Here is a 143,618-nt window from a genome sequence, read left to right as displayed (position 1 = left end):
GAGAGAGAGAGATACCTGTAGCACGACTTTGCCACTCGTGAAACTTTCCCCCTTTCCTCCTCGCCCCCGCAGATGCACACTTGGAGCTTGGACCAGCGTCCTTGCACCTTGCAACATGTGCAGTCTCCAGGTGCACCACCACCTAGTCTGTTTCTTCTTAAATATTTGAGTATCCTATTATATTCCAGACACAGTCCTAGGCTCTGGGGACACCAAGGTGAACAATAACAGGCAAACGTTCTCCCTGACCTCATAAAGTGAACATTTTCGAAAGTGCACATTTTGGAAAGTGTAGGTGTTGGGAAGACAATAAATAAAGATATTTAAGGGCGGGGGTGGATAGCATAATGGTTAGCAAACAGACTCATGCCTGAGGTTCCAAAGTCCCAGGTTCAATCCCCTGTACCACCATAAGCCAAAGCAGATCAGTGCTCTGGTTAAAAAAAATAAAAAGGGAGCTGGGCTGTAGCACAGCGGGTTAAGCGCAGGTGGCGCAAAGCACAAGGACCCGGCATAAGGATCCCGGTCAGAACCCCGGCTCCCCACCTGCAGGGGAGTCGCTTCGCAGGAGGTGAAGCAGGTCTGCAGGTGTCTATCTTTCTCTCCTCCTCTCTGTCTTCCCCTTCTCTCTCCATTTCTCTCTGTCCTATCCAACAACAACAACAACAATAATAACTACAACAATAAAAAACAAGGGCAACAAAAGGGAATAAATAAATAAAATAAATATTAAAAAAAGGTTTAAAAAATAAAATAAATAAATAAATAAATAGTATCTGTTTAAAAAATAAAAATATCTAAGAGCCTATATAATGTTGGTATAAGATTATGTGTTACATAATATGTTAAAAAAGATAAATAAGACCTTCATCTTCATCTATAAATTAAGGATTTGACCAGGGTACTCCAGAGACTTCCAGAGAATTAATGTCAGATGACTGGTTCTGTAAATGTGGGACTCCCAGTGTATGTGTACTGAAGGGTGAATAGAACATGTGGGTACAGGGCCGGCTGGTGGCGCACCTGGTTAAGTGCACATGGACCCAGGTTTGAGCCCCTGATCCCCACCTGCATGGGGAAAAATTAATGAGTGGTGAAGCAGTGCTGCAGGTGTCTCTCTGACTCTCTCCCTCTCTGTCTCCCCTGCCCCTCTTGATTTCTGGCTGTCTCTATCCAACAAATAAATAAAGACAAAAAGGAAACTATTGTGGAAAAGTCTCTCTCTCTCTCACACACACACACACACACACACACACACACACACACACGCATTCACACCATTGTGTGATAAGGACTTTTCCTCAAACTTAAAAAAAAAATAACAGAACTACAAAGCCTGCTATTTCCAACATCCCAGCTACACAGAAGGCTAAAGAATTTGGACCAGAGTAACTTCTGGGTAGATGGTGTTCAGTTTCAGGCTCTATTTTTCAAAAGGCAGGACATGACCTGAGTAGATGGGTGAAAGCAGTGTGTCTAATGAATTCAACCATCAATAATTCAGGCCACAGGATTTTCCCAACAACTGGTGGACTCTTCTTTAACCAAATTATCAAGCAAAGCATTACCAAATTGGAGAGAGAAAATGACAAGATTCGATGCAATGTGGGGTACACATCTTCTGTGTAATCTTTTTTGACAATTGTCTTTAGCCTGCATATACTTATGAGAAAACATCAGAACTAATGAGGAAAATCTAGACAGTGGCAGTCTACAAGACAACTATCCTGGACTCTTAAAAAAATTCCAGTGCCACAAAAAGAAACTGAAGAAAGGTGAAAACCAAATGCAATATATCATCTTTGCTTGGTTCTGATATCACAATATTTTTAAAAAAACTATAGTGAGAAATTTCAGACAAGCAGAAATAGTTGGAAATGTGTTTTTCGAGTGTGAAAACAATGTTACTGTTCTGTACAATTTTGGTAATCAATGTGTGGTCCCCAGAATAGCATTATTGGCATCAAGTAGAAAGCTATAAGGAAGGCAGAATCACTCTCCAGAAAGTGGCACAATGGATAGAGTTGAACTCTCAAGCATGAGGTCCTGAGTTCAGTTCTTGGCATCACATATGCCAGAGTAATGCTCTGGTTCTCTCTTTCCTTCTATAAAATCAAACAAATAAACAAAATTAAAAAATGCAGAACAGGGACTATTCTGGATTTATTTGCTCCATGTGATCCACATTACATTTAATTTGAGTAAAGTAGTTGTGATATATTATTATTATTATTATTAATTTTACCAGAGCTCTGGTTTATAGTGGTGCTGAGGGTTGAACTTGGGACAGTGGAGTCTAAAGCACTTAAATCTTTTTGCAGTCATTATACTATCTCTCCTGCCCAAACTTCTTCTTTTCTATATATTCTTGTGATATCTTTAAAGACAATGCCCCAATATATTACCAAGCTTATCTCTTCTTTGATATTAAGTCTTCCAGAAGCCTTGACAGGAGGGAGGAGGAGAAACTGAGTCCTAGGTTACTGAATGGATGATGGTGATACATTAACATAGGTAGGGAAGATTGGTTGGGGATGTTTGATAGGGAATGGGGCCCTTCAATGTTTTTTAAAATATGAAATTCTTGGGGGCTGGGTGGTGGCACACCTGGCTACAAATATTACAAATGTTACACGTTATAATGTGTAAGCACCTCGGTTCAAGCCCCTGGTCACCACTTTGAGGGGAAAGCTTTGCACATGGTGAAGCAGTGCTGCAGGTGTCTCTCTTTCTCTCACATCCTACTCTCTCAATTTCTGGTTATCTCTATCCAATAAATAAAGATAAATAAAGATAATAAAAAAAAATTCTTAGGGAAACAGCTATTCCTCTTGCTCATATATATTCTTTGGCCACCAGAGGGCGGCTTAGGCCCGTTTAACAGTCTAGGAGGCTTAGGTATCTATAAGTCCAGCCAGAGACACTTGAAACGCCATGAAGCTTCCCTTCTGCAGGTGTTGGATAGATTTTGGTCCTTTCACATGGTAATTTGTGCACTGTACTAATGAACAACCACCAGCTTGGAGTCTATGTGGGAAGAAAACCCACCAGGCAATGTGAGCTCTCCTAACTAAGCAAGTTTGTTTGGCTTTCACATCCCTGCGTGGACTGGATCAGCTAATTAAAAAAAAAAATTATAAAAAGGAAACACTGGGGTCGGGAGGTAGCACAGAGGGTTAAGCGCACGTGGTGCAAAGCGCAAGGACCATAAGGATCCAGGTTCAGCCCCCTGCTCCCCACCTGCAGGGGAGTCGCTTCACAGGCGGTCTGCAGGTGTCTGTCTTTCTCTCCCCATCTCTGTCTTCCCCTTCTCTCTCCATTTCTCTCTGTGCTATCCAACAATGAACGGCATCAACAACAATAATAATAAACACAACAAGGCTACAATAACAAAGGCAACAAAAGGGGAGAATAAAAAATGGCCTCCAGGAGCAGTGGATTCATGGTGCAGACACTGAGTCCAAGCAATAACCCTGGAGGCAAAAAAAAAAAAAAAAAGGAAACACTGACAAAAACCATAGGACAAGAGGGGTACAAATCCACACAGTTCCCACCATCAGAACTCTGTATCCCATCCCATCCCCTGACAGCTTTCCTATTCTTTATCCCTCTAGGAGTATGGACCCAAGGTCATTATGGGGTGCAGAAGGTGGAAGGTCTGGCTTCTGTAATTGCTTCCCTGCTGAACATGGGCTTGACAGGTTGATTCATACTTCCAGCCTGTCTCTTTCTTTCCCTTGTGGGGCGGGGTTCTGGGGAAACTAGGCTCTAGGACACATTGGTGGGGTCATTTGCCCAGGGAAGTCTGGTTGACATCATGGTATCATCTGAAACCTGGTGGCTGAAAAAAGAGTTAACATATAAAGCCAAACAAGTTGTTGACTAATCATGAACCTAAAGGCTGGAATAGTGCTGATGAAGATTTGGGAGCCTCCATTTTGTAGATCATTATTAGGCCTATTTTAGTTATATTCCAAAGGGCCCATGACTCTACTAGTTTTTTTTTTCTTTTCTCTGAGCCTGACATCTGATATGCAGGTATCCAATATCCAAGTTATTGTCTGGGGAGATGATGTCATGGCTAGATAAAGGCCTAGAAAGCTGGATCAGGGAAGAGAAAGATGTATAAATATTGTTGACTGTAAACCCCATCAATTTGATGTGATCTGAGGCCCATATTCAGCTTAGGAGCCTATGTAGCCTCTGCATCCCAGTAGATCTGAGCTCACATTCTGTGGTCATTAGTAGGAACGTTCCAAGCTGCCTCAGTCAGGACCCATCTTCCTCAGGTGGAACATAGAGTAAGTTGTCCAACCTCCCTTTGAAGGATGGAATATTCTCTACTGTTGTTGGTCCACGTTGAAGGCAAGGTCTTATGAGGGCCCACAAAGAGGTCTAAGAGGTATATTGTATTGTTCCTGATAGAAATGACCAGTAACAATGGAGAAAGGGTTATATTCGAGGTCTAGGCCCATCATGTCTGGGAATCTCAGGACTCCCCGACTAGGGCTCCAGCTGATGGGGTGGCCTGATAGTGACTAAAGAGTCATCATTAAAGTATGCCAGTCTTTTTCCCTTATTCAGCTTTTGTAGTACTTACTTTGATAAGGTGGGAGTGATGTTTATGTACACACCTATTAACTTGTAGTCATATGAATCACTATTTAGTTAATATGAGAGGGGAAAAATTGATTGAATGTCTCAAACTTTTTAATGCACAGAACATAGGCTGAGTCTTTGAAATGTTGACTTTCCTAAAAGCTTAGACCAGGGAGAACAGAAGAAACTGGTGGTGTTACTCTGTAAGACACAGCTATATATAAATAATGTCAAAGGACATAAATTATGGTGATGTTGTGTATGATACAGCAAATCCTAAGAAAGGGATATTTCAAAGTTAACCCAATTGCCAAATAATTTGATTATAGTAATAACTATCTATTGCCTTATTAAACCCTAAGACAGCAGGAATCTCACACTTCCTCTATAAAGCCTATATTTTCGCCAACCCTAGATCCTCTAGTGTGGGGCTCACTTTCCTGCATGCTTCTCTCAATTCATACCAACTGACACTGCATCTGCTGATCCCAACCTAATCAATACAACCAGTACCACCTCGGACTGTGTCCAGTGATGTCAGGCGTGGAATGTCAACCCTTCATCCTCATTACTTGGGTGAGACCTTTCCTTTCATAGGATTCTCTAATTCCATTCCAGGAGGTTCACTTCCTAAAGAAGTCCCCAAACCTAGTTATAGACCAGGTCCCATGAGATAGGGCATATGTTCACATGTGTCTATAAATTAGGACAAAATATATACCTGAAAGCAAAAGTGCACAATAGTCTGCAGTGAGTCAATAAATGCAGCAAGCAAGTAGAAAGACCTAAAAAGACACCATAAAATACCCAATGAAATAGTTTTTACTTAGACTTAGATGCCCTCCTCACCTACTTCCTATTACACTTCCCTCAGTCACTCCAAAGCTAAACTTAATTTTTAAAAATATTTATTTATTCCCTTTTATTGCCCTTGTTGTTTTATTGTTGTTGTTATTGATGTCATTGTTGTTGGATAGAACAGAGAGAAATGGAGAGAGGAGGGGAAGACAGAGAGGGGAGAGAAAGATAGATACCTGCAGACCTGCTTCACCGATTGTGAAGCGACTCCCCATTGCTGCTTTTTTCTTGTTGCAACAAGTTCTTTTCTGTTTCAGGCCCTTTGCAAAGGCTGTCCACCCTACCTGGTCTTTTCTCTTGTTAATGTTTTTTTTTTTTTTTTTTTTTTTAATTCCTGACCATTTTTCCTATTTTTCTTTTTTGTTTCAGCCATTTAGGAAAAAAAAATCCTCACTGGGGAGATACACAGACAGTGGTAGCACCCCAAATTTGCATGTCCAAGACTTCAGAGACTCCAGGTTCAATCCCTTTAATCCCAGACACCACCATGTGTCAGAGATGAGCAGTTATTCATTCTCTCTCTTTAAAAAATAAATACATAACTCTTAAAACAAAACAACAACAACTCCTCATAAGGGGCAGGAGATAGCTCACTGAGCAGATCACTTGTCTTACCATGTCTGACACTCAGAGTTTGAGGCCTGGCACCATGTAGGTGAATTATAAACAATATTAGGGAAACTCCATGATGGTAGAATAGTACTATGCTGACTCTCCTCTGTTTCTTTCTCTTTCTTTCATTTTTTTGAAATTTTTAATCTATTTTTTTGATAGACACAATGAGAAATTGAGAGGAAAGAGGGAGATAGAGATAGAGAGAGAGAGAGAGGTAAGGAGAGAGAGAGAGAGAGAGAGAGAGAGAGGAGCCTTTAGCACTGCTTCACTGTTTGTAAAGGTTCCTCCTTGCAGGTGGGGACCAGGAGCTTGCCAGGGCACTTGTGAACTTGTGTACTTGTAACATGTGTGTTCAACCCAGTGCACCACCACTGCCCTCACCACGTTTCTTTCCTTTATTGAATATAAAAAGAATGAAAATATTGGTTTTGGGAGGCTTCTCAGTAGTGGCATTGAAAATGCATGAAACCTTGGGATCTTTCCTTGGTGTTGTATAACAAAGGCAACAAGAACAACAACAACAAAAAACTCATAGCACTTCAATGTGTGATGCACTATGTACTAGATAATTTGAACCATCAACTTGTGTTTATCTTTCTCTTGAGTAGGGGAGGGCTGGTTTTAGGATTCAAGTAAAAGTTGCTTCTAAGACCATTTCCCCTCCCTCCCTCCCTTCTTTCTTTCCTTCCTTCCTTCCTTCCTTCCTTCCTTCCTTCCTTCCTTCCTTCCTTCCTTCTTTCCTCCCTTCCTCCCTCCCTTCATTCTTGCCTGCCTACCTGCCTTAACTGTGGCAGGATTTCATTGGGGCTTCTCAGTTGTATAATTTCACCTCTCTTGATGACCCAATGAATTCTTCTTCCTCTTCCTCTTCCTCTTCCTCTTCTTCTTCTTCTCCTTCTCCTTTTCCCCCTCCATCCTCCTCTCTTCCTCCTCCCTCCTCCTCCTCTTCTTCTACTTCTCCTCCTCTTCCTCCTCCTTCTTCCTTTTCTTCTTTTCCAGATAGAGGGTGAGAGATACACAGAGAGAAACAGAGAGAGCATGGAGAGAAACCACAGCACTACTCTATTGGTCATGAATCTTCCCCTTTACATGATGCTCCTATATAGTGGCCGGGGGCTCAAACCTGGCAAAGTGTGGTCTACTGGATGAGCTGTTTTCCATCCTCTTGATCTCCAGTTTCTATAAACTGATATATAAGCAACATCACAGAGCAGATATGGCTAACAGTCAGTTTTCTAGGCTCAACTCTGCTTACAGATATATTTTGTATGACCATCACCAAAGTTTATCAACTGTTTCCACTCAGTTGTTTAAATAAAAAAATAGATACTAAAAAAATAAAGTGTTAAATATTTGCTTTCTCTTGACTACTGAGAAGAGCTGGTAGTCTCAGTCCCACATTTTTACGGGATGATATGTTGAGTTCAAAATGTTTTTTCACATAAAGGTGTGCAGGTATCACTTTCTTCTTTTTTATAGTTAAGGAAACAGACACAGGATTTGGGCCCAGTCTCACTGCATACCAATTTTAGGTGGGGTACTTCACCAAATGCAAGGAACCCTCAGGAAGGAATGGAAGGAGGGGCTTAAAGAGAAAATTGGGATCCTAGATTGGGAGTGAGAGTATTTTGCAGATACCCAAGATGTGGAGCTGGGGAATGGAATCCATGTGTAGACAATTGTGCTGTAAGCCATTAAGCTCCCAGTAAAATGGGAAAGAAAAGAGCAGTTTTAGAATTGGGCTTTTAACCACACTACCTGGACACACTACCTAGCTGAGGAGCTTAACTGTACTGTCCCCTCTAGGTGGGGCATGTGTTCTCTGGGAAGCAATCTTATTACCTGTTGGGCCCTTGGAGACTGAGTTTATACTCCATTGGTAGAGTGTAGGCAAGGATAGAGTGAGAAAAGAGCTCTGACAGACTGTGAAAGGAATGAAGACTGCTGACATCTAGGATCAGGAGATTACCTTCCCCCCATCTTGACAATGCTCTAATAGGTGGCTAGATTGTCAGAATGGTAAGGCAGTGTGCCTAAAGAGGTTGGCCTTACACCAGACAATGATCCCAGCCTCCATAAGATTACCAGGTTTTGCACCTGGCCTGCTGGACCTCATAACCATGAAGGTTTGAGCACTACAGGCAGAAGCTTCTGAGGGAGCAGTTCCAGGGAAAGCTCCCGACTTCTCTCCCTGTGCTCAGGCAGGGAGAAACTAACTTCTGGTGACAGCAAAGGCTGAATCTCTTTCCAGTGAGAAGGATGAGGGGGGTGGGAGAGGATTTAATCTGGTTTTTGAGACTGGAAAAAAAAGTTTTAGTTTTGCACACTTAAGCTTAGGGGTTGAAATTTATATCCAATGCAGAAATTTGTAAATATTTGTATTATTTCTGTTTTCATGATATGCTGGATAGTGAGTCCCTTAAAATTTTCACACTGCATACTAATTCTCTAGAGAGTTCTGGGAACATGTAGATACTCGATAATCATCATGTTGATTATACCAAAAATTCAGAGTGCTTACTTCCCCTATGCTGCTAACCTGGGTTAGCAGTCAAGGAAACAGCTCAGCTGGGAGAGCACAGGACTTGCCTGTCTGAGGCTCCTGGTTTGATCCCTCTTGCTGCATGTACTGAAGTAGTGCTCTGGTTCTCTCTTTCTTTATCTCTCATGTGAAATTATCTCATATGAAATAAGTTAAATAAAACTTGAAAATATTTTCAAAGCAGTTAAAAAATTTTACAAGTATTAACTCATGTGATTTACACACCACTCTGTGTGACAAATATCTGCATGGTCTGCATTTTACCCAAGAGAAATTTGAGGTACTGAGAGGCTAAATCATTTGCTTAAGTTTATACAATTTAAGTTGCCTAATAAGTATTCTTAAAAAATTGAAAGATTCATTTAACAATTTATTAATGGGGAGGAGGGAAGAGGGAGAACTAGAGCACCATGATGATAAATTCTGTCAGGGGAAGTTGGGCGGTAACACAGCGGGTTAAGCGCACGGCACGTGACACAAAGCATAGGGTAAGGATCCCCGTTGGAACCTCCGGCTTCTCACCTGCAGGGGAGTCGCTTCACAAGCGGTGAAGCAGGTCTGCAGGTGTCTATCTTTCTCTCCATTTCTCTGTCCTATTCAAGAACAACGAAAATAATGGTAACTACAACAATAAAACAACAAGGGCAACAAAAGAGAATAAATAAATATTAAAAAAAATTCTATGTCAGGGATTGAACTTGGGACCTCATGCTTAGAAGTGCGACACTTTATTGTATTACCTCCCTGGAAACTTTGTGATAAATATTCTAATAGTTTTTCATTGAATGAATGACAAGTGAATGGTTTTCTGGCATGTACTTTGCCTCCAGCCTATCCCTCACCCCACACCTCTGTGTCCTATAGCACTGGAATGACACAGATCAGACCTAGGCAGGAATTTGCATCAGAACATCAGTGAGTCACTGAGACTTTTTTAATTTAAAATTTATTTATTTTGGATAGAAACAGAGAACTTGAGGAGGAAGTGTAGATAGAGAGGAGAGAAAAAACATCTGCAGCACTGTTTCACTGCCTGTGAAGCTTTCCCCCTGTAGGTGGGGACGGGGGCTCGAACCTGGGTCATTGCATGCTGTAATGTGTATGCTCAACCTGGTGTACCTCTGTCTGGTCCCAAACCCCTGAAACTTAAGGACTATGACCTCACCTCTGGGACTGCTGGTTGATCTTTTTTGGTCACCTTGGTCTCTTTGTCTTGTCTACATTCTCTTCATCCCCAGTGTTATGCCCTCCATTTTTTTAAATATTCATTTTATTTATTCCCTTTTGTTGTCCTTGTTGTTTTATTGTTGTAGTTATTATTGTTGTTATTGATGTCATTGTTGTTGGATAGGACAAAGAGAAATGGAGAGAGGAGGGGAAGACAGAGAGGGGGAGAGAAAGACAAATACCTGAAGACCTGCTTCACCGCTTGTGAAGCGACTCCCCTGCAGGTGGGGAGCCGGGGGCTCGAACCAAGATCCTTATGCCAGTCCTTGAGTTTTGCACCACCTGCGCTTAACCTGCTGCGCTACCACTCAGCTCCCTATGCCCTCTATTTTAACATACCAACTACTCATAGGTTCTTAAGTTATTTTCAGACTTTCTGCCTTTGCTAAAACTCTTCCTTGTGCTGAACCATCCTTCCAATCTTCAGTTTTCATTATTCCAAAAGGAAATACCAGGAAGGTAGTCCAACTCTTTAAACAATGCCATTCCTTGTGTAAGGTACTAGATTGCGTCTGGTGTTTGCAGCAGTGTCATGATTGGTGGTGGTGGTGAGGAAGGCCATAGCAGAACAGTTGTCTCACCCTTACTTCTCTGGTGTGAATCCTGAGTCCCAAGAAAAAAGATTTTACAGAAGCAAAACAGGGCATCAAATATAGAGGAAGGAGGGTGAGAATCCAGGCCGCTGTCCTAGCCCAGAGGTCTTTCCACAGCAGCACTGCACACTCTCTGGCAGTACACTAAGAACAGGTCCTGACCTCACCAAAAGAACTCCCAAGTCCTGAGTTAATAGTGCCCCAAACCCCAACCCCAACCCCATCACTGGAAATCATTTCCTTTAGGGGAGAGAGGACAAAGGGTATGAAGGTCTTTCAGTCCTCAGGGAGCCCCAGCTAATGATGAAAACCCCTGCAATGATTCCTTCGATAAGCTCCTGTCAGCCAGTTCCCAGGAGGATGAGTTGGCTGACAGGCAGCTAGGGGTGAGATGCCGTGGGAAGGAGATCCTGATGAGGGCTGCAGGAATGTGGGAAGCACCAGGGTAGGCAGAAAAAAAAAGATGGGGGTGGGGGTGTCAGCCACAGAGAGGGCGGGGCAGCTGTGCACTCAGGAAGCTTAACTTCACTACCAACTTGCTGTGTGATGTTGGGCAAGTCTCTTTCCTGCTTGCAGCTCTGATCTGGGTCAGTGCTATGGAGCAGACTTGCTTCTGGGTTTATCTTAGAGCTCTTGGTGTCAGGAAGTTGGTGGCCCTGGTGGTGGCTGCCATGGCAACTATCACTGAGGAGATAGTGACCTAGGAGACTGTTTCCAAGACTACAATGACCAGGTGGAAGAGTCAAGTGATTGGCTATCAGTTCTACCTTGAGACAAGTTCCACCCCTTCACCTCCTTCCTTCAACTGTAAAAGTGCATTGTTTGTGGGGCCAGATAAGTTGACGCCCTAAGTGAGGTGTTAGGAGTCAGGGACTGGGTTCTGTCTGAGTCTTCTCTTATAGTGACTGGCCAGGTGACCTTGGGCAAGTTTCTTTCTCTTTGGGTCTTTTTTTTTTTTCCCCATGAACTTGGTAAATTAACTTTATTGAGTATCACTGGATATAAATTCTCCTCACTAAGCACTCCTGAAGGTGTCTCAATTATAAGACAAGTACCAGAAATAACTGACAGAAATCACTTTATAAAACAGGTCAAACATTAAATGCCTCGGTCTCCCTGGGTCTTAGTTTCTTCATCTGGCAAGTGACACAGTGGCACATGACTTTCTCACCTCTAAATTTCTAGCACTCTGCCTTTAAACAAGAAATGAAGTTTTAAGCCAAAGGATTATTTCCAAGAAGATATGAAAAATACTATGATGTTTGTAGGTAACAGTGAGCAGCACTGGGTGATCCTTCTGTGGCAGGTAATACTCCTTTCATGACTATAAGGGAAGAGAGCTGGGTGATCCCAGGGCAGGGTCCAGAGTGTGCTTGGGGGCAGCTAGAGGGTACTAGGGGCTAGTATTATAATGACTAGTAGGAATGTACTTAAATATTTTGACTTTTCATAGTGGTTGAACACCAGACTGTCTTTTGTTTGTTTGTTTTGCTCTGGTTTCTAAAAATCCACTGATATATTAAATAAAACATAGCGTAGTTGTTGACCATAGTGGTGGGATTAGAGGCACCATTAGTCAGTAGCAAAGGGATGTTTTCTGGATAGGGGGCCACACCAATGTCCTAGAGATCAGGCTACTGGTGAAGTCAATGGCTCTTGAGCCCCAGCCTGAGATCTCTGAGTAGACTCAGTCCTTCCTCTTGGCCACTTGCCCTCTTGGTTGTCCACAGTCCCCAGGGAATTGGCTTTGTTAGCAACTTGATTCCAGGAGTGACTGATGCCCAGACAAGTGGGCAGGGCACACCAGGAGCTGGCAGAGTAAGGAGTCTGAGGAGGAAGCCGGGCACTCTGGGGACGCCTACTCCTCCTCTCAGGAGATCAAGTTCTGGGCAGATGCCAGACCTATAGACTCCCGGATTTGCCCCCCCCCCCACCCCACTCCTAGCAGGACTTTGCAAACAGCTTCTCCGGATGAACAGCTTGCAACCTCCTCCCTGCACACTTTCCATTCCCAGCCCTGAGCCTCAGCCAGGGTTCCTCAGGAAAATTGGCTGAAAGAGACATTTTCCATGCTCTTGTCTTCTCTGCTGGGTGGCTGTTCCTGCCTATACACTCTCCATTCTCTTCCCCAGCTGGTCACTCACACTATGGAGGAGGGGAAGTATTTGTTCAACTGGCTGTGGATCACTAACCATTTAGCTTTCAATGTAATTTTATCTTATTGGGTCTCAATTTCCTAATCTGTGGAATGAACTAGTGGGCTGGGTGATAGTGCACCTGGTTAAACACACAGGTTACGATGTGCAAGGACTGGGATTTGAGCCCATTCCCCTGCTTCAAGGGGAAAGTGTCATGAGCAGTGAAGCAAGTACTCCATGTGTCTCTCTTTCTCTCTCTAGCTCTCCTTTCCCTCTCAATTTCTCTCTGCCCTATAAATAAAGAAAAGAAAAGGAATGAAAAAGGCTGCTGGGAGATGTGGCTTTATCATTTAGGCACCAGGCCCCAGTGATCACTCATGTGGCAATTAAAATCAATCAATCAATCAATCAATCAATCAATCAAGAGCTAGGGGGCTTGGTAGTTAGACAGCCTTGATTTAATCCTTAGCTTTTCTGGTCTTAAATGTGTGACTCTGGACAAGATATTTAACATCTTTGAGTCTCAGTTTTCCTCTTCTGTAAAATGGCATTATCTCTTACTGTTTAGATGATGAACGAACTAATATATATATATATATATATATATATATATATATATATATATATATTGTCATCCCCATGTTTCACATCTCCAGGCTGATTTTTTTTTTTAGATAGAGAGATGGAGACATGCATGTTAAAGGAGAAGGACAGAAATCACAGCACTGAGGCTTCCTCCAATGCCTTGGAAGCTAGACTTGAACCTGGTTCACATGCATAGTGCAAAGCATTAACCTTATAAAATGTTCTGCATATGTGCTGGATGAATACTTATTTTAAAATACTTGCATAAAAACTGTTTTTAGTGTCTCTTAGGTGTTTTACATATATACCTGATTTCTAATTCATGTAACACTTTCCAAAGTGCTTGTTATTCCCTCTGTAAAGTGGAGAATTCAAAGACTCAGAGAGGCCAGGTAAGTTGCCCATGGTCACATAGCTGGCAAATGACCAAGATGGAGGGATTCAAACTCAAGTCTGGCTGATTCCATGTTTCCCGTTCTAACCAAGACTCTGGAAACTGAAGAAAGACTATACTCTAGGCAGATAGTGAAGAGTGGAATTGCCTAGGCTAAGAATTTAGTCCAGAACTGACAGCTATAATTTCAAAGTTTCTCTGGGGTCTTGGGCAACTGAGGGTCAAATCATTGAAAGGAAAATTGCACAGCTTGGTTAATATTAGAGAAATGATAGTAAGCCATAAGTTATCTTTTTCCATAATTTCCCTTCATTCTGTGCCCAAGAATCCTCAAATGGGAAAAGACTGGCAATATCTGATGTGGCTCATGTGTGTGGGGAACTGGGTACTTTGGTCTGAATATAAACAAAAATAGTCCTTTGGGAAGGCAACTTGGCAGTCCTTGTCACCAAGTGAAATGTGCATGTCCTTTGACCTTGTAAGTTTGAATTTGGTAATTCCTCCTACATGTGCAAGAATATTTACTGCCATATTGTTTTGTAAGGGCAAAAGATTTAAGTTAACCTAAATGTCCTTTAATGGGTGAAAAGGTACATCCCTACCATGGAAGAGGAGGAGGAGGAGGCAACAAGTGAGAGAGATAAAGTTGTCATGCAGGCACTGAGCCCCAGGGATAACCCTGGTGACAAAAAAGAAAGAAAGAAAGAAAAATAAAGAAGAAGAAAATACATATTAAAAGCTCATCAAATGTTTCAAAATTAAAATTACTTTTTTTTCCTGACTGGTTCTCTAAAGTCCAAAGGAATAAAATAAAAAAGTTAGTGAAATAGCATTTATTTACAACATTATAGAAGTTTTAAGTGTATAGTATTGTGTTGTTGGAAAAGTCATGATGCATTTTTTTTTTTTTGCATGGAAAAATAAGTCATGACTTTTCTGACAGTCCAATATTGTATTTTGATATCTGTTTAATTTACAATATAATTGTCAGCCAAAGCCTTATTCCCATTTGCCACCATACAATTAACATAATTTACCTGTGATGCCTTTCCACCAGTTTGTCCTTCAGCAATCCTCCTTTGTGTCTTTCTAATCTGAGAGTTTTGTTTCATTATCATATGAATGAAATCACATCACATTTGTTTTTCTCGGCATTTCTTATTTCACTTAGTGTAATTCTTTATAGGTCTCTCCATATTGTTACAAACGACAAAATTTAATCCTCCTAACTGCATGGCCCCTCTCCCCCCAGCTCAGTCATATTTATTGTATGTATAGACCACAACATTTTCCCCCTTTATTGGGGGATTAATGTTTTACATTTGACAGTAAATATAATAGCTTGTACATGCATAACATTTCTCAGTTTTCCACATAACAAAACAACCCCCAGTAGACCACAACATTTTTTAAAAACTAGAACATTGCTCAGCTCTGTCTTATGGTGGTGCCAGGCATTGAGTCTTAGTCTTTGGAGCCTCAAGCATGGACATTTTTTGCACTCTCTAGCCCTAGACCACAACATCTTTATCAATTCATCCATGTATGGGTAATTAAGTTGTTCAAGGAATATATTTCTGGGCAGTCTGTGGGAAGAAGAAAACATGGACTAATTAGAATTTTTTTTTTTTAACTTCTACCACTTCCTGCAGAAGAGAATGTGAATGTGATGACTGTAGCTTGAGCCAGCATATTGCACTGGAAATGGTGGAACCACAAAACAGAACCAGGAACTGCACTGTGGAATGCCTTATTATCCTTGGACTGTCTACATTTAGATTTTTACAAGAGAGAGAAAAATATACTTCTTTCTTGTTACTACCACTGCTACTTGGGTTTATTCCTTGAATCTGAATTTAGCCCCAACATACACACATGTATGCCCTTCCTTGCAGAACTTATTGGCCCTAGCTGGGTTGTAGGTCTACCTTTAGACCAATCCCTGGTTTACAGCAATCAGGACTTATCATGATCTCATGGAGGTGAAGGGAAGGAGAGATAGCTACAGAGCACAATTGTGGCTGACAGTGTGAAAGAACAGAAAAATGGTCAAATGTCTACTACAATCAATGTACATGCTAAAGTGACCAAAGAAGTACACACCCCAAACTGTGAATGATGAGTATCTTCAGGGAGATGAATAAATATAGGAAATGAGTAGAAAAAGTTCCATGGCAAATACTAAAGTTGCCTATTCAAAGAATCTTACCTATTTTTTTTTTGCTCATAAAAACTATATTAGGTCAACTGAAAAATAAATTATGACTGGTTCTAGTCAGACATGTTTTGAATTTTAGAATGATCCTTGTGGCTACATCAACTCTAGTACAATATATATTTTTTCTATATATTGAATAGTTCCTTTCTCAGATTCTCTTGCAGGTAGAAATGATCATGAGACTCAGTTTGACTAGTGGGATATGAAGGGAAAACTGTTGGGAGAATGGTTTCCTCCTTGATAAAAACAACATCTCCTTCTGACTTTTCCCCTCCTCTTCTTAATTGGGATACTATTGTGAGAATGTGATGCTTGGAGTTGTTGCAGCCACACTGCAGCTGGGAAGAATACACCTAGAGAATTATGGGGATGCAATCCCAGTGTCATTGTGCTTTAAGAATATGAATCAACCTTCAGAAATTTTGTTTAAAAAAAAAGGATTTCTATGATGTGTAGCTGAGGGTAGCATAACAGATAAATACATTTAAAAACATTTTGCCATTCACTTTCTGTTATTTAAAAATTAAAAATTATAAATTAAAAAATATTCCTTTTTTGTAAATCAGAGTTCAATTTACAAAGCATATCACTTGACATGGGGCACCTCTGGTATCCCAACAGGCCTGAAGAGGCACTCTTGGAAAGGGGGTAGAGAGGAGGTGGAAAAGAAAGGAACAAGATGCTCTTTATTATTTAGCACTAACTTCATGGTATGAGGGGGTGACCTTGCAGACTGAGGGGTGACTGAGAATATATTTCTTTCTTTTCTTTTCTGCTCCCTGAAAATATATTTCTTTATCACTATTTGGGTTTAAACCAGAGGTTACAAACTGTCAGCCTCTGTTTAGAATTTGGCTGGGGGATATGTTTTGCTTTTTCTGTGTTTTTTAAAAATTTGGAATTAGCAGTTCTTTGTTCCTGATTCAATAGAATTGCCTCCACTTGTGCAATGCCCATCAAATTTTCTGAGACACGATGGGAAAGGTTGGAGTGAATAGATTTGGTCATGTTGAGTGCCTGATTACCAGGTTGCTTTTATCTCTGGCAACACATAGGTGGTTGTCATCACTGCCATTTTCATTCATCTTGACAACATGGTCTACCTGTTTCAGTATGAGTCCATTCATGACAAGTTTAATAGAATACTCAAAGATGAGACTAGGAAAATTGTATTCAATGGAAAACTCATTTGTCTTACAGGAGCAAGATCTCACAACACCAAATGCAGTGATGCTGGTGTTAAGTAGGTTGTGGAGCCCACTAAAATCTTCACAGCTGTGGAGAAGACTGAGGTCTTAAGGGATGGAGCCAAAAGGGCCATCATCTCAGCCCCATCTGGTGATGCTATATTTGTGATAGACGTGTCCTATGAGAAATATAACTTGTTCAAGATTGACAGCAAAACCTGTTGCACCAGCAACAACTTGGCCCTTTTGAGCATGATAACCATGTTATGCAATGGCAACTTTGGCACTGTAGAGGAACTAATGACCATAGTTTATGCCATCATCACTATGTGCAATATTGAAGACAGTTCTCTAGGAACTTTGGGGGTATGGCATTGCCCTCAACCACCACTTTGTCAAGTTCATTTCCTAGTATGGCAATAAATTTGTCTATAGCAAGAGAGTGGTGGGTGTTATAAGCCATGTAGCCCTCAAGGAGTAAGGGCCTCCATTTCAAGTGAGAGCATAAAAGAAAGAGACTCTCAGTTGTTGAGGAATTCTTCTCCAACTCATTCAACACACTGAGAATCCTAACCTGAATAATTTCCATTTTAGACTCCCTAAAGAAGAAGGGGTGGGGCAGGTGGTAGAGCACCTGATTAGGTACACACATTATAGTGCTCAGGGATGCAGGTTCAAGCCCTGATCCCCACCTGCAAGGGGAAAGCTTCACGAGTGGTAAAGCAGGGATGCTGGTGTCTCTTTGCCTCTCTCCCTCTTTGTCTCTCCCCTCTCAATTTCTTTATGTGTCTAGCCAATAGTAAATAAATAAAAATATTTTTAAAAAGAAGGGAAGAGGTATAGGGAGCCCTGAATTGTCATAGACTACTTATACAGTACATCCAAACAAAATAAATCTGAATTAGGAGTATTTATTTAAGAAATGGAATTCTTCCCACAAATATCTGGCTTTTATTTATTTATTTTGAATATAAAAAACAATTATTTTTCCTGGCAACACTGGGTTCATATTCTTTGTTAAATTTCTTTATGTTTTTCTTTTCTATTTTTATTTATTTATTTCCTTTTGTTGCCCTTGTTGTTTTATGGTTGTAGTTATTATTGTTGTTGTTGTTATTGATGTTGTCATTGTTGGATAGGACAGAGAGAAATGGAGAGAGGAGGGGAAGACAGAGGGGGAGAGAAAGACAGACCTGCTGCACCACCTGTGAAGTGACTCCCCTGCAGGTGGGGAGCTGGGGACTCAGACCTCGATCCTTACATTGGTCCTTGCAATTTATGCCATGTGTGCTTAAGAGTTCTTATTCTGATGGTAGCAATATACAACTTGTTTTGTGATTCCCTTTAGACAGGGCAAGTGCTTCCACTTTGCCATAGGCTTTGATGCTCCACAGTGACTTTGAACCTGCTTACTTCACTGATTTATATTTTCTTTCTGACTCCGTAAACACGTGAGCTAATTAGGTTTTAGAATTAATGTGTGTGTGTGTGTGTGTGTGTGTGTGTGTGTGTGTGTGTGTTGTGAGACTATGTGAAAACTTGGTAGAGTTTAGGGGAGCTCTCCCATCCTTGGATGGAGGTCTGGAAAGACACCCCACTTGTTAGCCTCTCTCCTTATAGAGATGAACCAAGAGGAAAAGTCTTCCATGACTCAGTTTCCCCTTGTTAGTCTCTCAATCTCACAGAAAGCCTACAAGCCCCTCACACTTAGTTCTGCCTGCTAGCAGGCCAAATGGCTGCCTGCTTGAGGGTTCACTCAAAGTTCACTATAGTCATTCAAAGTTCACACATTCACTTTTTGATCATATAGGAGAACACACTCTGTCATACACCCCTGCCGGAACCCTGGGAATGAGACCCCATATGCTATTTCCTTGTGTCCTTTGATATCTGTGATTTACATCAAATTTTGTTTTTCTTTTTATCTACCTCATTTTACTGGTTTAACCCCTGTGCTTCTCTCAAATACCTTTGGATAATTAACTTGCCTGCATCATGGAAACTAATTGTCTTGACCTTTATGTATCGCATCAATTTTTGTCATACCAACCCCCTACCATGGGGGCAAGCTGACCTTTAAGAAACCTGTAATTTCTGACATTATGTGAAAAATGTTCTTTGTTTAACTCAGTATAAAATCCTATACCCATCTCCAAATAAACAGATGTTCGTACCAGAATGTCTCCCAATGTCTCTATTTCACGCAGTCACTAGAGCTGGTGAGGAAGGGTCAGAGGCTTACCACCCCCCCAGTTGTAGCCACTCCATGTGAGTGCTGGCAGTGTGTGTGTGTGTGCTCACAAGTGCACACACACATATGTGGAAATGTAATGCACATGTCTGTAGAAGATTCAACAATTGCTTGCTAGACAATTGGTCATGTGAAAAGGCATCTATCTGCACTCACACGGGTGGACAGACCTAGAAGAGGACTAGGTTTGAAGTGACTACACTCACTATAGACTGTTCTGTAAGACTAGAAAAGCTATGAACACTCTTGTTATCCCTGTTGGGAAAGTTGAGATACTAATCCAGTTCCAACAACTCGGATTTCAGCAAGATGTGCTACTGGGAGAGGGAGATACTCCCGAGGTAAGACATATGTTTGTGCGTAGAGAGTAGGGTTTTCTGAAAGGTAGATGGAGATTTACCCAGTGGAAGTCTGAAGAAGCTGTGACTCCTGGAGAGATGAAATGGCTTGAGGAAGGGAGGCAAGCAGTATTCTATTACTTCCAGCATCTCATGAGAAGGGAACCCCTATAATTTGGGGCCTTTTCTATTTATTCTTTAGGACAAGGCTAAATGTGTGTGTGAAGAAGAGTGAACACCCAGCCTCTGCCCTCCTGTATCCTCTGCTCTGTTTTGCTATGATAGGTAGAATGAGAGCTCCCCCCAGATGTCCACTTCCTAATGCTTGAAACCTGTGACTATATTGTGGTAAAGGGGAATTAAGGCTGCAGATGGAAATAAGGTTGCTAATCTATTGACTGTAAAACAGGGAGATTATCCTGCCTGGATTATACTGGTGGGCTCAATATGGTCACAAAGGTAAAAGTAGGAGAACTAGAGAAATGCCTGTGTGAAACTGATTTGGTTTGAATTCATGAGCTGTTGAAGATGGAAGAAGGGATTAAGGCCTCTAGAAAAAGCAAGGAAACACATTCTTCTCTAGAGCCTCTAAAAAGGACTATTTTCCCCCTTGGCACCTTGATTTTAGCCCAATGTTGATACTTTGATTTTAGCTACTGTTAGATCTCTACAGAACTATAAATAACACATTTACATTGTTTTAAAACATTAAGTTTGTGATTATTTGTTACAGAAGAAATATGCCAGGCCACCTAAATTGGCTACACTTAGTTGAGACTCCCCCCTCACCCCGTTAGTATTCACCTCCAGACATTCGGCTGAGAATACTTTATCCTAATGATTAAGTTACTCCAATATTTTGTGTTTCCCAGCTGAGGCCCCAGAGACAAGCTGTACCCACTTTGTTTGCCTAAAATCCTGACTCAAAAAAAGAAATCTATGAGCATAATAAAATGACTTGTTTGATGCCACTAAACCTTAGGGTGGTTTGTTATGCAGACCAGTAATGGGAACAACATTTTATCCTATCCTTGAACTTGAACCAGATGGAACTAGAGAAAATTGCACATAATGTTGAATCCAGAACCATGTCCCATCATTAATATAATTTTTAACTGAACCCTGAACTGAACAAGGGGAACACTATAGAAACTGAAACTGAACTTGTATATTTTTTCAAGCTGTTGAACAAGAATATTCAAATATTCTTGTTTCTGAGATAGCCACAGAGAATTCTACTCTTAACCTCTTCACTTTGTATATTCTGAATTGCTCAAGGTCATATGGTCACAGTAGAACTGAGCAATTTTAATCTCTAAAAACATTTTTCTAATTCTCCTATCCCCCACTTAAACTTTCTCCTCTTCTTTCTTCCTTCCTTCCTGCCTTTTTTCTTTCTTTCTTTCTCTCTTTCTTTCTTTCTTTTTCTTTTTCTTCTTGTCAAAGCAAGGATTTGAAAATTCCATATCTGCCAGCTGTGACCCTCTACTCTGGCTTACCTTCCTTCAGAACACATCCTCTTGCCTAATTTGGATTGAGTCAGGTCCCCAGAGATGGGACTTTCCCACCATCCAAGCACAGGGAGTTCCAGCCTAAAGCTGATTAATTGGGGGTCCCTGAATGGAAGTATTATGGTCCTGGCTGAGAAACTGGAACTTTTCATCAAGATCAGAGAGGCTCAGTATTTGGATGGGGTATATCAAAATCCAGGTGGCCTTTATCTCATGGAGACGAGGCTTGCACAGTCTGGGCCCTCCCCCACAAGAGTTGAGAAGACTTAGGGTCCCTGGAGAGACATTCATTTCTAGTGCTTTATCACTTTTTCCATAACAGTGCCCTCCCTTTAAGGTGGAAAGCCCCAGCTGGCGGCTAAAGATTCTCTGTGTGTTTCTGTTCTCTGCCTTGCCTCTAGTCCAGGAAGCAGGGTGCTGGGAAAAAACATCTTCCTGTCCATACCAGCCTGCTCTGGAATAGACTTTCTTGGTTTGCAACTTGGCTCTGCTACTTGCTAACTGCAACTTTGGCAAGGGTACTGAATTGGGCTGTGCTGCAGTTTTTCTTTCTGAAAAATATCATGGTTGTAATGTGACCAGTTTTGATTATCTGCTATTTTAAAAATATTTTTCTTTTTAAAATATTGTATTTAGGGAGCTGGGTGGTAGCACTGCGGGTTAAGCGCACTTGGCACAAAGCACAAGGACCCGTGTAAGGATCCGGGTGCGAGCCCCCGGCTCCCCACCTGTAAGGGAGTCGCTTCACAGGCGGTGAAGCAGGTCTGCAGGTGTCTATCTTTCTCTCCCCCTCTCTGTCTTCTCCTCCTCTCTTCATTTCTCTCTGTCCTATCTAACAACAATGACATCATCAACAATAACTACAACAATGAAAAACAACAAGGGTAACAAAAAGGGAAAATAAATAAATAAATAAAAATACTGTATTTACTTATTTTAATGAAAGATATATAAATAGATGGATAGAAAGATAAAGACATCAGAGCACTGGTCAGCTCTGGGTTAGGGTGCTGTTGGGGATTCAGTCTGGGATCTCAGAGCCCCAGACATGAAAATCTTTTGCATACTCATATGCTGTTTCTCCAGCCCTCTTTTTCTGCCTTCCTTCCTTCCTTTCTTTCTCTTTCTCTCTCTCTCTCTTTTTTTTACCACCAAGGTTATCACCGATGCCTGCACAAGGACTCCACCACTCCAAGTGGTCTTTTTTTGTCCTCCTTTAAAAAATTTTTTTTTAGTGTCTTTTATTATATTTATTTATTTATTTATTTATTTATTTATTGGAATAGAGACAGCCAGAAATCAAGAGGCAAGGGGATGGTAGAGAGGGAGAGAGACAGAGAGACACTTGCAGCACTGCTTCACCACTTGAAAAACTTTCCCTCTGCATGTAGGGACCAGGGGCTCAAAGCCTGGTCCTTGTGCATTGTAACATGTGTGCTCAAGATGCATCACCACCTGCCCCCTTCTCCTTTTTTATTTGATAGGGGGTAAGAAACAGAGAGGTAGAGAGGGAGAAACACAGAGAAGAAATAGCTGCAGCATTGCTCCAGCAATCATGAAATTTCCCCCCTGCAGGTGGGGACTGATGATTTGTACCTTGGCCCTTACACATGGTAATGTGTGTGTTTTATCAAGTTAGTCACCTCTTGATCTCGCTTACTATTGTTATTATTTTTTAAATTTCTTTATTGGGGGACTAATGATTTGCAATGAATAGTAAAATATAATAGTTTGTACATGTGCAACATTTCTCAGTTTTCCATATGACAATTCAACCCCCACTAGGTCCAACTCTGCCATTATGTTCCAGGACCTGAGCCCTCCCCTCAACCCCAGAGTCTTTTACTTTGGTGCAATACACCAACTCCAGTCCATGTTAGTGTTTTTTTCCTTCTGTTCTTGTTTTTCAACTTCTGTGAGTGAGATCATCCCATACCCATCCTTCCCTTTCTGACTTATTTCACTTAACATCATTCCTTCAAGCTCCAACCAAGATGAGGTGAAGAAGGTAAATTCACCATTTTTAATAGCTGAGAAGTATTCCATTTTGTATATATACCACAACTTGATCAGTATTTTGGGCAATTTGTCAGATATGACTTTGAGCAATTTGTCTGCTTACTCTGGGTCTCAGATTTTCCCACTACGTAATGAAGATAGCAACTTTTACCTGCCTCTGGTCAACTGAGTACTGATTCTTTTATTTTTTATTTTTTATATTTATTTATTTTCCCTTTTGTTGCCCTTGTTGTTTTTCATTGTTGTTGTAGTTATTATTGTTATTGATGTCATTGTTGTAGGGTAGGACAGAGAGAAATGGAGAGAGGAGGGGAAGACAGAGAGGGGGAGAGAAAGACAGACAGACACCTGCAGACCTGCTTCAGCTCTTGTGAAGCGACTCCCCTACAGATGGGGAGCCGGGGTTCGAACCGGTACCTTATGCTGGTCCTTGCACTTTGCGCCACGTGCGCTTAACCTGCTGCGCTACTGCCCAACTCCCAAAATGGTACCTTTTAAGTAGCCAGTTATGATGATGAGGAAATGAGAAAATGTGTACTAATGATGTAGCTCGAGGCCTAGTAAATAGAAATGACTAAAATGGGATTGGGCGGTGATGCAGCGGGTTAAGCGCACAGGGCGCAAAGGCAAGGACCAGCGTAAGTATCCCGGTTCGAGCCCCGGGTTCCCCACCTGCAGGGGAGTCGCTTCGCAGGGGAGTCGCTTCACAGGCGGTGAAACAGGTCTGCAGGTGTCTGTCTTTCTCTCCCCCTCTCTGTCTTCCCCTCCTCTCTCCATTTTTCTCTGTCCTATCCAACAACGAACATCATCAACAATAATAACCACAACAAGGCTACAACAACAAGAGCAACGAAAGGGGGGGGGGAAGGTAGATGGAGATTTACCCAGTGGAAGTCTGAAGAAGCTGTGACTCCTGGAGAGATGAAATGGCTTGAGGAAGGGAGGCAAGCAGTATTCTATTACTTCCAGCATCTCATGAGAAGGGAACCCCTATAATTTGGGGCCTTTTCTATTTATTCTTTAGGACAAGGCTAAATGTGTGTGTGAAGAAGAGTGAACACCCAGCCTCTGCCCTCCTGTATCCTCTGCTCTGTTTTGCTATGATAGGTAGAATGAGAGCTCCCCCCAGATGTCCACTTCCTAATGCTTGAAACCTGTGACTATATTGTGGTAAAGGGGAATTAAGGCTGCAGATGGAAATAAGGTTGCTAATCTATTGACTGTAAAACAGGGAGATTATCCTGCCTGGATTATACTGGTGGGCTCAATATGGTCACAAAGGTAAAAGTAGGAGAACTAGAGAAATGCCTGTGTGAAACTGATTTGGGCTCAATATGGTCACAAAGGTAAAAGTAGGAGAACTAGAGAAATGCCTGTGTAAAACAGAGAGGGAGAGAGAAAGACAGACACCCGCAGACCTGCTCCACTGCTTGTGAAGCGACTCCCCTGCAGGTGGGGAGCTGGGGGCTCGAACCAGGATCCTTACGCCGGTCCCTGTGCTTTGCACCACATGCGCTTGACCCACTGCGCCACCGCCCGACCCCCTTAAATTTTTCTTTTTTTACTATCTTTATTTATTGAATAGAGATAGCCAGAAATTGAAGGGAAGGGGGAGATAGAGAGGGAGGGAGGCAGACAGACACCAGCAGCCCTGCTCCACTACTTATGAAACTTTTCCCTTGCAGGTAGGGACCAGGGGCTCAAACCCAGGTCATTGTGCATTGCAACATGTGCACTCAACCAGGTGCACTACTACTCGGCCCTTAAGACAGGCATTTTTTTTTTATTTATAAAATGGAAACACTGACAAGACCATAGGGTAAGAGGGGTACAATTCCACTTAATTCCTGCCACCTGAACTCCATATCCCATTCCCTCCCCTGATAGCTTTCCTATTCTTTTTTTTTTTTATGAAAAAAGTTTATTTTTATTTTTTAAAAATTAATTATTTATTTATTCCCTTTTGTTGCCCTTGTTGTTTTATTGTTGTAGTTATTATTGTTGTTGTCATCGTTGTTGGATAAGACAGAGAGAAACGGAGAGAGGAGGGGAAGACAGAGTGGGGGAGAGAAAGATAGACACTTGCAGACCTGCTTCACCACCTGTGAAGCGACTCCCCTGCAGGTGGGGAGCCGGGGTTCGAACCAGGATCCTTATGCCGGTCCTTGTGCTTTGCGCCACCTGTGCTTAACCCGCTGTGCTACAGCCCGACTCCCTATTTTAATTTTTTTATTATTTACTTATAAAAAGGAAACACTGACAAAACCATAGGATAAGAGGGGTACAACTCCACATAATTCCCACCACCAGAACTCTGTATCCCATCCCCTCCCTTGATAGCTTTCCTATTCTTTAACCCTCTTGGGAGTATGGACCCAAGGTCATTGTGGGGTGCAGAAGGTGGAAGGTCTGGCTTCTGTAATTGCTTCCCCACTGAACATGTGAGCTGACAGGTTGATCCGTACTCCCAGCCTGTCTCTCTCTTTCCCTAGTGGGGTGGGGTTCTGGGGAATCAGAGCTCCAGGACACATTGGTGGGGTTGTCCAGGGAAGTCTGGTTGGCATCCTGCTAGCATTTGGAACCTGGTGGCTGAAAAGAGAGTTAACATATAAAGCCAAATAAGTTGCTGACTGATCATGAACCTAAAGGCTAGAGTAGTGTAGATGAAGAGTTTGGGGTGGGGAGTCTCCGTTTTGTAGATAGGTAGTAGGCATATTTTAGTTATATTCCAAAGGGCCTGTGGCTATACTAGCTTTCCTATTCTTTAACTCTCTGGTAGCATGGACCCAGGGAGACAGGCACTTTTGTAAATGTTGGGGATAGGGCAACATTGAGGGCCTTGCCCTCCTGGTGCTTTCATTTCTGTGGGAAAGGCATAAAATGAACAAGTGAATTCATGAATATATGGATATATGACAGATGTGGAATGGAGGAAGTCCTAAAGGGGGAGGGGTTTCAAAACCTTCCAGAGTTGTAGCAGGGAGTACTCTGTCATAGCAGACTCCCAAACTAGTCTTTATAGTCTCAGAAGTTTTTTTTAAAAGAATTTTAAAAAATATTTATTTATTTATTATCAGATAGAGACAGAGAGAAATTGAGAGGGAAGGGGGAGGTAGAGAGGGAAAGAGACAGAGAGACACCTGTTGCCCTGCTTTATCACTAGTGAAGATTTCCCCTTACAAGTAGGGACCAGGGGCTTGAATCTAGGTCCTTGCACATTGTAATGTGTGTGATTAACCAGGTGCTCCTCTGCCTGGCCTTTTAGTCTCAGAACTTCTTACTCTTAGCAAACCCTGGTTTTCCCAAGGTCTTAAGACAGGATGGCAAGGAACATTCATGTCTAGTGGAAAAGCAGTTATAGAAGCCAGACCTTTTACCCTCTGCTTCCCATAAAGAATTTTGGTCCATAATCCCAGAGTGATAAAGAATAGAGAAGGTTCCAATGGAGGAGATGGGACACAGAACTCTGGAGGTGGGAACTGTATGGAATTGTACCCCTGTTATCTTATAATCTTGTTAATTATTATTAAATCATTAATAATTTTTGTTTTTTAAAAAAAGGTAGGATGGCAAGGATCAACATTTACTGAAATTCCCTAGCCACAGGATTTTTTGGCCTCCAGGGTTATTGTTGGACTCAGTGGACCACGAATCTGAATCCACTGTTCCTGGAGGCTTCCCCCCCCTTTTGTTGCCCTTGTTTTATCATTGTTGTGGGTATTGTTCTTGTGTTGATGTCATTGCTGTTGGATAGGAGAGAGAGAAATGGAGAGAGGAGGGGAAGACAGAGTGGGGGAGAGAAAGATAGACAATGCACACCCGATTCACCTTTTGTGAAGTGACACCCCCCCCCCCCACTGCAGGTGGGGAGCTGGGGCCTCGTACTGGGATCCCTATGCCAGTCCTTGCACTTCACGCCATGTGTGCTTAACTCGCTGTGCTAGCACCCAACCCCCCCTTACAGGAGCTTTTTAAAGTTTCTCTTTTACTTTTTCTCTCTCTCTTCCTTTCTTTGTCTCCTCCTTTCCTCCCCTCATAATCCCCCCTCTGCCCCAGTGCACTGCTTAACTCTTTCTTTTCATGGTGCCAGTAATTGAACCTGGGAGCTCAGAGTCATAAAAGTCATTTGCTATCTCTCTAGCCCCATTTCAAGTTTCTTTTCACATCTTTTTTTTTTCTGTATAGATAGAGGGAAAGAAAGAGAGAGAGAGAGAGAGAGAGAGAGAAAGGGAACAGAGCAAAAAAAATCTTCCTTCAATGTGGTGGGAGCTGGGCTCAAACATGGGTCATACATGTTAAATAAGCACACTAGCAGGTGGGTTATTTTGATGGACATTTCTTTCTTCCTTCCTTCCTTTTAAAATTTTCTTTCTTTTTTAAAAATATTTTGTTTACTTATTTCAAAAATATTTTATTTATTCTATTTTTGAGAGAGATGCAGACACACACACACACACACAGAGACAGAGAGACACGAGTACTGCTTAGCTTTTGCTTATGGTGGTGTGGGGGATTGAACTGGGACTTTGGAGCCACAGGCACGAGAGTCTCTTTGCATAACCATTATGCTATCTACCCCTGCCCAGATTTTATTTATTTATTCATGAAAAAGATAGGCGGAGAGAAAGAACCAGACATCACTCTGGTACATGTGCTGCCAGGGATTGAACTCTGGACTTCATACTTGAGAGTCCAATGCTTTTTAAAAGTTTTATTTGTTTATTAATGAGAGGGAGAGGAGGAGAGAGAAAGAACCAGATATCACTCTGGTACATGTGTTGCTGGGGATCAAACTCAGGATTTCGTGCTTGAAAGTTCAGAACTTTATCCACAGCTCACCTTCCAGACCACAAGAGTCAAATGCTTTACCCACTGTACTACCTCCCACACCACTGGACCTCTTTTTCTTTTCAAAGATTAATTTACAAAAGAGAGAGGGAGAGAACCAGAGCAGCATCACTCTGGTACATAGGATATGGCTCTTGAACTTGGCACTTCTTACTTGAGAGTCCAAGGTTTTATCCACTTTGTCACTTCCCAGGCAGCTGGCCCTATTGACACATCTTATCATGAATCCTATTTTGTAGAGGGGGAAACTAAGGCACAAAGAGAAGGATAGTAGCGGGGTTTGAAAGGAGATTTCCTGGTCCAGGGTCCAAACCCTTCACCACAGTGCTGTCTTGCTATGCTGGCTGTATATGCTTTCTTGTATCTTGGTCTACACAATTTCTTTCTTTTTTTCTTTTTTTTCCCTTGTTTTTGTTATTGTTGTAGTTATTATTATTGTTGCTATTGATGTCATGGTTGTTGGATAGGACCGAGAGAAATGGAGAGAGGAGGGGAAGACAAAGAGGGGGAGAGAAAGACAGACACCTACAGACCTGCTTCACCGCCTGTGGAGCGACCCCCCCTGCAGGTGGGGAGCTGGGGGCTCGAACCAGGATCCTTAGGCTGGTCCTTATGCTTTGTGCCACATGCGCTTAAAGTGCTGCGCTACCACCCGACCCCCTACACAATTTCTTTCTCGCTTCACCCATGATCCCCCAAATTGGTACAAAAATTTCCTGTGCATTCTTGCCTGGGTCAAGCCCACTCTTTTTCTGGTCTTTCGTTTCCCCATCTGTGAATTAAAAATGCAATGATTTGCTTCTGGGCCTTGCTAGCCACCTGCCTCTAGCCCCTTATCAATTTGTAATCATTTTACTTGTTTTCTAGTCTGCTTTCCCCGCCAGACAGTGAGCTCCAGGGAGTAGCATCCTACTCCTTCTGTTCATCATTATTTTTCAGAGCCTGGCATTGTGGCCTGCACTTAGCAGGGCTTTGGGATGCATTGGATCGACCTTCTCGTGGTGCATCCCGTGAGTACCTATTCATTGGGGAAACTGACGATCCTTCCTAGCCGACTGAATCCACATGGATTCCCAGTCACTTTCAAAGCCAGCAACAAGCAGCTCCTGACAGCTTTCAACCTGACGCTGTTGACTGGCTACGGAAGAAGGGCAAACGCTAGAAGAAGAAGTAGGGCTTTGATATGTGTTTGTGGATATGGAAAAGAATGACTGCATCCACAAGACCAGCTCCTGCACTCTCTCACTGTTTTCTTTCTTTCTCAGCCTGTCTCCCTCCCTACTCCCCCCTCCCCTTCTCACCTCCCAGGGCCAACTCAGGCCCTCCATCCGGCCTGCATTTTTCCGGGTTTGATATCATTTTTTCCACTCTCCAGCTGCTGCTGCCGGGCTTCCTCTGCCAACTTTCCAAAACCCTAGCCCCTCCCCCACAACAGTAGGCTGGAGACAGTTTGGGATGGGGGAAGACCCTCCTCTTCCCTTCCCCAGGCTTGAGCTGGGTGGGAGAGCTAAGTGCCACCAGTGACCCTCTGGCAAGAACTGAGCTTGCAGCTGGAGGAAAAGGCCCGCCCACCCCTGCTTTGGTCTTCCTATGATCCTGGTCACTGGATACAGCCCATGGGAGGGGTGAAGGCATATGGTTGGGCAGCTCACTGAGGGTAGAGGTGTCAATCATCAGGGACACAATGGTCTAACCATTTGTATCTTGTTCTCCTCTCAGTGTAGTGACACTCCTTTTACTCAGTCTGGAAACTCTTGACCTGACCCCCAAGGCTAGCCTCATCCCCAGCCAGGCTGAATGCCTCACTATCTCCTACTTGAGAGGAAGGCTGGGTTCTGAGGTATAGTTCAAACACTCACTGGCTCTGTGACCCCAGTTTATACACTCCCTTCTCTCGACTTCAGTTTCCACATTTGAAAAATGAGTTGGACTAAACTGGGGATTAGTGGATTGAGTTTCATGGAGTGGTCCCCCTCCTCCCTTGAATTGTATACAAAATTGTGTGTGAAAATCCAATTGCCTGAGACGGTAGCTATCTGTCACATTCTCCAAGAGGACTGTGCATACAGTGAGCACAGACTCAGTCTGACAAGCCTGCATTGGAATCCCGACAGCCTCCCTTGTATTGATATGATCTTGAGCATGTGCCTTTGCCAGCTCAAGCCTAACTTTCCTAAATGGGAAGCAAAGCTTGTTAAATTTAGCTAGTAGTTAGCTTAGACCATACTCAGATCACAATAAACACTAACAACCACATAGCAAGAATGAGTGCTGAGATTCCTTCCAGATAATTTTTATGAATCTATCTATAATCTAAAAAATGGGACAATGAGGGGCTGAAAGGCAACTCACTCCCATAGGGTGTGCTCCTTGCTAAGCAGCAACGTTAGTGCCCCAGAACCACATGGGAGTGCCATAGCACCAGGAGAAAGTTCTGGTGCTTGTGGGGTATCTCTCTCTCTATCTGTCCGTCTGTCTGTCTAAAATTAAGAGTAAAAAAATTGACCCTGGGAATGGTGAAATCAATGAAAAAAACAAAACAAACAAATCAGTGGGATAATAGGGAAACAGCAGGTTCTCACACTGAGCTTGGTTATTTGTGCTCCACTGTGTGTACTTCAAAAGTTGAGCAGAATCCACATCTAAGAGGCCACTGTATGCCAGAACTGAACACTGCTCTGATTAAAAATAGAAGTCTGGGTATTTAGATAAGTCATCCTTATGATTTATTGTGGGGAGTTTCTGAAGGTTGGCCAGAGTCCAGGGATAAGAAAGATTTTTATGAAAAGACACACACCCCCAGAAAATACTACTCTATGCCCAATTTGGGGTTTTGGCCCCACAGCCCATGCATTTATTTCCTGGAGGAAGAGGGGTCCCTGAAGTTGGGCCTCTGGGAGAGGCTCCCACCTGGAGCATCAGTCAGGCAAAGCTCTTGAAGTGACTTCAGGCAACAAGTCTTTGTCTTTTGGTGGCGTTGCTAGAGGCCAGAATGCACTCCAGTGTCCCTGCCACCCTTAGGAGGGTTGATGGCTTCAGAGCACAGCTAGGTTGTGGCAGGATTTGGAGCGGGCCTTGAGTGCCTGGCGGCGGGCACTGCTGGCTGTCAGGCGTGCCAGGAAACGACGAGCACGTTGGCCCAGGCTTGCTCGCCGTCTGGGTGCAGGTGGCTCTTGGGCCTTGCTGTCCCGACGGCGCAAGCGCAGTTGGCGCACCACACCCTCGAAGAGCTCCGCCACATTGTGCTGCAGTGTGGCTGATGTCTCAATGAATTTGCAGTCGAACACCACAGCGCAGGCGCGACCCTCTGAGGAGCCATGGCCAGGAGAACCACAAAGGAGCCATAACAAGAAGGCAGAGAAATAGATAAGAAGTGTGTTTAGTCTCAGTTGAAAGCAACCTTTCCTTTACCCAAACCTCGTGCAGGAGGGAGGCAGTCAGACCTGTCTTTGCATGGTCTGTTTGCAAACTAGTGACTGATAAGGATAGAAGAATGAGACTGACAAGACCCAGAGGCAGGAACCAGCTAGAAGAAGCTCTTGTATGCCAGGTAAGGTCTCTGATGTGTGCATCAAATGATGTGGGGGAGGTTGTTTAAAAATGTGGTTGGGGAGGTGACTCAGTGGGTGCTTTGCCTATCTGCCACCCAAGGTTCTAGCACTGAGTATTGCAAGAGTAGGGCTCTGGTCTTTGTTACACAAAAGTGAAAAAAATGCAGATCCCTTCAATGGGTAAAGTTCAGGACTTCCAAGTGTAAGGCCCCAAGTTTCATCCCTGGCACCAACTATGTCCGAGCAGTTCTTTGCTCTCGCACTCATAAATAAATCTTTAAAACAAACAAAACTCTTGAGTTTACTCACAGAGATTCTGATTTTAGTTTTGGGATGAGGGCTGGGAACATGCATTTTGATAAATTCTGGAAGTTATGTTGCAGAATTTTGAGATATCTACTCACAAAGCAGATATCCATCTCCAAGAGTGCTCTTGGACCTGGGTTCCATGGGCCTGACTGTGACCTCAAGGCTTCCCCTCTCTAACTTTCAGTCTCCATATATTATTAAGAATTTACTCAGTAATAGGACCATTTAAATATCTTGGGGCGGGAGTCTGGCGGTAGCGAAGCGGGTTAAGGTCATATGGCGTGAAATGCAAGGACCGACATAGGGATCCTGGCTTGAGACCCACTGGCTCCCCACCTGCAGGGGTTTGCTTCATAAGCGATGAAGCAGGTCTGCAGGGGTCTATCTTTCTCTCCCCCTCCCTGTCTTCCCCTCCACTCTCCATTTCTTTTTGTCCTATCCAACAACAATGACATCAATAACAATATAACACCAACAAGAGCAGCAAGGGCAACAAAATGGGGGAAAATAGCTTCCAGGAGCAGTGGATTCACAGTGCTGGCACCAAGCCCTAGCAATAACCCTGGAGACAAAAAAAAAAATCTTGGGGTCAGAGAGATATCTCAGTGGTATCATACATGCAATATGTGTTAGACCCTAGGTTCTATCTCTGGTATTATACAAAATGTCTGTGATTTCTCTAGCCTGCTTTTCTCACTTTCTAAAAAACATAATAGGGAGTCTTTAGATGTCAAAGACCTGACATATCAAAAAGCATTTCCCATTCCATTACTTCTATTGAAAATATAATTTATCTATGCCATTAGTGTGACTCAGGCTCAAGTCCAGCCTCCCACTTTATTGAAGAAAGCTTCATTGCTGTGGTTTCTTTCACCCTCTCTATTTGTATCTTGGCTCTCTGTGTTGCTCTCACTGTCTAAAAGTTAGAGCAATGGAACCCCAGAAATGTGTTTAAAAAGTGACATATATATTATCTGTAACTTTAAATGTTTTAGTTCATTAGTCTGGGGAGGGCACACCTGATTAAGCACACATAGTACTATGCACAAAAGCTCAAGGACTCACACAAGGAACTGGGTTCCAACCCCCACTCCCACCTGCAGCTGGGATACTTCACAAGTGGTGAAGCAGGTCTGCAGGTGTCTCTCTTTTCCCCTCTCTATTTCTTCCTCCCTTCTCAGTTCTCTCTGTCATATCTAATGAAATGGGGTTGGAGGAGAAAGAAAAAATGACCACTAGGGGCTGTGGTTTTGTGGTGCCAGCACAGAGCCCCAGCAATAACCTTGGAGGCAAATAAATAAATAAATGTTTTGGATTGCAGTTACCAGCTGACATAATATTATGTTTTGTAAAAACTAAAACTTGCAGGTTGGGCAGTAGCAAACCGGGTTAAGCACCCACAGTACAAAGTGCAAGGACCCATGCAAGTATGTGGGTTTGAGTCCCTGGCTCTCCACTTGCAGGGGTGCTGCTTCACAAGAGGTGAAACAGGTCTACAGGTGTCTATCTTTCTCTCTCTCTCTCTATCTTCCCTTCCCCTCTCAATTTCTCTCTGTCCTATTAAAAATTTTTTTTTAATGGTCACAGGAACAGTGGATTTGTAGTGCAGACATCAAGCCCCAGTGATAACCCTAGAGGCAAAATAAATAAATAAATAAAAACTAAAACTTCGTTAAATTTGAATTTATAATTTCTCACTGTATTTTGGAGCCAAGTATTATCTTTTTTTTTTTTTTTTTTTTTGCCTCCAGGGTTATTACTGGGGCTCAGTGCCTGCACCATGAATTCACTGCTCCTGGAGGCCATTTTTTCCCCTTTTGTTGCCCTTGTTGTTGTAGCCTTGTTGTGGTTATTATTGTTGCTGTTGATGTCATTCGTTGTTGGATAGGACAGAGAGAAATGGAGAGAGGAGGGGAAGCTGGGGGTGGGGTGGGGAGAAAGATAGACACCTGCAGACCTGCTTCTCACCATCTGTGAAGCGATGCCCCTGCAGGTGGGGAGCTGGGGGCTGGAACTGGGGTCCTTACACCAGTCCTTGCCTTTGTGCCATGTGCACTTAACCCACTGTGCTACCGCCCGACCCCCAAGTATTATCCTTCTTTTGTCACATATGTAAGTTCTTGAAAATCCCTATAGCTATGGTCTGGGAGGTGGTACAGTGATAAAGCTTTGGACTCTCAAGCATGAGGTCCTGAGTTCTGTCCCCAGCAGCACATGTGCCAGAGTGATGTCTGGTTCTTTCTTTCTCCTCCAATCTTTCACATTAATAAATAAATAAACTCTTAAAAAAAGAAAAAGAAAAACCCTATAGCTACTGAGTATATTGCCTCATGGATATGGGGCATGAGAAGAGCCATAGGGAGATTTCTTTGTCTTTTTCAATTTATTTATAAAATGGAAATATTGACAAGAAAGACCATAAGATAAGAGGGATACAATTCCAGAAAAATGTGATTTTCTAATATGGTGCTATAATTGAATAGGGTCTCACACTTATTCGAAAAAGGAAAGCACTCTCTCCATTGAACCACCTTCTTTCAGGCTCCACACAGCAATTTTTAAGAAAAAAAAAAGTTTAGATCTGGTTATTAGAGACTGGTGAAGAGAACCAGCTGAGTAGTAGTACAGAAAAGTACAAGGTGACCCAGGTTAAAGTGGAGATGCCAGGGGCTGTAGAACACAGCGAGAAGGGATGTGTGGTTAGGGAGGAAGATCTGACAGGTTTACAGGACTGGTTTTGGGGGACTGAGAGAAGAGGCAAGAATGATTCTTAGTTTTGGGGTTTAGGCAAGTAGACAGGTGGGGGATGAAAGTAGGTGGAGGAGGGAGAAGGACAAATAGTCACTGAGAAGAAGTGCATCTGAGGAGAGTAATAACTGGATTTGAGAGACAGAGGAGAAGGGTGCAATGGAGGGCTCACCTTCTACAGAAACTTCACGGCAGCGTGCAAGGTCAGCCTTGTTGCCCACCAGGATGATGGGTACATGGTTGGCCTGGTGTGTGCGCCGCAGCTGAATACGGAGCTCAGAGGCACTCTCAAAACTACCTCTGTCTGCGATGGAGTACACAATGACGTAGGCACTGCCCATCTGCAGGCATGATTCGTGGCTTTCATCCTGTGGAAGAGGAACCCCAGACCCATACTCAGATATATACCCTTACTGAGAAAAGTGGAGCAGGGATGATCTAATTGGTGAGATGACCTGAGGTTTATACTCTGGACAAATTTGGGGGGCAAATTTTGTCATCATCCCGTGTCACCTTGCGAAAACTACTGCTGTTTCCTGGGCTCTAGTTTTTGTTTGAAATACTGTGCTAAACTCACCAACAAGAAAATACAAAAATGAGGAGAGGACATGAACAGAATATTCACCATAGAAGAGATCCAAAAGGCCAACAAACATATGAAAAAATGCTCCAAGTCATTGATTGTCAGAGAAATGCAAATAAAGACAATAATGAGATACCACTTCACTCCTATGAGAATGTCATACACCAGAAAAGATAGCCACAACAAATGCCAGAGAGGTGTGGGGACAAAGGAACCCTCCTACACTGCTGGTGGGAATGGAAATTGGTCCAACCCCTGTGCAGAGCAGTCTGGAGAACTCTCAGAAGGCTAGAAACGGACCTACTCTATGACCCTGTAATTCCTTTCCTAGGGATATATCCTAGGGAACCAAAGACACCCATCCAAAAAGATTTATGTATAACTAAGTTCATAGCAGCATAATTTGTAATAGCCAAAACCTGGAAGCAACCCAGGTGTCCAACAACAGATGAGTGGCTGAGCAAGTTGTGGTCTATATACACAATGGGATACTACTCAGGTATTAAAAACGGTGACTTCACAGTTTTCAGACTATCTTGGATAGAGCTTGAAGAAATAATGTTAAGTGAGATAAGTCAGAAACAGAAGGATGAATATGGGGTGATCTCATTCACAGGCAGAACTTGCAAAACAAGATCAGAAGAGAAAACACTAAGCAGAACTTGGACTGGAGTTGGTGTATTGCACCAAAGTAAAAGACTCTGGGGTGGGTGGTGGGGAGGGTTCAGGTCCTGGAACATGGTGGTAGAGGACCTAGTGAATTTGCCTGGCCAGGTTTTCTTTCTTTTTTCTTTTTCTTTTCTTTTCTTTTTCTTTTTTTTTTTTTGTCTCAAGATGGTCCAGTCTTGCCAAGAGTGTTCTTTTTACCTCCTATATCCCAAAGTAAGAAAAAAAAAAACAAAAAAACAATGAGGACAAGAGGTTGATTTCAAAGGGAGGTATTTTCCAGAACAGGTTTGAAAAAGAGATGCGAATATGGCAATTGTGGCAATGGTAAAGGGAGGGGGTGGGAGAAGCAGGTCTGGGTACTAAAAAATGGATTATTCTATTGCCATATTGTTTAGAAGAGACCCTCTTACCTTTGTTTACTTTGAGGGAAGCTGAACTACAAGTAGGGGTGATAACAATCACCTTGTAAGCAAAGACTTGCATGATAACCATGAAAGGATGGTCACCATCAGTATCTCTCTCTGCCAGCACTTATCAGTCAGCTGTAACCCTGTATATTTTAATCTAGTCACCTTCAGTTCCAACAGACCAAAGCTCCTTATTTATACAAGTATATTGTGATGTTCCCTTTATTAACCTGAATTGAAAATTTTGCATTCTATTCTGTGATAAAGGGTCAACTTGATCAAATAAAAGTTTAGCTTTTGCCCTCAGATACTAGGAGGTAATCTCTAGACTCTAGGAATAACCTGACTGAAAGGTGTAGTTTCTTGTGGGGTGTGAAGTCACACTGCATAGAAACAAAATTATTTGTGGTGGGCAGGCCATGTGGGAAAGCAACCAAGTCTATGTGATCAAGTTGCTGTGAAAAAACAGAATCAAAATTCTGTGACCACTGTGCCTGCTTGGCAATATGATGGGGCTATTCTGAGAACTGTACCATTAGGTGATTTCATCTTAATGTTAAAATCATACAGTGCAAACAATGTAGATGGTATAGTCTACTATATACATAAGCTATATGATACAGCCTCTTGAGATCACAGACACATATGTATGGTCTGTCATTGACCAAAATGTTGCTAAGTGTCACATGACTATATTACATGTGTTTAGGCACATATCCTTGCAAAGGGAAGAAAGACAGTGCTGTCAGTGACACTACTGGGAGGCTGCACATACAGACCTTTTTTGAACTCTGCCTCATATGTTTCTTCTACTAGCAGACATTAATCTGCATTCTTTTGCTGTAATAAACTATAATAGTGAGTTAAAAAATTACTTTAAAATCGTTAGGCAAGGAAAGTCTAGTAACTTTGATATTTTATTTTGGATGGTGCTCTTTCATTAGGGACAGCTCTCTGAGAATGGAACACATGAATGACAACTTTGCAAGTGTTAAGATGTGGTTCTTGCCCTTCAAAAGCTCCTGGTCTGGAAGGGAGACTATGAGAATGGAGAATTATGATGCAGTGTGGTAAGCTGTGTGTTAAGAGAGTCATATTTAGGGCTGGAGAGATGGTGTGTTAGGGCATACGCTTTTCCAGGCCATTGTACAGGTTCAAGCTCTGGTACCATATGGAGGTGCTGTGGTAACAGAAGCTCTGGTGCTGTAACATCTCTTGCTCTGAATGAAAAAAAAAGACTCAGAGCATATGTGCAAGACCCCAATTCTATAAAAAAATAATAAATAGGGGGTTGGGCAGTAGCAAAACTGGTGCAAAGCTTGAGGACCAGCTTAAGGATCCCGGTTAGAGCCCCGGCTCCCCACCCGCAGTGGGGTCGCTTCACAAGAGGTGAAGCAGGTCTGCAGGTGTCTATCTTTCTCACCCCCTCTCTGTCATCCCCTCTTCTCTCAATTTCTCTCTGTCCTATCCAACAGAGACAGCAATAATAACAACAGCAATAAAAAACATCAAGGGCAACAAAAGGGAAAAAGAGATAATATTTCTTAAAAAAACAAAAAGGCACTTTTAAATGGCTAAAGGAGATATAGTGTTGGTGATGGGAGTTCAGAAGAATTCAACCTGGAAAAGTATAGAAGGGCTTCTTAGTATACCAGCAAGTGCAATTTTTTTAAAAAAGATTTATTTGTTTTATTTTAATGAAAGAGATACAGAGAGAAAGTACAGAGAGAGAGACAGTAAAGCACTGCTCATCTCTTGCTTATATGGTGGTGGTGGGGACTGGAACTGGGACCTCACAGTCTCAGGCATGAAATTGTTTTGCAGAACCATTATGCTGGATCGCTCCCCCCTACCCCCCCACAAATGCAATTTAAAAAAGAGTAGGTGTGGGGGTCGGGCGGTGGCGCAGTGGGTTAAGCGCATGTGGCGCAAAGCGCAGGGACCGGCGTAAGGATCCCGGTTCGAGCCCCCGGCTCCTCACCTGCAGGGGAGTCTCTTCACAGGCGGTGAAGCAGGTCTGCAGGTGTCTATCTTTCTCTCCCCCTCTCTGTCTTCCCCTCCTCTCTCCATTTCTCTCTGTCCTATCCAACAACGAATTGCGTCAACAAAGGCAATAATAATAGCCACAACGAAGCTACAAGGGCAACAAAAGGGGAAAAAAAAAAAAGAGTGGGTGTAGCAGGAGGGTCAAGAGTGTAGAGGAACATTGTTTATGGTGTGTGTGTGGGGGGCGGGAACAGAAAAGTTTCCTGAAAACTAAACCAGATGGTTGAAAAGGAACGCATCATTTCTGTGGTCTGCACTACGGTCAAAGATCTCCAGTCATTTTGTCCCTTCCTAGGCTAATTAACCAGAGACCAAATCAAACAATTATGGGTTTTCATTCTGGGTTCTCAATCTTGACAAGTTCCTTCCTTTCACTGGGTGTTATCTGCAGAATGAGAGGGGCAGTCCACGCCACTCATTCATTCATTGCACAAATGTCTGTGAAGAATTTGTTACGTTCTGGGGTCATAGAAGTTAGTTGGTATATGGATTCATGGTTCACAGTGCCTGGATTTATGGGCAAGAATCCCTCGGGGATGTGATTTAAAAAACATTCTAGGAACACTGCTTTTATAAGTCCTAATGATTAGACCTGGATTGAGACCTGATCATTCATACTTTCTCCAGGTGACCCCCAATGGTCAGAAAGCTAGAGTACTGTTGAATGAGTCAAAAACTTACACAAATTCTCTGAGATTCTGTTTCTGCCTGTGACCATCATGAGGCTAGGGTTTGTTGCCCTGTTTGTTGTTGGGTCTGTCCTGTTTGTTGCTAGGTTTCCAGTGTTCTAACCTGTGACATATACTTAGAAGGTATATCTTTTATTTCTTTTTTCCTTCCTATTTTATTTGATAAGACAGAGAAATTGAAAGAGAAGGTCGAGATAGTGAGGGGGAGATATAGACATGTGTAGACCTGCTTCACTGCTCATGAAGCATCACCACTTCAATGGGGGGAGGCAAGGGGCTTGAAGCTGGGTCCTTTTGCATAGTACTATATGTGCTCACCTCTGTTAAACTGCATAAAAGCTAAAATTAAAACAAAAAACAAAATAAACAAAAACCCAGCAGTCTGGGAGGTGACACAGTGGATAAAGCATTGGACTCCCAAGCATGAGGTCCACAGTTTGATCCCCAGTATTGTATGTATGAGAGTGACATCTGGTTCTCTTTTTCTGTCTCTTATCTTTCTCATTAATTAATAAGTAAAATGTTCTAAAAACTATTGAAAAATTTCAAAGATAATTCATCCAGAAATTCATTTCCCAGGTGAGAAAACTGAAGCTCAGAGAGATCATTTGCTCAGTCACAAAACTGGAAAGAGAAAGAAAAGTGACTCAATTTCAAGCATTGGTGCTAAATCTAGTGTTCCTCTCTCTGCACCATGCGGCTGAATAGAGTGGGATAAGGGTGTTAATAACTTTGAGGGGAATCTTTGTGTGTGTGCATGTGTGTATGGGGGCAGATCTTGGACTGGCTTTAGGGAAGGGACCAGCACGAGAGAAGGGTATTTCTGTGCAGGAGTTGCAGAATTTGGGTATGCGGAGGGTGGCCCCTGCTCTGTAGTGGCATGTGATGGGGATGATGGGGACAGAAAACTAGCACAAAGTTCAGTACCGACCCTTCCCCAAGTCCTGCCTGCTGTCTCATACCAGTTTCTCAGCCTCCCAGGTGTCCATGACCACCAGCGTGGTGTCCTCTCCATCCACTGTGAGAGTCCTCTCGTATACATCTTCTGCAAATGAGGGAAGATCCAGATCTCAAAGACGTGAAGCAGGCCTGGGGAGAATGCCCCAATCCATCTGTCTATCACAGCATCCTCTCACTGCTTACCACACTAAAAAAAATATTTATTGGGTAAAGACAGAAGAAATCAAGAGGCAAGGGGAAAATAAAGAGGGAGAGAGGAGGAGGAGAGAAACCTAAAGCACTACTTCACTGCCTGTGAAGCTTTCTCAACCTCACACACCACTACTTAGCATCTCCTCACCAAACTTTTTGATGACTACCTCTTCAGATTGGTCAAGAAATTCCAAAAGGAGCCCATTGTCTCTCCAGCTGCTAGTAGGTGCTGAGAAAAACTTTGTTGGCTTGGTTGATTGAATCAACGTGGGATTCTGGGATTAAAGTTGGACTGGTAATTCTCCTAGTCCTGCTCTGTCCCTGGTTTACTATATGCTTCAGACAGGTAATGTTACCAGCTTTGTGTCTCAGTTTTTTTAATGCACACCTCTCTGATGGGTTTTTGCTCTCAGAAGGGAGTGAGTTCTCACTCTCTGGGGTGAAGGTGGGAGAAAGGGTCTGCCCACTGTGTTCATCACTCCTTCTCTGCTTTTATCCAGGAGTGCCCCTCCCCTCACCTCAGGCTGTAGGGACCCATGCAGCTCCCTGCAGAGACCCATCTTTGCTTTCTCTGGTCTGTCTACCATCATTCTGGGATCCCCAACACTTTCAGTGTCTCTTGGGAATAAAGAAACCTAACCTAGAACTTGGAGTCCATCAGTCTCCTTTCTGGTCAGAATTTTAGTTTTTGCTGCAGGTTGTAGTGACTGCAAAGATCTAAAAGTAGGAGCAAAGGTAGGGATTGGGATATCTGAGCTGGATGGGAATCACTATGTTTTTTCTTTATTTTTTAAAAAACATTTCTCTTTCTTTATTATTGGATATAAACAGAGAGAAATTGAGAAGGAAGGGGAGCTAGAGAGACTAAGAGAGACACCTGCATCCCTGCTCCACCACTTGTGAAGCCCCCCCCCCCCCACTGCAGGTAGGGAGCGGAGGCTTGAAGCTGGGTCCTTATGCACTGTAATGTGTGCATGTAACCAGGTGCTCCACCACCCTGCCTCCCTATGAATCACTGTTTCTTTTTTACACTTGAGACTCATGAAACTCAGAATTGCTTCCATTATGATATGCGAATGAATGAAGTACCTTCTTCCTATGAGAAATTAGCAAAATTCTTAGTCACTGTTCAAGGACTCCCTCTCCTACAGAGCATTGTGCAGCTGTGCCCTGTACAACTCTAACAGGCATCATTCACTTTACAGTCTATTTGAATAATCCTGTTACAGTGGAGCAGTGCATGAGGTTCTTGACAGCCTTGTGCCCCCCCAATAACACATCTTTTACTTCTCTAACCACAACCCAACTCAGTCCATAAGACCCTACCTCCTAGCTGTTCCTGGAGGTCCCGCTCTTGTTTTCCTGCAAAGAGGCTGGCCAGGCTCGTCTTCCCTACACCAGGATCTCCAAGTAGTACCACACGGTAGAGGGCGTCCCAGGACCCTTCAGAGTCACTGGATTCAGAGGACCAGCTGTTGGGGCTGGGTGAAGGCTGCTGTGCAGGAGAGTTGAGGGAAGCTGATTGGCCCAGTCGAGGATGCTGGGATTTGGTAGCAGATGGGGTGCACAGGAAGCCAGACTGGTGACCTCGGGAAGACAGGGGCAGTGGAGTGCTGGCTCGACGATGCAGCGAGGTTTTTGTTTCTTGCTGGGTGTTTAGTGTCATCCTTGGGAAGGTGAGTCTGTCCCTCCTTCCTTCCTTCCTTCCTCCCTTCCTTCCTTCCTTCCTTCCTTCCTTCCTTCCTCCTGAGAACAAGAAAAGGGAATGGGCAGTGAGCTATTTGCTTTGAGCCCTCACCCCATGGAGTGGGGATTGGGGCTTCAGGTCCCGTGGGAACCTGGGCTATGTTGGGACAAATGTGTACAAAAGCTGTGAATCCAAACTTGCACACATATCCAGAGGCCAGTTTCTATGCTTAAGGATGGCTGACTGCTCCCTGGCTGACAGGAAAAGGGGCAGCAGCGAGATGGGATGTCATACAACCCCTCTCCCATTGTGACAGGAGACCCAGCTTTGAAAGGACCCCAATCCTTTCCAATAGATCTTTTCCCCACGGTGGGGGCTGGGGACTGGGGTGGGAGAGATGGAGGGAAGTTCACTTCTGCTGCCCAGAGCAAGAAGGCTAGGGAAGAGGCAGGTCTTAGAGGCTGGGTATTCTCAAGAACAAGGGGGATCTGGGGGGTCCTTCCCTTGTAACCTGAGTCCCCTGGTGCCCAGGGAGCAGCGTGTCCGACCCCGCCCCCTCAGTGAAAAATTCAGGAGCCACTGGTGTGACGCCCTCCAGCTGCTGTTGGGGGACAGAGGCTTCGCAGAGCTGGGCCTCAGGTTCGGAGACAATCTGAGTCTTGGTGGGGGATTTCGGGCGGATGGAAAATCTCAGGGCCCCGGAAAGCATGCACTGGTCCCAGAGTCCTCATGTAACTAGGGGTGTTCAGAGTGAGTCCCTCTACTAACCAGGGGATTTCTGGTGCGAGGCTATTCAGCCCTCCCCACCTCCAGGCCAGAGAAGCCTTACTCCCTCACCCCTACCCCCACCCCTGCCTTGACCCCCACCTCTTCCTCCACCTCCTCCTCCACCCCAGGGACACAGATTCGAGGACCCCTCGCTTCAAGCTGCACAGCAGGAGTCGCGGTGCAGACGCTGGTCAACTCCGCACTGACTCAACTAAGTTGGCTGCCACCTGCCCTGTTCTTTACCTGGGCGTAGGGAGGGGTCGAGGGTCCCCGGCCTCCGCAGCCGCTGGGTGCTTCAGGCAGAACCACCACTTCGCAACACAGCCCCTCCCCGCTGTCCCGCCCCGCTGTCCTGCTTGGGGAGGAGCCGAGACCCCGCCCCGTCCAGCAACTAGGTCCTGCCTGGTCCAACCCCGCCCCACTGGGGCTGCCCAGGAGTCTCCGCCCCAACGCTGGCCCGCCAAGCGACTTTTCTCAGAGCTCAGCTGACCCTCGGTTTTGCTATTGTCCTTCGCCTGGGGTAGTGGTTGTTGTTGGTGGTGGTAGTGTGTCGAGCCAGAGGATTAGGAGAGCTCTGAAACCCTGCGCCTGGGTCCCCCTCTTCATTCACATCCATCTGTTCCAATAGCGTGTGTGCGTGTGCATGTGCGTGTGTGTTTGCAGGGTGGGTGGTGGTTAGTACGAAGCTTATACGCATAAAAATCACCCAAGAAACTTATGTTCAGATTCCCAGGCCCTACTATCTATGAGAGGCCGATACAGCAGACTTGTTCAGAGAAGTAGCAGAGGGTAGTTCAGGAGAGTCTCTTTTAAACGGGCGCCCTAGAGATCCAAGACAGAACTGTTCGAGCCTGCTAGAAGAAACACTGATCTGGATGGAGAACTAATTTTGGGAGATGACTAGAAGGGTGGAGAGAGATATTTATGCTAGGGCTGTCCTGTCTTTGGAAGAATAACTTATGGGCATTTGCTGGTAACTTGTGCTCTACCTGGGATGGCTTGAGCACGATGCCTGGGTTATTAGTTTTTTAAAACCTTACGACGCTAAGAGCATCAGCAGAGGCTTTGCTGGACCTGGGGCTCAGTTTTCTCTTTACTGATTCTTTTTGTTACATTCCATGACATTAAAAACAACAACAACAATAATAGTAAAAAACTTCCCAGCCACTATGTAGGAGGAAAGAGACACTGTGATCTTGGTATAAAAGAGTAAGTTGGCAGTAGTTGGTGATTTTTGTCACTTCATTGGGCCAGGGTTCAAGTTCTTTTGAGTAGGATCCTTCCTTTTGGATATTGAGGATTGGGCTGAGTTCTCAGTGGGATCTGTGGAGACCAAGCTGTACCTGTGAGTGGGATTCATTGTCATGGCTGAGGGGGCCCAAGTGCCTGGCTCAGAGTGATTTCTACAACTACCTGGTATAGATATGCTGAGCCCACGCAGGACTCTGGGTAGATGCTGAGCCCCCTCATGCCTGATTTCCTTCATATCTTGGCTCTTGTCCTTTGCAGGGCCATTTCCATTCTCTTTGTCCAATAAACTTGTTCAGGCCATGCCCCACTGTTTCAGGCACATTCTGTTCCTTCTGCCTGGAAAACCCTTTCCACTGCTCATCTTTCAAGATATGACTCAAGATGTCTGTGTACCAGACACTGTTTTAAGCTCTGTACATATATTTTCTCAGAGACTTTCAAAACTCAGTGATGCAGTAGAATCACTTTAAGAGCTTGCTAAATTGCAACTGGCTGTGACCCATCATGCCTAGAGCTAGCTATTCATTTAATAGATTTGGGTAGAGATCAAAGATTTGCATTTCTAACAAGTCCCAAGTATTGTTGCTGTTTGCTGGTCTGGATATCACTTTGAAAGCCTCCTTATTGTTTTGCATATTTCTGTAAATGAATTTGGCAGCTATTACTCTATACTCTTTTTGAGGTGGTTACTGTTAGTTTTCTCTTTTTCAGAGTATACTTAATACATGCTTGTTTGAATAGGCCTGTGGATTCTGTCCCTACCCCTTTGACATCAGAAAAGGAAACTTCCATATGTTTAACTTTGTAAGGTAGCTTGTCATACTATCTTCCATGATAGCATGGAGCCAAATGACTAGCCCAAGGTTTTACAGTGATTAAAAAGAGACACTGCTATTTAACCAGATATGGCTCCAACCAAAGCTTTTCCATTCTCTCAGGTGGGGAAGATGTCCAGTTTCTGAAGCACTGTTTCAGGAAATACCATCCCTAGTTTCAGTGCTCAGGAGCCTCTACAGGGTATGGCTGGACAATTTACCACATAGCTGGCTGAGATCCAGTGACATCCTTGGGACCACAAGGCCTCAGGCTCCCACTTCAGTGGCCTGCTGCCCACACTTGTGCAGCCCCATAAAGTCTGGGCCACAAGCAATAGAGCTCAGCATGCTTGACTCTTCTCCTTGTGTTCTGCCAGGTGGCCTCCCCAGGAGCTCCATGGCCATGACACAGTTGCTCCTGCTCATTATGACTCTCCTTGTTCTGGGTCATTTGCCACCAGGTAACATCAGGTGTGTGTGTGTGTGTGTGTGTGTGTGTGTGTGTGTGTGTGTGTACATGTGTGCGTGTTTAGAAATGAGGAGTAAGGGGGCCGGGTTGTAGCGCAGTGGGTTAAACACACATAGCATGAAGCACAAGGATCGGTGTAAGGATCCTTGTTCGAGCCCCCAGCTCCCCACCTGCAGGGGGGGTCGCTTCATAGGTGGTGAAGTAGGTCTACAGGTGTTTGTCTTTTTCAACCCCTCTCTGTCTTCCCCTCCTCTCTCAATATCTCTGTTCTATCCAACAATGACAGCAATGACAACAGCAATAATAATAATAACATCTATAAACAATTAGGGCAACAAAAGGGAAAAAATGGCCTCCAGGAGCAGTGGATTTGTAGTGCAGGCACCAAGCTCCAGCGATAACTGAATAACTGATAACCGATTACTGAAGGAAAAAAAAAAAGAAATGAGATATAAGTTCTCAGGTCCTGTTGGATAGAGGAGCACTTAAATTCTGACTCCATTCTGGTTTTCTGGGAAGCTTAGAGCAAGCTGCTAAGTTGGTCTAAACCTCAGTTTCCAGATCTTTAAAGTGGGAGTCACTCAATAAACAATTATGTGAAAAATATTTACTATGTATCAGGCAGTAGTACAATTGCTTGGGATAGAGGAGAGGAAGGAACCAAGGTTCTTGCTGTCATGGAGCTGACATTTCAATCACTGGTGACAGAAATTAACATGATCTGATATGTCAGGTGGAGATGAGAGCTAAAGAAAGAATAGCAGGGAAAAGGTTAGTGTGGCATGTGCATGTGAGGGTGGTCAGAAAAGATCGCCATTTGTTTTCTGTTTTAAGCTTTTGATTCAGAAATTTTTCAGAGGGCACGAAAGCAGAGAGGTTAGTATAAGAGACAAGACAAATTAAAAAAATTGTTACTATGGAAAAATGGAAAATTATGCAAAAAAGAAAACAAATGATGTAAGCTTTTATTTTATTACTTTAACTTTTTGTTGTTGTTCTCCTGGGATCTCAGGAGAACACTATACCACTGCTGCTGGTAGATTTTTTTCTTACCTTTTAATTTTAAATAGAGAAAGACAGAGAGGGAGAGAGAGGCAGAAAGAGGCATGATACCATGGAGCTTCCCCTGGTGTCTGTCATCTGTGGTCCTTCCATGTGGCATTAGGGGCTCAGACCTGAGCTTCCTTGAATGGCAAAATACTTAAACTCCAAGTTGAGTTATCCACCTCTCCAATGATGTGCAATTTAAAAAGCAACATTTTTTATTTTAGAAGTCTTTAAATATAGATAATATAACCTCCCTATGTATTTATTACCCAATCCCAACAATCATTACCTTTGCATCAATCCTGTTTTTTTAAAAATTATTTTTATTTACCTATTCCTTTCTCCTTAGTGAGCTACTTTGAAGTGAGTCTTAAATGTCTGATTCATTTGTATAAGGTAGATTGAGTTGAGATCTGAATACAGTGTGACCACAAGGAAGATCATTGCAGGCAGAGGTAGCCAGGCAGGAAGAGCCAGCTGGGTAACTGATATATCAGAGAAGCAGTGAGGGGCCAGTGTTGCTGGAGTATGTGTGTGGGGAAGAGTCAGGAGGAAGGTGAAGCCAAAGATCTGAAAGGAAGACAGCAGATCATGTAGGAGAAATGGCAAACTTCTGTATTTCAGGGTTATTAGAAGGTAAAGTTGTGATGATGTGTTAAGAGGAGTTACAGGAACCACCTTCACCTGGGACTCAGCGTCTTTGATTCTGGGACCAGACTCACCACTTACTGGTCTGGAAGAATGGGGAAAATCCCTCTCCCTCTTAACCTGGGAAACAAGAAGCTTGGCCTAGAATGAACCCTGCTTGTCCCAGATCTCTACTCTGTTATTCTGAATATTTCACCTTTCATTTATTGAGTATTTACTTTGGACCAGGCACTATGCCTAATTAATTGAGTCTTTTACAATTGCCTTCTGCAAGATGGTTATACAGGTGAAGAGTCTGAGGTCTAGATGACTCTGCTGAGAAATGACAGAAGTGGGACTTGGACCCAGTTGGTTTGAGCTTGATTCATACCATCTTGCAACGAATTATACTTCTCACACTCTTTGCCACATAGAGATTTTGAAGTTAGTTGTATTTCACTCTAAGTTTCTGTAGCTTGGCAGGTTGTTAGTTGACAGGGCTGAATAACACCCTTGAATAAATCCAAGGTGTCATTTGAGGATTCCTTGGGGGATTTATTTATTGAGATCTCTTACTTCTTTTTTAGTTGTCTCTAATTCATCCTTGATCTTGCTAATTCTGTCGTCAGCCTCATTTATTCTAGTCTCTCTTCCCTCTACTGTTTTCTGGAGTTCATCTATTTTGTTACCCTGTTCTGATACTGTTTTAGCTTGTTCAGCTAGTTGTGTTTTTAGCTCAGCTATTTGCTCTCTAATAACCTTGAGATAATTAGTGTTTTCTTCCAGGGTCTAATTTGTTGTTTCTGCATTTCTGATGACAATTCTTTCAAACTCTTTACTCACTCCTGTGTTTGGATGTTGACTCCATTATTTTGTGCTTCAACCTTTAGGGGGCTTTTAGTTGGACTCTTGTCCTGGTTCATTTCTCCAATATTTCTTCTTGTTGGTTTAACCATTCTATATAGTATTTTATGAGGTCCCTTTCTCAGTACTTTTCAAATTACTGACCACTCTTGCCTGGATTGACTTGTGTCTAAGTAAGGTAATTAAAGGGTTCACAGTTGTGGAAATTGACAGTTGTTTCAATAGTATTTTAATCCCTGAGTTGGAGCTCCATTGCTTAAATCCTCTTTTGTTCTTTTTCTTTCCTGTAGGCTATGGGAACCTGAGGGCTTTTAAACTATAAGTAGGCTTCTTAGCTTAATCACTGACTCCTGACCAAGAGATAAAGCAGGGTGTGGCAGAGATAATCCAGTGGTTATGCAAAGAGACTCTCGCAGTGCTACCGCTACCCCCCCCCCCCAGGTATAGGTCTTCTCCTGAGTTTCCTGGTTAGTTCTCTGTCCCCTGGTATCAGCACAGGGCCTCCCCCCTGCTGCTGCAGCTGCTGAGGACAGTAGCAATGGAGACTCACAGTTTGCATTTGGTGAGTCTTAGGGGAGACCTTTACTACCTTCAGCTGTCTTTTTGCTGGTGAAGCAGACTAGAGGTGGTGTCTCAACTGGTAAACTGCCAGGCTGTTACCAGCCACTTAATCTCTCCCTAGGCTTCTCTCTGTTCGAGAGCCACATGTGTTTGCACTCACCAGTGATTTGGTGGGTTCCTGAAGTCATTCTAGTCCTGTCTTGTTGTGTTCCCAGATGTTCTCCTTTGTTATTCCTAGTTGATCCAGGAGAGGAGAGGAGAGAAACACAGCTAGTGCTGCTCCATAGTTCTGCCTCTGGGATTTATTTATTTATTTATGCTTGCTGGGGTCTTACACCTGTGTAATTCCCCTTTTTCTGGTCAACTCTTTCCTCCCTGCTTTGATTTTGGGCAGAGAGGGGAGTGAGAGAAAAAATGAAGAAAAGGAGAAACACCTGTTCTTGGAGCTTTTCTTTGTGTCATTCCTGGTGCTCCTATGTATTGTGGGGATTGGGGTCTTGGATCACTGCTCTGTGCTCAGTGAAGTATGTGCTTTACCAGGTGAAGTGTTACCCTAGCACCAGGATCTTTTTTTAATCCAGAGAGGGGTAGGGAAGTCTTTTTACTTCTTATACCAGTCCCTTCTGAGTTCTGGATCATATTCTAGAAATACTGTAACTGAGACCTGTCTCAGTGGTGGTCTCTCTTTACTCTCTCATACCTGCTGTCATTGGCCATCACAATGTCCTAATTATGTCCTCCAGAACATTCATCATAAATCCTATTTAGTATACCTGTTGAATCAACTCTTAACTTCCCTCCCTTCTGGAATCTCTTTGAGAGTGAGGGTTATGCCATCTTATTCATTGTGCTGCCATGTTTACTGAAGGAGTAAATGAAAATGTTTCACCTTATGCTCTCCTCCCTTGGAGTAGGTACAGGACTTAGTCCCTCAGAGCCTTACTTTTCCCTTGGGCTCTGGCTGGAAATCCCTTCACCAAATTATGACATTGAATCAGTCTCTCTGTGTGTGAAGCAGTTTACATAAAAGTGACTTGTGAGACTCTGGAACCTGATTTCCTGGGTTTGAACTCTGGCTCTGCTCCTTAATGACTGTTAGCTTGGATAAAGTTTTTATCCTTTCTGTGCCTTGGATTTTTATCTACATAACAGGGGTAGTAACATGACCAACCCTATTCCAATAGTGTTACTATGATGAGTGTTGATTGTGTACCTGGGGATATGGGCTAAGCAGTGTAGGAAATGAATCTCTTAATTTGTAACCAGTGAGTGGTCTAACTTGTGGCTTAGCCTGGAACAAGTTAAGTTTAGCAGAGATATGGGGTATAAATTTTAATTAGCCTCATCATCCATGACTAGTGGTCTAATTTGCTACCCCTAGTCTAACCCTTGATTTGTGGAAAGGGAAGGGGAGGGAAATGAATGTGCTCAGTGCTCAAATCCTGTGACCTAACTTGTGATCTGTGGACCATCTTATTATGATTAACCATCTAACAAATTACCAGGCAGCTATCCTGTGACTTCTAATCTAACCTGGGTCCTGTGATCTAACCTGCGGCCTGACCTTGATCTATAGTTCAGTCTCTGACCATGGACACTAATAACTGTTCTGTAATACTCCTTTATACAGGGAAATGTGAATTCAAACGGTGCTGGAGGGGCCAAGGGGCTTGCCGTACTTACTGCACGAGGCAAGAAGCCTTCATGCACCTGTGCCCAGACGCCTCCCTGTGCTGTCTCCCCTATGGAATCAAGCCTCAGCCACCCCCAAAGCCTGAACATGTGTAGCTGGTTCCGGAGCTGGCACTTTGCCTGTCCAATAAAGTACATGCTGCCTGTTGTATCGTCTTGCTGCTTATTCATTGTCCTCCCAACCCTAGGGGCCAGTGGCAGGGGAAGTCTTAGGTGTGGGAGAGAAGAATGGTAGAGGGAGATGAGGTTCTCTGGGGAGGGTGGATGTGATGACCATTATAAATGGTTCCTGTTCTGCTGTTGTTAAAATTCGGATGCTCTAGCTGGCCGGGCTAGCTTCATGGGCGGGTAACAGAGACCACCAAAGACATACGGCTGGGCAGGGAAGCTGTATTTCTTTATTCAGGAACAACGATTCATAAACTAAACCAAACTAATCACCAAACAGGACTCTGCTGCCTCTTTCCCCCCACAGCGGCACCAAGCACTCTCGAACTCTGCAACTCTCCAACTCTCCAACTCTGGAACTCTGGAACCCTCTCGGGGTTCCTTGGGGCGGGGCCAAGCGGCCCGCGAAATTAGCAGGACTGATCCAATTTTCTTGCCGGGGGAGAGCTAGAACAACCCAATGTAAAGCATACAACATTCTGCCTATATCATTTTTCTCTGTTCAGCTCTGGAAAAAATACTTAACCTCTATAAGCCTCCTCAGTCTCCTCACCTGTAAGATGGTTGTAGCAGATTAGGACTTTATAGAAAGAATGCAGAAAGAAGGGATATAGTTAGTAATGAGCTAACAGCTATAATCTTGCACTAATAATAATTAGTGAATGACAACAAGAATAAATCATGTGTTTCTGGCACTTACAGTGAAATGGTATATTTGGCTTAGATGATAGATTTGTTGAGAATGAAAGGGCTTTTCTATCTTTTGTTTTAACATTTATCTTTTAACATGTTTTAACATTTGTAAGAGACTGTCTAGGTGAAAAGGACTATCAAGATTTTATGAAAGGGGTGGAGGAGATAGCATAATGGCTAGGCAAAAGACTTTCATGTCTAAGGCTCCAAATTCCCAAATTCAATGCCCCACACCACCATAATCCAGAACTGAGCAGTGCTCTGGTTTAAAAAAATTATGAAAGCAAAGTTGTCATGTAAATAGAGAGTGGGATAGCTGGGAAGAAAACACAGAATGGGGAGATAGGCAGACAGGCTTCATTTTAACTACCCTGCATCAGGATTTTGTTTGGATGGAAAAACTAAACTTGCAGGAAATTATTCTTCTTTCATGAAAAAAAAATCTGGAAGTGGCAGCAACTGTGTCAGGGCAAGCATCCATGGGATCTCAGTCACATACCTAAGCTGCAGGCCTCTTGTCATTGTTTAAGACAGGAAGGGAAGGAGAAGAGCCGGCACAGGCTAGTTTCTCACTTTCACCAAGAAAGCAAACACTCCCTGGAATCCTCCTCAGCAGACTTCTGCTTATTTCTCAGGGGCCAGAAATGTCACATGGCTGCTCCTGACGTGAGAGAGCTGAGAAAGAACGTATTTGGTCCTCTAGCCTCTTTATAGTAGCTCAGATGGAGAGGAAGAGGAAGGGTAGTGGGGAGAGCCTCATTGTTGGCCACCTTGTCCCTCAGTTTGAGTGCAGAAAAGTGACAAGTGTGTTGGCTAAACTGAGGGGAATGCCAAGGGCAGAGAGACACTTTCTCACTGTCTCTTGAGACTTTCTGGACAAGTTCAGGGTGTCTTAGAGTAAAAGGATGGATTTGCCATGGCCAGGCTAAGAAAGGAGCCACCTGGGGCTGGAGTAGTCTTGGAGACTACTTGCTGTGCCAAGTATTAACCTTTTAGTTTATGGCAGGAGAGGGATCTGGGGATATGCCTGAGGTAGCTGGGGTCAAGAGGGGGCTCCTGACAGTCATAAACAGCAGGTAACCAGCTTGAAAGCATTGAATTATTCAAATTTTTGGTTTTATTTTAAAATTATTATTATTATTACTACTATTATTATTATTATCCTGCATCTTACTTAACAGTGATTTCACTACACCTAGGATGTTTTTCATTCAAAGAGAGAGACTTCACAGCACTGGAGCTTCTTCCAGTACCTACACATTCCATGTGAAGCCAAAGTTTGAGCCTAGGCAGTACACATGGCAAGGCAAATAGCTCCCCTGCTTGGTGAGCTATTTCCCTGTCATTATCATCATCATCATCATCATCATCATCATCATCATCATCATAATTTTGAATGTATGTGAGAGAGAACCAGTAGAGCACTCTCTGTAATATGCAATGGCAGGGACTGAACCTAGGACATTATACAACATATGTGTTCTGTTATGGAGAAAACCACCTTCCTAGGTCCAGCATTGAATTATTTTAATAACAAAGACCGATTATTAGTCCTGAGTCTGTATTGCTCCTGTATCTTGGGTGGTCTAGACATTGAACTGAAACTTGATGGGCCCATTTAGAACCCGGCATAGTGAGGGCAAGGTAGGCCTGGCCTCTCAAGTCTAGTGAAGAGGGTAACAGAAGCACAGAGAGATGGAGAGCTGTTGTGAGGCATAGGTGGAGTCACTATAAGGTCTCAGTGAGTCTGTGGAAGGCCAGATCAGTTCACTAACAACTAGTCTGTATTGAGATGGATGTTCTCAGTTTCAGGTTCTGAATCTCCTCATCTTTACCCAGCTATCACATTTGGGAAGAGAAGGAAGGGGGGAGGGGGAAGAGGAGGAATCTGATAGATGGAGCAATTATACCAGAGACCAACTCTCTCAAAACCCAAAATTCTCAAGAGATTACTTAAATTATTGAATGAAACCAAGTTTTAAACTGGGTTGAACTAAATTTAATTTTGCACTCTGACCTCTCTCCCCTCTGTTGTTTTAGAGAGCAAAGAAATTAGGCTTTCTTTGTACAGTCTCAGATGTTGTGTAAAGACATTGCAACTTGACTCAGTGAAGATAGCAATGATTTCTGGGAGTGAGGAGTCAAACAGACTTAAGTTTATAGTCCAGTTCTGACACGTAGTTCACAGGCTATGAGATCCTGGCAAGTCATTTCCTATGACTGATGTCAGAATTCTCTGCAAAATGGGTGTAAGGACAGTTCTTTGTGGGGTCAGATGAGATCTTCTGGCACTTTTAAAATGCTCATTAATGAAAATACTTTAACCACTCTCACTTCTACTGAGTGAGAGGCATGCTGCTAGTCTCCACATAACTTTAAACTTATAGAAATTATGCAGAATGGGAACAAGAATTCCCATAGAGACTTCATTCAATTTTCCTGAATGTTAACATTTCCTTATATAAACTTCTACTGTGCAATTGTAAAACTAATAACATTAACACTAACACAATTCCACCAGAGAGTGGACATCTTCAGACTTGATTTAGACTTTTCATAACTATCCTAAAGGAGTCTTTTTTTTTTTTAGCAAAACAAACAAACAAATAAAAAATACCTCAGGATCATGTATTATATTTAGTTTCATATTTCTCTGATTTCCTTTAATCTGGAACAGTTCTTTAGGCTTTCATGAAGTTTTTGAGTACAGGCCAGTTCATGGTTTATTTTCTTTTTCACATCTAATTTTTTATTGAGGGATTATGGTTTACAGTCAATAATAAAATACAGTAACAAAAAATAAAACACAGTAGTTTGTACATCTATAACATTTCTCAGTTTTCAACATAAGAATTCAACTCCTGGGGGTCGGGTGGTAGCACAGCAGGTTAAGTGCTTGTGGTGCAAATCACAAGGACTGGTGCAAGGATCCCAGTTTAATCCTCCAGCTCCCCACCTCCAGGGGGGTCGCTTCACAAGTGGTGAAGCAGGTCTGCAGGTATCTTTCTCCCTCCTCTCTGTTCTCCCTATCTCTCTCTGTCCTATCCAACAACATCAATGGAAACAATAATAATAATAACAACAACAAAGGCAACAAAATAGGAAAAAAGCCTCCAGGAGCAGTGGATTCATGATACAGGCACCGAGCCCCAGCAATAACTTTGGAGGTAAAAAAAGAAAGAAAGAAAGAAAGAAAGAAAGAAAGAAAGAAAGAAAGAAAGAAAGAAAGAATTCAACTCCCTCTAGGTCCTCTGACATCATATTCCAGGACTTGAACTCTCCCCCTCCCCCATCCCAGAATCCTTGACTTTGGTGCAATATACCAAACCCAGCCCAAGTTCTGCTTTGTGTTTTCTTATTTTTCAACTTCTTTTTTTAAATTTAATATTGGTAATTTAATAATGATTGGAAAGATTGTGGGATAAGAGAGGTACAATTCATAGAATTCCTACCACCAGTGTGCCATATCCCATCTCCTTCATTGAATGGTTCCCTATTCTTTTTTTTTTTTTTTATTATAAAATGGGAGTATTGATAAGACCATAGGATAAGAGGGGTACAATTCCATATAATTCCCACCACCAGAACTCTGTATCCAATCCTCTCTCTTGATAGCTTTCCTATGCTTTATCCCTCTGGGAGTATGGACCCAGGATCATTTTGGGGTATAGAAGGTGGGAGGTCTGGCTTCTGTAATTTCTTCCCCGCTGAACATGGGCATTGAAGATTGATCCATACTTCCAGCCTGTCTTTCTCTTTCCCTAGTAGGGTAGGGATTGGGGGAGGTGGGGCTCCAGGACACATTGGTGGGGTTGTCTGCCCAGGGAAGTCAGGTTGGCATCATGATAATGTCTGGAACTTGGTGTCTGAAAAAGAGTTAAGATATAAGTCAGAACAAATTGTTGACTAATCATGAACCCAAAGATAAGAATATTGCAGATGGGGAGTCAGGCAGTAGTGTAGCTGGTTAAGCACAAGTGGCACGAAGTGCAAGGACCAGCACAAGGATCCCTCTTCAAGCCCCTGGCTCCCCACCTGCAATAGAGTCACATTACAATCAGTGAAGCAGGTCTGCTGGTGTCTATCATTCTGTCCCCCTCTCTGTCTTCCCCTCCCCTCTCCATTTCTCTCTGTCCTATCCAACAACAATGACATCAATAACACAATAATAATAACTGCAACCACAATAAACAACAAGGGCAACAAAAGGGAATAAAAAAATATAAAAATATATTTTTAAAAAAGAATATTGCAGATGAAGATTTGGGGTCTCCATTTTGGAAAAAGCTAGTAGGTCTATTTTAGTTATATTCTAAGGAGCCTATAACCCTACTAGTTTTATTGATCCACATTGAGGGCAAAGTCCTATATGGGCCCACAAAGGGGTACTGTTGGGAAATTGTGAGGATGTGGTTGAGTTTGGCAGGGTTTGACCTGAGGAGTGCTTCTATCCTGTCAGTCTCTCTACTGAGAGGTTGAGCAAGAAGGGACAGGAGTAACCCCAAAGGTGTGCCTCATCTTATCAGACTCCCTGCCTCACAAAGCACACTGCATTCCTGATATTATGACCATTAGATAAAAAGAAAGGAGGAGATGTCTGGAAATTGTAAGGAGCCTCACAAAGCACCCTGCATTCCTGATACTGTGGCCTATCTACATAATCATTATTTTTCCCTGAAAGATCCTCACCCACTCCATTCCTTTGATCTATCTTCTTCCTACCCTCGAGACTCTCCCTGCCTGCAGGATAATATTAATCCTACCAGTTAAAACCTTAGCAACAGTTGCTAAGGAAGTTTCTACCTTCCCAGCCCCTTTTGCCTTTCTCTGCCCCTTTCCTAGAGATTTCCGTTTCTGACTTGCCACTTCTGGGTCCGCCCTTTAAAAAGCCTGGGCTCTCTGATCAATAAATACATTGCATTGTCTCGCCACCATGTGTCTGTTCCTGAGTCATCTCCCTCGCATCGCTGAGTGAGTAGCATCCCAGGCTGGCTCTGGTCGAGTTCTCTCCAACCCAGAGAGAATGAGCCTGTGTAGAGGCACTCCCACGCTAGCCCGGCAGGGTACATTATGTTGTTCATGATGGAGATGACCAGTGGCAATGGAAAGAGGTATCTGTTAGAGGTTTAGGCCCTTCATGTCTGTGTGGGAGTCCCAGGACTCCCTGATCAGGGGCTCCGGTGATGGGATAGCCTGATAGTGACTAAAGAGTCATCTTTAAAGTATGCCAGTCTCTTGGCCTTATTCAGATTTTGTAGTGCTTACTTTATCTGATAAAGTTAGCTTTGCAGTGATTGAGGGATGTGCAATAGGAGGTGGATAAGGATGGTATCTAGGTCTAAGTAGAAAATTATTTTATTAGGTACTCTGTGGTGTCTGTTTAGGTCTTTCTGCTTGCTTGCTACATTTATTGACTCACTGAAAACTATTGTGCACTTTTACTTTAAGGTACATGTTTTCCCCTAATTTATAAATACATGTACATATGCCCTATCTCATGGGCCCTGGTCTATATCTAGGTTTTGAGGTTTGTTAAGAAATGTACCACCTGAACTGGAATTAAGGAGTCCTATGAGCTAGGAAAGGTCTCACTAGAGTAATAAAGCTGAAAAGTTGACATTCCACACCTGTTCCCTATTTTTTTTTTACCTCCGGGAGTACAGACCAAAGATCTCTAGGGGCACAGAAAGTCAGATGTCTGGCTTTTGTAATTGCTTCTCTGCTAGGCTGATCCTCTGGCAGGTTGATCCAACTCCTAGCCTGTTGGTTAGGGCTCTGGGGAGGTGGGGTTCCAGGACACATTGGTGAGATTGTCTACCCAGGAAAGGCAAGGCCAGTTCTTCATAGAAATGTCTCTGAAATGGAGTCTGATATTTCCTCACGCTTGGGTTCAACTTACACATTTTAAAAAGTTTTTTAAATTCCTTTATTTTAATTAATTAATTGGTTGATTTATTGATTTTAGCTTATGCATTTTTGGTGGGAATTTCAGAGAAGCCTTGCCCTGATTCTCTCAGTGCATTTTGTCAGTAACAGCTGATTGCCTTCTGATGGCTGAATTACGACAGAATAGGTGAATGCTCTGAAGCTTATAGCATGCACAGGGCTGTTTCCCGTCCAGTATTCTATAGACCCTTGTCTAAGCCTATAGAAGATTTTCTGAGCCATAAGGATACACCAACATGCTAAGGAGACAAGTTAATTCTAGGGTGGGAAGTTCTTCAAAATACTTGACAGATAAGGTTCCCAAGTCCAGGGAAGGACAGTGTCTTGTCCTGGCCACATAGTTCCCAAGACAAAGAGCCAGAAATTAAAATTTTGAATCTCCAGCCCAAGCTATTTCTGAGGTACAACACTAGTCACACACTGGTAGGAAGGGCCAATGGGAACTGGGAGCTTTGAGATGGAGCTACCTGGTACTGGGAGTATAAAGTTAGGCCAGGTAGATAGGAGGCCAGAAAAGGGATTTTCACTCTGCCTTGGTGCTCAGAAGTACTATTTCGGAGGATAGATATTTCCCAAAGAGTTAGTGAATGACTGAGTTAATGATAATATAAGTTGTCCTTTAGTAAGTGCTCACTGTCTTACAAGCATCACTTCACAAATCTTTCTCCATTTCTGTAAGGTAATTGAAGCTCATATTTAAGTGATTTGCCCAATCATACAATCAGCAAGTGGCAGCACTTGGTCTTCATCTCAGCCCCCTGGTGCTTACTTTTGTCTTCTGCACTTACCTTTATTCTTACTTCTAAAATAAATTTTCTTCTAATTGTTTATTTCTCCTGTTAAAGCAATACATGTTCATTGCAGATAATTTAGATACAAATTAGAAAACAAAAATCACCAGCATTTTCACTAAAACATAAGAAGTACCCCAAAAATCTAAAAATATGTAATATTTGAAAATTCTGAATCCACATATGGTTGAATTAGAGCAAGTTATTCCTGCTTATGATGCAAGTCCATTTGTCTCACAAAGAAACTTCCAGGGAGAGAGGACTGTTAATGACTTCATCCATGAATTTCAAAGGGAGATACTGTCCTCTAGTGGTCATTTTGGGAATTTTCTGGCAGCATTTTTTGGGGGGGAGGGAGTGGATTGTAAAAATTAATGGGTCCTCTCCAGGAATTTAGTAGGTTTGGGACTCAGAATGCTGCATGGCATGTATACAGTCAATCAACCAATCAATAAATCAATCATTAAATTCTGCATTTTTCTATGCTGGAAAGTGTCTACTAGTGTCCTGGGTAGGATTAACACCCCTCCCCTTCTCAGTTACCCCTCCAAGTCACCAAAACAATGATTTTAATCTTTTGAAGTGTTCTGGAGGAAATAAGCCAAGCTTGACCCAAGAGGAAGTAAATAGCTTGAGTAGGTCAATAACTAGTGCAGAAATTGAGACAGTAATAAAAAAATTCCCCAAGAATTACCCAGGTCCTGATGGCTTTACTAATTCTATAAGATTTTTGAAGAAAAACTAACACTAATCCTCCTCAAATTCTAAAAAATTGAAGAATGTGAATAACCACCTAACACATTTTATCACTCTTATCCTTAAAACAGGAAAGTAATCTATCAAACAGAAAAGCTATAAATTTATACCCCTGATGGATATTGATGCAAAGATCCTCAAAAAAAATATTCCAGCAAATCAAATCCAACAATGTATTAAGAGAATAATATACTAAGACCAAGTAGAATTTATCCCAGGGAAACCGGGATGGTTCAACATTCACAAATCAGTCAATGCAATTCACAATATAAACAAAAAGAGATAAAAATCACAGTTATATCAATTGATGCTGAAAAGGCATTTGACAAGATCCAACATCCACCCATGACAAAGACCCTTTAGAAATTGGGAATAGAAGAATAATTTATCCATGTCATAAAGGTTATATATGACAAATCCATAGCTAATGTTATACTCAATGGGAGAGAACTGAAAGCTTTCTCCCTAAAATCTGGAACTAGGCAAAGATGCCCACTATCTCCACTATTATTTAACATAGTCCTGGAAGCTCTAGCCACTGCAATCAGACAAGGAAAAATATCAGGGGAATACATATTGGAAATGAGGAAACAAAACTATCACTATTTGCTGATGACATAGGAATATACTTAGAGTACCCCAAAGACTCCACTAAAAACCTATTGGAAACTAGGAAATACAGCTAAGTAGCAGGATACAGAATTAGTATACATAAATCTGTGGAATATTTATTTATTTATTCCCTTTTGTTGCCCTTGTTGTTTTATTGTTGTAGCTATTATTGTTGTTATTAATGCCTTCGTTGTTGGATAGGACAGAGAGAAATGGAGAGAGGAGGGAGACAGAGAGGGGGAGAGAAAGATAGACACTTACAGACCTGCTTCACCGCTTGTGAAACAACTCCCCTGCAGGTGGGGAGTCAGGGGCTCGAACCAGGATACTTACTCTGGTCCTTGTGCTTTGCATCACCTGCGCTTAACCTGCTGCGCTACTGCCCAACTCCCCTGTGGAATTTTTTTTTTTAAAGATTTTACTTATTTATTCATGAGAAATGATAGGAGAGAGAGAAAGAACCAGACATCACTCTGGTACATGTGCTGCCTAGGATTGAACTTGGGACCTCATCCTTGAGAGTCCAATGCCTTCCTTATCCACTGTGCCACCGCCCGAACCACTTTTTTTTTTTTTTAAAGATTTTATTTATTTCTGTGGAATTTTTATACACAGATGAGGAGAGGGAATTTGAAGGACTCAATTCCATTTACTACTATGTATGCTTAACCTGGTGTGCCACTGCTAGGCCCCTCAATTACATTTACCACTGAAACAAACAAACAAACAAAATAATACCCTGGAGTGAATCTAACAAAGGAGACAAAGGATTTTACAATGAAGATTGTAGAACACTGTTGGGGCCTGGAAGTGGTGCACTGGTTATGTGTGCTCTAAACAAGAAGTAAAGTAGGTCTGTAGGTGTCTATCTTTCTCTAACCCCCCCCCCCACCTCTCTACCACTTAATTCCTCTCTATCCTATCATATAAAATAAGAGAGAGAGATAGAGAGAGAAAGAGAGAGAAAGAGAGAGAAGGGGGGGAGAAAGCCACTGCAGTACTGTCGTTAAGTTCTAGAGACAACCCTGGTGGCAAAACAGAACACAAAACTTAAAAAAAAAAAAACTAAACTAAAAAGCTTTAGGTCGGTATTAAAAGAAATAGAGAATGACACAAGGAAATGGAAGAATATCCCTTATTCTTGGGTTGGAAGGATAAATATTACTAAAATGGCCATCCTACCAGAATGCAACCTACAGATTCAACTCTATGCCTATCAAATCTCAACAACATTCTTGAAGGTAACTGAACAACTTATCCAAAAATTTATGTAGAACCACAAGTAGCCAAAGCACTCCTGAGAAAAACGGAAAGATGATGGAGGTATCACATTCTCTAACTTTAGTTTATATTTCAAAGCAATAGTAACTAAAACAGTGTTGTACTAACTACCAGATGGTTTCACTCATATGTGGAATCTAGAGAACTGATACATGTGAACTTGAAAAAAAAAAAGACAGAAGCAAGCAAACTGCTTCTAAGATTTGTGAGAACTATAGTGATTATCTTTGGGAAATGAGAAGGTAGGGATACAGAACTCTGGTGGTGGGTGTGGTGTGGTACCATACACTGTAATGTTACAGTCTTGTAAACTACTATTAATCACAAATAAAAATGAAAAAAAAAAAACACAATGTTTTACTGGAATAAAAATGGACACTTGGACAGATAGAACAGAACAGAGAGCCCAGAAATAAACTTATATATACACACAAGCACCTAATATGTGACAATGGGGTCCAAAGCATTCAATTAGAAAAAGAAGTTCTCTTCAACAAATGTTGCTGATAAAATTGGACAGACGCATGTAAAGAAGTCAAAATAGACTACTACTTAACACAAGGCACCAAAATCAAATCAAAATGGATTAAAGATGTGTATTTTAGACCTGAAAATATAAAACACATAGAAGAAAATATCAGGGAGCCTGGCAGTGACACAGCAGGTTAAACGCACATGACAGAAAGCACACAGACCCGGCATCAGGATCCCTATTTGAGTCCTTGGCTCCCTACCTGCAGGGGAGTCGCTTCACAGGCGGTGAAGTAGGTCTGCAGGTGTTTGTCTATCTTTCTCTCCCCCCTCTGTCTTCCCCTCCTCTCTCCATTTCTCTCTGTCCTATCCAACAACAACAACAGCAATAACAAGAACAATAACAACAACAACAACAAGGATAAACAAGGGCAATAAAAGGGAAAAATAAAGTTTAAAAAAATTAAAGAGAAGAAACTATCGGTGAAACACTGTAGAACCTTAACATCAAAGATGTACTTGGAGACTCAATTCTATGACCATGTGAAATGAAAACAAGACTTAACAAATGAGAGTCCATCAAACTGAAAATCTACTACACATCAAAAGCAAACTATACAAGGGTAAACAGGTAACCCAGTAATTGGGAAGAGACATTTGCACATCACACATCTGACAAGTGACTGATATAGAAGATCTATAAAGAAATCATCCAGATCAATGGGTTTTATCTGTCCTTGTTTTTATTTTTTAGCATGTGTACTTATCAGCATCGTAGTAAATAATAGTTGCTTTTTATTGATAAGTGATTCCCTCTTTCCACCAGGTTTGCTTCAGTGGGGTGCTGCTTTATCTCAATATCTCCCAACTTTTTATCACTATTGTGATAGGGGCCACTATTGTCAGTGAACATAATATTTTGAACTGTCAGGATTTTTGTTTTTATTATTTATTTATTTTTAAATTTTATTTATTATTCAGGATTTTTGTAATAAATACATATGACAATTCACCCTGTGATCCCGACAGATCAAAAAGTTGATTTGCCATAAAGAAATAGCTATCTGTGGTCCGGGAGGTGGCACAGTGGCTAAGGCACTAGACTCTCAAGCATGAGGTCCTGAATTTTTTAAAATTAATTAATTTATTTTTAAAAATAATTTATTTCTTTATTGGGGAATTAATGTTTTACATTCAACATTAAATACAATAGTTTGTACATGCATAACATTCCCCAGATTCCCATTTAACAATACAACCCCCACTATGTCATTCATCATCTTTCATGGACCTGTATTCTCCCCACCCATCCACCCACCCCAGAGTCTTTTACTTTGGTGCAATACTCCAATTCCATTTCAGGTTCGACTTGTGTTTTCTTTTCTAATCTTGTTTTTCAACTTCGGCCTGAGAGTGAGATCATCCCGTATTCATCCTTCTGTTTCTGACTTATTTCACTCAACATGATTTTTTCAAGGTCCATCCAAGATCGGCTGAAAACGGTGAAGTCACCATTTTTTACAGCTGAGTAGTATTCCATTGTGTATATATACCACAACTTGCTCAGCCACTCATGTGTTGTTGGACACCTGGGTTGCTTCCAGGTTTTGGCTATTACAAATCGTGCTGCCAAGAACATATGTGTACACAGATCTTTTTGGATGGATGTGTTGGGTTCCTTAGGATATATCCCCAGGAGAGGAATTGCAGGGTCATAGGGTAGGTCCATTTCTAGCCTTCTGAGAGTTCTCCAGACTGTTCTCCACAGAGGCTGGAGAACCTCTGTGGAGAACAGAGGTCCTGAATTTGATCTCCGTGACAGCACATGTACCAGAGTGATGGCTGGTTCTTTCTCTCCTCCTATCTTTCTCATAAATAAATAAATTCTTAAAAAATAAAAGAGCCTGACTTGATTCAGAGGGCTGCCATTAAAAAAAAAAGCTATCAGGGGGAACAGGTGGTCGTGTACCTGGTTAAGTGCACATGTTACAATGCGCAAGGACCCGAGTTCAAGTCCCCATTCTCCACCTGCAGGTTTCTCTCTCCCTCTCTGTCTCCCCTTTGCTCTCAATTCCTGGCTGTCTGTATCAAATAAATAAAATAAGAAAGGTTAAAAAAAGAAATAACTATCGGTTGATTTTCTTGGGCTAGAAGCAAGGAATTTCCTCTATTGCTGTGGTGGTTCAGAACTCCTCCTACTGGGATTAGTTCTGGAACCTGTTACTGTGCAATGAACTGAAACCTATGGAGTGAAGGCTAGTAGAATTGGACAATTAGAAACCACTGGAATATTTCCTCTGTACTATAATAAATACTGTATCCACACAGAATTGCAGTGGTCAGGAAAACCATCAAAGTGGGGGAGTACTGATTCTTACAGCATTTATATGAGGTGAATTCTCCTAGTTCTCTCTATGCAAAAAGTAGATGAGACTCAGAAAATGATTGCATTATTGTTGACATATTCAGGTAGGGAATCTTCAGAGAAAGCAGGTGGGGTAAATGCCCTGATTATATTTCTTCATTCCTCTGAAGATCTTGCTAAGATTACACCATTTTGGGGCTGGGGAGACAGCTTAATGATTATATAAATGACTTTAATTCCTGAGGTTCTGAGTTCCCATGTTTAATTCCTAGCAGCACCATAAACCAGAGCTGAGCAGTGTTCTGTCTTTATCCAAAATGATAATAAATAAACCATTTTTTAAAATAAAAGAATTGTAGAGAGGCATCATTTCCACTCAAGGAGAGTATATTTTTTTCCTTTGCTAGCCATTTGGTACTAGTTGTTAGTATAACTCTCCAAATCAAGACAGCAAAATTGCCCCTAGATTTTATGGTATTTCCTTAGAGACAGATATACAGGAAAGAAAAATGGAATTTCAAAATAATGATTATTGCATGACAATGAGGTTACAAAAATTAATAATATAACTAAAGATAGTAAGATTACAGTAGAATTACTAAGAAGAACTCGAGTTAATCTCTGAAAATGAATGCATGAATACCTTAAGATTTCTAAATAACTTCTAGGGGTGGTGGGGAAAATAGCTCAACTGTTAGACTGCAGGATTTGCATACCTGGGCCTCCCTGCTTGACCCATGTACAGGAGTACAGGGTGTACACCGAGTGGTGCCCTGGATTTTCTCTTTCTTATATGAAACACACTATCTCACAGGACATAAAATAAATCTTAAAAGTGTCTAGAAATTTAAGGATACGTAAGTGCTCCCATTTGCTGCTAGGACAATATCATGTAGATTCTAGAATATCCTACCACATACTTGTGAGAGAGTGAAATTGGAACAGGCAATGCTTTGTTGTTACTTATGAAAATAATTTTGACTTCAAGAACCACCTGAAAGTTCCTGAGACCTGCAGTGGTAGATTAAAAAGCAAACACAATAATCAGTCAGAAATGTTTTATTAATGTAGCTCAAGAATCCGCTGGGATCTGATTCAGGGTAGGCTCATTTGCATTAGGCATTAGGCTTCAATAAACTTAAAATAACCATGGCTTTTCTTTTGGCTGGTACTTGGGCTTCACACAGCAGTGTTTGCCATTGGTGCAGTAAACATAGACTTTTTCCTTTTTGAAGCATTTCTGTCGGCATCGGCCATGAAGATTCCAGCATTTTTGGGTGTCACCTAACACACAAAAGACAGAAGAATAGAGACAGTGTCATCCCTAAGAGGAGATAGATTCTGGATTTGAAGTCTATAAAATAATTAAAACAAATGTTTCAGCCTGGGAGGTGGCACAGTAGGTCTCTGTCTGACTTGCAAGCATTAGGACCCAAGAGGGGAAAATGGAAACAGACCAGAAAAATAAAGTGGAAGAAAATGCCAAAGAATGTACAGTATACTTGAACATATTAGAAAGAAAATAGAGAAGTAATATGTGGCATATAGAAGTAGTATTTAAGAGAACATTTTAAGTAAAACTCCTGAAGTCTCTACTTAAAATAGTAGTTATCAATATAAATTTAGTAAGCATGTGTTTATCCCATGGGTTAATTTTCCTCCTACCTCTGCCTATTAGAAACATATAGAAAGAAGGGCCAGTTCAATAGCAATAAAAATATATAGCCGCAAAGCACAAGGACCGGCATAAGGATCCCGGTTCGAACCCCGGCTCCCTACCTGCAGGGGAGTTGCTTCACAGGCGGTGAAGCAGGTCTGCAGGTGTCTATCTTTCTCTCCTCCTCTCTGTCTTCCCCTCCTCTCTCCATTTCTCTCTGTCCTATCCAACAACAACAATAATAACTACAACAATAAAACAACAAGGGCAACAAAAGGGAATAAATAAATAAAATAAATATTTAAAAAAATATATATATATATAGCATCTAGATCATAATTCTAAAACCATTTGCCTATGGGGAAAAAATTAGGGTTAGGGAGATAGAATAATGTTTTTTTCAAGGAGGCTTTCAAGGCTAAGGCTACCGGGTAGAAGGTCCCAGTTTCAATTTTCAGCACCAGCATAAGCCAGAGTAAACAGTGCTCTGGTAAAACAAAATAAAACACACCCTAAACAAACAAAAACAGAACTTGTTTTAATTACTAATTTAAGATCTGGGAAGGGCCTAGAGGCAGCTCAGCAGTAGAAACCAGTTACTTAACCCTTCTGAAAGTTTGACTCCCTGAACCACCTGGGAGAGAAGCAAAGATAAAGTACAACTTCATGAATGGTGGAGTAGTGTTTTGCATAATCCTTCTCTCAACCTCTTTCTTTCTCTCAGTTTTTCATAAAAAAGACCACTAAGTAAATATCAGGAACAGGACTTACAAGATTTAACTCTAAAATATCTTGTTATACCAAAAAAAAAAAAAAAACCCTTGTGAATCAGTTAAAAACTATCAATAACTTTGTTACTTAACAAAAGGACAAAATGTTGAGAAGCCTTGTTTTCTCAAATTACACTAGTCAGAAACTTTGCATGTGAAATCCTCGTAGTAAGATAGGAATATTACAGTGGGATTTCAATATAGAAAATCAACCTTGAATTCAGAGCTGGGGCAGAGCGCTCTGTTAGAGAAGGGCTTTTGAGACATGAAATTCCACATCTATTTTAATGGATTTTTCCATGGAAATGGGTACCTGAATCTGCTTTTTAGCCTAAACTTGTTAACCCTTTTACATACCACCTTGTGACTCTGCCCTGTCTCGAATTCTAACAATCTTCATTTATATTTCATATAAACTCTACCATTCTCCTTTATCTTTATAATAACCCTATCTGGTATGTAGCTTGGTTGAATGTCCATCCTCCAACCCTATTCCTTTGGTGTGTTTTTGCCTTTCCTGCAAGTTAATTCATCTGACTTTGTCAAACTGAAGGTGTGTTCTTTGTGTTTATAGGATGGACTTTATTACAAAGAAACCATCAAATATCAAATATTTAAAATAAGGCTCAGACACTATATTAAAAAGGCTCCCAATGTGGTCTGGGAGGTGGAGCAGTGGAAAAAGCATTGGAATCTCAAGCATGAGGTCCTGAGTTTGATCCCCAGCAGCATGTCCTAGTGTGATGTCTGGTTCTTTCTGTCCCCTATCTTTCTCATTAATAAATAAAATCTTAAAAAAAAAAAAGGCTCCCACTAGCTAAGGATGGAACTTCTTTTTTCCCTCAGCCATTAATTAAAAAATATCTTATTTATTTACTTTTTAATGTGAGAGTACAGAGAGAAAGACCAGATAACAGTTTTGGCTTACTGTGGTGCTGGGGGCTGAACCTGGGACCTCAGAGCCTCAGGCACAAAAGCCTTTTACATAACCATTATGCTATTTCCCCAGCCAAGGGTAGAGCAGTTTGAGTTTCCATAAGAAAAAGAGCCAGGTGGTAGCACACTTGGTTGAACACATACATTATCATATTCAAGGACACAGGTTCAAGTCCAGGGTCCCCACCTGCAGGGAGGAAGCTTTATGAGTGGTGAATCAGTACTGCAGGTATTTCTCTGTCTTACTCCCTTTCTCCCCCCTCCCTCTAAAGTTTTCTCTATCCTATCAAAAAAATAAAGAACAGTGAAAAACTTAAATAAATGAATAAAGATTACAGCAAATGAAAATCTACCAAATGTGTTTAAACCCATGAGTTTATATGACACTAAAGCTATTTTATTATATTTGGAAGATGAAAAGAAATTAAATTCTTTCCTTCTCATTAATATTTTTATTAGTGGTTTGATGATGATTTACAAGGTCCTAAGATTATGGGTTTTTAATTAATTAATTAATTAATTTATTTTCCCTTTTGTTGCCCTTGTTGTCTTAGTTATTAATGTTGTCATTGTTAGGACAGAGAGAAATGGAGAGAGGAGGGGAAGACAGAGAGGGGGAGAGAAAGACACCTGCAGAACTGCTTCACCGCCTATGGAACCAGGGGCTTGAACCCGGATCTTTAATGCAGATCCTTGCGCTTTGCACCACCTGCGCTTAACTGGCTGCGCTACTGCCCGACTCCCAGGGGTGTGGTTTTATACTATACCGGCCACCAAAGTTTTGTGCCCCCTTCTGATAACCACTAGGAAGCTAATTTTTTTTTTTCAATGAAGGCAGAGAAAGAGTGAATGAAACCGCACAACACTGAAACTTCCTTCAATGCTCAAACCTGTGTCATGCACGTGGCAAAGCTCACTATCCAAGTGAGCACTTTCTCTAGGCCTAGAAGTTAAATTATTATAGATTTATCATAAAGAAAGACCTTCCCGTGGTGCATCCCGTGAGTACCCATTCATTGGGGAAACTGACGATCCTTCCTAGCCGACTGAATCCACATGGATCCCAGTCACTTTCAAAGCCATTAACTGGCTAAGGAAGAAGGGAAAACGCTAGAAGAAGAAGAATAAAGAAAATCCACCATGTATGTATCATTTTAAAATATTTATTTTCCTCTTTGTTGCCCTTGTGTTTTATTATTGTTGTTGTTATTGATGTCGTCGTTGTTAGATAAGAGAGAGAGAAATGGAGAGAGGAGGGGAAGACAGAGAGGAGGAGAGAAAAATAGACACGGCTTCACTGCTTGTGAAGCGACTCCCCTGCAGGTGGGGAGCCCCGGATTCCAACCGGGATCCTTCCGCTGGTCCTTGTGCTTTGCACCACGTGGCTTAACCCGCTGTGCACAACTCCCTTATGTATCCTTTTTAAATCACCACCAAAAATAGTAAAGCTTAAGCTTGATCAAACCTCTGGATTCAGGTACTGATGTGTAGGGTATATAGAAGTCAGGGAGTATGCTGAACTTCAACTTGGGGATGCAATCAGCAAAATCTATACTGTACAAAGCTACAGACCAAATTGCTTAGCAACCACATCATAAACACAAGATAAGGGAGGGATCATACAAAAGACTTTCATGCCTAAGGCTTCAAGTCCCGGGTTCAGTTCCTTGTACAACCACGAGCCAGAGTAGAGCTGTACTTTGGTAAAACAAACAAAAACCAAGCAAGATGAAGGTGCTTCCATTTTATTTAAAAGTTAAAATAATTCTTAAGTGATAGCAGACTTAAAACATGGGCCTGAAAAAAATAATGTGTCTATATATGCAATCTTAGCAATAAAACTATAAATAAACATAAATAATAGACTGAAATAAAGTCAAAATAGTGCTTATCTGGGAGAAGGAGACAGTTGTGATGGAAAGAAGTGAAGAGTTTTTGGGGTGACTGCCAGTGAATCCTACTTACTAAACTGAGTGTTTCACAGAGTGCACTTTATAGCAATTAATTGTTACACATTTGTCTTATGTGGTTTTCATGATCTGTAATACTGTTTTGTTTTTGTTTTACTATCTATTTACTTATTGCATAGAAACAAAGAAATTGAGAGGGAAGAGGAGATAAAGAGGGAGAGAGATACCTGTAGTCCTGCTTCACCACTTTAGAAACTTTCCCCCTCAAATCAATCATATGTCTCAAAGTTTCTCAAAACACAAACTGAATCTTTTTAATATATAGGCTGTGTATTTGATATGCAGACTCTCTCAAAAGCCTAGACCAAGTAGATTAGAAGCATCCAATAGCACAGCTATATACAAGATGCTGGATACTGTACAGCAAACCATAACAAAGGGACTTTTCAAAGTTAACCCAATTAACAAATAACGTGATAACATTAACTATCGATTGTCTTTTTGAACCCTAAGACAGCAGGAACCTCACATCTCCACTATAAAGCCCCTACTTCCCCCAGTCCTGAAACCCTTGGATAGGGCCCACTTTCCCGTATGCGTCTCCCAATCCATACCAAATAATATTGCATCCGCCGATCACAACCTAACCAACGCAACGATTGCCACCTCAACATGCTTCACCTCAGACTGTGTCCAGAGACTTCATGTGTGGAATGACAACCCTTCAGCTTCATTACTTGGGTGAGACCTTTCCTTTTATAGTACACTCTAATTTCATCTCAGGTGGTTCACTTTCTAACAAAGTCCCATAACCTAGATATACACCAGTTTCTGTGAGAGAGAGCTTATGTGCACACGTATCCATAAACTACTGCAAAATATATACCTGAAAGCAGAAGTACACTAGAGTTTGCAGTGAGTACCTCCCTAACACTTCCTCTCCAAGCTTGGGATCCATGATTGCTCAACAAATTGTTTGGCTTCGTATGTTAACTCTCTTTTCAATCACCAGGTTCCAGATGCCACCAGGATGCTGGCCAGGCTTCCCTGGATTGAAGATCCCACCAATGTGTCCTGGAGCTCAGCTTCCCCAGAGACCCACCCTACTAGGGAAAGAGAGAGGCAGACTGGGGGTATGGACCGACCAGTCAACGCCCATGTTCAGTGGGGAAGCAATTACAGAAGACAGACCTTCTACCTTCTGCAACCCTCAACGACCCTGGGTCCATGCTCCCAGAGGGCTAGAGAATGGGAAAGCTATCATGGGAAGGGGTAGGTTATGGAGATTGGGTGATGGGAATTGTGTGGAGTTGTACCCCTCCTACCTTATGTTTTTGTTCATTAATCCTTTCTTAAATAAAAAATTAAAAAAAAGAAAATAATAAAGGACCAACAAGATAAAAAAGAAAAAAGAAACTTTCCCCCTCATGCATTATAACATGTGCACCACCATTTGGTCCATTTTGTGTGTGTTTTTTGTCTTAAAGAAAAAAATTCCATTATTTAACCAAGAAATCCTAACATACATTTATTTATTTATTTATATTTTTAAATTTTTACCAGAACACTGATCAGCTCTGGTTTATGTTAGTGTTAGAGACTGAACCAAACTCCTAATTTTAATTCAAGAGTGTCAAGGTAAATGTGTGTGAAAATGAGAGGAGAGGTCTCAGACAATTTGTTTCAGCCCTTTTTAGATGCTATTTAGCAATAACTTCTATATTTAAAAAGTATGTAGTCTGGGCTGGCAAAATAGCTCACCTGTATAGTGTGCCTGCTTTGTCATGCACATGATTCATGTTTGAACCTGGCTCCCACTGCAGTGGAGGAAGCTTTGGTGTTGTGGTATCATTCCCTCTCTCCCTCTGTCTCTATCTGAAAAAATAAAATAATTGTGTGGTTTTTAATCTAGCAATTACTTTTCTGGATATCTACCCTAAGGAAATACATAAGGAGACTGATAAGCCTATTCCCTGGAAATAACAGTGGCACACAAGAGAACTTCCAGGCTGGTGGGAGGAGAAATTGCCGGTAGAGAAATAATTACCTAGATACTTGATTGACTGGAGTTCTGTTGAGTGTTACAAAGGAAGAACTCTGGGTGCTGTGAGGAGATGTAATAGAAAGTTAGGTGACATGACCCACCTAAACCTAATATCTTGTGAAACCCTGGGCTCTAGGTGTGTCTTAAGTTTCGACAATTAACTTTCATTTTATTTACTATTTTGCTATTATTTATTTATTTACTTTTTTTTATAGTGGTGCAGAGGATTAAATGTGGAAGCTCAGAGCCTAAGGTATGAAAATCCTTTGCATAACTACTATACTCTCCCTCCAGTGCCAATTAATTTACTCCTAAAGTTTTAAAAGGTTAAAGAATTCATTATTGGGAGTCAGGCCGTAGTGCAGCGGGTTAAGTGCAAAGTGCAAAGACTGGCCTAAGGATCCGGGTGGAACCCCCTGCTCCCCACCTGTAGGGGAGTTGCTTCACAGGCAGTGAAGCAGGTCAGCAGGTGTCTTTCTCTGCCCCTCTCTATCTTCCCCTCCTCTATCCACTTCTCTCTGTGCTATCCAACAACAACGACAGCAGTAACAACAACAATAATAACTACAATAATAAAACAAGGGCAAAAAAAGGGAATAAACAAATAAAAAGAATTCATTATCTATTTCTTTTCCCCTTTAATCATAAGACCCTTCGGTTGCTAAAAAGCAGAACTTGGTAGAGTTTCTGATTTTGGGGAGAGTGGTAAATAACAGGACTATGACAAAGGTTAAGTATGAGTCATTTTAGTTCATGTCAAAACAGTATTTTAAGAAGCAAAATCTATCAAGATAGTTTAAGGATTTCCAAATTTCAAGGAGCTCATTTACATATTAATAAGAGCCTAATGGATTGAAATATCACCTCACCATAAACCAGTGGAGGCAAAGGCTGAGGATGGTCTAGTGAAAGGAATTTGCTTTTACTCTCTGTTGCTACCACCACACCCAGTGGGTAGTAGAAGGGATATGTTCTTCCTGAGGGAAACTATGATATTATGATATTTAGATCCACTTCCTGCATAGCAACAGCAGATGGGAATGAGAGGATAGATGTCCCACCAGCAAGATTGAAGTTTCTGGGAAATTCAGTTGAGTTATAGAAAATATGACGAAAGCTATAATTTTTGTTCACTAAACTGTGTATTATTAACTGTATATTTAGCTTCACTGCTCTGACTGACTTCAAATAGAAAGAGAAAGATTGAGGGAGGGACGGAGGGAGGGGTGGGTGGAAGGAGAGAGAGAAAGAAAGAGAGCAAGAGAGAGAGAGAGAGAGAGAGAGAGAGAGATTATAGCATCATTTCCCTCATTGTGGCATGGGCCAGGCTTAAAATTAGGTTGTGAGCATGATCAAGCAGGGCCACTATCCAGATGAGTTATTTTGCTGACTTAGTATGTCCAATATTGTTCTCTAAGCTTGATGCTGCATACACTATGTTGTATGATGTAATGGTTTGAGAAATGGAGAATTAAAACTGAGTCACAAAGGGCTTGTTGGGAATGTCAAAGTTAGAAAACGATCAAGGCCCTGATCAAGCCTTTTCATGGATCTCTAATGGGCATTCAAGGCCCATTAAGATCTCAGCCTTTAACCTTTGTTACTCTACCATTCAGTATCAATTTCTTAAAGTCTCTTCCATATCTGGGCTTTTTTTTTTTTTTAAGTCCATCTCTCTCTCTAAAAAGGATTTATTTTGAGAAAGATAAGAGGAGCTGGGGAAGGCTAGAGCACTGTTCAGTTCTGGTATATAGTGGTGCTGGAGATTGAACCTGGAAATTCGGAGGCTTCATCCATACTGCTGTGTAATTTCCCAAGGTGATCTCTTTGCATCAGACACTCCTTTTATCTCTACCTCTTACCCATCAAACAGGCCATGGCCGGTGCGCCGCTAAGTTCCATCGCTAGAAGAAGAACCCATCTACTTATAATCTCTCCTCCTGTAGGAGGGGACCAGGGACGTGAACCCAGGTTCTTGTGCATGGTACTGTGTGTGCTCAGCCAGGTGCACCATTGTTTGACCTCTCTACACACTTAGCAGGACTCTGGATATTCCTCCAGGAAGGCTCCTTTGAGCCTGAGACTGGGTTGGTCCCTGCCAAGTGCACTCCAGCACCCAGGACACCTTTATCACAGCTCATCAATTTGGGTCATAAAGTGCTGTTTGATGTTTCCCTCAGTGAGTTCCTCCAGCACCATGTCATCTACCTCTGCATTACCACCTCCCAATAGAAGTATGGAACAATGTGATATCAGTAAATAGGAGCTCTTGACAAAGCTGTGATCATTTTAGGGACTACTATTCCCTTACCTTACTGCTTCTTTTGTTTACCCATTCTATTATTATTATTATTATTATTAATATTAATGAGAGAGATAGAGAGAGTCGGCAGAGCACTGCTCAGCTCTGGTTTTTGCTGGTACTGGGGTTTAAACCTGGAACCACTGAGCCTCAGGCATGAAAATCATTTGCATAAGCATCATTCGGTCTCCCCGGTTACACCCCTTCCATTTTGTCTCACAAGCCTGGCTATCTGAGTATGACTTCTGGGGGAGCAGGGTAGGATGTCCGAGTGCAAAGTTCTGATGGCTGGAGGTGGTACTTAAGGCCTGGTATTTGCTGCTAAGTGAGGGCACCCCTGTTACCAGACTCTGAATGACGACCTCCTGAAGTCAAGATGCCAGTTCTTCCCAGAGTTGGGATTCTATGACCAGACAGGTCTCATTCTCCACACTCTACCCCTCCCCTGAAGAGGTCTGGGTTACCTGGAGTGAGCTGGGACAAGAGCAGTAGTATAGCCAAAGTCAGCAGAAGAAGCTTCATGGCTGGAAATGGCCCAAGGTGAAGCTGTAAGTCCAATGTGAAGGCAAAGCTACTGGGGGAGATCTCAGGCTTCTCTGACTCAAATTCCCTTTGGTCACCAGAACAGATGTCACCCCCACGTGTTCTCAGCTGCACTTGGGTACAGCCCCCACAACCTTGAGCCTACAGTGTGGAGTCACACACCCTCAGCTGACACGCCTCCTTTTGTCATTTAGGTCAGCGGGGTGAGGCAACAAGATCCAACCAACCCTGCCGAACGGAGAGACCAGAAGGGGGCGCTGTGCACAGGAAATTCAGAAGGTCAGGGAAGACTTCACGAAGGTGTCACTGAGTTGGGCTGTGAGTATGGAACGCCAAAATCATTAGGCAGAAGAGTCAAAGTGTGTTCCAGACAGAGGAAAGTCTGAAGCTGAAAATGAAGTAGATGAAGTAACTGGTGATAAATATGGAGAATAACAGTACATGTTGAAGCTCTTAACCTCAGTCTAGCTGTGTCCTCTCAGAAGTGTCAGCAGTCTCACACTCCCTGCCTTCTGAGTATCAAACATGTAGTGGACTTTTTTCAGAGATCCAAGAACACTCCTACGGATGATTAGATTATATATATATGGAGCTCCAATGGCGCAATTGGTTAGGGCGCGGTGCTTATACAGAGTATATATATTTAAACCTTTATTTATTTATTTATTTACTTATTTATATTTATTTATTCCCTTTTGTTGCCCTTGTTTTTTTATTGTTGTAGTTATTATTGTTGTAGTTATTGATGTTGTCGTTGTTGGGTAGGACAGAGAGAAATGGAGAGAGGAGGGGAAGACAGAGAGGGGGAGAGACAGATAGACACCTGCAGACCTGCTTCACAGCCTGTGAAGCGACTTCCCTGCAGGTGGGAAGTCGGGGGCTCGAACCGGGATCCTTAGGCCAGTCTTTGCACTTTGCACGACCTGCGCTTAACCCACTATGCTACTGCCCGACTCCCCATTTATTTATTTTTTAAAATTTTGTTTTTTAGCTTTATTTATTGGATAGAGACAGCCAGAAAGTGAAAAAGCACAGGGAGATAGGAAGGGAGAAAGAGAGACACCAGCAGCAATGCTTCATCACTCGAAAAGCTTTCCCTCTGCAGGTAGGGACCAGGGTCTTGAACTTGGGTTCTTGTACACTGTAACGTGCACTCAATCAGGTGTGCCACCACTCAACCCTGATTAGAGTATTTCTGTTTTTGGCTTACAAAACACATTTTATTTTTCCTCTTGATTTCCATATTTTATTAGTGATTTAACACTGTTTTTACATAAATTATAAGAGTTATGGGGTATAATTTGGCACCTACAGATGCTGTAAGTCACAACACCCTCCACCAAAGTCCTGTGCCATTCTCAAATCACCACCACCATAATCACCATAGTTCTCACAACGTCTAAGAGATAGTTGGGTTGTGCCTTTTTTCCCCCCAACTTTACTTGCTCTAATCTATATTCCATATATGAGTGAAACCATCCAGTAATTGCACTTTACCTCTTTACTTCTCTCATTTAGCATAATCTTTTCCATTTCCATCCATTTGTTTCTAGTTGATATAATCTCATCTTGTTTTGATTACAAAGTGGTTGAATATTTATATTTTGAAAGCCGATTCTGTATTTTATTTCTTTCATTTTTTATCTTTTAAAATGAGAGGTCAGAACAATCCTTGAAATAGGTTTTTTTTTTTCCATTAAATATATTTACATCAAACCTTTCTGTGACTAGGGAGGTAGTTCAATGGCTGAGCATCAAACTTGCATGTAGAAGCCCCCATGTTTGACCCCTGTTACCATACATACCAGAGCAGCTTTGACCTCTGTTGCTTACAAGATCACCTTAAAAAATACCTTAATTTCCTCCATCAGTCTATATGGTCTTTTTTTGTAGTTTTTTCTTCCTTTTTATTACATTTATTTATTTGATAGAGACAGTCAGAAATTGAAAAGATGGGGAGCTAGAGAGGGAGAGAGACAGAAAGAAACCTGCAGCACTGCTTCACCATTTGCAAAGCTTTCTTCCTACAGGTAGAGATTGGGGGTTTGAACCCAGGTCCTTGTGCATTGTAATATGTGTGCCACCACCTAGCTCTGCAGTTGTTGTTTTTCTCCCCTCTTTTGGTCTGGATTGGCTAAACTGGGGCTAAATGATTTAGAATAATGTCATCCATATGTCTGGTATGTGGTTTGGTGTCATCTGCAGATGATATAATCACAAGTCTCTTTATCCAGCAGACTAATTTTGACTTGTTCGCACAATAGAAGTTATAAGGATCCCAAGAACAGCAGTAGGTGGGACATATCCCAACTTACAAACAATTTTGAAATCTACTTGTTTCCTGTTGCTCATGGACCCATTGACCTGTGAAAACCCAGATTTAAGGAGTGAGGAAAAGGATTCTAACTTCTGTTGTAGGTAGCTGTAAAATATGGGAGACATCTTTGTCATCTATTGCAGAAGATGCAAGATTACTGCAAATTAATCTAGCCCATGAAGAAAACTATGCACAATTGTTCTTCATATCAGCACCTAGTTTGTTGGCAAGGATTTTAACAGTGAAATTCCAGTGATTGAATGTTTGTATTTCTCCACTTGCCCCAAATTGCAAGCTGAAGTCTTCAGAGTGATGGAATTAAGATATGGGGGCCTTGGAAAGTAATTAGATGAAATTTAGAAGATGTAGAGTCCCTTTGATGGTATTAGTTCCCTTAGAAAGAAATGATCTTATCCTGTGAGTGAGGATACCAAGAAAGCAACTTGTCCTCAAACCAAGAAGAGGGATTCTTAGCAGATAGTGCTGGTGCCTTGACCTTGGATCTTCTGGTCTCCAGAACTGTGAAAAATAAATGCCCTTTTTTGTTTCTGAAGATTAATTTCATTTTTTCTATGAGATGAAGATCTTCATGAGATAAATAGTGAGAGGGAGGGAGGGAGGGCGACAGAGAGAGAGAGAGAAAGAGAGAGAGAGAGTAGATAGAGCACCAATAATACATGCAGTGCTGGGGATTGAACCAGGAGCCTCAAGCATTCAAGTCTCATGCTCAACCAGTTGAGCTATCTCCAAAGCCAATTAAGCAGTCCAGTCTATGGTATTTTGTTAAAGCAGCCTGAGTTGAATAAGACAATGTCTCTTATGAAATTTTCAGTATTTGATCTAATTAACTTACACTCAGAAAAATTCTTAATAAATTAGAGTAAATTTTTATGTATTGCTTATAGAAGGAGGAACCCCAAAGCAGGACTATGGTTTACAAATGCCATATGTATTTTGGGTGTAGGTATCAAGGGACGGTGCTCTAAACCTAAAGTATGAAGAGTTGGAGCCTAATGAAGGCAGCCTGGAGAATCCTGAAATGTGAACCTGTTTTAAACTGGTCTGTGTTAGTGGAAAAACATGAGGTTCTGCAGCATTCCATCTTCTGTGGCTTTTCAGCATTCAGAGAACAGATATGAAGACTGGGCTGATTCCTATAGGCCATCTGTTTCAGTCTGCTTCTGAGTGAGATTGAAGCCCAGAGAGGGAAAGCTCTTGGTGTAGAGTACAGTTGCTGCGAAATGGGTACAATTTCTCATCTCTCTGAGATAGGTGTCTTACAATTGGAAAGCAATTCTTGTACAAGTAAGTAGCACAGCCCACACAAGAATATGAATATTTCAGTCCATTCCTCTCTGTCTCAATGTCCAACTCTTTCCTGAAGCTGAGCAATTTGGGCAGTGTTGTCTTCTCTCTCAGAGAGATAATAATTAGATACATTTTTCCTACCAAGGTTGTAATGAGTGTCTCCCCTTCTCAATTCCTTGGCACCCAATTTGGAATACTGCACTTGACAAAAGGAAGTATCTTTAACTTATGCTAAAACAATGATTGTGGATCTCTAGACCATATAATGTAAGGTTTTATAGGGCATAGTGCAGATCATAAGATTGTACATCTTTTCTACATGTGCTGTGGAATGTTGGATGTTTTTAAGCTGAGTTATAGAAAGGGCTGATATAAAAAAAATATCTCTGTATCTTGCATAATTTTTTCTTGCTGATACCTAAAAGGTGGAGAATCCAAGCAGGTGTATCAGGTCTGCAGTATTGCTCATCTGTGAGTGTGTGGAGTGGGGTGGGTGTGCTGAGTGAGTGATGAGAAGTTAAAGGGAGGTAGGCTCTTCCAGGGGGTGTTGGGATGCTGAGAAGGAGTGCTTTAACTGAGCAGAGTGAGCAGAGTCCAGAGCTGGTTACTCCATTTGCTTGTCACCTTGCCAGACCTGTGACTATTTTTTGGATCATCTGAAGTCATGAAGCTCTTGTTCCTCACTGTGGTTGTGCTGGTGCTCATGTCCCAGGCCATTCCAGGTAACTGAGACCTCTTCACTGGAGGGGGAGAGAGGAGAAGAGTGGGTCTTTGTCAGGGCACTCCTGGGAATGGGAGGATGGGCTTTTGGGCTACTCTGCAAAGCTCCATTTATCAAAAGAAGCTGCAAGGATTCCTCAACCCTGAGTGAAATTCTGCTCCGTCAGTTACTATCTTTGTAACAGAGCCAGAAAAATGTTTGGTTTCTCTGAGTTTGTTTTTGTTTTCTTTCTTACAAGTCAGTGTTCCCCCCCCAATATTTATGTTTTATTCCTTTTTAAGTTCAGGCTATTTTTTATAGTTTTTTTTTATTATTGTAGTTATTGATGTTGTCATTGTTGGATAGGACAGAGAGTAATGGAGAGAGGAGGGGAAGACAGAGAGGGGGAGAGAAAGATAGACACCTGCAGAGCTGTTGCTTCACCGCTTGTGAAGCGACTCCCCTGCAGGTGGGGAGCTGGGGGCTCACTGGGATCCTTATGCTGGTCCTTGCACTTTGCGCCACCTGCACTTAACCCGCTGTGCTACCGCCCCACTCCCCAGGCTAATTTTTTTTAAGGTTATAGAAATATTATTGGAATAAACAAGTTAGAGTAGTCACCAAAAAAAAATAATAAATAAGGCTGACAGCTAAAAGGAGCTAGTTGCCTTAAAGGTGAGACTGAGGGAGACATGTCAGCAGAGAGCCAACTGCTTCTTAAGCTACTTTTTAATTTGAGATTAATAGTGGGTCACAAGATTCTAAGATTACAGTGTATAGTTCAAAACCATCCCACCACCAAAGTTCTATGCCCTCACCCTCCCTCCCAACAATAACCAACATAGTTCTCACAAAGCCTTACAATTTGTTGATTTCTTTTTTTTGCAGATTCATGTGCTTTAGTACTCTAGATTCCATGAGTGAAACCATATGGTAGTTGTCTTTCACCTCTATTTATTTTGCTAAGCATAATCACCTCCAGTTTCATGCATTTTGTCCCAGAGGACACAATCTCATTGTTTTTTATTGCAGAATAGTATTCAACAGAGAATATATATATATGTGTGTGTGTGTCTATATATATATGTATATATATATATGTCATAAGTTCATTATTTAGTCATGTGTTGATGGGCATTTAGGCTGCTTTCACTCACTCTTTGACTATTGTGAATAATGCAGATATCATCATGGGGGTGTATAGGTCCCTTTGAATTAGTATTTTCATATCCTTTGAATAAATGCATAAGGGTGCACAAGGTGCACAAGGTGATTCCAGTTTTATTTGTTTAAGGACTCTCCATACTTTTCTGAGTTTTAATTTATTCATTTATCAGTTCAAAATAATTTTTATTTATTTATTTTCCCTTTTGTTGCCCTTGTTGTTTTTTATTGTTGTTGCAGTTATTATTGTTGTTGTTATTGATGTCATCGTTGTTGGATAGGACACAGAGAAATGGAGAGAGGAGGGGAAGACAGAGAGGAAGAGAGAAAGAGATACCTGCAGACCTGCTTCACTGCTTGTGAAGTGACTCCCTTGCAGGTGGGGAGCCGGGGGCTCGAACCAGGATCCTTGAGCTGGTCCTTGCACTTTGTGTCATCAATTCAAAATAATAAATCAGTCTAAGATGTCAACATTGAACATGATAGAATTTTAGTGTGCAGCAAATGCAGCTAGCTTATTTTTTGAAACCCCACAAGAGGGAATAAAACAGCCAGCTACACTCAGGGTACATGCCAGATCTGGGGAATCCACGATCACCCTAAGACTTTTCCCTGAACTTTGTTTCTGTCCCTCCATCTTCTTGGTCTTCATTCTTTGATCAGCATCAGAGATGAGGAGGGAGAGATCAGGGAAAGTAGCGATGGGGAGGCAGTAATGACCCTTCTTCAAAATAACTTGGATTTTGCACTATTTAAGTTTCCTTGAGGGAGACAGATTCTTATAATTCCTCTGCCCATTTGTACCACGTCCAGGGATAGAACCATGGAAAATTTTTTGGATAGAGAATGGCTGTCATTAAACTTGCCCAGCCCAAGATGCCCTCACTGTCCTTATGCTCCTTTTCATCAGCAGAACTTTTCTACAGGGTCAAAATGTGAGTAGATATTTGAGAACACTTTGGACACAGACTTTGAGTCTGTTCACAACGGATACACGTGCAAAACACAACTCAGAGAGGAGAAAGGAATCTATCTCAGCATTTATTAGCTCTGTGTCCCACCCTATCCTCCTGCCCACCAAGCCAGTTGAGTGCTCTGAGTCTTAAATTTATTCATTTCTCAATTTGAAATAACATATTAGGTTGACGAGGTCAACAGTGAATACACTAAAATCTTGGTGTGCGATAATATAGAGTCTGTTTTTTATAATTCATCTGAACTTTCCCAGGAACTTTCATCCTACTGGGTGGGGAGCCATAGAGTCTCCTCTGATCCCAATTTGGAAAAATTGCATTTGGAGTTTGTTTAACTTACTCTAAATCCAGTAGATAATTATCTCCATCTTTTCTGGTTTAAAACAGTCTTTTATATTCAATTTTCCTGTTTTTGGTGTATTTTCAGTGTCATTTAATTTAGTTTTTTTCCCTCCACTCCCCTTTTCCTTCCTATTATGACAGCTGAATTTAGGGGACACTGGACATATCATTGTGAAGTTAAATAATACATTTACTCAATGAGTATTAACTAATGAAATCATGTGCCATGAACTGTGTTTTGTTCTGGAAATAGAGCAATGAACCAACTAGCTAAACAACCAACCCACCAACTAACCAACAAACAATAATCAAATTATTTATCTTATTGGAACATACATTCTAAAAAGAGGTGGGTTGCAATAATAAGAAAGAAAAGGATATTTCTGGTTCCTTAAGTACTAGGAGAGGTAGGCTTGTAATTTAAGAAAGAGACATAATGGAATGTCTCACTTAAAAGGTGATATCTGAATAAAGAATTGGGGGACAGGATGAAGGTGAACTATGCAGAAATGCTGGATTGAGTATTAATTTTTGGGCATGGGGGAGAGGCTCAATCTGCCAGCACACACAATTTGCATATCTGAACCTCAGGGGTTGCATGTTCAATTCCTGCCACTACCTTGTGCTGGAACTGAGCAGGCTGTCTCTTGTTAGGTGCACTCTCTTTTTCTATCTCTAATAATAAAAAAAATGTATTCACTTATCAGTTGAGGTATTTGTAAAGATATTCTTCCCTTCATCTACTACTAGTTATCAAGGGTTTAGAAAATTCAGAGAAGACAGGATAAAGACATGACTGTCTTTGTCAGAATGCAAGTTGTGGATTAATTTTTCTACTATCATCTGAGGTTGAGTAACTAGGTTTTTTTTCTATATATTAGTTTGAATTTGTGATTATCTTCCATGCATACAATCTAGTCCATTATCCCTACTGAAGAACAAAATTCTTTATTCTTATGAGAGCAAGATGGAGACTTAGTGCATTGCTCATATAGGTGTGGCTCCAGGGATTGAATTTGGGGTCTCAGGAATGCAAGTCCTGCCCTCTATCTGTTGAATCACTTCCCTGGCTGAGTTGTTTTTCTTCCTGTCATATATATATATATATATATATATATATATATATATATATATATATATATATATATTGATAGGGCTGAGAGAAATTGAGGAGGGTAAGGGGAGATAGAGTAAGAGAGTAAGACATCTACGACATTACTTCACTACTTGTGACTTTTCCCCCATGCAGGTGGGGACTGGGGACTTGAATCCTGGGTCTTGGTGTAGAGTAACTTGTGTACTCAACTGGGTGCACCACCACCTGTCCTTCCTTCCTTCCTTCCTTCCTTCCTTCCTTCCTTCCTTCCTTCCTTCCTTCTTACCTTCCTTCCTTCCTTCCTTCCTTCCTTCTTTCCTTGTCGTTTAAGTTCAGAGGCTCCAGCAGGCCGGGCTAGCTTTGCGGCGGTAGACAGAGACAGAGACTCGGGGACACACGGCTGGGCTGAGAAGTTGCAGTTTAATCTTTATTCACGAATGGGCAAATCACCACACCATGTGCTTCCCCATCATTCTCCCTCTGCGGCTGCTGCTGGGACCCTGGACGTCCTTAGCATAGGGGGCGGGGAGAAAGCGACGTGAAACTAGCAAGGGCCAAACCAATTCTCTCAGAGGTCGGGGGGAAGGGGAGCAAACCAATATGAAACATACCAACAATTCCCCCTTCTGTCTTTAACTAAATGACCACAGTATCAGGGGTGTGGGGTGAACAGAAACCTATATTGTACAGGCATTTTCAAAAAAGAAACTGGCACAAACATGGAGAAACATGTAAAAACAGAAGGGGGAATTGTTGGTATGTTTCATATTGGTTTGCTCCCCTTCCCCCCGACCTCTGAGAGAATTGGTTTGGCCCTTGCTAGTTTCATGCCCCGCTTTCTCCCCACCCCCTATGCTAAGGACGTCCAGAGTCCCAGCAGCAGCTGTGGAGGGAGAATGATGGGGAAGCACATGGTGTGGTGATTTGCCCGCTCGTGAATAAAGATTAAACTGTAGCTTCTCAGCTCAGCCGTGTGTCCCTGAGTCTCTGTTCACTGCCACGAAGCTAGCCCAGCCTGCTGGCGCCCCCAAAACTTAACAACAAATGGCGCCCACATGGACCTGACCTGCGCATCTCTCAGATAAGTGAAGACAATTTGGCTACCTATGTACTATGGCCTTCTCTTCAGCTTGTGAAGAGATCTCCAAAGGCCTCTGCCCTTTCTTCACAAGACTGTTTTGCTGTTTCTGGAACATTTATCTCTGGACCACTCTGTGGTTTCTGCCCAACGCCAGCCCGCAGGAGCCCAATGCCAGCCTGCATGAGCTGGCTTTCTGCCGCGTGGCGCAGGGCATTGGGCGCCGGCTCCCTCCACGCTGCTTGGCCAACATGGCAGGGCCATGGGGCAGGGCCGCGGCAGCCTATCCTGGCCACCACTCCATGGCACCTCTGCCCACGCCTTCTGCACGGCTGGCCTGCCCGCCCTCCTGCTATGAAGTCTGGGCAGATCCCAGACCCCCCGGAGACCGCGGGCTCCCTGCCGAAACTGGGCCCCCTGGCCGAGATCCTCAGCTCAGGTCTGAAGGCAGACGAGCTAGAATACGCAGAGATTCGTGCAGAGATCGCAACCTACAATTCCTAGATGTGGAGCTGATTGGGAAGCCACCTCCGGATGGTGACCCCCCCCCAACAACTAAGACAGTACAGATCTAAATTCATGTTTAAAATGACATGTCTTCGCAACAAAGGTTTCTCTCCTTGTGTATTAAAGACCATGTACGTGTGTGTTTAAAGTTTGGTAACACTAACTTTAAGGTTAAAAATATAACTTTAAGGCTATATTCTTACCAGACAGAGTTAAATGAAAAAGGTTTTCAACGTAATTCTCATAAAGATAAAATTAACTTACATTTAAAGTCTGAGGTAAAAATTAGTTTAAATATCAATATATTTTAACTAAGTTGGTAAAAAAAAAACCTGCACACACCTAGGGTGTGTCTCCATCTTGAATGGGTGTAACAAAAGGTTAAAAAGACATTGTTGATATGTAAAAGTCTCAAATTCCTTCTCAATTAGAAATGTTAGGTTGCTATGGTTATGCTAATAATTCTCATGCCTGAGGCTTTTTTCTTTCTTTTTTTTTTTTAATATTTTATTTTTATTTATTTATTCCCTTTTGTTGCTCTTGTTGTTTTATTGTTGTAGTTATTATTGTTGTTGTCGTCATTGTTGGATAGGACAGAGAGAAATGGAGAGAGGAGGGGAAGACAGAGAGGAGGAGAGAAAGACAGACACCTGCAGACCTGCTTCACCACCTGTGAAGCGACTCCCCTGCAGGTGGGGAGCCGGGGTTCGAACCGGGATCCTTATGCCGGTCCTTGTGCTTTGCGCCACCTGCGCTTAACCCGCTGCGCTACAGCCCGACTCCCGGCTTTTTTCTTTCTATGGTTCATGTTTGCCTTTCCACATTTTATTGTTTGAACTTTAAATAGCCTTGAAATCATGCTGGAAGGGACTTCCAATTGTGATAGAGTTATCAATTGTGGTAAACTTCTAACCTGCTACAAGTTTTGTTTCATAAGTAAGTGAATTGCAGCTGTCAAGCTCTCTATAGAAAAGCGGAATTCTGATGGCTGACATTCCTCATTGAGACAGACGTACAACAATTCACCCCCTGGCATTCTTCGGTGGACATCTGCTTTGGACACTTCTATCAGACTCACTGGTACACCTCGGACACTTTGCACAAAACTAGCAGCTTCCCTTTATGCTGCTGGGTTTCTCAAAGACTGACTGCAGCCATGCCTTGGGACTCTAGGCCTCACCCTCCCCCCATGCTAGAAAATGCCCTTCGAGGCATGTACGCCCCCCAGAGGCAGGAAATGTTTTTTTTTAAGCTGATAAAGTTTTGCCCACAGAGGCAAAAAATGGCCCCCTCAGGCCTTCCCTTGGCAGCACACTGGTTCTTGTTGCCTGCTTACATGTTCCTCCATGTTTGTGCCAGTTTCTTTTTTGAAAATGCCTGTAAGATATAGTTTCTGTTCACCCCACCCCCCTGATACTGTGGTCATTTAGTTAAAAAGAAAAGGGGGAATATGTTGGTATTCTTCATATTGGTTTGGTCCCCTTCCCCCCACCTCTAGGAGATTGTGGTTTGGCCCTTGCTAGTTTCGCGGGCGCCCTTCTCCCTGCCCCAGGAGCCCCTACAGAGATCCAGAGTTCTTGGTGCAGCCGAGTGAGGAGAAGGATGCAGGAGAGATCTGTGTGGTGATTAGTTTGGGTTAGTTTTTGAATCGTTGTTCGCGAATAAAGAAATACAGCTTCCCGGCCCAGCCGTGTGTCCTCGAGTCTCTGTCTCTGTTCACCGCCGCGAAGCTAGCCCGGCCAGTTGGAACCCCGAACTTAAACAACACTTCCTTCCTTCCTTTGTTCTTTCTTCCTCCCTCCCTCTCTCTCTTTCTTTTTTTCTTCTTTCCTTTCTTTCTTTTCTTTTATCTTTTCTTTTTTTTTTTGTTTGTTTCCTTCTCTCTCCCTCTCTCTTTTTCTAATACTGAGAGTTCTGGTTTTTATGGCTATCACAAAGAATGATAGAGTTAGGATATCTTATAACGTTGCTCACTTGTTACCCTTTATCATGTACAACAGTTTCAGTATACAATATGAATACTATCACAGCTACATGATTATTCAAATAAGTTAAAATTGTGCATATGCTTGCACCATTATTCTTCTACTATTAATGTGATTCTATCTACATTGTTAGGACATACAGCTATTATATACCCTCTTCTGTCTGTTTTAATGTTCATTTAATTCTAGTTGTTTGTTTATATTTAATACTTATAATAATCTTTGTAGCTGTTGTAATAAACTGCTTTGTTACAGTTTATATTTAATGTTCCTGCCCCACTGACTGGTTTCCTTCCTTCCTTCCTTCCTTCCTTCCCTTTTTTCTTTCTTTCTTTCTTTGTAGAACATGTTCATTTGCTTTCTAAATATTCTATTTACTTATTTAAATGAGAGAGACACACAGAGAGAAACAGAGACACTAGAGCACTCACTATTCAACTCTGGTTTATGGTGGTATTGGAGATTAAACCTGGGATTAAGAGGCTTAGGCATGACAGTCTTTTGCATAACCATTATGTTATCTCCCCAGTCCCCACTCATTGTTTTTCCTATAGATTTTTCTCTATTTGATACCTTAGTAAGGATTGTGGGAACAATATTTCCTGAATTCCAATATGTTGCTAACAGTTTATTTTATTTTATTTTATTTATTTATTTAAAAAATTATTTATTCCCTTTTGTTGCCCTTGTTGTTTTATTGCTGTAGTTATTATTGTTGTTTTTGATGTCGTAGTTGGATAGGACAGAGAGAAATGGAGAGAGGAAGGGAAAATAGAGAGGGGAAGAGAAAGACACCTGCAGACCTGCTTCACTGCTTGTGAAGCGACTCCCCTACAGGTGGGGAGCCGGGGGCTCGAACCGGGATCCTTACACCAGTCCTTGAGCTTTGCGCCACCTGCGCTTAACCCACTGTGCTACCACCTGACTCCCAAATAATAGTTTATTTATTTTTTCTTTGTATTTAAAAGTAATTTTTTTTTTTACTTTTCTTACTTGGATATCTTAAACATGTGACTTCATTGTTTTTTTTTTGCACAAAAACATTGTTAAAATACCTAAGTATAGTTTAATTTTTTCTCTTGCCTCACTTCACATTTTTACAAATGTCCAAAGAATTCTTTTTATTTTTTATGTTAAATAATTCTTAAGTAAGCTGTATGGTCTTTTAAAATCTGTTTTCAAATCTTTTTCTATCTTAGGAAAAGGCAATGAACATATTTTGTAGTAGTTGTTCTGTTTTTTGTGTGTGTTTTCTTCTTTAGTGCTTTGTTATTTGTATATTGAATCCCTTTTGTCTATCAGCAATTTGTGTAACTTTCTGTTGATTCCTTTTTATCTTTTCCTATTTTACAAAAACATGCCCTTTTTTTGTGGTCCAGGAGGTGGTGCAGTGGATAAAGCACTGGACTCTCAAGCGTGAGGTCCTGAGTTCAAGCCCTGGCAGCACATGTACCAGAGTGATGTCTGGTTCTTTCTCATCAATAAATAAATAAAATCTTTTTTAAAAAAAAACATGCCCTTTTCATGCTGTACCCCTCTCAAGGATTTATCTGCTGCATTTGTTTGCTTATGTATAAATAATTATTCGACTTAGTCTTTACTTATGAAATCACTTTAAAAATTTACAATTCTTGGCCTAAGAGATGGTGTACCACATAATGTAGTAGACTTGTATGAAGAGGTCACACATGACAGAGTGGTGCTTTGATTTTCTCTCTATCACAAATATACTATTTAATATAAATATACATATTTAAATATAAGTATAATATAAATATTAAAATATATATAATTATTTGAACTCCTTAGATTTATTTAGTGTTCATAGTTTTAAGATACTAATCCCTACAATAACTCTGAGTCAGGTGCCATATATATCATTTTTTTTTCTAGAAAAGAGGAAATTGCTGTTCTGAGAAAAGAAATAATTTGCTCAAGGTCTTGCAGTTGGCTTATGTTATAGACATATTTCAAATCCAGGCTTATGCTTTTCAACAGCCCATGCACCTAACTCTTATAATCCACTGAATTTGTGAGTGAAAACATTTAGAAAGGGCTGGGATGGGGTGAGGGGGGTCTCCGGAGAGGATGTAGACTATGGCAATCCTATAAATGTAGAGGTGACTCCCCCATCTCCTTTGATTCCCCCCTTTTCTATTTTCTAATCCTTTCAAACCTATTTTATCCAATACTGACTTGATTTTTTTTTTTTTTTAATATCCAGGCAACACTGAAAAATGTTGGAATCTTCATGGCTTGTGCCGTGACAAATGCTTCAAGAATGAAAAGGTTTTCGTTTTCTGCATGAGTGGTAAACTGTGCTGTGTGAAGCCTAAGTTTCAGCCCAAAATAGACTGATGTCAATTAGTGCTTGAAGCCTGAAGTCAGCAAAATGAAGATAGCCCTGCCCTACATCTGGACCCAGTAGATTTCTGAGCTTTATTAAAATTCTTTTGGCTGAATTCGGTGTTTGTCTCAGTATATGTAGTCAAACACAAGTAGAAGAATGAATAAAGTATCTAATTTCTGGTGGTAGTGTGGATGATTGAATTTTGGACTTTGGAGCCTCAGGCATGAAAGTCTTGTTGCACAATTATTTTATCTCCCCCACTTCTAAATATGCTTCTCTTTGTGTGTGAGCTGTTATATCTCTGAAAGCTTTTAAAGTTTTTTTTTTTTTTCTCTTTGGGTATAGGGTGTTGAAGCTTCATGATGATGTGTTCACATCTCCTGTAGAAACATTTTAACCAATTCTGTTAAGCACCTAGTAGGGACTATCAATCTGCAAACTCATGTCCTTCAATTCTAGGACATCTCACCCCCCTTGACCAATAAGTTCTTTGTTTCCTTTATACCCTATTTCTGCTACTGCTGTTTTTCAGGTGTCAGACTCCCATACTTAGTCTCTAATTTTAAATAAAATGCAAAGACAACCTAGTGAATGGGAGAAAATATTTGCAAACATCCAAATAGACAAGAAAACAGTATTCCCAATAGCAAAAATATAAATTTCACAATTAAAAGATGGGCAAAGGAACAGAGTAGACATTTTTTCAAAGAAGAGATAGAAATGGACAATAGGGGGAGTCAGGCGGCAATGCAGCGGGTTAAGCGCACGTGGCGCAAAGCACAAGGACCGCTGTAAGGATCCCGGTTCAAGCCCCCAGCTCCCCACCTTCAGGGGAGTCACTTCACAAGTGGTGAAGCAGGTCTGTAGGTGTCTATTTTTCTCTCCCCCTCTCTGTCTTCCCCTCCTCTCTTCATTTCTCTCTGTCCTAACAATGACGACAACAATAATAACTACAACAATAAAACAACAATGGCAACAAAAGGGAATAAATAAACACTTAAAATAATTAATTAATTTAAAAAAATAAACGGACAATAGACTGCCACCTAGTGCCACAGAGAGCCAAGTTTTGCCACATCAGAATTTACATAAAGGGAGATAGACTTAATTGCCATTTGAAGGTTCAAGTAGAATGAAACACTGCTCAAATCAATCTCCTCACTCTCCAGGGAGTGTCAACTTTCTATAAGAGGCAGGAACACCCATGTTTATTGGGAAAGCAATTAAAGAAGCCAGAGCTTCCACTTTCTGCACCCCATAGTGGCCCTGGGTCAATACTTCCAGGGGATTAAAGAATAGGAAAGCTATCAGGGGAGGGGAGGGGATACAGAGTTCTGGTGGTGGGAATTGTGTGGAGTTGTATCCCTCTTATCCTATGATTTTGTCAATGTCTCCTTTTTATAAATAAAAATTTAAAAAAGAGGTCAGGAAAATTAGGACCTGTATTTGGGGCAGTCAGGAAGAGTTTAAAGACTTCCAATATTTTCTAGAACAAAGACCATCAAAAGTTCCATAAGGAGTGACTCTGAAAACTATGATTTTTTTGGGGGGTTGGGTGGGGTGGGGAGTGGGGTGGGGATTGATACCTGGGGACATTGGTATGAGTGTGGTGAATTGTGTATATATATATATATATATATATGTAAATCTATACCTTTGATTATGTGTGTGCTTACCTGGGTGTGCTGCCTGGCCCTTGGAGTTTTATAATTTGTAAACCAATGCTGGATCCTACTATTACTACTAATAAAAAAGAATAGTTCCTGGGGACCAATCTCTGTTCTATAAGCAGCTCAAGTTCCTCTCCCTTGACTCAGGGCCATATCCTTTAGTTAAATTCAGTTCTTTGTTAGTTCCAGTAGGTGTGAGTCACCCCTCTCCCCCATCTCTTGCCCCAGGGCTGTATCAGATTTTTCGGCCTAGTTTCACCGTCTTAATGGGCTTAAAAAAGGACTCAATATCATTTGGTATGAATTGAGAGAAGCATGTAGGAAAGTGAGTCCCACCCTAGAGGTTCCAGGACTGGGGGAAATATTGGCTCTAAAGAGGAAGTAGGAGGGTCCTGCTGTCTTAGGGTTTAAGAAGACAATAGATAGTTATTACTATAATCACATTATTTGGCAATTGGGATAACTTTGAAATATCCCTTTGTTAGGATTTGCTATATCATACACATCACCATAATTTATGTCCTTTGACATTATTTGTATATAGCTGTGACACCAGTTGCTTCTGTTCTCCCTGGTCTAAGCTTTTAAGAGAGTCAACATATCAAAGACTCAGCCTATGTATTAAAAAGACTAAGTCTGCGATTTAAAAAGTTTGAGACATTCAATTAATTTTTCCCTTCTCATATTAATTAAATAGTGATTTATATGACTATAAATTGATAGGAGTGTACATAAACACCATTCCCACCACCAAAAGACTGTGTCTCATCCCATCCCCCCCCCCTCAAACCTCCCCCCCCCCTTAAGCTGAATATCCACCCTCACCCTCAACCCAGAGTTTTTACTTTGGTGCCCTGCTCCTGACTCAGTCAAATCTTGCTTTGAGTTTCCCTTTCTGTTATTCTTTCTCAACCCAATCAACAAAAGGAATACCACTTCAGCATGCTTAACTTCAGACTGTGTCCAGAGACATCAGGCATGGAATGTCAACCCTTAACCCTCATTACTCAGGTGAGACATTTCCTTTCATAGGATTCTCTAATTCCATTCCAGGAGGTTCCCTTCCTAACAAAATCCCAAAACCTAGATATAGACCAGGTCCCGTAAGATAGAGCATATGTTCACATGCACCCATAAACTAGGGCAAAATATATACCTGAAAGCAAAAGTACACAATAGTCTGCAGTGAGTCAATATCAAGTTTACAATGAAATAGTGTCTATTTAGACTTAGATACCCTTCTCACCTACTTCCTATTACAATTCTCTCACTCACTCCAAAGCTAACCTCATCAAAGCAAGGATTTCAAAAGCTGAATAAGGGCAAGAGACTGGCATACTTTAATGATGACTCTTCAGTCACTATTAGGCCACCCCATAAGCTGGGGCCCTATTTGGGGAGTCCTGAGACTCCCAAACAGACATGATGGGCCTAGACCCCGAATAAATCCCTCTCTACATTGTTAACAGTCATTCCTATCAGGAACAACACAATAGGCCCCTTTGTGGGACCCCCATAGGACCTTGCCCTCAACTTGGATCAACAATGGTAATGAATGTTCCATCCTCCAAAGGGAGGCTGGACAATATACTTTATGCTACACCTGAGGAAGATGGGTCCTGATATGGGGGCAGCTTGGAACGTTCCTACTTATGACCACAGAATGTAAGCTCAGATCTACAGGGATGTAGAGGTCACAAAGGCTCCTAAGCTGAATATGGGCCTCAGATCACATCAAATTGATGGGGTTTACAGTTGACAATATTTATACACCTTTCCCATATTAGGGAGCTATTATCTTCCCTGATCCTGCTTTCTGGTCCTTTTTCCAGCCATGACATCCCCTCCCCAGACAATAATTAGGATCTACCTGTATATCAGATTTCAGGCTCAGGCAAAAATAAATAAATAAATAAATAAAATAAAGTAAACTAAACTAAACTAAAATAACACTAGTATAGCCACAGGCCCTTTGGTATATAACTAAAATATGCCTACTAGCTATCTACAAAATGGATGGCCCCCCCAACTCTTCATCTGCACTATTCCAGCCTTTAGGTCCATGATTGGTCAACAATTTGTTTGGCTTTGTGTGTTAACTCTCTTGTCAACCACCAGGAATGGAACTAGAGAATCAGAGTTATTGCTGGGGCTTGATGCCTGTACTACGAATCCACTGCTCCTGGAGGCCATTTTTCTTATTTTGTTGCCCTTGTTGTTGTTATTATTATTGCTATTGCTATTTTTATTTGTTGTTGCTGTGGTCTGGTGTCGGGCTGCACCGCGGAGAAGAGATCGGACGTCCAGAGCAAAGGGGTACACAAATCTTTATTATAGGATGGGGGGGAGGTTTGGTTCAGACCACGTGGAGCCAGCCAGCAATGGCTGACCACGGGGGGAGAGCAGGGAGCGAGACCTCAGAGAGGGAGAGCCGAGAGCCCAGAGAGAGAGAGGGGAGGGGTGAGGGGGCTTTTTATTGGGCGACAACCAGGGGTGACGTGTAGGGCCAGGATTGGTTGAAAGGGGGCACTCTAGGATTTAGCGGGGCATAGAAAAACCTGGGGGTGGAGACTGCATCAGAATAACTCCTCTGCAACATCTCCTCCTATCCCTTTATATCTAAATGGACACAGTAAAGAAAAATGGAATGGAGCAGGCTTAAATGTTTTAGAGGAATGCCATGCTCAGGTGGGAAGATGTAGGACTTTCTGTGGAGGAGGGAAGGCTTAAATGGCTGCCAACCTTGTGAGATTTATGCGTCCTCCTGTGCTCAACCCCTCTTTAGAGAGAGAGACTTACCTGGAGAGACTCATCTCATAGGTTTAAGCGCAGCCTGCTCAACCATCTTTTGTTGTTGGATAGGACAGAGAGAAACCAAGAGAGGAAGGGAGACAAAGAGAGAAAAACAGACACCTGCAGACCTGCTTCACCGCCTGTGAAGCGAGCCCCTGCAGGTGGGGAGCTGGGGGTTCAAAACTGAATCCTTACACGGGTCCTTGCGCTTTGTGCACCCCCCCAATTTTACTTCTTTCAAGGATTCCATGACATCCTGGTTGTTGGTAAATATTTCCATGTTCTATTCTCTTTTTAAAAATTCAGAACAGCCTATTTTCTGTTATTATTTTTGTATTCATGGGATTACTCTACCTAGCCACTGTGATTATGTATTTGAAGAACATTAATATCAAATATTTCTGGCTTGTGATGGAATTGAACTTCCTTGCCCTCTTGTGGTTGGATGGAGCTGTAGCCCATGCTTTAAGAACTACACCTTATTTTCAAAGTCAGGGCATGTAGTGACCAGTTTAACAAGCTCCAGGGTGCTCATTCTCTCTCTCTCTCTTTGCCTCTCTCTCTTTGCCTCTCTCTCTTTCATAACCTATGGAGATAAACAATGATTGAGTGGTTTCCAGAACAGTAAAATGTGGACAGTGTTGGCATCCAGGCTGTAATGGACACATACAGCATGCTGCATGAGAAGCAAACCTTGGTTCTTATAAGCCACCAAGAAACCTTTTTTTTTTTTTTTTGCATTATAACCCAGTTTTTCACATTATAGTTTGGGAACAGTGTCCTACATTTCTATGTGCCTAATAGAGCACTCTGTACACAACAGATAATTATGATTTGATTTCTTTAGCATACTTTTCATGAATGTTTTTGGGAGGATATGAAGTTCATCTAAAAAGCTTGCTTCCCATTTTCTTAAAAAGTTATAAGCAATTTTAGGATAGCCCCACGCCCCCAGACAGTTCTTCCAACTTTGGAGCTCAGAAAACTAAAAGTTGCCTGGACAGTGTGTGTGTGTGTGTGTGTGTGTGTGTGTGTGTGTGTGTGTTGTTGGAGTTGGAGTAGAAGGGCAATCTAAAAAGGATGAAATGTGACCTGCAGTGCTTGGTTCTTGGGAAAGTAGACAAACAAAATACATTATTGAGGAAGGGAGTACAGGAAAGATAAGAAGCCAATGAAGACATCCTGGGAGGCACATAGAGAGCCAGGAACAGGGATAAGCTTGGAAACATGGTCTGATAAAAGGTGGGAACCTTTTTTTATCATCTCTCACCAGAATTCAAACAGATACCTTGTATATACTCCAGGCACAGAAGAGAAATCTGTCCTTGAGCCCAATTCTGATTAAACCTTCTGGATCTTAGATTTGAGACCCATTGTTTTGCAAAATTCAGCTTTGATTCAAAGAAGCACTGTGAGGGTCTCACAGTCACTGATAATCCTTGTCCCTTTCACTGAACATTGAGGAATGTTGATAAGAGTGTCTGGAGAGCTTCAGTAAATAAGCAACTTTAAAGATAGAGGACAGTGGCATATGTGACAACCATTAAACTAGTGTTCAGCCAGTACGGTTGAATATTTGCTTACCTATCTAACCTCAAATGACTGTTCCTTTTCCAGTTCATTGATCATGGTTGTACCATGCTACTTGGAGCAATAAATATCAGTCTGAGTTGCCCAAAATGGAGACCTCTGACTATATTGCCAGCCCAGGAATCTCCTGTTCCACACTGAGCTCTCTCATCATTCATGAAGAATCTACTCCTGGTTTTGACTATTACTCTGCTCCTGGCTCAGGTCACTTCAGGTAACCAGGTTCTATCTCAGAAGGCATGGGTCAGGGAAATTTAGGGACACCATTAGCAGGGATCCTTGGAAATCTGAGGCTTCACAGAGATCTCTCCAGTGAAGGAAATGCTGTGTTCTCTAGTACTAACTAGTCTCCACATTACCATTACTTGACCACTCTGACCTCTGGCTCTAGAGAAGAGAGGAGGAGAGAGATTGGGTATGGGCTGTTCTCCAAAAGCATTCCCTGGAGATTTATATTTTGAGTTATTAAGGCCACTACCAAGATGTTCCTGTATTTCTGACCTTTGAGGCTTCTAGTTCCATTATCACAAGCAATTTTTTTCCCCAGAGTACTACTCAGCTCTGGTTTTTAGTGGTGTTGGGTATTGAACCTGGGAATTCAATGCTTCAGGCATGCATGGAGGACTTTTTGCATAGCTATTATGCTATCTCAGCCTGGTGACCTCACTTTACTTGATCTAATTTAAGTTGTGAGTTCTCCAGTTCCTAATTATCTTGACTGGTCAACATCAGCAAAATACTATGTTGTGCTGTGAAGTAGGGAGTGTGAAATTCTTATGAGTTTTAGATACTTAAGAAGATTTATAAATGTCTATGTAATCGTATCTCAGATTCCCCTTTCTGGTCAGGAAGGGTACCTAAGGGCAAAATGAAAAGGTGTCTAATATTTCAGGGGTTGTGAAAACCCTGGAGAGAGGGGACCTGGCTATGGGGGTTGTGATTGGGATGACAAGTGGGAAAAGGAAGTATGGTGGCTTACAATCTCTAAATCCTGGGGATAACTTGTGAGAGCTCCTCTCCTCTTGTGTTTCTTTATTTTTCTCACTACAGTCTTCTCTGTTGGGTATTATAGTCTTTCCTCCAATCATATGCTCTATTTCAAGACTGATGCTGTCCCTCTTTCCCTTTTAATTCCAGGCATGAAATGTTGGAAAAGGTTGGGAAATTGTAGAACAATGTGTCAAAAGAATGAAGTATTTCACATATTATGCAATAATTTGGCTAAGTGCTGTGTAAAGCCTAAGAATATACCTGTCAAATTTACATCTTCAAACACAATCTGAATCCAGAGATTGCCTTCTGCAGTCCAACACCTTCCATATGACCTTTAGCCTAACATCACTGGATCCTACAGTTTTATTAAATGAATCTTGGCTGTACCTTGTTTGTGTCTGGAAGTTTCACCTCGTCATACCTAGAAATAAATAAGAAGGAAGGTTCTTGTGGGCATCATCTCAGAGGGTGCCTTCCTTGCCCATTTCAAGACCCATGTTTTATTCCCTAACATACCAAGTGGAAGTACTATGGCACTGGAAGTGTTGGTGCAATCGTTATCTCTCCCTCTCTTTTTGCTCTGTCTGTCAGGTCTCTGTTACCTTATTGAAAAATTTTCTGTCTTGACTTCTAAGCTACTTCTAAGCTTTTTTATTTATTTATTTATTTATTATTTTTAAAATATTTATTTTATTTATTTATTCCCTTTTGTTGCCCTTGTTGTTTTATTGTTGTAGTTATCATTGTTGTTGTCGTTGTTGGATAGGACAGAGAGAAATGGAGAGAGGAGAAGACAGAGAAGAGGAGAGAAAGATAGACACCTGCAGACCTGCTTCACCGCCTGTGAAGCGACTCCCCTGCAGGTGGGGAGCCGGGGTTCGAACCGGGATCCTTATGCCGGTCCTTGTGCCGGTCCTTGTGCTTTGCGCCACCTGCGCTTAACCCGCTGCGCTACAGCCCGACTCCCGACTTCTAAGCTTCTAAGCTACTTCTAAGCTTGACTTCTAAACTCTTTCAGTTATCCTTGATTAGGTAAGTCATTCTTCCCTAATCTTCTATCTTGCCTTCCTCTTCCCTTCTCAACCAGCAGAGCTTGTTTTTAGGCTATTTTCCTTCTCTCTTTCTCACATGTTACTTTGAACACCTTCTATATGCTGACAACTTCCAAATAAATATCTCTAATTGTATTCTTTAAAAAAAATTTATTTATAAAAAGGAAACACTGACAAAAACCATAGGATTAGAGGGGTACAACTCCACACAATTCCCACCACCAGAACTCCATATCCCATCCTCTCCCGATAGCTTTCCTATTCTTTGTCCATCTAATTGTATTCTTTCCCAAATCTCTAGACTGATATATTTGCATTTTAAGTAACATCTCTAATTGGCTACCTAATGTATCCACAGTGTAACTCCTGGCAAGGGACCTTACTCCATCAAGTCTCCTCACTATTCTGTTAGTTCTCTTTTTAGTAACAATACGCACTCAGTTGTCCCCAATTTCGAAGTCATCTAGGTTCCTCAATTTGCCTCACTCCATTCAGTCAACAAGGTCTGTGGTTCTACTCTCAAACTACATCTTAAGATCATCCATTTCTTTCTATATAGTTCCTATTATTCTCATTTCACTCTGAATTTTGATAATATTTTCTTTACTGATGTCTCACATAATCCTCTTGTTGATTTCCTACATAGCGGCTAGAAGGGAAACTGTATCCTGTTGTTGCTCTGTTTAATATGAAATTCCCTCTGGTGGTCTCTGAGGTCCTATCTCACATGACTTAACTTAGTTCTCTGGCCTCTTCCTTTATTCTTACACTCAGGACATCCTGGGTTCCTTCCTCTCTTTCTTTCGCTCTCTTTCTTTTTTTGAAGCAATTTTTTTATTTTTTAGAATTTCCTCACCACAACATTTCATTGGTACACCCATAAACATACGCATAAGAAAACAAGCTGCTGACTTACATGCCCAATGGCTTTTTGGACTGTCTTGGATAAATTTTCTGATTTTGTGCTATTTAAAATAAGAGTGTTTATGCTAGACTGGCACTACTTTGTAGGGTAATCCTGATGTTAGGTAGTATCAGATTGATTTTATATTTCCCAGAGCACTGCTTAGCTCTAGCATATAGTGGTGCTGGGGATTGAACCTGGGACCTTAGAGGCTCAGGTATGAAAGACTTTTGCATGACCATTATGCTCTCTCCTGGACAAAAAAAACACAGATTGTCTAAATTGTTTTTTATTGTTGTAGTTATTATTGTTGTTGTTATTGATGTTGTCGTTGTTATATAGGACATAGAGAAATGGAGAAAGGAGGGGAAGACAGAGAGGGGGAGAGAAAGACACTTGGAGACCTCCTCCTTCACTGCCTGTGAAGCGACTTCCCTGGAGGTGGGTAGCCCTGGCTCGAACTGGGTTACTTTAGCCGGTCCTTGCGCTTTGTGCCACGTGCGCTTAACCTACAGCACTGCTGCCAGACTCCCGAGAAATAAAGATCTTCATCATGGAACAAGAGCAGATTCTCCCTCACTTCCCAAAACTATGAGATTTTGGTAGGATCAGCTAAAGAAGGGCAAGAAATTTCAATGATAACTGGCATTGGACAGCTTAACAACTTTGGAAGTGATATATTGGAGCTGAGTTAGTTTGTATTTTCCACCATGACACCACTCAACTCTGGTTATTGGTAGTACTGGGGATAAAGCCTTGTGTGCAGCCCCTCTGTGCTACTCCTTGGTCCTGATTTTAACATAAATATTTTAAAAATAGCATCTCATGGATCATGACTAAAGGAAAACATTCATAATATAACTGTTGGATTTTAATGAATTTTATTATTTTAAATTAGAAATTAAACAAAGATTAATGAGGGGAGAAGTGATTTAGAGACCTGCTCTGGCATAAGCAGTGTCAGGGTTTGAATTCAAGACCTCACATAAATAAATCACTGCCAAGTCCTGAGCTAATCCAGATGACTCATCTCTCAGACCACTAAATGAGGTTTTAGATGAAATAATCTCAGTAGCATCAATTTCTTCCATGGAACATTGCTTGAAACAGGACATATTATGCTTGGGGGTATGTAAGGGTAGGAGTTTTTATTATTTTTTTATTTTTTTAAGCTCCAGCAGCCCTGTAACAGCTTCTCATACTTTTATGAAGCCCTAGCACTCAGATCACTTTTCTCTGAACCTTGGGTCTCACTTGCACACTTTTCCTTTCTCACTGGGAAAATGTGATGACTTGAATACATGGGAATCAAAGAAGTTCATATTCCTCTTACTTTTTTTTTTTTTTTTTTTTTTTTACTATGGTATCATATTATTGACCTCACAGACTCAAAAGTGAATTAGAGAAGGTAAAAATGTTCCTGGGGGACCTGGCAATGGCACATCCAGTTGAGTGCACATGTTACCATGCACAAGGATCCAGGCCCAAATCCCTTCTCCCCACCTGCAGAGGGGAGACTTCACAAGCTGTAAAACCGGACTGCAGGTGTCTTTTTCTTTTTTTTTCCCCTCACAATTTCTCTGTCTTATCACATTAAAAAAGGGGGGGGGGGAAGAGAAGAAAAGAATGATAGAGTAGGGTGTGGTGAGATTGTATATGCATGAATCTCTGGCAAGGAATAAATAAGTAAACAAGTAAATAAATACATAAATAAATTGCACAGTGAAAAAGTAAAAGGAAAAAATGGTCATCAGGAGTATCGGGTTTGTTGTGTAGGTTCTGAGCCCCAGTGATAATGCTGCTGGAAAAATAAATAAATAAATAAAAGTGACTAAATAAATAAATAAAAATAATAAAATAAAATTCTTGGTCGCTGTTGGGCCCACCATGGGAACTTAATGACTAGTATTTTTCTTTGCCTACCTGCTGTGAGAGTCAGGATTCCGGATGTGGGAGTGGACAGTGGGGACAGGTGGCTTTCCAAGAGTTTAAAAATATGGTTACACAGATGCATGTGGGTGGGAGATACAGGCCTTAAGAACCAGCAAGGCCAAGCTGTACCCATGTGGGAGTCATTACAAAAACGGAGGCTACAGTCTGTTCTGGTCTTGGTCAGTCCCAGGAGATACCACGCAGCAATCAGTGGTCAAGTTGGCATTCTGTCCAAGACTTGTCTCCTGTCCTCTTCCCACACAATGGCTCCTGCTTGCTGACCACACATTACTCCTCCACTGATCCTTCAGCTAATTCTCTTATCCTTGACCCAGATACCCCAACTGAAAAGAAAAATCCTCATGCCAATCTCAAATTCCATAGTAATAGTGTGTAGGAGCTTGAAAGGAACAAAGGGACCAAACGAGACAGAATTCTAGGTCATAGCATCTGATGATCTGTAAATAAATATATGTGCATGCATGTACTCAAATATGCACAAACATGTATCCACACACCAATGACATGTCTATATAGAGACCACATGCAAGTACAAACATGGTTACACATATACTGAAGTTTATGCAAAAATCATACAAATAACATACAGAAAATGTATATAACATACACATAATCTGAGCATATATAACCATGTATGAACTTACATACATGTACATATAAACAATGCAATACAAAAGTCAAACATAAATATGATCTAACAATTAAACTATCCATTTCAATTTTTCTTGGTCTCAGTCAGAGCCATTTCTCTGAAGAACCACAGTGATCCTTGGGCAACCAGGATCCACCAGGGAGTTCAGTTAAAAATTCCTTTTCCAGCCATGACATCATCTCTCCAGACAATAATTTGGATCCATCTGCATATCAGATATCAGGCTCAGGTAAAAACTAGTAAAGTCATGGGCCCCTCGGAATATACATAAAATAGACCTACTAGCTTTTTTTCCAAAATGAAGATCCCAAATCTTCATCTGCAATATTCCATTCTTTAGGTTCATGATTAGTCAACAATTTGATCTGCTCTGTATTTTAAGTCTTTTTCAATCACCAGGTTCCAGATGCTACCATGATGCTAGCCTGACTTCCCTGGGCAGACAACCCCACCAATGTATCCTGGAGCCCCACTTTCCCAGAGCTCCACCCCACTAGGGAAAGAGAGAGACAGGCTGGGACTATGAATCAACCTGTCAACACCCATGTTCAGTGGGGAAGCAATTATAGAAGCCAGACCTTCCACCTTCTGCACCCCATAATGATCTTGGGTCCATACTCCCAGAGGGATAAAGAATAGGAAAGCTTTCAAGGGAGGGGATGGGATACAGAGATCTGGTGGTGGGGATTGTGTGGAATTGTTTCCCTCTTATCCTATGGTCTTGTGGGTGTTTCCATTTTCTAAATAAAAAATAAAGAAAAGGGGGTCTGGTGGTAGCGCAGTGGGTTAAGCACAAGTGGCGCAAAGCTCAAGGACTGGTGAAAGGATCCCAGTTCAAGCCCCCGGCTCCCCACCTGCAGGGGAGTCACTTCACAGGTGGTGAAGCAGGTCTGCAGGTGTCTGTCTTTCTCTCCCCTTCTCTGTCTTCCCCTCCTCTCTCCATTTCTCTCTGTTCTATCCAACAACAATGACATCAATAACAATGATAATAATAACCACAACAATGATAAAACAACCAGGGTAACAAAAGGGAAAAAATGCCCCTCCAGGAGCAGTGGATTCGTGGTGCAGGCACCGAGCCCCAGCAATAACCCTGGAGACAAAAATAAATAAATCAATAAATAAATACAATAAAAAATAAAGAAAAAATCCTAGATAATACAGTTATGAGACTAACTTCAGAACACAGAATTGTCCACATCCTGCTATGCTATTTTATTATGCTGGATCCTACAGATGTTGAATGACATACTCAGGGACACATGGCATGTTACTTTATCCCCCAACACCTGGCACCTCCATCATACTGCTAGATAGTACTGCCAGTCCTCTCCACTAACTCCACTGTATAAAAACTTCAAAAACATCTTTAGTGAGAACCTAAAACATAGAGAAATTTGCAGTGCTGTCCAAGTAGACATCAAACAAACAAACAAAAACAGCACCCAACTCTGAAATGAAAATTTCACTTTGCACATGATATATTGAAATTAGAATGGTTCTTTAATTTCAGTCCATACTCCCAGAGGGGGAGAAATGTTAGTGGAAGATGATTAAAGGTCTCTGAAACCCAATTCCATCAGGACCCAGAGAGAGAAGAGGAAAAGAGGAAAGACATTCAAAAGTGGTAATAGGTATAGCTGTGACTTAAGATGGAAGAGAAGGCAAGACCACAGAAAAAATGAGAAAAACACAGATAGATAGATAGATAGATATAGAAATAAAGTCAGATTCGACTTCCAGAGGCGGAGCTACGAGCAGCAGATCGCTTTCTCTCCTCTCCTCTCCTCTCCCGGATCAACTAGGAATACCAAAGGAGACCACCCGGACCGAAACAAGACAGGACTAGAATGACCACAGAAACCCAGTAAATCACCCGTGAGTACAAACACGCGTGGCTGGTGACAGAGAGGAGAGAGGGGCCTAAGGAGAGATTAAGTGACTGCTAACAGTTCAACAGTTTGTCAGTGGAGACACCACCTCCAGTCTGCTCCACCAACAAGGGGACAGCTGAAGGGAGGAAAGGACTCCCCAGAGACTCACCAAGTGCAACTCTGAGTCTCCATTGCTACTACCCTCAGAATCTGGAGCAGCAACAGGGAGGGACACCAGGGTACAGAGATCTAACCCGGAAACTCAGAAGACCTATACCTCGGTGGCATAGCTAAGGGGCTGTGAAAGTCTCTTTGCATAACCACTGGATTATCTCTGCCACACCCTGCTTTATCTCTTGGTCAGGAGTCATTGATTAAGCCAAGAAGCCTATTGATAGTTTAAAAGCCCTCAGGCTACCATAGCCTACAGGGGAAAAAAAAAAAAAGGGCTTTTACACCACTGAACTCCAACTCAGGGATTGAAAAAACTGTTAACTTATATAAAATGGTTAAAACAACAAGAAAAAATAATGGAGACTCGAACCAGAACAAGAGTCCAGCTAAAAGTCTTCCAGAGGGCGAAGCACAAAACAACGAGTTCAACATCCAAACATTAGCTAAGGAAATAATAACAGGAGTGAGTAAAGAATTTGAAAAAATTGTAATCAGAACTGCAGGAACAACAAATGAGAATATGGAAGAAAATTCTAATAATCTCATGGTTATTAGAGAGCTGAAAGCTGAAATCGCTGAGCTAAGAAGGCAACTAGCTGAACAAGCTAAAACAGTATCAGAGCAGGGCAACAAAATAGATGAACTCCAGAAAGCAGTAGAGGGCAGAGAGAATAGAATCAATGAGGCTGAAGACAGAATTAGCAAGATTGAGGATGAATTAGAGACAACTAAAAAAGAAGTAAGAGATCTCAAAAAGAGATGAAGAGATGCTGAAAACAACAACAGAGTCCTATGGGATGACTTCAAAAGAAACAATATACGCATTATTGGCTTACCAGAGGAAGAAAGAGAAGGGGAGGAAGAAAGCGTTCTCCAGGCCATAATAGCTGAAAATTTCTCTAGTCTAGACAACACCAAAGACATAAAGATTCAAGAAGCCCAGAGGGTCCCAAACAGAATTAACCCAGACCTAAAGACACCAAGACATGTCATACTTAGATTGGAAAGGAATAAGGATAAAGAAAGGATCCTCAAGGCTGCAAGAGAAAAACAAAGAGTCACCTACAAAGGAAAACCCATAAGATTAGCAGCAGACTTCTCCATACAAACACTACAGGCCAGAAGAGAATGGCAAGATATCTATCGAGTGCTCAATGAGAAAGGCTTTCAGCCAAGAATACTATATCCTGCTAGATTGTCATTCAGACTAGATGGAAGCATCAAAACCTTCTCAGACAAGCAACAGTTGAAGGAAGCAACCATCACCAAGCCTGCCTTGAAAGAAGTTCTGAAAGCTTTCCTATAAACAACCAGACCACCACAAATAGAACATATATCAAAACACTCTAAAACTCTACAAGAATGGCGTTAAAATATCTTCAATCTTTGATATCAATAAATGTGAATGGCCTGAATTCACCTATTAAAAGACACAGAGTAGGAAGATGGATCAGAAAACACAACCCAACAATATGTTGTCTACAGGAAACTCACCTAACGCAACAAGACAAACACAGACTTAAAGTGAAAGGATGGAAAACTATCATTCAAGCCAATGGCCCACAAAAAAGGGCAGGAACAGCTATTCTCATATCTGACATGATAGACTTTAAAATAGATAAGATTAAAAAAGATAGGAATGGACACTACTTAATGCTCAGAGGATCAGTCAATCAAGAGGACTTAACAATTATTAATATCTATGCACCCAATGAGAAACCATCTAAATACATCAAACTTCTACTGAAAGAGCTACAGCAATATATTAACAGTAACACAATCATAGTAGAGGACTTCAACACCCCACTATCTCAACTTGACAGATCATCCAGGAAGAAAATCAGTAAAGACATAAGGGAGCTAAATGAAGAGATAGATAAACTAGAACTATTGGACATTTTCAGAGTCATTCATCCCAAGAAACTGGAATACACATTTTACTCAAATCCACATGGATCTTTCTCAAGGATAGACCATATGTTAGGCCACAAAGACAGCATCAGCCTATTCAAGAGCACTGAAATCATCCCAAGCATCTTCTCAGACCACAGTGGAATTAAACTAACACTTAACAATCAACAAAAGATTAGTAACAGTCCCAAAATGTGGAAGCTCAACAGTACACTTCTTAACAACTTCTGGGTCAAAGAGGAAATCAAGGAAGAAATCAAAATGTTTCGAGAGTTCAATGAAAATGAAGACACAAGCTATCAAAATATTTGGGACACAGCTAAAGCAGTCCTAAGAGGGAAGTTCATAGCTATACAAGCACACATTAGGAAACAAGAAAAGGCACAAATAAACAGCCTGATTGCACATCTTAAAGACCTAGAAGAAGAACAACAAAGGAACCCTAAAGCAACCAGAAGGACAGAAATTACTAAAGTTAGGGCAGAAATAAATAACATTGAGAATAGGAAAACCATACAAAAGATCAATGAAAGTAAATGTTGGTTCTTCGAAAGAGTAAACAAAATTGACAAACCTTTAGCCAGACTCACAAAACAAAAAAGGGAGAAGACCCAAATAAATCGGATAGTAAATGAAAGAGGAGATATCACAACAGACACTGCAGAAATTCAACATATCATGCGAGGCTTCTATGAACAACTATATGCCACCAAGTTAGAGAACCTGGAAGAAATGAATGATTTCCTAGATACCTACCAACTTCCAAAACTAAGTAAAGAGGAAGTGGATAACATGAACAGGCCCATCACAGCTAATGAAATTGAAACAGTTATCAAAAATCTTCCCAAAAATAAAAGTCCTGGACCAGATGGTTTTACAAATGAATTCTACAAAACTTTCAAAGAAGAACTAATACCTCTACTTTTAAAAGTCTTCCAGAAGATTGAAGACACTGGAATACTCCCTTCCAACTTCTATGAAGCCAACATCACCCTGATACCAAAAGCAGACAGGGACACAACCAAAAAAGAAAACTACAGACCAATATCTCTGATGAACATAGATGCTAAATATTGAACAAAATTCTAGCCAACCGGATACAGCAGTATATCAAAAAGATTGTTCATCATGACCAAGTGGGGTTTATCCCAGGCATGCAAGGTTGGTTTAATATACGTAAATCAATCCATGTGATCCACCACATCAACAAAAGCAAGACCAAAAACCACATGGTCATATCAACAGATGCAGAGAAAGCCTTTGACAAAATACAACATCCCTTTATGATCAAAACACTACAAAAAATAGGAATAGATGGAAAATTCCTGAAGATAGTGGAGTCTATATATAGCAAACCTACAGCCAACATCATACTCAATGGTGAAAAACTGGAAGCATTTCCACTCAGATCAGGTACTAGACAGGGCTGCCCACTATCACCATTACTATTCAACATAGTGTTGGAAGTTCTTGCCATAGCAATCAGGCAGGAGCAAGGAATTAAAGGGATACAGATTGGAAGAGAAGAAGTCAAACTCTCCTTATTTGCAGATGACATGATAGTATACATGGAAAAACCTAAGGAATCTAGCAAGAAGCTTTTGGAAATCATCAGGCAATACAGTAATGTGTCAGGCTATAAAATTAACATTCAAAAGTCAGTGGCATTCCTCTATGCAAACACTAAGTTAGAAGAAATTGAAATCCAGAAATCAATTCCTTTTTCTATAGCAACAAAAACAATAAAATATCTAGGAATAAACCTAACCAAAGAAGTGAAAGACTTGTATACTGAAAATTATGAGTCACTACTCAAAGAAATTGAAAAAGACACAAAGAAGTGGAAAGATATTCCATGCTCATGGGTTGGAAGAATTAACATCATCAAAATGAATATATTACCCAGAGCCATCTACAAATTTAATGCTATCCCCATCAAGATCCCAAGCACATTTTTTAGGAGAATAGAACAAATGCTACAAATGTTTATCTGGAACCAGAAAAGACCTAGAATTGCCAAAACAATCTTGAGAAAAAAGAACAGAACCGGAGGCATCACACTGCCAGATCTCAAACTATATTATAGGGCCATTGTCATCAAAACTGCTTGGTACTGGAACATGAACAGACACACTGACCAGTGGAATAGAATTGAGAGCCCAGAAATGAGGCCCCACACGTATGGACATCTAATCTTTGACAAAGGGGCCCAGACTATTATATGGGGGAAGCAGAGTCACTTCAACAAATGGTGTTGGAAACAATGGGTTGAAACATGCAGAAGAATGAAGCTGAATCACTGTATTTCACCAAATACAAAAGTAAATTCCAAGTGGATCAAGGACTTGGATGTTAGACCACAAACTATCAGATACTTAGAGGAAAATATTGGAAGAACTTTTTTCCGCATAAATTTTAAAGACATTTTCAATGAAACGAATCCAATTACAAGGAAGACTAAGGCAAGTATAAACCTATGGGACTACATCAAATTAAAAAGCTTCTTCACAGCAAAAGAAACCACTACCCAAATCAAGAGACCCCTCACAGAATGGGAGAAGATCTTTACATGCCATACATCAGATAAGAGTTTAATAACCAACATATATAAAGAGCTTACCAGACTCAACAACAAGACAACAAATAACCCCATCCAAAAATGGGGGGAGGAATTGGACAGAATATTCACCACAGAAGAGATCCAAAAGGCCGAGAAACACATGAAAAAATGCTCCAAGTCTCTGATTGTCAGAGAAATGCAAATCAAGACAACAATGAGATATCACTTCACTCCTGTGAGAATGTCACACATCAGAAAAGGTAACAGCAGCAAATGCTGGAGAGGGTGTGGGGTCAAAGGAACCCTCCTGCACTGCTGGTGGGAATGTCAATTGGTCCAACCTCTGTGGAGAACAGTCTGGAGAACTCTCAGAAGGCTAGAAATGGACCTACCCTATGACCCTGCAATTCCCCTCCTGGGGATATATCCTAAGGAACCCAACACATCCATCCAAAAAGATCTGTGTACACATATGTTCTTGGCAGCACAATTTGTAATAGCCAAAACCTGGAAGCAACCCAGGTGTCCAACAACAGATGAGTGGCTGAGCAAGGTGTGGTATATATACACAATGGAATACTACTCAGCTGTAAAAAATGGTGACTTCACCGTTTTCAGCCGATCTTGGATGGACCTTGAAAAAATCATGTTGAGTGAAATAAGTCAGAAACAGAAGGATGAATATGGGATGATCTCACTCTCAGGCCGAAGTTGAAAAACAAGATTAGAAAAGAAAACACAAGTCGAACCTGAAATGGAATTGGAGTATTACACCAAAGTAAAAGACTCTGGGGTGGGTGGGTGGGTGGGGAGAATACAGGTCCATAAAAAATGATGAATGAAATAGTGGGGGTTGTATTGCTAAATGGGAATCTGGGGAATGTTATGCATGTAAAAAAAAAAAAAAGAAGTAGAAACGCAAAGCAGAAATTGACTGAGTTTGGAGTATGGCACCAAAGTAAGAAAGCAGAAGTATACTAGAGTTTGCAGTGAGTACCTCCCTAATACTTCCTCTCCACTTTTCCAAGCTTTGGGTCCATGATTGCTCAACAATCTGTTTGGCTTTGTATGTTAACTCTCTTTTCAGTCACCAGGTTCCAGGTGTCATCAGGATGCCGGCCAGACTTCCCTGGATTGAAGACACCACCAATGTGTCCTGGAGCTCAGCTTCCCCAGAGACCCATCCTACTAGGGAAAGAGAGAGGCAGACTGGGAGTATGGACCGACCAGTCAACGCCCATGTTCAGCGAGGAAGCAATTACAGAAGCCAGACCTTCTACCTTCTGCAACCCTAATGACTCTGGGTCCATGCTCCCAGAGGGATAGAGAATGGGAAAGCTATCGGGGGAGGGGGTGGGATATGGAGATTGGGCGGTGGGAATTGTGTGGAGTTGTACCCCTCCTACCCTATGGTTTTGTTAATTAATCCTTTCTTTAATAAAAAAAATAAAAATAAAAAAAAAAAGAAAGAAAGTCAACCCATATCTGTGACCTTGGGAGAATCACTGCAGTTTTCAATGGAGATAATAGGGACAGAGAACTCTGGTGGTGAGTATGGTGTGGAACTGTACCCGTTATTTTGTAATTTTGTAAATTACTAAAAAAAAAATTAAATTAAATTAAAAAATATCCATTTACTTATTTAGTGTCACCAAAGAGTGGATGAACCCTAATACTCATCAACATATGACTAGATAAAAAAAGTTATAGGATATATACTTCATGAGATAGTACTGTCCAATCAAAAAGGATAATGTTGTATCCTTTGGGACAAAATAGATAGGACTGGAAGTAATTGTACTTAGTGAAATAGGAAATGAAAGACAACCACTAGATGGTTCCACTAGAGAACTGATACAAATAAACTTGCAAAATAAAAGAAAAGAAGCAAGCAAACCATTTCTAAGACTTTATGAGAACTATGGCGGATATTTGTTATCTTTGGGAGGGGAGAGGGTGGAGAAACAGAGCCTTGGTGGCAGATGCAGTCTGAAACTATTCCCTATAATTTTACAACCTTGTAAGTCACTACTAATAAAAATTAGAGGGTAGTCAGGCGTTAGCGCAGCGGGTTAAGCGCATGTGGCACGAAGCTCAAGAACCAGCGTAAGGATCCCAGTTCAAGCCCCCAGCTTCCCACCTGCAGGGGAGTCGCTTCACAGGTGGTGAAGCAGGTCTGCAGATGTCTATCTTTCTCTCACCCTCTCTGTCTTCCCCTCCTCTCTCCATTTCTCTCTGTCCTATCTAACAGCGAAGACAACAATAATAACTACAACAACAATAAAAATAGGGCAACAAAACGGAAAATAAATAAAATTTAAAAAAACAAACAAAAAAAGTAGAAACATAAAAAATAAAGAAATGTGCATATATATTTTATGTGGAGCCAGGCTCCATATACGTGAAATTAAAATTTCACTCCTCCAGGCTGCACTTTCACTTAAATTTAGAAAGATATAGATAGATAGGTAGATAGATAGATAGATAGATAGATAGATAGATAGATAGATAGATAGATAGATAGATGGATGGTAGATACCAGAGCAGCAGAGCATCATCGCCTGGTACCATGGTACTCTCACATGGTAATGGGAAGTATACTTGACAAAGGTATATGCCCTACCCAATGTGCTGTCTCTCCAGCCCTCTGTCTTTATTTTTGGTGTGAACCTTATCTGAATTTTGAGCTGGTGCTCAGTTTTTCTTTTATACCATAAAGTCCCACTTATGGGTTCTACTCTGAGATAGTAGAGGCCAAATTCCTTCAAGTTTTACTTTAGCTGTCTCTCACCTCAAAACAAACTAAACTATCTTGTACTACCTTCGCAGCTCTGTTCTAAACCCCAGATAGGTGTTTCTGTTTTTTTAAACACTGAGAGATTACAAAATTCCACTGGTAGATAGTATTATTATCCTAAAATTATTTAAGTAACTGAATCAGTTAAAATTTTTAGCACTGGAACCCTTTGGTTATTGGGCAGCTTAAGAGAAGGCACAGAGTCAGGCTTAGAAAATGGGCAGGACCATCATAGCCAGTGAAATTGAAACAGTTATCAAAAATCTCCCCAAAAAATAAAAGTCCTGGACAAGATGGTTTTACAAATGAATTCTACAAAACCTTCAAAGAAGAACTAATACCTCTACTTTTAAAAGTCTTCCAGAAGATTGAAGACACTGGAATACTCCCTGCCAGCTTCTATGAAGCTAACATCACTCTGATACCGAAAGCAGACAGGGACACAACCAAAAAAGAAAATTACAGACCAATATCTCTGATGAACATAGATGCTAAAACATTGAACGAAATTCTAGCCAACTGGATACAGCAGTATATTAAAAAGATTGTTCATCATGACCAAGTGGGGTTTATCCCAGGCATGCAAGGTTGTTTTAATATACGTAAATCAATCAAGGTGATCCACCACATCAACAAAAGCAAGACCAAAAACCACATGGTCATATCAATAGATGCAGAGAAAGCTTTTGACAAAACCCAACATCCCTTTATGATCAAAACACTAGAAAAAATGGGAATAGATGGAAAATTCCTGAAGATAGTGGAGTCTATATATAGCAAACCCATAGCCAACATCATACTCAATGGTGAAAAACTAGAAGCATTTCCACTCAGATCAGGTACTAGATCTGCCCACTGTCACCATTACTATTCAACATAGTGTTGGAAGTTCTTGCCATAGCAATCAGGCAGGAGCAAGGAATTAAAGGGATACAGATTGGAAGAGAAGAAGTCAAACTCTCCCTATTTGCAGATGATATGATAGTATACACAGAAAAACCTAAGGAATCCAGCAAGAAGCTTTTGGAAATCATCAGGAAATACAGTAAGGTATCAGGCTACAAAATTAACATTCAAAAGTCAGTGGCATTCCTCTATGCAAACACTAAGTTAGAAGAAATTGAAGTCCAGAAATCAATTCCTTTTACTATAGCAACAAAAACAATAAAATATCTAGGAGTAAACCTAACCAAAGAAGTGAAAGACTTATATACTGAAAATTATGAGTCACTACTCAAGGAAATTGAAAAAGACACAAAGAAGTGGAAAGATATTCCATGTTCATGGGTTGGAAGAATTAACATCATCAAAATGAATATACTACCCAGAGCCATCTACAAATTTAATGCTATCCCCATCAAGATCCCAAGCACATGTTTTAGGAGAATAGAACAAATGTTACAAATGTTTATCTGTAACTAGAAAAGACCTAGAATTGCCAAAACAATCTTGAGAAAAAAGAACAGAACCGGAGGCATCACACTCCCAGATTTCAAATTGTATTATAGGGCCATTGTCATCAAAACTGCTTGGTACTGGAACATGAATAGACACACTGACCAGTGGAATAGAATTGAGAGCCCAGAAGTGAGCCCCCACACTTGTGGACATCTAATCTTTGACAAAGGGGCTCAGACTATTAAATGGGGAAAGCAGAGTCTCTTCAACAAATGGTGTTGGAAACAGTGGGTTGAAAGACTAAGGCAAGTATAAACCTATGGGACTACATCAAATTAAAAAGCTTCTTCACAGCAAAAGAAACCACTACCCAAACCAAGAGACCCCTCACAGAATGGGAGATCTTTACATGCCATACATTAGACAAGAGGTTAGTAACCAACATATATAACGAGCTTGCCAAACACAACAACAAGACAACAAATAAGCCCATCCAAAAATGGGGGGAAGACATGGACAGAATATTCACCACAGAAGAGATCCAAAAAGCTGAGAAACACATGAAAAAATGTTGCAAGTCTCTGATTGTCAGAGAAATGCAAATAAAGAACAACGAGATACCACTTCACTCCTGTGAGAATGTCATACATCAGAAAATGTAATGGCAGCAAATGTTGGAGAGGTTGTGGGGTCAAAGGAACCCTCCTACACTGCTGGTGGGAATGTCAATTGGTCCAACCTCTGTGGAGAACAGCCTGGAGAACTCTCAGAAGGCTAGAAATGGACCTACCCTATGATCCTGCAATTCCTCTCCTGGGGATATATCCTAAGGACCCCAACGTATCCATCCCAAAAGATCTGTCTATACATATGTTCTTGGCAGCACAATTTGTAATAGCCAAAACCTGGAAGCAACCCAGGTGTCCAACAACAGATGAGTGGCTGAGCAAGTTGTGGTATATATACACAATGGAATACTACTCAGCTGTAAAAAATGGTGACTTCACCGTTTTCAGCCGATCTTGGATGGACCTTGAAAAAATCATATTGAGTGAAGTAAGTCAGAAACAGAAGGATGAATATGGGATGATCTCACTCTCAGGCAGAAGTTGAAAAACAAAAGCAGAAAAGAAAACACAAGTCGAACCTGAAATGGAATTGGCTTATCACACCAAAGTAAAAGACTCTGGGGTGGATGGGTGGGGAAAATACAGGTCCAAGAAGGATTCAGAGGACCTAGTGGGGGTTGTATTGTTATATGGGAAACTGGGGAATGTTATGCATGTACAAACCATTGTACTTACTGTTGAATGTAAAGCATTAATTCCCCAATAAAAAAATAGGAAAAAAAAAAAAAGAAAATGGGCAGGAGGAGTTGGGTGGTAGTGCAGTGGTTTAAGCGGTTAAGGTAGCACAAAGCGCAGGGACCGGTTCAAGCCCCCGGCTCCCCATCTGCAGGGGAGTCGCTTCACAGGCTGTGAGAGAGGTCTGCAGGTGTCTATCTTTCTCTCCCCCTTTCTGTCTTCCCCCTCCTCAGTCCATTTCTCTCTGTCCTATCCAACAATGACGACAACAATAATAACTACAACAATAAAACAACAAGGGCAACAAAAGAGAATAAATAATAAATAAATTTTTTTTTTTTAAAAAAAGGGTAGGAATGTGGAGAAGGTAGTTCTTCTGTGAATAATCATCCTGTAGGCCGAGTACACTGACCAAACAACTTCCCATTAATCCCATAGCTTGGGCCTGGATCTCTACTCCTGATCTTACTTCTTTCCTGCCCTTGAACACTGGATAAGTCCTCCTGAGTCCCTGCTTTCTGTTATTCTGAGCACCCCACTCAAAGAACAGAATGGGGACATCTGATTAGTGAGCCTATGCCACATACTTGTATCCTAGTTTCAAAGGAGACTAGAATACAAACAATTTAATATTAAGAGGCAGCACTGCTCTTCCCAAGAAGCTGTGGCGACAGCCTTTCCCTAAAATGGAGACGTGCAAACAGATAGTAAAGTAAACCAACCAACCAACCAACCAACCAACCAACCAAATAAACAACCCCCCCCCCCCCACAAATGGATAAATATCTACAACAACTTCACAGGTAGCAAGTAGCAAGAACAAGATTTGCATTCTGGACTGTTTGGGGTTAAAATTGAGACTTTAAGGACTTCCTCTGTTTTCATTCAATAAAAAAACCTCTTTTCTAAAGAGATTTCATCCTGATAAAGTTCAGTGTTTCCACATAATTGACTCTATACCCTCCTTCTCTTGGAACTTTGTTTCTTGCTTTTATTTTTTATTTTAGATTTGTTTATTTACTTTCATGAAAGAGAGAGAGAGTGATTAGAGCAGAGCAGCAAAGCAGAGCAGAGCCTTGAGCCTTGAAATAGCTCACTTGGTAGTGTGCTGCTTTGACATATATGTAACTCAGGTTGGAGCCCAGCCCCCACCACACTGAAGGAAGCTTCAGTGCTGTGGTTTCTTTTACTGCACCTCTCTCTCTCTCTCTCTCTCTCTCTCTCTCTCCCAAAAAAAAAGTAGAAAGAAAGAAAGAAACAAAATAAAAACTGGCACCTCCAGGGCCTCAGGTATGCAACTCTAGTGCTCTAATGGTGAACTATTTCTCTTGGCCTTTGGATTTTCATCAACAAACCCTTCTCTCTTTTTTATATCTTCAGTGTCTCTGATAATACCATATGTTTCCCCTCAACTTAAAAAATGTTCCATTCCTCACAACTTTACAATTATATTTCCTCAATACCTTCTCTTAGGTTTGGTACTCTTTATTTTTTTTTTCAGATTGTTAAACCAAGTCAATAATATGTTTACTGAGTGTTGGGAAGAGAACATTTGGGTAGATGCATGCACTCATGTACATTAGCTGGCAAGAAGGTATTAAAAAAAGCTAATTCTTATCCAAGGTCAGAGTGTTTATTAAGCACATTTCCTGGACAAATAATATGATAAATCCTTATGTCAAACCTTATAATTTGAAGAATCTTTATGGGAGAGATATTTTTCACTCTCTAGAATATCTTTTACCCCTCAAAAAACTTCTCATTAATTTTCTTTGTATAGTTGCATGGCATCATGAGTCTATATATTCTCCAATATATCCAAATTCAAAGTTTGTACCTAAATTTAAACTTTTGCCATTTTTACTCAACTATTCAATTACTCATGTGCAAACTTTGAATTATTTCATTTTAATAAAGTTTATAAAAATATATGTGTACGGACTCCCCAATTCAGAATATGATAAGACTTCTCATAATGTAACAAAATCTTTATATAAAATATTAAGTCAGTCTCAATAAGCTTATTGAATGGAAATATTTATATGTAAATTTCATATATTTTTTAATCTTAAAAAAAAAAGCTGTGCCCTAGAACCAGAATGCAGAACACATATGCAAGGAGAACAGCATGCATATTTAGTTTTAGGACATACAGCACAAAAGTGTGCAGAGTGGATAATGTAACATATAGCAAGATTCTGTTTCAGTACATGAATATGCCAAAGGCCTCTCTTCCACAGTAGAAATCCTAGTTGGGACTATATCTTTTTAAATATTTCTATACTGAACCCAGAGAGAATCAATTAAAAACTGTCTATTTCCTTCATTGAAATATTAGATAACATATTTAATTCCCTATCCAATTCTATGTGCATCTATATAAAGAGACCAAGACTGTATCTTTTTAAAAATAGGTATCATAAATGTATAGTATAGCAGTATGAAACATATGCTTTTCTGGGGTAGTGAGAAATAGCAAGAAATATTCTGCATACACTTTTAACTTTAACAGCAACAACAAAAAAGTAAAATCTGGTGGGGATCATAGTGTAGTATACACAGATGTTGATTTATAATGTATACCTGAAACATATATAGCATTATACACCAATATTATTTGGACAAAATTTTGTTAATGAAGTTAAGTGTCTCTGAGGTTCCTTTGTTCCAGTTACCAGTTTTCTAACCCAATAATGAAATATTGCCATACACAGCTGTGTGTTTAAAGGGTCACATTTAAATATTTTAAATATACCTAAATTTGAGATAATTTTTGTGCCTTGAGTATTAAATATAAAAATAGTCAACAAATATATTTTTATTTAAATAATTTTCTTTCATTTTTGTATCTTTATTTATTTATTGGATAGAGACAGCCAGACATCGAGAGGGAAAGGGGTGATAGAGAAGGAGAAAGACAGAGAGACACCTGCAGCACTGCTTCACCACTTGCAAAACTTTCCCCTTGCAGGTGGGGACCGGGGACTTGAACCTGGGTCCTTGTGCACTGCAACATGTGCACTCAACCAGGTGCGCCCCCCCTAATCCCCTGCCAACAAATATCTTTACTAGAAATAAAAACACATGTAGGGTAGCCAGCAAATTCAAAGCAAAGAAATTTTTAAAAAAATATTTATTTATTCCCTTTTGCTGCCCTTGTTGTTTATTGTTGTAGTCGTTGTTGGATAGGGCAGAGATACATGGAGAGAGGAGGGGAAGACAGAGAGGGGGAGAGAAAGATAGACACCTGCAGACCTGCTTCACTGGTGAAGTGACTCCCCTGCAGGTGGGGAGCCGGGGGCTCGAACTGGGATCCTTACGCCGGTCCTTGCGCTTTGAGCCACCTGCTCTTTACCCGCTGCGCTACCGCCTGACTTTCAAGAAAATGTTTCTTAATCACACACAAATACTGAGGTCTGTAAAAAGAGGTGAATGATAGATATACATAGAAGGTATATTAGTTTTAATACTATCCATTATTATTTCTATCACCAATACTTAAAAAATTCTGTTGTACAATTAATACAAGCTGAGAAATTATAACAATTGCATGTAAAAATAGTGCACTATTTTTATTCTGCAAAGCAAATACATTTGCATCCTATAAGCTACTAAACAGTTGTTCTGTTTCTAAATACAGAAAAAAGCTGAGACTTAAAAAATTTAAGTTAAAATTTTTAAATTAAAAGTTAAAAATGTAAAGTTAAAAAATTAAGGCATTCAAAATGATTAAAGTTGCCTGTCATGAAGCACTAGAAAAACATGATAACTGACTTCAAATTTCTTATAATAACTGCTTACATATGAACATGCAGCTTCTGTCAGGTACAAATGAATGATATAACCCCCAACATTATGGCTTTATGTGAGTACATAGCTACATCTGCAGCAATGATGTCTGACTAACCTATATAAAAAAGTTAAATGAGAAACTTAAAAAAGAAATCCTTTTGCAATATTACGTGTGTGTGTGTGTGTGTGTGTGTGTGTGTGTGTGTGTGTCTTTGAGTGTGAGGCCCTTTTAGAGAGAATCCTGGGTGTGAATCCTGGCCCCTCTGGCTCAGTCAATTATTTCACCTCTTTGAGTCCTGGCTCTTTCTTAATCATATATCACTCCTTAAATAATCTTCCCTCACTTGCTTCTGCTCTGGGAATTATTTTTAACACAGGCTACCAAAGCAATTTTCCTAGGTGAAAAAACAAAATTCTGACCATGCTATCATAAGTAGTCCTCTCAAAATCTCAATTAATCCTATTGTTGCTTACAAAGTAAATTCCAAAGCCCTGAGTGGGGCACTGAAAGCCTCATGTGACAATTTGGTGTTTATATTGCCTCTTTTCATGTCTCAGACAACTGTTTTTTTTTTTTTCTTTCTGATCATTCTCCTGTCCCTCTTCTATGGAAATTGGCTGTCAATTTGCCATTCCTCCCACCTGAGAAACTCTTGAGTGATTTACTTAATCTAAGACTCACTTTTGTCTTATATGAGTTGGCTTGCAATTCCTACTTCTAAGGACAATAATAATGATGATGATAAATATGAATGTGATAGTAAAAACAAATATGAAAAAGATAATAATTAGTATCTAACACCTTCTGTGTCCGGTATTTTGTTAAGCAACTTACATGAGTTATCTCATTTAAATTAATCAGGTGCACTTGTGATTTGTATCTTATCTTAGAAGGCTCAAGAAACTTACTCAAGGTCCACAGGCATCAAGTATCAGGGTTAACACTCAGATCCAAATGTGTGTGAAACTAAAATTTGCTCCTTAATCCTAGAGTTCTACAGAGTGTTCTATAGGACTCTAGAATGTTTACTTTTTTTCTGTCTTACTGTTATAATTTTCTGTCTGTCTCAAGGTCCATCTAGGATTCAACTTCTTTAGAAGTTTGGTTTAAGTAGCAAAATCTATGCACTTTAAAAAAATTATTCATTTTGACTTTAGTAAGAGAGATACAGAGAGAAAGAAAGAAAGAAAGAAAGAAAGGAGGAAGGGAAGAGAAAGAAAGAAGGAAAGAGAGAAAGAAAGAAAGAAAGAAAGAGAGAAAGAAAGAAAGAAAGAAAGAAAGAAAGAAAGAAAGAAAGAAAGGAGAAAAGGAAGGACCAGAACACTGCTCAACTCTGGTTTGTAGTGGTGTCAGGGATAGACCTGGAACCTCAGAGCCTCAGGCATGAAGGTCCTTGGCATAGCCACTGTGCTGCCTCCCTGGCCCTTATGTGCTTTTTTATTTTCTTTTAAGTTTTAAAGATTTTATTTATTTGTTTTAATGAGAGAGGTACAGAGAAAAATACCAGAACATTGCTCAGTTTAGTTTATGGTAGAGCTGGGGGATTGAACCTGGGACTTTAAAGTCTCAGGCATCAAAGTCTTTTGCATAACCATTACACTGTCTCTGCAGCCTCCCCCACCCCATGTGCTTTCTTTACATTCCAGAACAATATGGGCTGTTTGCCTAATACAGTCATGCCTAATATTTATTTAGCTTAAAGATATTTACTAAGCATTTATAATGTGCCAGGTATGTTAAAAATTGCTATACCTGCCTCAGTACGATTTCCCATTCTTTTCAATTAGATGGACTCTGAATTTTATTTAATCAAGGTTTCTCAGAATAACAAGTATATTTTCCAGCCTACCTTGCCACATTAAAGAACTCTGGTCAATGAACTGTGGTGGAATCTATGTGTGCAAATTTTGAGTGGTGTTCTTAAGGGAAAGGGGTGCACTTTCTTTCTTTCTTTCCTTTCCCTAGTGGCTGTCATGTGGCTTAGCTGTGGGAACAGGAGCAGTTCTCTAGGACAGTCAAGTGAAGCTTCCTCTTGAAGACAGTGGAGCACCAAATGAGAAAGAATCTTATTTTCTGATGAATTCTGAAGCTGCCCAAATTTTTACATAAGAAAGAAATTGATTAAAGAAATGGATTGGTTATAATCTTGTAACAAGCTATTAATAACACATTAAAGCATTATTAAAAATAAAATAAAATCATAAAAAATGGAAACTGGTCTGTTTTTTAGAATTTTTTTTTTTTACTTGGGGGTGGAAGGGGTGAAATATCATTAAAATCACTAAGGTAATGTCCAATTAACATAGCAGGTGGTGAAGTCATAGATATTGAGTTTGCAAGATAAATTTCTGAAATTCTGATGGAAAAGATAAAGATTAAACATGCAAAATAAATGTAAGAAGTACAGAAAGATCTATGGAAATAATTACAAAATTAGCCATTATAATCAAGTGACTACAGATAGGAGTACTATCATCTAGAATGACCAGGAAAAGTTTTTTTCAAAGAGGTGACAAATGAAAAAAGCTTGAATGATAAACAGAAGACAGTAGTAGGAAGATAGATCTGAGAGAAGAACTTTGCAGAGAGGACAGAGACAAATGCTAAGGGGCTGAAGTAGGAACAGGAGAAACAAATTAAAGCCACAGGGAGATGTATGTGTGTATCCTTCTGTTAGAAAGCTGAGAATATATTTTTAATTTAAAATTTTCTTGATACTTTGCTGCATCAGTTAATTCTTTTGTGAGTCCCAACAGACCAGATGGTTTTAATCTGCCTGTCTCTTTACCAGAAAGGAAAACCAATTTTGGCACAGGTGCTGGCCACTTTCCCACACTCTAATCTTTTGCTTTGCTGCATCTGCAACATATTGTCCTTTGGCCTGGCTGATCCCATATAAATCTTCTATTAAAGTTCACTGCCCACGACTCTGCCAATAAAAGCAAAGCTCATTTCTGCCATAGAGAACTATATTTCTATCCCTTTCAGCACAGTCACTATCTTCTCCTGTGACCTGCCAGTCATGAAGTTTCTTATCCTGTTTCTTGCCATCTTTCTGATCAAAGAGCCAATGATACCAGGTAACTTGTTCTTTCTCAAATGCTTCGGATCCTAGTCATGACCTTTTCCCATTCCTCCTTCCTACATGGATGTCATCTGGAACTTTTCCTCATTTCATGTGGTTTGGGGGAGGGGTTCCCCAAGATAATGTATTATAACATCAAAATCACTTTTTCCCTAGGTGGTGGGAAGATAGATATTAGAAGCATCTGGCACTCAAAAACATCTGGGTATTCTGGTGGTATCTTCGGAGAGGGCTTAGAGTAGAAGGAGTTGATGCAAGTTGGGGAATTGCTGGTGACTTTATAGGATTAGATTCAGGAGTGGATCGGTGTTCTGATGGGGAGGAAGATCTTGGAGTTGGAGTGATAGAGGAAAGATAAGAATGAGTTGGAGATTAAGGGTTGGACTTTCCTGGTGTTTTGGGGTGGGTGGAGAGGAGATGGGGTTTTATGTTGAGTGGAGCTCATGTTGGGGATTAGACTGAAGTTAGAAATTGGTACTGGATAGAGGAGGTTATGTAAGGTATACATAACCTGATGAACTATTAGTGATGAACTATTGCTTGAACTTGAGGCTGGTGGCTTGACTAGATATGACTTCGGATTGGAGTTGGGGTTCAAGGGCCATTGAGTTGGGTAAGGTTCAGAATTCTAATTAAGAATGGAATGGGTTTAAAGTCTTAATTGTGTGACTATTGCATTAAAAAGGACTGGAAATTGGGTTGTGAATGAAGCTGGTGCTGAATGAGCTTAAGTTTGGTAAGACCAGGCTGCTGATAAGAAGTTGGTTTTGCAAGCACACATGGTACAAAGTGTAAGAACCCTGGTTTGAGCCTCTGGCTCCCCACCTGCAGGGGGGCTGCTTCACAAGTGGTGAAGCATGTCTGCAGGTGTTTATCTTTCTCTCTCCCTCTCTATCTTCCCCTCACTCCCAATTTCTCTGTCTTATCCCATAGAACAGGGTGGAGGGAAGCCACTAGCAGCAGTGGATTCATAGTGTAGCGACTGAATCACAGCAATAACCCTGGAGGCAAAAAAAAAAAGAAGTTGTGTTTGCTAAAATATGGGTGAATTCCTCCCCACTCCATAACATTGCAGTTAATATAGTTCAGTATCAATGCATTTAATTTTATTGTCCTTTCTCATTATGCCCTAGCTACACTAAGTGAAGCCTTCCATTTGCATCAGTTGGTCCCAAAGATAATAGTAGGAGGTTGATGGATAGCAATACAGAAGGGTAGAGTGTCTGAAAAAAGTTGTCCTAAAAATCTTGATGTTTTGGGAGTTGGGCAGTAGCACAGCGAGTTAAGCGCACGTGGCACAAAGCACAAGCACCTGCTTAAAGATCCTGGTTCGAGCACCTATAGGGGAGTTGCTTCACAAGTGGTGAAGCAGGTCTACAGGTGTCTATCTTTCTCTCCCCCTCTCTGTCTTCCCCTCCTCTCTCCATTTCTCTCTGTGCTATCTAACAATGACAACATCAATAATAACAACAAGGGCAACAAAAGGGAATAACTATTTTTAAAAATCTTGACTTTTTTTAGGTGGTGGTGCACCTGGTTGAGCACACATGTTATAAAGTGCAATGACCTGGGTTCAAGCCCTGGATCCCCACCTGCAAGGGGAAAGCTTTGCAAGTAGTGAAGCAGGGCTACAAGAGTCTCTCTGTCTCTCTATCGCCCCCTTTCCTCTTAATTTCCGGCTGTCTCATCCAATAAACAAATTTAAAGAGTTATTTAAAAAGAAATAATGAAACAATGTATATATATATGTATATATATACATATATATATATATATATATATATATATATATATAATCTTTTAAAAAAATCTTGATGTTTCAAGCTGAGTGGTGGTGCACATGGTTGAGCACACAAGTTACATTGCCTGAGGACCCAGGGTCAATCCCTCAGCCTCCCCCTGTGGGAGGAAGCTTTGTGAGTGGTGAAGCAGTGCTACAGGTGTCTCTCAATTTACGGCTGTCTCTATACAACAAATAAAGAAATATAAGAATATTTTTAAAAATCTTGATGTTTCCAATCTTGGAACAACTATCTCACTTCTTTTCTCTCTCATGACCTTTTCTCTCTTTTCCTGAGACTATGTCTAACATTCAAACTTCTCCTTCTCCATTTCCCTTCACCTCTGATTCCCCTTATTGCATCCTATTGCCTCTCCACTTTAGAAATGCTAATATTTGCTCAATGGTTACTCCTATGCCCAGAACCAACATGTTGGATGGATGGAAAATGCCGGTTGGTGTGCAAAAATGATGAAGACACTGTTGTACGCTGCCTAAACCGCAAACGTTGCTGTGTCCCCAGCCGTTATTTAACAATTCAACCAGTAACAATTGACAGTGAACCTCGCTGGACCCTCCCTTTGACATTCAGACCAGTGAGAAAGAAGAACAAGCCTGCCAAAAGAGAGAACAAGAATATAAATCACGGGTAGGATAGCATGGGAAGTGACTCAGTAGTAAAGCACATGCTTTACTATTGCCTGAGGCCCTGGGTTCATCCTTCAGTACTGCATTAAAAAAAATCATGGAGAGAAATAGCTTTGTTTCAGGTTCCTTTATTCTCACACTTCATTAAAATGCATAAATCTCTTTCTTGTGCCTGTCAGTCATGAGAAATAATACTACAGATGGATTAGATAGCAGGCTGGGGGTTAAGAATTAACAAAGATGACACTGGGGCTGGGTCAAAACATTAGGGATTGAAGTACTGAAAACAGGTTTTCACCTTCCAGCTATTGGGTCAGGTGTTGAGGGACTGAGGAGCACATGTGGGAAGATGGGAGATTAAAGGGCACAGAGTGTAGAATAATCATTGAGACAGGGGCCAGGCCGTGGCACAGCTGGTTAAGCATACACATTACAGTGCACAAGTATCCAGGTTCAAGCCCCTGATCCCCACCTGCAGGGGGAGAGCTTCACGAGTGGTGAAGTAGAGCTGTAGGTATCTTTCTGTCTCTTTTCCTCTCTATCTCCCTCTCGCCTCTCAATTTCTCTCAGTCTCTATCCAATAATAAATAAATAAAAATAAAATAAATAATTAAAAAAGAATAATCATTGGGTTGGGACTGCTGTATCAACTTGGGGAGGAATGCACAAAGGTGGACAGGAACAGAGTAGGGTCCAAATTCTTGGATTTTAGGGAAGCTGAGCTGTCTTTTCATGCTCTGGAACAGACGGCTGCAAGGATCAGAAGGTTTTCAAGTACTGACAAAAGATAAATCACATGAATTTACTCACTCATAAATGAAATTCCTATTAGTCACACTCTATTTTTTTCCTTAAAATTATTTTAATCTTTATTTATTTATTTTGAATAGAGACAGAGAGAAATTGTGAGGGGAGGGGGAAATAGTGCAGGAGAGAGACAGAGAGACACCTGCAGACCTGCTTCACCAATCATGAAGCTTTCCCCCTGCAGGGGTCACCAGGGGCTTGAACCCAAATCCTTGTGCATTATAATATGTGGGCTTAACCAGATGCATCGCCGCCTGGCCCCATTCTTTATATATTTTTTAATGGACTCATTTATTCATTTCTTCACTTCAGCTGTGACACTTGACACTGTTAAACTCTATGAATACACAGCAGGTTCTCAAGTGATGTTTTTTGTATATTTATTTTCCCTTTTTGTTGCCCTTGTTTTTTATTGTTGTTGTAGTTATTATTGTTGTTATTAATGTTGTTGTTGTTAGATAGGACAGAGAGAATTGGAGAGAAGAGGGGAAGACAGAAAGATAAAGAGAGAGAGAAAGATAGACACCTGCAGACCTGCTTCACCGCTGGTGAAACGACTCCCCTGCAGGTGGGGAGCCGGGGGCTCAAACCGGGATCCTTATGCTGGTCCTTGCACTTAGCACCACTTGTGCTTAACCCGTTGAGCTACTGCCCGACTCCCCAAGTGATGTTTTTTATTCAACGCTGTTTCATTATCATAAGAAAGAAATGATTATGGGCTAAGGTCACTGTATGCATAAAGTCTATACCTCCTCCCTGTGCCTCTGGGTTTTCATCCATGTCCTAAAGAAGCACATTTTCAGTTCATCAATGTGTGTGTAAATTATCTGAGTGAGTATAGATGTGAGGGTGTGCATTCTGGGATGGGAGGGAGGCCTGCCCAGAATTGGTTCCTTTCTTGTGCCCTAGGCTCTAGCCATTTCCCACCCTATCTTAACCTGGAGTAACTGGGCCAAAAAATGAATAACAATAATTATTTAATGTTAGAAGTTTAATGTTGTTTTGTGATAGGAAATATGCGGTCGGAACTGAGTCCTTACTCATATAAATTAGCTGGTTATAAATAGGTTTAGTTATTCATAGTTCCACTTAAAGTAAAAGTTTGAGATCCTATTCATAATATTAAGTAAGGACTTACTGTGTCCCCCTCCCCCCCCCACCCCCGTCTCCAGGGTTATTGCTGTGGTTTGGTGCTTGCACCATGAATTCACTGCTCCTGGCAGCCATCTTTTTTCCATTGTTGTTGCTGTTATTGTTCTTGCTGCTGCTGCTGTTGTTGGATAGAACAGACAGAAATTGAGAGAGAAGGGGAAGACAGAGAGAGAGGGAGAGAGAAAGATAGACACCTGCAGACCTACTTCACTACTTGTGAAGTGACCCCCCCCCCCACAGGTGGGGCATTGAGAGATTGAACCGGGATCCTTGCATGGGTCCTTACGTTTCACACCATGTGTGGTTAACCTAGTGGGCTACCATCTGGCCCCCTTGTATTTTATTTTTAACCAGAGTACTGCTCAATTCTGGCTTATGGTTGTGGGGGAGGGTTGTACCAGAGACCTCAGAGCTTCAAAAATACGTATGAGTGTATTTTTGCATAATTATTGTTATCTTCCCTACGCACTGTGTACCTCCCATAATTCCAGATCTCCCATATGTAAAATTGAGATTAATAGAATTTTTATAATCCCCAGGATTATAAGAACAAAATGAGGTAAGGAACCAAACACATCCATCCAAAAAGATTTGTGTATATTTATGTTCATAGCAGCACAATTGTAATAGTCAAAACCTGGAAGCAACCCAGGTGTCCAACAACAGATGAGTAGCTGAGCAAGTTGTGGTCTATATACACAGTGGGATACTACTCAGGTATTAAAAATGGTGATTTCACCATTTTCAGCCCATCATGGATGGAGCTTGAAGAAATTATGTTAAGTGAAATAAGTCAGAAACAGAAGGATGAATATGAATGATCTCATTTACAGGCAGAAGTTGTAAAACAAGATCAGAAGAGAAAACACTAAGCAGAACTTGGACTGGAGTTGGTGTATTGCACCAAAGTAAAAGACTCTGGGGTGGGTGGGGGGAGAGTACAGGTCCTGGAACATGATGGCAGAGGACCTAGTGGGGGTTGCATTGTTATGTGGAAAACTGAGAAATGTTATGCAAGTACAAACTATTGTATTTACTGTTGACTGTAAAACATTAATCTCCCAACAAAGAAAAAAAATAAAATGAGGTAATATAGAATACAGTATCCAGCACATAGTAAGCTGTCAATAAATGTTACTTGTTGCAATTGTTCATTGATCTATTCACACATTTAAGGAGTCTGTCTGGTATACTTAGCAACAGTTTTAGACTTTGAGGGGAAGAGTAGTCTGTATCATTTGAACTAAGGATATAGCTTGGAAACAGACTAACCCATGAAGAATGTTTAAGAATTCTGATTCTTTTAATAGTTAAGAAATCTAGAGGACCTCCAAGTCCTTCCAGACTTTGTAAATCTATTTTCTGGGTCTGATTTATGTAAGACACTTTTTCACCTCCCCCCCCCAAGTTGTGCTCTCTACAGTTGTAGAATATTTTTCAGTGCCCTATACTCACCCCCCCCCCAATAGTTCTCTGTTATCTGCCTATCACCTTTCTACTATCACAAAATAACCATGGATTTTTTTTATTGTCTTTATAGTTTTGACAATTCCAAAAATCATATAGTAAGAATAACACAGTAGGTAGACTTCTCATATTGACTTATTTTTTAAATTTGTTTTTTAAATATTTTATTTATTATTGGATAGAGACAGATATTGGGAGGAGAGGGGGAGATAGAGAGGGAGACACACAGAGATACCTGCAACCCTACTTTATTACTTGTGAAGCTTTCTCCCTGCAGGTGGGGACCAGGGACTTGAACCTGGGTCCTTGTTCACTCCAATGTGTGCACTTAACCAGGTGTGCCTGACCCCCTCATATTGACTTTTTTTACTCAGTAATAGGCATTTAAGTTCCCTTCATACAGGTGCATGGTTCAATAGCTCATTTCTTTTTAGTGTTGAGTTATATTTCATTGTCTGATGTACCACCTACCAAAGAACATTTTGGTTACTTCCAAATTTTAGTAATTTTGAATAAAACTGCTGTAAACATACTTATGCAGATTTTTTTGTGTAGACATAAATTTTCAACTTCTCTGGGTGGCCAACTTCTCTGGGTGGTTAGTATATATGGAAAGTATATTTAGTTGTATAAGAAACTGCCAAACTAATTTCCAGTGTGGCTGTACCACATTTCTATCAGCAATGTAAAAGACACTCTTTCCAGCTTTTGATATTTTCACCATTCCACATTTTGTTCACTCAAATAGGTGTACAGTGGTGTTTAAATATTTTTAGTCTTTTACTATGTTCTTTTATTCATCATATCTATGTTATTGCTAAATAAAAATTATTTGTATAATATATGTTGTTCTGCTTCTTTGCTAGGCAAATCTCACCCCCTTCGGTGCATGGGTAACAAAGGAACCTGTAGAAATTCTTGCAGAAAGAATGAACATCCCTACTTGTACTGCAGAAATTATCAATCCTGCTGCCTCCAGTCCTATATGAGGATAAATATTACTGGCATAGAAGCAAAAGATGACTGGACCCAAGATAACCGTTGGCCCAAACTTTCTTGAGTGTTATGATCCTCATCTTCAACCTATGTTCAGTTCACTTCATTAAAATTCATGCACTTGCCATACTGGTCTGTATTTTATCTATTGGAAATTATGGTGAACAACTGGATTTTTCGTGGTGCGCTATCTGTGCCACACTAGATTCAATCCAGTGAGACAGAATGTTAGAGAGTTGGAGTGAGAAGAAAGTAGGCAGAGACAAACCAATGATAATGTAGAAAGAATGCACTTTAGTTCATTGAAAGAAGATTTAAGGGTTTAGGCAGTGCCCTGACTTAATCTTAATCATTCTTAAATTTTTTTTTTTTAATTTATAAAAAGGAAACATTGACAAATGTTTCTTAACCATAGGATAAGAGAGGTACAACTCCACACAGTTCCCACCACCAGATCCCTGTATCCCATCCCCTCCCCTGATAGCTTTCCTATTCTTTAACCTTCTGGGAGCATGGACCCAAGGACATTGTGGGATGCAGAAGGTGGAAGATCTGGCTTCTGTAATTGCTTCCCCGCTGAACATGGGTGTTGACTGGTCGATCCATACTCCCAGCCTGTCTCTCTCTTTCCCTAGTGGGGTTGGGCTCTGGGGAAGTGGAGCTCCAGGACACATTGGTGAGGTTGTCTGTCCAGGGAAGTCTGGTCGGTATTATGCTAGCATCTGGAATCTAGTGGCTGAAAAGAGAGTTAACATACAAACCCAAACAAATTATTGAACAATCATGGCTGGAATAGCACAGATGAAGAGTTAACTATTCTATGTAAGGTTGCAGTAGGAGGTAGATGCACAGGAAGTGGATGGAAGTCTTGTTGAAAGCTATCTCTTGCCGGGGCCAGGTAGTGGCACACCTGGCTAAGCACTCATGTTACAGTGCACAAGGACGCAGGTTCAAGCCCCTGGTCCCTGTCTGGAGGGGGAAAGCTTCACGAGTGGTGAAGCAATGCTGCTGGTGTTTCTCTGTTTCTCTCTCTTTTTCTTCCCCCTCCTCTCTCAATTTCTCTCTGTCTCTAGGTAGTAAATAAATAAATAATAAATAACTTATATCATATCTTGCCTGTGCAAGAGCTTCCTGGTCAGTCATTGTAATATGTAAGTTGTGTGCCCACTTGGTGAGCTATCAAACTCACCAACCACCCCCCATATCTGTAAACAACACCACTTCCTTCAAACGCCTCCCTCAAATGCTATATAAAATTGAGCCCTTTGCTCTATATAATGAATCTAAGTTAAATCAACATGTCTCTCTTACTGATGAAAGTGGTCATTCTAATATTTTGATTTCTTACATCTAGTGATGGCTTCATTCTTTGACAATTATCTTTTCACCTGTGCTATCACCCAGACCTTCACGGAAACAGAGTTTGTAATCCAGGGAAAAGTATTGGTTCTGAATCTCTCTTTCTGTCTTGGAGCTCCAATTCCTAGATCCCCACCCCACTAGGGAAAGAGAGAGGCAGACTGGGAGTATGGATCAACTTGTCAACGCCCATGTTCAGCGGAGAAGCAATTACAGAAGCCAGACCTTCCACCTTCTGCATCCCACAATGACCTTGGGTCCATAATCCCAGAGGGTTAAAGAATAGGAAAGCTATCAAGGGAGGGGATGGAATAAGGAGTTCTGGTGGTGGGAATTGTGTAGAGTTGTACCCCTCTTATCCTATGGTTTTGTCAATGTTTCCTTTTTATATAAAAAAATTGGATTAAACTTTCCATTGAAAATCCCTAAAATAGTTAACTTCATGTGCAGTATGATGGTTATCATTAGGGGTGGCAGTGAACTTTGGTGGTGGGTGCAGTGTGGAACTATACCCCTATAATCTTATAATCTAATAAATCATTATTAAATAACTAATAAAGAAATTAAATAACTGGAGAAAGATTAAAAAAAATTAAATAAAGTATACAAGAAGTTTTAAAGGCCAAGAGATAGCTCACTGGATAGGATGTGTGCCTTGTCAATCATGCAACCCAGATTCAAAGCCCATCACCACATGGGAAGAACTATGGGAGCAGAGAAAACTCTGTGGCAGTGGTGTCTCTCCTTTTCTCTGTCTCTTTATCTGAACAAAAACATCATCCTGACAATGGTGAAACCATGCAAGCACAGAGATCTGGTACTGCAAAAATTAAAAACAAAAGTCCTGAACATCTTTAAGCTTTCAAAAAGGTAAAGAATACGCAGGTTAAGTGAAACCAGGTGCTCTTCTCAAGACAGTAACTGAAAGCTTTGGGTGGTATTTGTCTTGAAAGCATTTGCTCAAACAGGTGAACTCAAGCTTTGGTTTCTATGTCTTTGACAAGGGTGGGTGTAGGCAGAGCCTGTGCCTAGGGCATGAAAATAATGTGAGTTTCATAGGATACTCATATAAAATCATAGTACTAAAAATATTGCTTGTTTAGGTTATGTAAAGATAAAGCAGATACATAATTTCTTCTTCACCAGATATTTTCAAGGTAGTTGATTTTGAACCTTGGTAGTCTATATGCGGGAAAATATCTCCTCTGAGAATAGACAACCTTGAGCAGACACTCACATAGTTTGTTATTCTGAATTCATAGTCTATGATGGTCTGAAAAAAAATCAAGCTTTTGACTTACCTTAAAGTTATCCCAAGCTTGCAGTGCCAGTGTAACAGAAGCAAATGAAAGAACAGATTTTAAAAAGTCTTGTATTTCTTTCTCTATTTCTTCCTTTCTTTCAACATTTTATTAGCGGCTTAATGGTTTACAATATAGTTTTTGACACATGGGTATAAATCCTTATCTCCCAATGATAAGTATTTGTAAAGCATTCTCATTCTTACCCTCAACTTGGGTCCTTTTCCACCATCATGCATAGAACCCTAAAGCCTTTTCCTCTTGCCTCCCAGCCCCCAAAGCCCATTCCTTTCCTTCCCTCCCCAGAGTCCTTTACTTTCATGCAATATACCTAACCCAGTTCCAAATTTTATTTTGTGTTTTCCCTTTATGTTCTTGTTTCTTAAGTTCTGCTTATGAGTTAGATAATCTGACATTCAACTTTCTGAAAGACTAGATTTTTAAGCCAGATAAAGCTACCAAATTAATGCAGAGATCATAATTCCAAATCAAAAAACATATAAGAAAATCAGATATGATTCCAGCCATGACATAATCTCTCCAGACAATAACTTGTGTCCATCTGTATTTCAGATGTCAGGCTCAGGCAAAAACTAGCAAAGTCATGGGCCCCTTGGAATATACCTAAAATAGACCTACTAGCTTTTTTCCAAAATGTAGACCCCAAATCATCATCTGCAATATTCCATTCTTTTTTTAAAAGTTTTTTCTTTTTCTTTCTTTCTTTATTTCCTTTTGTTGCCCTTATTGTTTTATTGTTGTAGTTAGTATTGATGTTGTTGTTGTTGGATAGGGCAGAGAGAAATGGAGAGAGGAAGGGAAGACAGAGAGGGGAAGAGAAAGACAGACACCTGCAGACCTGCTTCACTGCTTGTGAAGCGACTTCCCTGCAGGTGGGGAGCCGGGGGCTTAAACTGGGATCCTTATGCCAGTCCTTGCACTTAGCACCACCTGCGCTTAACTCACTGCGCTAACACCAGACTCCTACAATACTCCATTCTTTAGGTTCATGATTAGTCAACAATTTGATCTGCTTTATATCTTAAGTCCTTTTCAGCCACCAGGTTCCAGATGCTACCATGATGCTAGCCTGACTTCCCTGGGCAGACAACCCCACCAATGTGTCCTGGAGCCCCACTTCCCCAGAACTCCACCCCACTAGGGAAAAAGAGAGACAGGGTGGGAGTATGGATCAACCTGTCAATGCCCATATTCAGTGGGGAAGCAATTACTGAAGCCAGACCTTCCACCTTCTGCACCCCATAATAATCCTGGGTCTATAATCCCAGAGGCTTAAAGAATAGGAAAGCTATCAGGGAAGGGGATGATATATGGAGTTCTGGTGGTGGAATTGTACCCCTCTTACCCTATGGCCTTGTCAGTGTTTCTATTTTATAAATAAAAATTATTAAAAAAGAAAAAAAAAAAAGAAAATCAGGCATGAATGAAGGCCCATATAACTCATGGGCCAGTGATTCACACTTCACAATTTTAAATCAGTAGTACTAATTTTTAATAACATTGTGAGTTCTGTGGCGTATTGCACCAAAGTAAAAGACTCTGGGGTGGGTGGGGAGAGAATACAGGTCCAAAATGATGACAGAGGACCTAGTGGGGGTTGTATTGTTATATGGAAAACTGGGAGATGTTATGCATGTACAAACTATTATGTTTACTGTAGAATGTAAAACATTAATTCCCCAAGAAAGAAATTGAAAAATATGAGTTCTGAATTTCTCACTATCAATTGGGTATTATTTGACCCCCATGAAGTCCCATCCCAATATTAGGTAGATATGGTATGCTCAAAATGAGACTCAGTAATTTGGGAAAGATAGCTAAATGATAGGAGCAAGTAGTTTAGATGCTTAAGGTACCTACTTCATTGACTCTCTATAATATACTGAATGGCTCATGAGGAATTCCTGTGCTTAGATAGTAGAGGGGTCATATGACTTAACACCAGCCAGAAGTGCTGCATTAAAGCCTGCTGTAGAGGTGACTCAGAAACTAGATAGCATAGGAAATCCTTTCAGCAGAAGAATGACCTAAGATATGAATTTAAAATAATTCATGGCCATGATTATGCTTTGACTGGTGGATTAGTCAGGTAAGACCAAGGAAAGAAGATTTGTAATAATGAAGTATATGGCAGATTTATATTTTTTAAATACACGTAAAGTTTTTTTTTCTTATTAGTGATTTAATACTGACTTACAAAATTATGAGATAACAGGGATACAGTTCTCACCACCAGAGTTCTGTGTCCTCATTCTCTCCATTGGAAACTGTGTAGTTCTCCCAAGGTAACAGATATGGGTTGACTATTATTTCTGTAACTATCTATATTTATATATATTTGCCCATTTTTTTCTCTGGTCCTGTCTTACCTTCCTTTTTTTTTTTTTTTTTTGCCTTCAGGGTTATTGCTGGGGCTGGGTGCCTGCACTAAAAATCCACTGCTCCCTCCATTTTGTTGCTTGTTGTTATTGTTGGGTAGGACAGAGAGAACTTGAGAGAGGAGGGGAAGACTGAGACAGGGAGAGAAAGATAAGACACCTGCAGACATGCTTCACCGCTTGCAAAGTGACTTCCCTGCAAGTGAGGATTAAGGGATCCAACTGGAATTCTTAATGCTTATCCTTGTGTGGGTCCTTGCGCTTCCCACCATGTATGCGTAACCCGGTACGCTACCACCTAGCCCCCTATGTCACACCTACACCTATTGCTACTTCCGAATGTCCTTCCATTTTGCTTCTTCTCTCTGGGTTTTGATGGGATTGAAGTTTGGAGCCCTCTGGTTACTCCCCCTAACATTTCTTTTCCTTTGGTGTTATGGACCATACATAATTCTTTTGGGAGTGTAGATGGTGGGAGTTCTGGCTTCTTTAATTGATTCTCCACTGGACAAGGATGTTGGCAGGTTAATCCATAACCCCAATGGCAGATTTATGTTAGTAGATCTCTTTTACAGTATGATTGCTGACCCAGCTTTCTAGTCCTATTTCCAACTCTGACATCATCTTCCCAGACAATACTTTTAGCTCACTTGCATGTTAGCTGTTAGGCACAGGCAAAAATTAGTAAAGTCATGGGCTCCTTAGACCTAAAATAGACTTCCTAGCTTCTCCCAACATTTTCTCTTCTCACCATAACAGGTGTTTGCAAAACACACTCATCATCAACTTAATTCCTTTTCCACCATCATGTACCAGAACACCCCAACCCCACTCCACCTGCCCCTTACCTGCCTTCCTCCCACAGAATTCTTTGCTTTGATGCAAAATACATCAAGTCCAGTTTTTTTTATTTTGTTTCCCATTTCTGTTCATGTAATCCCCCAATGAAATGATAAATAATTAGAAAGGAGCTGTCATGTGAATATGTTTTGATGTCATCAGAGGTTGACAAAATTTTCAGTCACCAGTGTAGACAAAATGACCCATCTTCTTATTCCAAAGTAAAGGACCATCCAAATCTTTGATTGTCTCTGTGTGCTCAATGGTTGGTAAAGAAAAAATTGTGACTACTGGGATAGAAAGATATCTTATTGGGTAGGGTATGTGCATGGCTCAGATTTGAACTCTAGTACCAGTTGGAAGGTGCTATGCCACCAGAGGAAGCTCAGCTGCTATAGTCTCTCTCTCTCTGAATAAAAAAGAGACTCAGGGCTTTGTAACTGCACATGTGCAAGATCCCAGCTCCAAAATAGAGGGAGAGGAGAGGAGAGGAGAGGAGAGGAGAGAGAGAGAGAGAGAGAGAGAGAGAGAGAGAGAGAGAGAAGTAAGACTATGAAGTCAGTTTTTCAAACAGCTTCTATTCAAGGAATCCTCACAACTTACACTTGTTGATTAGCTTCCTACAGTGAGTCATAATCTAGAGCTTTAGGGTCAAACTGAATTAGTAGATGTTTCTACTTGGTTTTTCTGTTGTTCTGTAAAGGAAGCATTTAATGTAGTACTCTCACAAGTGAGTGTTAAAAGTTTTAATTGTAACCACTTATGCTAACCTAGAGTAGAGGCAAGGCTAGCCTAAGTGGTGCTCCTGGTATCCCAAAATACATAAGACAGACAGACAAATAGATAAATTAGTGTTGGAATAACTAAGTGATTGGGCTATGCATAGGTCACCAGGAAAGGACACTAAAGATGGATTAATACTTAACTTGGAAACCAGTGGACTCTATAAAAACAACACTGAGGAGTTCATCGTAGGATGTATTGGAACTTTGAGGACTTCCTTACATAGAAGTCTTTATTTAGAATTACACATTGATGGAAAGCGGGAGTGGGCCACTGTGGTATATTGAGTGTTTTATGTACCTGACTTTGTCTATCATTCTGAGATCAGAGGTGAGTGGCAGCTGAGAGAAAATCATGAATATTGGAAAAATTCTGGAGGGGATGTCTGAGTTTCTGTTTCAAATATGTCGTCATATTTAATTGTGATGTCTGTTTCAGAAACTGCTTTTTGGCCTATTGTTAATGGTTCATCATATTGACGAGTTTGTGTTTTATAAAGGGTTGTGGGGGTAGCCATGGAAAATTTCTTCTTCAAGATTATTTTCCCGTATTTTCTTATTCTTGGGACACAGCAGATTCGATGGTTTTTGCAAGTTGTTTTTATCTCTTCATCTGCTTTGCAGCTTTTTCTGCAGCTTCCTGAGTTGTGTGCACATTTTGTTTCACCATGGTAGCCTGAATAACAAAAGGAAAGGCCACTGACTTCAGGCTACTGATGCTTTTGATTTTACATGCATGACTATATATTCTGTATCCTATAGCAATGTCATGTACTATAATTAGACTGTGACTGTCAAGACTCCTATCTCATGTTGTTTAGAATTATTACATTTTTTTTGGTGTGCTTTATCTTATTTTTCTTATATTTGATGGGACAGAGAGAAATTGAAAGGGCAGGGAGAGGTAGAGAATGAGAAAGAAATAAGATACCTGTAGCACTGTTTCACTGCTTGTGAAACTTTGCTCTGCAGGTGGGGATGGGGGCTTGGACCCTGGTCCTTGCACATGATAGCATCTGTGCTCAACCAACTGCACCACTGCCTGGCCCCACAGAAATATGTTTCTAAAACTAGCTTTCCCCAATCTCTGATCTGTCCATTTAAAAACTTTTCTGAAAGTGTGATGAATCATACCCTCAGTGAAACAAAGAACTTGTTAGTTACAAGGAAATGGAGCTAGCTATAAGGAAGCTACCAGAATTTATGTGAAGAAATCTACACAAGTGGCTATATTTCTTTGAATACATTTTACTACAAAGTATATATGCATGACTATTAAAATGCATCTGTGTCACTTAAAAATTATAATAAAAAGAAGACCCATGAACCCACATGCTGATTAAGAAACATGCTTATTATTAGAAACTGAATAATATTCCTATGTGAAATGTTTTGGTTGTTCAGGTTTTAGGTAAATGTGTTATTTAGTTATTTTTATTTTTAAATTTTTGATGACTTTTTCATGTAGAAACACAGAGTCAGAGTGAGAGAGGGAAACATGCCAAAGCATTAAAGTTTCCTCCAGTGCAGCGGGGCCTGGTTTCAAATCTGGGTTGCATTGATATACATGTTATCAAGGTGAGCTATCTTTTAGCTACCCCCCCAAATTTTAATTTGCATAATTTATTAATTAAAAAATTCTATGGACTTATTCTTGGTTTAAAATACTACAAAATTTGGTGAACCAAAGCTTCATATCTATAAGCTAAGGTAGCTTATAGGCTTAGCATAAGCCTCACCATATCAGTTGCCAAATTTCTTGGGCTAACCACTACTAAAATGACCCTCTCCCAATCCTTCTTTCCCTTTCCTCTGATAACCAATTTTATTTTTTTCATACAGTTGTACTGAACAGTATTAATTTTATGTCATATGCAGATGAAATATTTTTACATTTCAATAAATAATGCATTCTTAAGACTTTGTAATGTGAACATTAACATTCAGAGCTCTATTGACATGATGCTACAAAAAGGGCTTAATCCTGGGTAAATCAGCAAGCTACAGGATCCAGCATATTTTATACCTTCCACAAGAAATGACATTTCTTCCCTCTCCAAAAAAACTGAGAGGGAAGTTATCTATAGAATCATAGGAAGCTAATTATATTTGGATTCAGGAAGCGCACATGGACAAACTACAAAGGTACTCTTCAATCTGGCCTCTTTTCTGTTGTTTTGAATAAACCTTGTTTGTTGCTATAATAACTTTTTCTTTTTGAGGTAAACGAGACCCACAAATGGATTCTGAGGTTAATTCCAAGTAACTCTGAGACTGGTAGAAGACAGGTGCTAGGCACCACATGGGCCTGAATTATGGTCACTACCTTTTTCTTTTTTTTTTTTTTAATTATTTTTATTTATTTGCTAGAGATAGGCCAGAAATCAAGAGGGAAGGGGGTGATAGAGAGGGAGAGAGACAGAAAGACACTTGCACTCTTGCTTCACCACTTGCAAAGCTTCTCCCTGCACGTGGGGACTGGGGGCTCAAACCTGGGTCCTTGCTCACTGTGAAATGTGCCTCAACCCAGTCCGCTACCACCTGGCCCCATACCTTTTTTTTTTTAAACCCACATTGGACCTTTCTTTTCTTTTTTAATGTGATAGGACAAAGAGAAATTGTGAGGGAGAGAGGGATATAAAGAGGCAGAAATAAAGAGAGACACCTGCAGCACTATTTAACTACTTGTGAAACTATCCTCCTTCAGGTGGGGAGTGGGGACTTGAACCTGGGTCTTGTGTCTGGTAACATGTGCACTCAAATGGGTGCACCACTGCTATTCTCTCTCTCTCTTTAATCCTGGAATTTTAAGATAAGTTTCCCCCCCCCCATCTGCTTATTAAGAAATTACTGTAGGTAATTTAAGGTCTTGTTTATCTGGGGGTATCTACCGTGTACATAATTATCCCCTCCCTCTTTATCCCACAGGGTTATCTCTGTGGATCTTTGTCAACCTGGGGCAGATTCCAGAGGTAAAGTGACTCTTAATGGAGTTGTGCTGGCTATCAATCTGCTCCACCAGCAAGAGATTTTCCAACAAGGGATTGTGCCAGTGGAAAACAAGCCCTTGGTCTTGCACTCATGGCGATGGTTCTGATACAAAGAGTTTCCTGTGGGATTATGCAAGCTTGCACTTCAGCCTGATCTTTCTGGAAGCAGGGTATCCCACTGGGAAATGGTGTGTTTGTGTAAGAACTTGAGTTGACCTTTAACCAGATTTCATTCTGGAGATAGAGATTGCCTCTAAAGTAACAGGCCACTTGGGGAATTTGTGGTAATAATAATAGAAGCGGGGTCAGGGATGGCATAGGAAGAAATGTGAGTAAAGCAATGTAATAGGAAATTGAAGCAGTGGTGAAAACTTATTTCCAAAGTCTCAACCTTAAATAATTTTTTATATTTTGTTAAAACACATATAAAACAAAAATTTACCATTGTAATAATTTTTTTTAATTGTCTTAAGACTTGCTTATAATACCACTAGGGATACAGTTTTATACCTTTATATGTATATAAGATTCATTGCGACTACCACTAAAATTCCACTGCTATCCCACCAAAAGCATTCCTCTGCTTTTTCCTCCCAATCCCCTCAATCATTTTAAACATTTATTTCCATGCATTGTGTATAGTCATTGCTGTGTTATCATCACTGCCATTGATATACAGAACTCTTGGAATGCTGAAACTCTGTTCATTACAACTACTTCCATGTGTGTGTGTGTGTGTGTGTGTGTGTGTGTGTGTGTGTGTGTATACATAGATAGCTATAGAAATAATAGTTAACCTATATCTGTGATCTTGGGAGAACTAATCCAGATTCTAGTGAGGACACAGAACTCTGGTGGTGGGAAAGGTGTGGAATTATTCCCCTGCTATCTTATAATTTTGTAAATAAATATTAAATTACTAATAAAAATATGTCCAGATTAAAGAATTAAAACAAACCAAAGATACTTAGGTCATTCCACCAAAACATCTACAACAAACAAACAAAAAATTACTGCCCCACCCTTTGAAAATTCCCACTCTACTTTGTTTTCAAATATTATTTATTTCAAATAGAAACAGAAATTGAAAAAATAATAATAAAAAAAGAAACAGAAATTGAGAGGGTAGGGGGAGATAGAGGAGACAGACACCTGCTCGAACCGGGATCCTTTCGCGCCAGCCCTTGCGCTTTCCACCTGCACTTCACCCGACTCCCGATTAAGTTCTCTTCTTTAGAATACTATCTTCAATGCTGACTCCATAATGAAGCATGTGTCAGAATTCTCTCCCTTTAAAAGAACTGACTAAAGTCCATTGCACATCTATATCACAGTTCATTTATCCATTTATCTGTCAATGGACATTTGGGTTACTTTCGCCTTTAGGCTATTGTGAATGGTGCTGTTGTTCTAATTGATTTTAATGGTGAGTTTATTAATTTCCAGGTGATCTAAGTACTAACTTAAATTAAATGTTCCAGAAAAGGAGAAGAAAAAAAGCCTGCTTGGGTCATTTTATAATGTTAATATAATCTTGATTTTAAGCCAAGAAAACACATTTCTTTATAAATAGAGATAAAAAATATTCTCAGTAAGTCTTAGACAACTGAATTCAACAACATATTAAAATATACCATGACTACATAGGGTTTAATTCCAAATGAAAATATCATCCAAAACTAGAAAGTGTATATTCTGAAATTCACTATTTTTATAGATATTAAGAAAATACATGATTTTTTAAATATTTATTTATTTATTTTCCCTTTTGTTGCCCTTGTTGTTTTATTGCTGTAGTTATTATTGTTGTTGTTATTGATGTTGTCATTGTTAGACAGGACAAAGAGAAATGGAGAGAGGAGGGGAAGACAGAGAGGGGAGAGAAAGACAGACACCTGCAGACCTGTCTCACCACCTGTGAAGTGACCCCGCCCCTGCAGGTGGGGAGCTGGGGGCTGGAACTGTAATCCTTAAGCCAGTCTTTGCGCTTTGCACCACATGCGCTTAACCTGCTGCACTACTGCCCAGCTCCCAATATAATCATTTTTATTTGATGCAGAAAACATTATTTGATATGGGGGGGCCAGGTGGTGGTGCACCTAGTAGAGTGTACATGTGTACATGTTAGGACCTGGGTTCAAGCCCCTGGTCCCCATCTGCAGAGGGAAAACTTCACGAGTGGTGAAGCAGGTCTGCAGTTTTCTTTCTTTCTCTCTCTCTCTCCCTCTCTATCTCCCCTTCCCCTCTCTCAATTTCTCTGTCTCTATCCAATAATAAATAAGTTAAATTAAAAATTATTTGACACAATCCAGTATTTTAAATGAAAACTCTAGGCAAAACAGGAATAAAGAGAATTTCCTTAATTTGGTGAAGGTGGCATGTCAAATTCTAGAGCTAATGTACTTTAATTGTGAAATTAATTCCCATTGAGGTGGGGAATACAAAGATACTTTCTATTACTGCTATTATTGCGAATAATAATGGTGGAAAAACAATGGCTAATGCTTAAAGGAAAAAACATAAGGACTGTAAAGAAATATTGATAGATAAAAATCATCATTCTAGCAGTCTTGATTATAATATAAAAATTAATAAATCATTGAGTTCAGTAATTATGTTACATGCAATATTAAATTGCAAGAGTTGATAGAACTTCTATATACCAACAGTAACTTATTTTGAAACTATATAACATAGCTATGAAATGCAAAAAGTGCTATGGAGACTATGGGATAAGTTAGGTGAAGAGTATTTAGGAAAATATAGTAGAGGCTAAGATAACATAGAACCTTGTAGGTCCCACATTATGCTGGAATATTTTCACCATTTAGAACCAAAATCATTTCTTAATTTATAATTAAGCAATCAGGAAATGGTTTACTGATAGTTACCACATGCCAGTCATTGCAACTTTACATTATAAGAAATATGAGCACACCATCTCTGCATTCAAAAGAGTTTGAAGTCGAATGGGACAAACAATTGTGTAAATAACTAAGTGAAGTACAAGTAAGAATAAAATAATAAAAACAGGGGGAAAGAATCTTGTAGGTCACTGAAAGGAAGCCATTTATATATTTTGAACATGCTAAGAGAATGGCAAGTTAAAACAACAGCGTGGCATTTATAATCGTTAGATTGGAATTATTCTCTCCAAGTCTACCCCTCCCTACTCAAGTTCACAGCAAACATATTCTATATGGACCACATGGAATTGTCTCTAATTATGTCTAGGATTGCAGCTAAAGAATTATTCCAAACTCTTATAGCAGGACATTTTTACTGGCGGGGTCCCGAAATGTATATAAGGGAGAAATTCACAGGATAAATATTTTGCATTTACTTTTAACCTGATGATTGACTTCTAAGAATCTATTCTTTTAGCAGGTCTGCAGGTGTCTATCTTTCTCTCCCCTCTCTCTCTGTCTTCCCCTCCTCTCTCCATTTCTCTCTGTCCTATCCAACAACAAAGCAACGTCAACAATGGCAATAATAATAACCGCAACGAGGCTGCAACAACTAGGGCAACAAAAAGGGGAAAAAATGGCCTCCAGGAGTGGTGGATTCATGGTGCAGGCACCGAGCCCAGCAATAACCCTGGAGGGAAAATAATTAATTAATTAATTAATTAAAAAAATTATTTATTGTATAGAGACAGAGATAAATCCAGAAGGGAGAGGGAGATAGAGAGACACTTGCAACATTGCTTCACTGCTTATAAAGCTTCCTTCCTGCAAAGGGTGGGGAAGTGAGGGCTTGAACTGTGCTCACCCAGCCACCAATTTTATTTTTTAAAATAGATTTTATTTGTTTTGTTTTAATAAGAAATACAAAAATAAAGACACACACATACAGAGAGAGAGAGAGAGAAAGAGAGAGAAGCAGTACTGAACTCTGGTTTATGGGAGATTCCACCTGGGACTCTGTGATCATGGTATCTCCCCTGCCAGGTAAATATGCACCTGGGACTTTGAAACTTAAGGAGTGAAAATCTTTTGAGCTGCAGCCCCTCTCCCCCCCCCTTTTTTTTTTTTTTTTTTTTTTACCAGAGCACTGCTCAGCTCTGGCTCATGGTGGTGCGGGGGATTGAGCCTGGGACTTTGGAGCCACAGGCATGAAAGTCTCTTTGCATAACCATTATGCTACCTACCCCCACCCGAAAATCTTTTTGTATAGCCATTATGCTATCTTCCCACTAAGAGTCTATTCAATATAAATTTTATCTAAATATGTAGAGATATTTTTGTTAGTATGGTTCAAGGAGATAATATAATGATTCATGTAATAGATTTTCATGTCTGAGACTCATAGAATCCAGATTCAATCCCTGGAATTACCATAAACCAGAGGTGAGCAGTGATATAGTTAAAAAAAAAAAAGATATTTGTACAAGAATATTCATGTGTGTTATAAAATTAGGAAATCACCAAATGACTATATATTAATTATCATTTAGCCTACAATGGATAAAGTTTTACAGCTTTACAAAGAACAGGCAGACCTTCAGGGGATAACAAGGAAAATAGTCATAAAATATTGTTAAGTAAAATTAGCTGCATAACCATCCATGTTGTGTGCTTACTTTTTCTATATATGAATGTTTAGATTTATGTTTATATAAATTTATATATATATTTAAATGTATCCTGAAATAAATATAGCAAAGGAGAGAGCAGGGTATTTTGAATAAGAAATTATTCAGATCTTTTCAACAGAAATTTCAAGATTCTAGTAATGACTTTAGATATACTTCTTAAAAAGCAGTGCTTATTAAAGACTCAGACTTTAGTTATTGAAGGACAAAGTCAGTTCAATTTTTCATATATAAGTTTTGCAGATTATGTGCTGATATGCTGGGAATATTTCAGACTGGAAAACAAAGAAACTAATTTAAAGCTGTCACAGGACTAATAGGACCAAGAATACATGAAAAAAAATCATCTTTGGGAATCATTTTCAACAGATGGCACAAGCTTGAAAGAGAAGATTGAGCCATCTAGTTCCTTAGCAATTTGGAATACTGAAACAAGGGCATATCTGAATATTTTTAGGCTTGCCCTAATCTATTGTGGACACCTTATTTTACCTTTGCCAGAGACATGGTCTCGGTGTGGGGGCCATGGAGATGGACAGGTTGGGAGAATACAGCAAGACATTGAAATTTCCATGGACCAGAGCTCATTCTACCTCCATGCTTGTAGCTTCTGTGGGTTCTGATTACCTGGGATCACTTGAGGTAGAAACAGAAGGATGGGAAGATTCAAGAGCAGGAGTCTCATGGTCCTAGGGAAGTAGTGGACAGTGGATCCTGGAGTCCAGAACACTTTGTGCTATTTGAATCTAACCTAGAGTTTTATTGCCCTCTTTGTGGTGAGGCAGAGGAATGGGACACTGAATGAGACAGAGAGGTTAAAACTCATCCATGTGGAACATTAAATCTATTGGTTTGTGAATTTATTGAGCATCTGGGGTGGGTATTGGGAAGATTGATTCTGAGTCACAACTTAGAGAAGATCTCTGCAGATATAGAGAGTGAGAACTTACACTTTCAGACATCATCCCTAGCTTCACCAGGCCTCTCATCATGATCTTACCTACTCTGCTTCTAGTCCTTTTGATATCAGTCTGCTTTTAGATTCTATATACTTGTTTGTCACCCCCCATTGGATTGTGAGATTCCTGAAATAAGGTCTGTGTCTTTCATTCTCTGGCTTAAAGCTAATCCTCAGTGAAAGTTTGTAGAAATAAAACAATGAACACAGTAAATCAAATGCAAATTTCATTATTATTTATTATCATTATTATTATATATAATGTAAACACAAAGGAAAGTGACTTGCCCAAAATAATGGATTCAGCGTACTGCAGATTCTTAGAGATATAGTTTATAATAGAACTCAAAGAGGTATTCTATGCAATGTCTAATGTCTTTTTTTCCTTCTTTCTTTCTTTATTTCTTTTTTTGCCTCCAGGGTTATCGCTGGGACTCAGTGCCTATACTATGAATCCACTGCTCCTGGAGGCCATTGTTTTCCCCCTTTTGTTATCCTTGTTGTTTAATGTTGCTGTTGTTATTATTGTTGTTATTGCTGTTATTGTTGAATAAGATAGAGAGAAACCGAGAGAGGAGGGGAAGACAGAGAGGGGGAGAGAAAGACAGATACCTGCAGACCTGCTTCACTGCCTGTGAAACGAGGCCCCTCTGCATGTGGGGAGCGGGGCTTGAACAGGGATCCTAAAGCCGGTCCTTGCGCTTTGCACCACGTGGACTTAACCTGCTGGGCTACCTCCAAACTTCCGTCATACTGTTTTCTATAGTGTCTGAGCCAGTTTATGTTCAGTAACAGTCACAAGCTTTTGCTTTTCTCCATGTCTTTACCAACACTGACTACTTGTACTTTTCCTTTTTTAAGTTATTTATCTGTATTTCTTCCTTATGGAGGAATTTCTGTTTTACAGGACAGCATTGTTTCAGAGGTACAACTTGACATCTACCTAAAATTTGTTAATGCACCTTGCTGTCTACCCAGTCATCATCTCCCTCTACTGTAGAGTTCATTGTACTTGTCCCCACCCTCAACCCTTTAGAAAACTTCAGATAAAGATCAAGGTATTGGGAGTCTGGCGGTAGCACAGCGAGTTAAGCACAGGTGGTGCAAAGCGCAAGGACCAGATTAAGGATCCCGGTTCAAGCCCCCGGCTCCCCACCTGCAGGGGAGTTGCTTCACAGGCGGTGAAGCAGGTCTGCAGGTGTCTATCTTTCTCTCCCCCTCTCTGTCTTCCCTTCCTTTCTTCATTTCTCTCTGTCCCATCTAACAACAACGACATCAATAACAACAATAATAACTACAATAAAAAACAAGGGCAATAAAAGGAAAATGAATAAATATTAAAAAAAAAGATCAAGGTCTTACTTATGTTTCACCCTGTCTTTTCACTTGTTTGTCTCTTGAATCCTACATATGAGTAATATAATCTATTACTTAATGATACCATTCTAACAGGTATGAGGCAATGTTTCACTTTGATTTTGATTCGCATGTCATTGATGATTAGTGGAGTTGAGCATTCATTTTTATGTTCCTGTTGGTAATTTGTCTATATAGTTTGGGAAAATGTCCACTCAGATCCTTTGTGCATTTTTTAAATTCTGTCCAGTCTTCTAGGGAAGTAGATAATATCCAGGTAGGTAAAATTATTCTTATAAAGGTTAATACAAACAAGTTTTGTAAACCACCCATACATCAAAGTTTGTTACCATTCTCTATGAAATTAACCTTCACCTTCATGAAGTCTGTGATCCAAAATGATTTTCACATTTCTTATATTGTGTTTTCTTAAGGATAAAAAGCCAAAATGGAATCACTGGATCTTCCAACTCTTCTCACAAAATGAAACCAACTTAAATGACCCTATCAGTTTCTTATCTAAACCAAAAGTTGAAGGCTGGAAAATAGTGTAATGATAGCACATTGGACTTGCACGTGAGATGTCTCAGGTTCAATCCATGACCCCATCAAAAACCAGAACTGAATAGTGTTCTGGTTTAAAAAAAAAGACAAAAAACTGGGTACATTTAAATTGATAATAACTATTAAGAAAATAGTGATTCAACAGTATCATTTTGTACTTCTCTCTTCTACTGGCCTACACTCCAATTTTTCTATGAAAAAAAGTACTTTGTTCAGGGCTTCAGATAAAGCTGTGTCCTTAATCTTATTCTCAGGAGTTGCATAACCTTGGAAGAGTTAATATTTTTCGAACTTCTGTTTCTTTATCTGTATCTGGAGTTATTACATACACTGTATGTTTCAAAGTCTGACCCAGACTTTGCTTGACAAATATTAATTGACTTTCTTGCCTTGCTTCTTTTCCTTTCCCTTCAATTTTTATTCCTACCTTTTCCCATTTTCTTTGTTCCTATAGTGGCCAGCACAAGTTTGGATTGAGGAGCAAACATTCCATAACTCTTTCTATTTTCAAGTGATTAACCAGTTTATTGAGATTATATCTGAACACATTGATATATTTTAGTTTGAATAGGAATAATTGGTAGTGATTATAAACAGTAAACAGTGGTTCATCAAAATGTGTAGTAATTTGTATTATTTTACAACAAAACCCACAAGGTAAGTGTCCTTATTACTGGCAATTTTTGTTTAATGGCTCTTTTTTTAATAGGAGAGCAAGGATAATTTTATTATTTAAGCATTTTATTTATAAATATTGCCATTATTATTTTCATCCATTGTTTTAATTTTTGTGTTTGCCTTTCTAAGAAGGAGAGCTCATAACTTTTGTTATGATTACTGGCCAGTATACCACTTTTCCAGCTCTCTATGTTTGGAAGTATGAAAATGCCCTTTTACACTCCAAAGATATACCTTTTATGGATTCAACATAGTTGTACAGCTCTCAAAGTATTTTCTTGGAGAAGTTAAATATAGGGACACTATTTAATTTATAAGGACATAAAAAACCATAGTGCATACATTTCAGATTGTATGTACTCTTGAGTGTTCCACCTAGTTATATGAGTTTTGAAAAAGCTGTGGAAAAAATCAGATATTGAAATTTCTAGGCACTATGATAATTATGTTTAAATAAAACATACTTAATAGCATGAATAAATAAAGAAACTGATTTAGAAAAAATATGAAGCCATTAAACAAGCATCTTACTCTAAAAAAAAAATCTTACTTTTTGGAAGATGGATCAGAAAACACAACCCAACCATATGTTGTCTGGAGGAATCCCACCTAACTCAACAAGAAAACACAGACTCAAAATGAAAGGATGGAAAACTACCATACAAGCCAATGAACCACAAAAAAGGGCAGGAACAGCTATTCTCAATCTGACATGGTAGACCTTAAAATAAATAAAATTTTAAAAGGGATGGACATTAATTAATGCTTAGAGGATCAGTCAATCAAGAGGTCTTAAGGATTATTCACATCTGTGAACACAATGAGAGGCCATCTAAATACATCAAACATCTACTGAAAGGGCTACAGCAATATATTAACAGCAACACTGTCATAGTAGGGGATTTCAACACCTCTTGGATGTTAGACCAGAAACTATCAAATACTTAGAGGAAAATATTGGCATTACTCTTTTTCATCTGAATTTTAAAGGCATCTTCAATTAAATGAATCCAATTACGGGGAGGGGGATGTTGAACAACAAACACAAAGCAGAACTTGGACTGGGTCTGGGGTATTGCACCAAAGTAAAGGCCTCTGGGGTTGGGGGGGGAGGGTTCAGGTCCTGGAACATGATGGCAGAGGAGGACCTAGAGGGGGGTTGAATTGTTATGTGGAAAATTGAGAGATATGAATGTTATGCATGTACAGAATAGTGTATATTACTGTTGACTGTAAATCATTAACCCCTCAATAAAGACATTTTAAAAAAATTTTAAAAATATTACTCTTACTCTCAAAACAGTACTTTGAACAAATTATTTATTCTGCCTCACTACTAGGAGTTATATTACTAGTAACCGAATAGCTCTGGTTGGTGAGGGAAAGTTCTATTTTACTGAAATGTATTTTGCAATCTGAGATAATTTATTGACTCTGGCAAGGTTCACAATTTGCCTTAAAACTATTAAGTGTATGATTGACATAGTATCAGATAGAGTATTTGAATTAAAGAGGGGGGG

At 40.7% G+C, this 143,618-nt stretch overlaps 6 protein-coding genes across 10 annotated transcripts in view; 3 read left to right on the top strand and 3 right to left on the bottom strand.

Moving 5' to 3' along the window:
* Window positions 1–30,626: 30,626 nt before the first annotated feature.
* On the bottom strand, window positions 30,627–41,743 carry REM1 (RRAD and GEM like GTPase 1). Its single transcript, XM_007523053.3, has 4 exons — window positions 41,404–41,743; window positions 39,888–39,970; window positions 34,704–34,899; window positions 30,627–31,230 (listed from the first exon to the last, which is right to left on the bottom strand). Exons 1-4 carry the CDS (start codon window positions 41,741–41,743, stop codon window positions 30,959–30,961), a joined length of 891 nt encoding a protein of 296 aa, XP_007523115.1. The 3' UTR covers window positions 30,627–30,958.
* DEFB124 (defensin beta 124) lies at window positions 41,618–50,007 on the top strand. 4 transcript variants are annotated; one of them, XM_060188020.1, is made up of 5 exons: window positions 41,637–41,753; window positions 42,296–42,403; window positions 42,661–42,747; window positions 44,976–45,059; window positions 49,797–50,007. In XM_060188020.1, the coding sequence occupies exons 4-5, from the start codon at window positions 44,996–44,998 to the stop codon at window positions 49,952–49,954; spliced, it is 222 nt and encodes a 73-aa protein (XP_060044003.1). In that variant the 5' UTR covers window positions 41,637–41,753; window positions 42,296–42,403; window positions 42,661–42,747; window positions 44,976–44,995; the 3' UTR covers window positions 49,955–50,007. The 4 variants fall into 4 exon arrangements, 2 of the variants coding, with proteins under 2 accessions (XP_060044003.1, XP_016043609.2); XR_009549015.1 differs by lacking the exon at window positions 42,661–42,747 and having other exon boundaries at window positions 44,976–45,069; XM_016188123.2 differs by lacking the exon at window positions 42,661–42,747.
* A 13,977-nt stretch (window positions 50,008–63,984) lies between these two features.
* DEFB123 (defensin beta 123) lies at window positions 63,985–73,177 on the bottom strand. The gene is made up of 2 exons (XM_016188122.2): window positions 73,025–73,177; window positions 63,985–64,225 (listed from the first exon to the last, which is right to left on the bottom strand). The coding sequence occupies exons 1-2, from the start codon at window positions 73,080–73,082 to the stop codon at window positions 64,080–64,082; spliced, it is 204 nt and encodes a 67-aa protein (XP_016043608.1). The 5' UTR covers window positions 73,083–73,177; the 3' UTR covers window positions 63,985–64,079.
* Window positions 73,178–93,133: 19,956 nt separating this feature from the next.
* DEFB121 (defensin beta 121) lies at window positions 93,134–95,607 on the top strand. The gene is made up of 3 exons (XM_016188114.1): window positions 93,134–93,191; window positions 94,115–94,254; window positions 95,509–95,607. The coding sequence occupies exons 1-3, from the start codon at window positions 93,134–93,136 to the stop codon at window positions 95,605–95,607; spliced, it is 297 nt and encodes a 98-aa protein (XP_016043600.1).
* Window positions 95,608–117,284: 21,677 nt separating this feature from the next.
* On the top strand, window positions 117,285–124,402 carry DEFB119 (defensin beta 119). Of its 2 annotated transcripts, none has more exons than XM_007523052.3 (2): window positions 117,285–117,422; window positions 124,148–124,402. In XM_007523052.3, the coding sequence occupies exons 1-2, from the start codon at window positions 117,365–117,367 to the stop codon at window positions 124,339–124,341; spliced, it is 252 nt and encodes an 83-aa protein (XP_007523114.1). In that variant the 5' UTR covers window positions 117,285–117,364; the 3' UTR covers window positions 124,342–124,402. The 2 variants fall into 2 exon arrangements, with proteins under 2 accessions (XP_007523114.1, XP_016043607.1); XM_016188121.2 differs by lacking the exon at window positions 124,148–124,402 and adding an exon at window positions 119,631–120,017.
* Window positions 124,403–131,311: 6,909 nt separating this feature from the next.
* The window catches only part of LOC103113540 (defensin beta 118), a 51,252-nt gene continuing 38,945 nt past the window's right edge, over window positions 131,312–143,618 (bottom strand). The window contains exon 2 of the mRNA XM_016188113.1: window positions 131,312–131,634. Coding sequence (XP_016043599.1) covers window positions 131,312–131,634 — 323 coding nt within the window. The remainder of the gene's footprint in view (window positions 131,635–143,618) is intronic.

Source organism: Erinaceus europaeus, chromosome 1 (genome assembly GCF_950295315.1).
Source record: "Erinaceus europaeus chromosome 1, mEriEur2.1, whole genome shotgun sequence".
Classification (NCBI taxonomy): Eukaryota; Metazoa; Chordata; class Mammalia; order Eulipotyphla; family Erinaceidae; genus Erinaceus; species Erinaceus europaeus.
Note: the sequence above shows the minus strand (reverse complement) of the source record. Positions and strands in the feature narration are given on the sequence as shown.

Excerpts from the sequence above, each read along its gene's own strand:
- DEFB124 (XM_016188123.2), top strand. The coding sequence starts at position 44,996 with ATGGCCATGACACAGTTGCTCCTGCTCATTATGACTCTCCTTGTTCTG. Across the intron at positions 45,060-49,796 it reads TCTGGGTCATTTGCCACCAG|GGAAATGTGAATTCAAACGG; the intron begins GTAACATCAGGT and ends TCCTTTATACAG.
- DEFB119 (XM_016188121.2), top strand. The coding sequence starts at position 117,365 with ATGAAGTTTCTTATCCTGTTTCTTGCCATCTTTCTGATCAAAGAGCCA. Across the intron at positions 117,423-119,630 it reads CAAAGAGCCAATGATACCAG|AACCAACATGTTGGATGGAT; the intron begins GTAACTTGTTCT and ends TCCTATGCCCAG.
- REM1 (XM_007523053.3), bottom strand. The coding sequence starts at position 41,743 with ATGACACTAAACACCCAGCAAGAAACAAAAACCTCGCTGCATCGTCGA. Across the intron at positions 39,971-41,403 it reads CCTCCAGGAACAGCTAGGAG|AAGATGTATACGAGAGGACT; the intron begins GTAGGGTCTTAT and ends CCTCATTTGCAG. Across the intron at positions 34,900-39,887 it reads CCTGGGAGGCTGAGAAACTG|GATGAAAGCCACGAATCATG; the intron begins GTATGAGACAGC and ends CCTCTTCCACAG.
- DEFB121 (XM_016188114.1), top strand. The coding sequence starts at position 93,134 with ATGAAGAATCTACTCCTGGTTTTGACTATTACTCTGCTCCTGGCTCAG. Across the intron at positions 93,192-94,114 it reads CCTGGCTCAGGTCACTTCAG|GCATGAAATGTTGGAAAAGG; the intron begins GTAACCAGGTTC and ends TTTTAATTCCAG. Across the intron at positions 94,255-95,508 it reads AATTTACATCTTCAAACACA|TCCATTCAGTCAACAAGGTC; the intron begins ATCTGAATCCAG and ends AATTTGCCTCAC.
- DEFB123 (XM_016188122.2), bottom strand. The coding sequence starts at position 73,082 with ATGAAGCTTCTTCTGCTGACTTTGGCTATACTACTGCTCTTGTCCCAG. Across the intron at positions 64,226-73,024 it reads CTTGTCCCAGCTCACTCCAG|GTGACACCCAAAAATGCTGG; the intron begins GTAACCCAGACC and ends TTTGTGTGTTAG.